At 40.6% G+C, this 121896-nt stretch overlaps 1 protein-coding gene across 1 annotated transcript; it reads left to right on the forward strand.

Annotated features, from left to right (window-relative positions):
• The first annotated feature begins 34949 nt into the window (after positions 1-34949).
• Positions 34950-97999, forward strand: MAOA (monoamine oxidase A). Its single transcript, XM_003418017.4, has 15 exons — positions 34950-36561; positions 54455-54549; positions 61970-62107; positions 74117-74221; positions 74960-75051; positions 76520-76661; positions 79205-79354; positions 79650-79809; positions 80613-80709; positions 86819-86872; positions 91074-91131; positions 92271-92368; positions 94138-94249; positions 94448-94510; positions 94696-97999. Exons 1-15 carry the CDS (start codon positions 35028-35030, stop codon positions 94840-94842), a joined length of 3045 nt encoding a protein of 1014 aa, XP_003418065.3. The 5' UTR covers positions 34950-35027; the 3' UTR covers positions 94843-97999.
• Positions 98000-121896: the final 23897 nt, after the last annotated feature.

The following is a 121896-nucleotide window of genomic DNA, read 5'->3' on the forward strand; positions in this document are numbered from 1 at the left end:
AACAGCCCACAAAGAACTGAATCCTGCCAACAACCAAGTGAGAGTGCTTGGAAACATCTTTCCCCGGTTCATTCTTGAGATGAGACCACAGCCTCAGCTGACACCATGACTGCAGCCTTGTGAGAGACCCTGAGACAGAGGACCCAGCTAAGCCACACTGGATTCCCGACCCACAGACATTGTGAGATAATACAAGTTTGTTGTTTTAAGCTGATAAATTTTGGGGTAATTTGTTACACAACAATAGATTGCTAATACGCTAATGGTGAACCATCATTAATCTAAAATCAATTGATCTCTATTCAGAAGTTATATATACAGCACGATCTCTCTTATTTTAGACATATCCAAATGGAATTGTGTGTTGGTTAGGTGGAAGGCATTATAGTTTGGGAGTATAATAAACAGAGAAAACGTGGTTGTGCTTTTTTTCCCCTGCCTAGAGTACCATGGAACAAACTTGGTAGTGAACAAGAAGACATTCTCAGAAAAGGAAGACAAGTTTCTGTGAGTCCAGGACTGGCATTAGAATTTGGCAAGTCTGAGAGTCCTGAAGTCTAAAAAAATAAATAAATAAAGACATTTTTATCAGTGATTAGGCTTTCCTGGGAAGTTTTCAGAAGTGAATAACTCACACCTTGATATAACAAGATACCTAGCTCTAGGTGAAATGTGTAATTATTAAGGGTGGGTTATGCATTTGTGTCAGTCCCTGGGTGGTGGAAACAGTTAATGGGCTTGGCTGCCAACCAAAAGGTTGGAGGTTCAAGTCCACCCAGAAGTACCTCCGAAGAAAGCCCTGGCGATCTACTTCCAAAAAATCAGCCCTTGAAAATCCTATGGAGCACAGTTCTACTCTGACACACATGAGGTCACCATGAGTTAGAATCAACTTGATAGCAACTGGTTTATTGGTTTATGCCTGCGTGTATGTAGGAATGCCTTACTATTAATTAGAAATCACTGAGAAAGGTCAAGGTACTGCAGTTTCAGGATTAGCCTTAATTCTGAGATTATTCTTCTTTTGCTGTGTATTTTGGGAAGTATTTCTATATGCCAAGTTGTGACATATTTGTAATGTCAAATATGTGTTTTGGTCTCATTTTCCTTTTTCATACAATTGCACAGTGTATGCATCTGTCTTGTAATTAATAATTATCCTATATTTAGGAAATATATTCCATGAAAGCAATTATAGCTGTTGTGTTGAGATAATAGTTCAAGTATTTCTGTGTGAAAAAAATGTGCATCACATAGAGCTACTTTTGTAGTTTTTTTTTAATGGAGGAAATTTCATATTGCAATGAATCTTTTGTACATGTTTAAGATTTAAAAGTATAGAAAATGAAGAGGATGAAATAAAAGCTACATTGTTGTGCTCCGAAAGAATTAGTAGTCTTAGATTAGAAAGCTTCCCCATGTGATATTCTGGGGTCAGGGTTCCACCAGTATTGCACAATGCCATCTCAGTATTGACTTTTTAGTATTTATTTTCTCACTTCACCTCTACAACTTGCTGAGAGACAGAAACAAATCAGCAAATAAAAATGCACGTGAATAATTATAGGAAAAATTATAATAAAATTGACTTTTTAGTAATGTAAAACTCTTTAAACACAGGAATAGTGTTTATGATTCACGATACTAGGTTTTGAAAATGGAAGAACTGACTAATTAGCAGAATTGCTTATTAAAAGAACAGCATATTGAGTTTTCCTTAAAATTTAAGTTATCTCTAATGCCTAAACTATCACCCTGAGCCTAGTTACAATTCTAACATATTTCATTCATTCATTAAATAAATATTTGTTGAGCACCTAGTATAGGTTAGCCCCCTTTGGTAGTTGTTGGGATTATGACAGTGAGCAAAATATAAAAAATTCCTGCCCTCATGAATCTTACATTGTATAGGAATATAGATAATTAAACAAACAATTGTGATAAGATGTTTCAAGTGCCCTTATTAGAGGGAAATTACAGTAGCACATGGCAGGGAGGCCCAAAAAAAGTGAAGGTAATCAGGGAAGACTTCTTATAAAAAAAAATATTATTATTTTTTTTTTCTTATAGGGAGTGGTAATTCAACCAGGTAGAAGATGCTGCTGCTCAGTAAAATAATGGATGAGGAGAGGCAGTTACGGCAGGAAACGTGAAAAATTTTGTTGCAGACTGGTTGAGTGAGCCTATGGTGCCTTCACATGAATGGTGATATTTTGTTGGCAATCAGATATGTTTTGTCTGGAGCTCACAAGGGACATCTCACTTGGAAGTCTTCATAGTGTGGATGGTAAAGGCAGTCAGAGGAATAAATGAGCTTACCCTGGCAGAGGGCATGGGGTGAGAAGAGAGAATCCCTAAGGCAAAACCGTGAAAGACAAGGTAGAAGAAAGGGAATCGAAGAAAGAGCTGTTCGAAAAGCAGAAGGAAATCCAAAAGAGTGTCGTGTGCCAGAAGTAAAGGGGAAAGAGTGTTTCAAGGAGAGAGGGAACACTGAGTGCTGGTGAAAAGCCAGATAAAATGACTACTGAGAACTGTTCATTAGCAACAAGCAGCTTATTGATAAACTTGGCAAAACCAGTTTGAGGAGAGTGGCAGAGACAGAATACAGATTGGAGTTCATTAAGGAGTGGGAAGGGAGCCCTGGTGACGCAATGGTTAAAGCACTTGGCTGCTAACTGAAAGGTTGGCGGTTCAAACCCACCCAGGGGTTCTGTGGGAGAAAGAGCTGATGATCTACCTCCGTAAGATTACAGCTTAGGAAACCCTATGGAACAGTTCTACTCTGTCCCATTGTGTCGCTAAGAGTTGGAATTGACTCAACAGCACCTAACAACAAGAACAAAGATTGGGAGTTGGGGGCAACAATTATAGACAACTCATTCAAGAAGTTTGGCTGTGAAAGGGGGTTGAGAAAGCTAGAGAGGGAGAAAGGAAGAAACCAAGAGTGAATTGAATGAGCAATACGGGGCATGGAGTGGAGGACAAAAAGAGACTTTTTCTTTTTTGTCTCGTTTTGTTTTTTTTACTGGGAGAAACTTGATCACAGTTATATTTTGATGGTAAAGTAAGTGTAGAAAAGGGGTTAAAAAATAAAAGCAGGAGAAAGAGAGAGAATGAAAATAGACAGAAATGATAAGAATACTAAGGAGTACAGGTTCTATTGTAACTGGAAGGAATGAGGAAAAAACTGATAACAGTGTGTAGATTTGATTGTGGGGGGTTCAGACAATTCCATTATCTGGTTTCCTAAGCTACATAAGCTTAAAAACAAAAGGTGTGGAATTATTGGAGGCAAGTACATTGGCAGTCATAAAAGTAATGAAGAATATTTGATTCATTCATTTAACGAACATCCACCTAACACTATAATAGTTTTTATGGGACTACTTCAATGAAAAAGATGTTGTCTTAATTTTACAAACAGGTGAGGAAAAAACCAAAAGTTCCACTCTCAGTAAATGGTCCCACCATTCATCTAATTATTCCTAGAAGAAACTCAAGAGTCTTGGTTTCTCCCTTGATTCCTCCCTTTCCTTCACCAATCTCCCGACACTCACCCTGTACCCTGCCACCACAGGGCACAAACACATATGCACCATATCTAACTTACCTGGAAGTCCTGTCAATTCTACTTCCCATAACAGGTCTGAAATTTGAGTATTTCTAAGCCACCAGCACTTTTCACCTGGACTATTGCAGTTAGCCTTCTGTCTCCTCCCCATATCCACTCTTCTTCCTTTCTAGCCATTCTCTACATAACAGCTAGAACATAGAATGGATCATTATAGTCCCCTGCTTAAAATACTCCAAAGGCTCCCAACTGCTTGAAAAATAAATTCAAAATCCTTATTATGCCTTGCAAAACCCTACATGAACATTCTCCTGCTCACCTTTCCAAACTCATTTCTACCATGTTTCCCTTGTTCAAATCATTTCCTCCACATGGACCCCATTTTAGTTCCTGAAATATACCAAGCCCTTTATCAACTTAAGGCTTTTGAACTTGGGTATTCCTCTGCCTAGAGCATGATTTCACTGGCTTTTTATATGACTGGCTCTTATCATTCAACTTAAATGTCCCTCCTGAGAAAGACCTTCCTTGGAAAATCCATCAAAAGTGCTTCCACTTTATCGAGCTGACTCATTAGGGGGAGAGTAAATGGGAGTATGTAGTAAGGTATATATAAGTTTATATGTGAGAGACTGACTTGATTTGTAAACTTTCACTTAAAGCACAATAAAAATTATTAAAAAAAAAGTGCTTCCACTTTACTCTGTATCACAGCACTTTAATGATTCCTAGCATAACCCTTAGGGCAATCTGTAATAATTTCATGTGTTTACATAAAAAAATTGTTATGATAAAATATATATACAACAAAAAATTGCCATTTTAACCATTTTTAAGTGTACAATTCAGTGGCATTAATTACATTACCATGTTGTGCAACCTTCATTACTATCTACTTCTAAAAGTTTTTCATCACTCAAACAGAAACTAAGTATTCCTTAAGTAATAACTTCCCCCAATCCTTGATAATCACTAATCTACTTTTGTTTCTATACATTTGCCTATTCTAGATATTTCATATATAAATGGGATTCTATAACATTTTGCATCTGACTTATTTCACTCAGCATGTTTTCAAGGTCCATCCATGTTGTTGTATGTATCAGAACTTCATTTCTCCTTATGGCTGAATAATATTCCTCTGTATGCATATACCATAGTTTTGTCTATACATTCATCTGTTGATGGACACTTGGGTTTTTTCTACATTTTGGCTATTGTGACTAGTGCTGCAATGAACATTGGTGTACAAGTACCTGTTTGAATCCCTGCTTTCAAGTCTTTCAGGTATATATACCTAGGAGGTGAATTGGTGGATAATACGCTAATTCTGTGTTTAACTTTTTGAGGAACTGCCAAGCTGTTTCCACAGAGGTTGCACCATTTTTATGTTTAGTGTGAACTATTTTTAAAAACTCCAAATACATTACATACTTTTTTAAGATTTTCACTGAAAATAGTTAAAATTATGATGCCTATATAGATCTATTAGCTGAAAAATTCACTTAAGCAGAACATCGTGTACTTCAATGGGCTCAAGAAGTAAGGTAATTATGCAATGAAAACTATACAACGCTGAAAGAGATTAAAGAAGAAAATTTAAATAAATGAGCATATCCCACCTGAATTTAGAGACCATCTCAAGAACAGATTGGATGCATTGAACACTAATGACTGAAGACCAGACAAGTTGTGGGATGACATCAAGGACACCATACATGAAGAAAGCCAAAGGTCATTAAAAAGAGAGGAAAGAAAGAAAATGCCAAAATGGATGTCTGAAGAGACTCGGACACTTGCTTTTGAATGAGGAGTAGCTATGTTGTCAAGGATGTCATTTTACTTGGATCCACAGTCAACGTTCATGGAAGCAGCAGTCAAGAAATCAAACAACGGGAGGTGGAGCCAACATGGTATGATAGACAGAAGCACCATGCTGTCCCTCGGCAGCACAAACCCCAAATACTAAGTAAAACAGATACAAACGTCAGTCCTAGAACCCTAAGTACCAAATGCCTGGTAACTGGTATAACGTCAGACACATTGACCAACTGAACAGAATTGAGAACCCAGATGTAAATCCATCTACCTACAGTTACCTGGTTGACAACAAAGGCCCAAAGTCCATCAAATGGGGAAAAGACAGTCTTTTTAACAAATGGTGCCAGCAAAACTGGATGTCCATATGTAGAAAAATGAAAGAGGACGTATACCTCACACCATATACAAAAACTAATTCAAAATGGATCAACGACCTAAATATAAAACCAAAAACTATAAAGGTCATAGAAGAAAAAGTACAGTCAATGCTACAGGTATTAATAAAATAGCATTAACAGGATACAAACCATAACTAACGATACACAGACACCAGAAGATAAGCTACATAATTGGGATTTTCTAAAAATTAAACACTTATGCTCATTGGAAGACTTCACTAAAAGAGTAAGAACAAAACCTACAGATTAGGAAAACATTTTTGGCTATGAGAAATCTGACAAAGGTCTAATCTCTAAAATCTACAGGAAAATCCAACACCTCTACAACAAAAAGACAAGTAATCCACTTAAAAAATGGGCAAAGAATATGAACAGACAATTCACCAAAGAAGACATTCAAACAGCTAACTGACACATGAGGAAATGCTCGTGATCACCAGCCATTAGAGAAATGCAAATCAAAACCACAATGAGATACTATCTCACCCTGACATTACTGGCACGAATCAAAAAAACAGAATATAACTAATGTTGGAGAGGCTACAGGGAAATTGGAACGTTTATGCACTTCTCGTGGGAATGCAAAATGGTACAACCATTTTGAAAACGATATGGCGCTTAAAAAAAGCTAGAAATAGAAATCATATGATCCAACAATCTCACTCATAGAAATACATCCTGGAGAAATAAGAGCCATCACATGAACAGACATATGCACACCCATGTTCGTTGCAGCATTGTTCACAATAGCAAAAAGATGGTAACAACCCAGGTGCCCATCAACAGATGAATGGATAAACAAACTATGGAACCTACACGCAATGGAATACTACACAATGATAAAAAACAATCCATCTCACAACATGGATGAATCTGGAGGACATTATGCTGAGTGAAATAAGTAAAGGACAAATATTGCATGAGACCACTAGTATAAAAACTCATGAAAAGGTTTACGCACAAAAAGAAAATCTTTGATGGTTATGAGGGAGGGGAGGTGGGGAGGGGAAAACACTAAATAGATAATAGGTAAGTGGTAACTTGGTGAAGGGTAAGACAGTACACAATACTGGGGAAGTCAGCACAACTTGTCCAAGGCAAGGTAATGGAAGCTGCATAGACACATCCAAACTCCCCAAGGGACCAAATTACTGGGCTGAGGGCTCTGGGGACCATGGTCTCAGGAGACATCTAGTTCAACTGGCATAACATATTTTATATAAAAAAAAATGTTCTACATTCTACTATGGTGAATAGTGTCTAGGGTCTTAAAAGCTTGTGAGCAGCCATCTAAGATACTACACTGGTCTCACCCCATCTGAAGCAAGGGAGAAAGAAGAAAACCATAGACACGGGGGAAAGATTAGGACTAATGAACCACAACTACCACAGCCTCCACCAGACTGAGTCCAGTGCAACTAGATGGTGCCCAGCTACCACCACTGACTGCTCTGACAGGGATCACAATAGAGGGTTCCAACACAGCTGGAGAAAAGTGTAGAACAAAATTCTAACTCACAAAAAAAAAAGTGACCAGACTTAACTAGTCTGACAGAGACTGGAGAAACCCCAAGAGTACGACCCCCTGGATACCCTTATAGCTCAGAAATGAAGTCATTCCTGAGGTTCACCCTTCAGTCAAAGATTAGACAGGCCCATAAAACAAAACAAGACCAAATGGGCATGGCAGCCCCAGGGGCAAGAATGAGAAGGCAAGAGGAGATAGGAAAGCTGGTGATGGGGAACCCAAGGTCGAGAAGGGGAGAGTGTTGCCATTCCGTGGGGTTGGCAACCAATGTCACAAAACAATATGTGTATTGTTTAATGAGATACCTTTTTGCTCTGTAAACCTTCATCTAAAGTACAATAAAAAATTAAATATAAATAAAGAAATAAAAATAAAGGAAAAAAAATCAGTGTATTGCATTGGGTAAATCTGCTGCAAAAGACATTTTAAAGTGTTAAAAAACAGAGATGTCACTTTGAGGACTGTGGTGCACCTAACCCAAGCCATGGTATTTTCAATAGCCTCATATGCATGCTAAAGGTGGTCAGTGAATAAGGAAGACCAAAGAAAAATTGATGCCTTTGAACTGTGGCGTTGGTGAAGGATATCGAACATACCATGGACAGCCAGAAGAACAAACAAGTCTGTCTTGGAAGAAATACAGCCAGGGTGCTGCTTGCAAGTGAGAATGGTAAGACTTCATCTCACATACTTTGGACATGTTATCAGGAGGGACCAGTCCCTGGAGAAGGACATCATGCTTGATAAAGGAGAGGTCAGCAAAAAAGAGGAAGATCCTCAACGAGATTGACTGACATAGTGGTTGCAACAATGGGCTCAAGTATGACAACTATTGTGGGTATGGCGCAGGACCAGGCAGTGTTTTGTTCTGTTGTATGTAGGGTTGCTATGGGTCAGAACTGACTCGACGGCACCTAACAACACTATACAGCTACAGTAATCAAAATAGCTTGGTACTGGTATAACAATAACACATAGACCAACTGAATAGAATTGAGAGTCCAGTAATAGACCTACATATCTGTGGTCAACTGATTTTTGACAAGGGTGCTAATTCCATTCGATGGGGAAAGAAGAGTCTTTAATAAATGGTGCTGGGAAATTTGGATTTCCACATGCAGTAAAATGAAAACGGATCCACGCCTCACACCAAACACAAAAATAACTTTAAAATGGATTGAAGACCAAAATGTGCAAACTAAAACCATGAAATTCTCAGAAGAAAAAGCAGGGGCAACTCTGTCAGGCCTAGCTTTTAACAATTTAATACACAGTTTAATATACAGGCAGTCCCTAGGTTACAAACAAGATACTTTTCTAAGTGTCTTTAAGTCGAATTTGTAGGTAAGTCAGAACAGGTGCATATGGTTCGTATTTAGCCTTACGTTAGTGCAATAAAAGACTCGAAGCCTTTTTCAATGATTTAAAAGCTGAATGTTTAGCAAGTGAAGGTGATTGCGACAAAGAATTTGTTGAGAGTAGGGATTCGTTCAGTCATTTCAAAGTGAGGGCAAATTTACATAATATTAAAGAGCAAGTTCAAGTGGTTGGTAAGTCTGAAGTTCCTAACAAGAGGCTTACTGTAATAACGAAAGCACAAACAGCAAAAGACAAAATAAATAAATGGGACCTGATAAAAATTAAAAACTTTTGCTCATCAGAAGACTTGGCCAAAAAAGTGAAAAGACAAGCTACTGACTGGGAGAATGTCTTTGGAAACCATATATCTGACAAGAACCTAATAACCAAAATATATATAAAACTTCAACAACTTAACAACAAAAAAAGACAATCATAAAATGGGCAAAGGACTTGAATAGACATTTCACCGAAGAGGAAATTCAAATGGCCACCAAATACATGAAAAGATGCTCAGTATTATTAGCCATCAGAAAGATGCAAATCAAAACCATAATGAATACCAATTCATTCCCACTAAGATAAAAGAAAAAAAACAGAACATAACAAATATTGGCGAGGATGTGGGGAAATTGGAACCCTTATCCATTGCTGATGGGAATGCAAAATGGTACAATAGTTGTGGAAAACAGTGTGATGGTTTCCAAAAAAAACTAAAAAATAGAACTACTGCATGACCCAGCAATTCCACTCCTAGCTATACACCCAAAAGACTTGAAAGCATAGACTCAAACAAAGACTTGTACACCAATGTTCATTGCAACACTATTTGCAATAGCCAAAATATAGAAACAACTTAACTGTCCATCACCAGATAAATGAATAAACAAAATGTGGTACATACATGTAATGGAATGCTACTCAGCCAGTAGGAAAAATGAAGTTTTGACACATGCTACAATATAGATGGAGCTAGAAGGCATTATGCTCAGTGAAATAAGTCAGTCACAAAAGGACAAATATTGTATGACCTCACTTATATGAAAAGACAAGGAAAAACAAATATATAGAGAACAAAGTTTATTAGCAGTTACCAGGGGCAGGGGGAAAGGAGGGTTTAATGGTGATGGAAATATAGTGTTAATTAAGGGTAGGGTTGCACAGCCGATTATTGTAATTGCTGTCAGTAAGTTGCACACCTATAAAAAGTTGAATTGGCAAAAGTTCTGTGATAGATATAAACCCCCCAAAAAACCCCGATAGGTATAGTTACCAAAAAAAAAAAAAAAAACAGCAGCTGGTGAGGCTGCCTATGTACAACCAAAAACCTCATGGAATTTGTTTTTTTGTTGTTGTTGTTGTTTGGAGGTTTAGGGTAGTGGTTTCATGGGACGTCCCAGTTAATTGGCCGAATAATAGCTTTAGTGTTTCTGTTCTACCTCCTAGTTTGTTGCATAGTGCCTGGGGTCTTAAAAGCTAGCCAGTAGCCATCCAAGGCACAACAATTGGTCTCCATTCACCTGGAGCAACAGAGGAAAAAAGAGAGTGAGGAAAAGAAGAATATGGAATGCGTGGCTAATTGCTCCCACGAACAACGGCCTCCTTCGCCATGAGACCAGAAGTACTGGATGGTGATCGGCTACCGTTACTGAATATTTTGATCAAAGATTCTATAGAAGAATCTCGATCAAAAGGGGAAAAATGCAGAATGAAATTTCAAATTCTCGTAGACTCCACACTCCCTGGAGTCATGAAGGTTGAATGAACCCCTGAAACTATTGTCCTGAGGTAATCTTTAAACCTTAAACCAAGTATAGCCTCTGAAGACTTCTTAAAACCATAGTTTAGCTTAACTAGTAAAAAATGTCTGCCTTGAGCATCATACTCTTTTAAGAACTACCTAGATGAGATCAAATTGACAACAGCAACTTGAAAGGTTAGATAGGCTCCTTAGGGGGCAGTGAATTTTTGTTAATGAGGGAGGAAACTTAGAAAAGGAGGGTGAGAATGATTATACAACTTGAAGAATGTAATCAGTGTCACTAAGTGGTACACGTAGAAACTGTCAAATTGGTGTATGTTTTGCTGTGTATAGTCTCAACAACAAAATAAATAATTTTTTTTTAAAAAGGAAGTAAGGTATTAAATATATTAATGACATTAGAACAACCACAAGAACTAGACCAGGATTATCGTCCCCATTTTACTAGGGCTCAGGGAGGTTACTTGATTTTTTTCATAGTTGCACATGCAGAAAGTGGTTTCTCTAAAGCTAGAGTCAAGTCTGACTCCAAGAACGGCACACTGTGCTTCCTACTACTCATTGCATGAGTACAGGGAATTTGGAAGGGAAGAAGCAGAGCCATTGATGTTGATGCCATCTCAGGCAGAAGTGTCTGCTAAGAAAACATTTTGTGAGTGGCCCGCATCTCCAAGACTCCCCTAACAACTCCCATGACTCTTCCTCATTTCCTTGTGATACTTGGCGTTATTTTCAGCAATGAAACTATGATTCTTTAACAGGTATTCACTGAATCTGGATATAGACGGGGCTCTGAATGGAGCCATCCTTCATTTCTAGGGGATTTTTGTATATCTGCTCTCTGGTTGTAGATAACAATCAATATAAACAGAACTGACTCTGCCAAATGACTATATTCTGCTGGGGTCAAGAAATTTCACCTCAAAGCAGATAAAAGCATTTAAGCCAATGTCCGGGAAACCACACCTTCAATATCAAAGTTCGAGAGTTGATTGGCTTATGACCCAGTCATAGGGAGGATGTGGTGCATTAGAGGAAAAGGAAGAAATGGGGCCCACTCTGGTATACAGACTGTTCCCAGGTTATGAACGAGATCCATTCCTAAGTGTTTCTTTAAGATGAATTTGTAGTTAAGTCGAAACAGGTACATATGGTTCTTATTTAGACTTACTTTAGCGCAGGAAGAGGTGTGAAGCCTTCTCAATGATTTAAAAGCTGCATGTGAAGAATGTGAATGTGGTTGTGATGAAGAATTTGGTGTGAGTAGGGGTTGGTTCAGTTATTTCAAAGTGGGGGCAACTTTACATAACATTAAAGGGCAAGTATTGTCAGTAAATTGGACATTTGTAACCCAGGACGTTTGTATAGTGGTCCTGGGAAGGTCAGAGTCATATCAGATCTGCAGGGCTTGGCTCAGGCCTCTTCCTGGGCCAGGAAGTTGAGTATGTATGATTCAGATAAAGCCCACATAGCTATAGAGTCCCATATGAACTTTGGAACGGGCAATTGTAAATACCAAGAAAGGTAGGAACTGGATCCAAAGCTCCAAGGTAAAGCTCCAGGTAAGACTCAGAATTGGGAGAAACTCTGAGACCAAATTATGTTTAAAAACCCACTCGAACTCCCAGGCCTGTGGAAAACCAGACCATATATGACAGAAAAGGAATCACTCACCTGAAAGAATTGCAACCTTTGCCAGTGTTTTCAACCTTGTCGCAGATACTGTGGTACATCACCCCAGATTTCATCTTCATGACTGAGACATTCGTTACCCCAGCTGATAACTCTCAGACTCATCCCTCTCTAGGAATTGCCACAGGCCAAAAAGAGCCAACCGTCTCAAGGTTGTGCTCCTTCTCCAGGGATAGAACTCACCAAATGACTGGTGGATGCTGTAAAACCTGGTCCCCTTGCCTCCTGGTGGAACAACTTTGAAGGGCCACCCCAGCTTCAGAGCTCCCTATGAGGCCAACTGAGACCTTGGTTGTAATTGCACTGCGGTTCACCTCTACTGATTCTGCTCCCTTCACTCCCACAGATGTTGATCCTGAGGATGAGCCTTAATAAACTTCCTATACTCTCAGCTCTGGTTTAGAGTCGATTTCCTGAGAAATGGAGAACCTGACCTAAAACAATTCTTTACGAAATACAAAAAGTGTTCTAAGTTTGTGAAACAGGAAGGCCATGAGTACAAATAGCTAAAATATGAATGCACTAGAAAATATCTTCCTTAGAATATATGTCTTTAGAGGTGGTAAACTGAGACATTCTGAAAAGAGGCCAATATGAAACTGAGATTCAAAAAAAGATTTAGTTTAGACTCAGTTTCAGTTTTAGGGGTGTTTCAGTCTGTGATTATTTTAGAACTGGACACCCAGGCAGAAGTGCTGAACTTACAGTTGTGGTAAATTTGGCATGGATAGGCCAAGGGCTGATGTTTTGAATGTCTAAGAAGCACGTATGCATCAATAAAGAAAAACATAAATACTTCAAAAGATATAAATGATCAATGGTATGATAGCGTTCTTAATATTTGCTTGCTTTTGAGTTGCAAAAAATGCAATTGGAACAAACCAATATTTTCCCTGTTAAATTAGGATACACTCAAAAATGATAAAAAGCCTAACCCTGCTAAGGTTTCGATGAAACACACTCTTATTTACTACCAGTGGGGTATAAATTGACGGTCTTTTTGAGAAGCACTTTAACATTTGATATTAAAACCTAGAGATTAATATTCTATTCCCTGTTACAGTAATTCCTTTCTGGGAATCTATCCTAATGGGAAAAACACTGTCCTGCTTTTTTTTTAATCCCAGCATTATTCAAGTTGCAAAAACATGAAAACAAATACATGTGAGACTTGTTAAATAAGTCATTATATACAGTTGATGGACTGTTAAGCAATCATAAAAAGTTATTACAAAGAATTCATAAAAATTTGGAAACTACTCGTAACTTGATGCTAAGTGAAAGAAAAAAAATACATGCATTCTGTATTTCCTTTCTGGTGTTGAGTAGAGAATTTCTCTTCCAGCTGATACCACTTTTAAATACTTACACCCTCCATTTAAAATATTTTTCTTCCAAAATTCAAGATACTGAAAAGATATTGTCTATATCAATTTTACTTAATTCTAAGATGATCCTTATCATGTTGGATATGATTCATTCCTATGAGTTTTCTCTCAGAATTGGACAGAATGGCTCACTGAAACTTTGAATGGAACACAATATTGTAGCAGATTAAAACACTGTCCCACCATGCAGTTGTTTCCAAGAATTTTAGGACTATTAAACAGCCCAAAGCCCTGGATCATTGTCTTAACTGTATTTGCTCTAGTAAATGCAGTAAAAGACTTTGTTTACTGAACAAAGGGACTTTGCCTCAAGGTTGCTTGGCCCATAAACGCATCAACGGTAAAGCCCAATGACATTTTGGCAGAGTGGCTGTACCCTCTGGTGTTAGCTCTGGCAGGAGGAGCTGCACTTCATCATTAGCTGGCTTGTTGTTAGCTACAATCAAGTCGGCCCCCAACTCATGGCAACCCCATGCACAACAGAAGGAAATGCTGCCCAGTCCTTCGCTATCGCCATGATCGGTTGTGAATTGAACCATTGTGATCCATAGAGTTTTCATTCGATGATTTTCCAAAGTAGATCTCCAGGGCTTTCTTCTTAGTCCACCTGAGTCTGGAAGCTCTTTGAAACCTGTTCAGCATCATAGCAACACAAGCCTCCACCAACAGAGGCTTGTTGGCTGTGCATGAAGTGCACTGGCCAGGAATCAAACCCCAGTCTCCCACATGGAAGGTGAGAATTCTATCACTGAACCACCAATGCCTCATTAACCAGCTAGTCCCTATGTTAGTTAAGCAGTGTGCAACCATAAATGAAGGTAAAGGCTTTATGTTTTGTACAAATATTCCAGAGTAAAATCCACAGTGAGTTACTAGAAATATAGAAATGCTTCAATTACATTTCTCTGCATTTCTTGAACCATAATTCTTGAGGGACAAAATGCTCATCAGATGACTTGGTCTGTGACTTACTTCCTTAGCCTCATTGCCCTGGATGAATTTGATACATATACAAGTCTATTCCTTTACCAGAGCTGTACTTGGGAAATCACTTACATATTACCAAGAAATGTGCTCATTATTGAACACTTTGAATGTTTGTTTATTTTTACATTTCAAACCAATGTGGTGAGAAATGTATCATCTGTCTTCTTATCATATAACTTTGCAAAAATTATTCCTAATATGTGTTAAAATAATTCAGCTGTAGGAAAATGAAGCCAATGGTTTTCTTACTTTTTATATTTGAACTTTATTGCTTTATTTATTTTCAGTGGGACATGATTTTCTATAACAGCATAATAAGGACCAAAATTTTAAGAGAAAGTAACATTTGTTAGAACAACATTATTATTTTTTGTCCCAAATACAGATTTACATGCATTCCTTAAAAAAAAAAAAAAAGCTTTTCTCTTTTGGTGTAACTATAGCAAATCCATCTTTCCAAGAAGATGGCAAGGATGTGGGAACTGGAACTCTCATGCATTGATGGTGGGGATGTAAAAATAGCATAACTACTTTGGAAAACAAAGGAATCCTGGTGGCACAGCGGTTACGCACTTGGCTGCTAACAGGAAGATGAGTAGTTCAAACTCACCAGTTGCTCCATGGGAGAAAGATGTGGCAGTCAGCTTCCATAAAGATTATGTCCTTGGAAACGCCATGGGGCAGTTCTACTCTGTCCTATAGGGTCATTATGAGTCAGAATCGATTTAATGGCAATGGGTTTACTTCGGAAAATAGTTTAGCAGTTTCTTAAAAACTTAAAGATATACCTATTATGTGATCCAGCCATTCCACTTCAAAGTATTTAACCAACAGAAATGAAAGCATAAGTCCATACAAAGACATGTACAGGAATGTTCATAGCAGCTCTGTCTGTAATAGCCAAAAAGTGGGATCAGCCCAAGTGCCCATCAGAAAGTGAACAGGTAAACAAATTGTGGTATATCCACAATTGTCCAGTATACACAAATATCCTATATCAGCACTAAAAAAGAAATGAACTATTGATGCACACAACAATATGAATGAATCTCAAAACAATTATACTGAGTGAAAGAAGCCAGGTGAAAAACAATACGTATTATTTAATTCCATATATATAAAGTCCTAGATAATTCCATGTGTATAAAAATCTAGAGTATCAGAAAGCAGATCATGGATGCCTGGGGGTTAGGCGTAGGGAGGTCCAGTAGGGAGAGGTGACAAAGGAGTACGAGGAAACTTTTGGGGCTGATGGATATGTTCTTTATCTTAATTGTGGTGATGTTTTCAGGAGTGTATACATGTCAACACTTATCAAGTTACACCTTTTAAATATGTGTACTTTATTGTACGTCAATTATATATCAATAAAGTTATAAAAATAAATATATAGAAATAACATAAAAGTAAATTATTCAACTAAACAAAGGTTATAAAAAAATAAGATGTGGTGACAGAATTTTTTAGAAAGGGGATATGACCAAATGGTCAACAAATATTTTAACACACAGATGAAAAATTTGGGGCGGGGGGCTATGAGGCTAGGTTAATGGAAACAGAACAACTAGAATGGAAATAATGAGAATGTTGCTATAATGTGAAGAATGTAGCCAATATCACTGAATAATATGTGTAGAAATTGTTGAACGAGAACCTATCTTACTGTGCACACTTCTACCGAAAAAACAATAAAATATTATTTTTAAAATGAGGGGATATAAATTTTACAGAGCCTATTTTTTAAAGACTTGCTTGGGGAGCCTGCGTAAGGACTAGCAGTAGAAATAGAAAAATCCTGTGGGATGGACCGTCACTAAGTGACTTTCTATTCACTAGGCCATCAGCTATGTAATAATAGTACTTCTGGGACAGATACAGATGTTCTATTAAAAAAAAAAAACCCAACAATCAGAAAGTTAGGGAGAGCAATGTATAATACCAAGCAAATAAAATCCTGGTCCAAATATAATCTAAAGGTCCTCCATCCAAGGGAGAGGGATAAAAAAATAAAAAGGCACTTAGAATAAACAGAGGGCCACTCACCTGAGAAATTATAGCTTATTTGGTGGGGCCATAAGCCATAAAAGGTAGCTAGGAAGTACATGTGAGGGCACATATCACCCAGCAGAATCTCTTCTTCTAATGAAATTCCACCCATGGCCAATTTCTCCAAGCATCCATTAGTATTTAAAACTTAAACCCAATTGAGAGATTTTACATTTCACTTAGGGATGAGCTAAGTAAATAGAGAAGCAGTGAGAGTGATAGAAAAGAAAGGCCAGAGGCCTGGGGGTCTGCTGTCCCTGATTTGATGTGCCACGGAAGCAGATATCCTAACTGAGTTAGGAATATTGGATCTGCCTTCATCTTCAGAGCTAGGGAGTAATCCTATTGATTCTCTTCCCTCTGACGCTGCTTTGGAACTGCTCTTACACCCCAAATCTTCTCTGAATCCTTGAGATACGAGTGGTGAAAATGGGCTTCCGGTCTTGTTTTTGATGACCTTCCTGTGAACAGAAGGAGTAAGCTTACAAAATTCTGACATGGACAGTGGCCAGTGCTAGAAGTAACATGAGTGTGAAACAGACAAGAAGGCGAGGAGAAAATAAAACAAAAGAAATAACAAAGAATGTAAGAAGAGATGAGAGGAGGGAAGAAAGACCCTAAGTAAGGTGATAGAGGGTAGGAGAAGGAAAGGAAATTGGATTGCCTGAAAGGCAATCTCTTGGAATGCCTGGGATCCCACAACATTTATTGGTAGATACAGTGCTGCATCTATCAATAAGGGTAACACAGAGACAGCCCTGTCTTAAAGAAGTGTGCAATCCAGTTGGGAAACTGGACAATGCAAACAGAGATGAATATACAATTCAAGTTGTTAGTAAAAGTTCAAGGTGGAAGCAGTCCTGTTGCAACAATGGGAAACTTGCCTGCAGTGGTGACTTCATGCAATTCAAAAGGTAATACAACAGAAAAAAAAAATAGATCTAAGTGTTGAAAGGGTTGCTTGCTGTTTCTGTTGGGAAAGGAGGTATTTACAAGCAAGCTGTGACTTTGACCTGTTTTACTTGGCAGTTTTGTCCTTTGCTTTTCAACTGAGGGCAAATGAGGGTTAGAAAATGGGAACAGGAAAAATAATGGGGAATGGATTCCTTTGTCCTTAGAGGGCAGTGTTTCTGGGAGGATTTTCCACTGAAGTTACTCCCTCCTGGACTCAACAGAAGCCAAAAATCTATTGTGATTACTCAAAGGGCAGTGAGTGAAGTGGTCACTGCGATCTAAAGCTCAACAGCGACTAGAGAAATCCCAATGATTTCTAAGTCAGGGCCAGTTGTCAAAGGCAGATTATCTTAAAGATTTTAGTGCCATAAACTCTGTGGCAGCCTGGATTATAATGTTTCTAAATGAATAAATTATCTAGGATTTTAAAGGAAATGAGTTACACTAAAGCAAGGTTATCAAAATACTAAAAAATTATAACAGAGTAATATGTGTGCTTCTTTATTAGCACATTAAATAACAAGGTCTAGCAGTGGGCTTTATGACTCACTTTGAATTGTGATGCACATAAAGGATATTTCAAGGTTTCTATGACCGATGACTCTGCTATACAATACAATATGAAAATACCTGTGATTTTTGTTGGTGATAAAATCACAGGCACTGCTAAAACTACTGTGGCTTTGTTACCTGCATTCAAAATTGAAGGGCATGCTCATTTCAGTTAGAGGTTAGTGAAAATGAAGATGTAATTTTTTTTTTTTTTTTTACTTTTCAAGATCACAGATAGCCCCTCCCCCTAATTCTATTCATTATGAATCCCTGGTCTAAAAATCTGTGATCTGATTGTACACCCCCACACTGGATCTGTTAGTGTGTCATGAGAAAACCATTATACACCAAACTACGTGCTTAGAGACAAGAGTCAAGCCTTTCCAGATCCCCCTTTCCCTCCTCAAATCACAGATAAGTAGACAAGGGAGTGGGTGGTACCTGGCAACTCTGCTATTCCCATAGTATTTGATCATGTCTTTTTTATCCAGAAATCTCTCTGTTTACTCCATCTCTGATATCCCTGGAACTCTCTCACTGCCCTCTTTTTTTAAATTGTATTGTTTAAGATTTTAGTTTGCTCTGGGGAAAATTTTTTTTTTTTAATCTTAATATATCACAGTTGTAAACTGGAGAGATGTTCTTGGATACAGATGCTCTGCACATATTGCAAGAGCTGTTCCAAATTTTTATTCAGAATGCAAAAGCAATTGAAAATAACGAGGCTGGCTCATGCTGCTATTTCTCAATCCAAAACTGCTCTTCAAAACTCTCACCCCTACGCGTAGGATCATAGTGGCTAATAACAGATATTAGGTGAAACCTTTTCATTTTAAACATTCTTTTCTGGTTCAGCAAATTCAGGAAGTTATATTCAACATTGTATATACACTGTGATTACAGCCTCATCTGGGGAATATTTTTAAATGACTCGTTCAAAAATACAGCATAGAAAGCGGACATAGCACCAAAGTCTTGCTCGTCAGCCACCAAACCAAAACCAAACCCACTGCTGTCAAGTAGATTCTGACTCATAGCAACCCTATAGGACAGAGTAGTGCTGCTCCGTAGGGTTTGCAAGCAGAAAATCTTTTTGGAAGCAGACTGGCACATCTTTCTCCCACAGAGTGGCTGGTGGGTTCGAACCACTGACATTTTGGGTAGCAGCTGAGCACTTTAACTACTGTGCCCCGAGTCTCCTTTGTCAGTTACCAGAGTAGGTTTTATTGACACAGTGGACCATCAATCAGGGTCCTGATAAGAAACATGTGAAAATCTCAGGTGAGGTTTTTTTTTGAAGAGACTTTAAAAAGGGAATGTTTATAAAGGTATGGGCTGGTTTAAGGCAACTAAAGGGATGCCAAAGCACTCAGAGATTAGCAATGGTGGGAAATCATGACTTGGTCTGACAGAACATGAGGAGAAAATGGCATTAAGGATCCTGCCTGAAAGCTGGAGCTGTGGGAGATGGCAGGACAAAAGCTTCAGTTACAGGGAAGCAACTATGGCCATAACCTCATTAAGTCAGGGAAGGGAGGACTGATAGTGATGGAATAAACACCCTGATCTTTCTCTCTTGCCCTTCAGTCTCTTGCCAGTCCCCACCCCCACGGCCCAGGCGCTGCATTCCATGGGGGTCAGAGCAGGGCAGAGAAGGGTAGAAAATCAAAGTTTAGGAAAAAGGAATGGAGAATAACCAGAGGCATACACCCTCAGGCCTTTTGGTCAGTGTTTGTACAAATACAGATTGTGGAAATTGAAGGCAGTTATCTGGCTTAAAATTCAAGTCCCTCTTAAGACGATGCTTTTAAGGAAGGTCTTATTTGCCTGGTGCACCATATTGATCAAATTGTGTAGATAATTGTTTGTTTACCTTACCATTTTACTTTACCTTCATAGTCCCAGTCAGTGGGAATGGCTGGAGTTGTACCTCTTAAGTGAGCTTAATTGCTTATTTGCTCAAAGGAGGCCACTACCTGGCTTTTTTTTTTTTTAATCATTCTTGTTGTTCAAATTGTGTCATGGAATATTGAAAGTTAAAGAGATGATTTAAAGAAGAGCCTGGACTGAAGACTGCCTAGAGCCGAATGACTCAGAGGATTCTCCGACTCTTGTCTATTCAGGTGAAGGGAAGAGTAAACACGTTTATAAATGTCAGACATGGCCTCTGTAGAGGCTATTGATGCAGACAGCCAGATCCAGGTTAAAAAAAATTATCCAAAGGGCTTGATTCAATATCATTGCTGACCAGAAGTCTGGGAAATAGCTGATATTAACGTGCTTGGAAAGCCTACCTTTCCCTCATGCTCTCTCACTGCACACAAGAACTTCTTTAAAGTGGCCAGCAGTTCTTGTGGTAAGAATCTAGAAACTTTACCTTTGAGCAGCTGGGATGATGTAATTCCCACCTCACTGCCATAAATTCTGTGCCTCTGCCTGAACTTAAGTCTCCAGTTACAGAACTAAACTACATGCATTTATAGTTCTTCTTATTTCTGGGGATCTCTTCAGAGAATTTAATTCAGTCCTCATGTATCAGATCTCAGTGATACCAGTGTAGCTCCTTCCCACAATGGGATTATATTACAAAGCATTATTCTGGTTTTTCCCTGATCCCTCTTCTCTCTCACTGGTATATTGAGGGCCAATTTCACTTTTATAGTCTACATTAAAGATGAAATAAAAGCGCAGAAAAAAGATTCAAAGAAATTACTAACTTATTTGCCCAATGAAGACTCTCAGGTGTGTGTATGTTAGCTTTTCCTCTCTAGATTTAGATAAGACAAGATTTACTCAATATAGGAAAAGATGGAGAAGTAAAGACTCAGGTGGAAAAGAAAGGACAGAAGAATGTGAAGAATAAATTTCCTATCACAATACCCAGAGAGAAGAATAAAGGGATTCAACCCCCACCAACTCATAATCTATGGCCAACCCAACTTTCAACAACTTGGATACCTTAAGTCCCTCCCCCCGCCCCACATCACACATACACTAAGGTGGAGATGGGAAGTAAGAAAGAAGAACCTCAGCCTCTGGTAAGATGGAAGGAACTAAACAGGACCAGTTGGGAATACCCTCCTTGAGCAGGATAACAATAGACACACCTCTACTCTTCCACATTCATTTAAAGAAGGATTAGGTTCAGGAGGATTAAGTTCAGAATGATTAAACCAAAAAAAAACCAAACCCGTTGCCGTTGAGTCGATCCCGACTCATAGCGACCCTATAGGACAGAGTAGAACTGCCCCGTAGAGTTTCCAAGGAGCGCCTGGTAGATTCGAACTGCTAACCTTTTGGTTAGCAGCTGTAGCACTTAACCACTACGCCACCAGGGCTTCCTCAGAATGATTTAAAAAAAGAATGATTAGGTGACTTAAAACCTCAGATAATAATGGTTTAAACAAAAAGAAGTGTTACTTATTTGTCCTATAAAAGAAGTCTAGGAATGCATACTCCTTCCGTCTTATTACGCTGGCAGTCTCCTTCCATCTCACAGCCGTGATGGCAACTTGAGTTCTAGCCTTCATGTTTTAATTCCAGCCAGCAGGAAGGAGAAAGGACAGAAGAGGGGACAATCCTTCCCTTTAAGAAAACTTCCTGAGAGTCTCACGTGACAGTTCGAATTACCTCTATTGGCCAGAACTTAGTCACATTGCACTAAAAAAATCAGTCCCCCATAATAGGGAGATAGATACATGAAAATGAAGTTTTAATATTTATTTGTGCTACATGCAGCAGAAGATGTAAGCACACAGTAGGACCAAGGGATACGCATTTAGTCAGGACTGGCCCTGGTGGCACAGTGGTTAAGAACTTGGCTGTTAACCAAAAGGTCAGCAGTTCAAATCCACCAGCTGCTCCTTGGAAACCCTATGGGGCAGTTCTACTCTGTCCTATACAGTCACTATGAGTCAGAATTGACTCAACGGCAAGGGGTCGGAGCCTGGTCAAGGAGTGCAAAATGGAAATGCAAGGCACCCTTATTTAAAAAGGGTATCCAGAATGCTCTTTGCAAGTGAGGCAACAATGGGACGACAAAGAGCAGAGTGCACACACATTGCACATATCTTCTTATCTCATCTGAATGTTCCATTGTCTCATTGGACTTAACTTACAAAACAGAAGTTCAAAGATAAAATGATTAAGAGTTTCAACATGGTGACAGCAGGGCATTAAACCAAGCCTGGGTGGGACTTTCTGAGCATGGATTAGAGCCCTGTGTGAATGCATAGGTCACATAGCTACAAACCCAGCCCTGGGGTACAGCAGCTTACATGGTGACATGCCATTCATATTTATCAAGAGAGGACTCTCTGACCAGATGTGACAGCCTCCAGCTGTGATTTTCTCCAGGCTTTGCCTTAGCTTCAGAGTCAAAGTCACAGTATTTTTGGGGTAGCACAAGCCAATGACTAAGCAAAGCAGTAATAGCCAAGGGGACACACTTCGTAGAGCAACCCCCAGTGAATGACTGAGCAAAGCAGTAGTACTGGGGCCTGGCCATTTCCACCCAACATGGGGCTCCCCTAATGGGCACCCTTTGCTCGATCTGAAGGCTGCCCCTGCCCAATCCTGCTCACTCCCCTTTTTCCTTCACAGGGCTCTTCCCATAAAACTTTTGCACTCCTAACTCCATCTCAGTGGTAGCTTCCCAGAGAATCCAACCTGGAACAGCTTCATTAAGAGATAATACTTAATTTAGTCTAGAAGAATAAATAGGGGACATCCAGGGGAAAACTCATATAGAGGGAGAATGAACTCCAGGAAGTAGCACAAGCAAAGGGTGACATCACAAATCATCATGCTGTTATTGCTGGTGCATCAAATGTGTGTGTGTGGCTGGGGTCAGGGGTGAGGGGAAGATGGGGTGGAGAGGTGAGTGGGACCCGAAATAGGAAATTGACACTGGCACATTATTAACTAGACTATAGATATCTTATCAAATAATGATGTTTTTAAAATTGCAATGTTAGCATTTCGATAGTGGTATGTATATAATTGTTAATGGCTTATGTGGACTATCATTTAGAAATAACTTCAGTGATTGTGGCGAGCACATACTGACTATGCAAGTACATTCCCTGGTTTTACAAATATACTATAGTTATGTAAGATGTTACTACTGGGAGAAAGCTGGGGGAAGGGTACAGAGGACCTCTCTGTACTATTTTTACAACTTCCTTGGAAACTCTATGGGGCAGTTCTACTCTGTCCTATAGGGTTGCTATGAGTCGGAATCGACTCAACGGCAATGGGTTTTAATGGGTTATGAATCTATAATTATTTAAAAATAAAAACTTAAATTTTTAGCTTAATGTTTTGGTAATTCTCCCTCAATCTACAGATTTTACTTTATATAATGAGACCGCACTTCATTTAAATTTTTATCATGCTTTTTATTCACTCAAGCTTGCATCATAATTATTTTCCCATGCCATGAAAATATTCCTTGTAAATATAATTTTTGAAGGCTGCATGATCTCCAACAGCATTTTTATAACATTTTTCCTATCCATTTCCTTATTGTTGCATATTTTGGCTGTTCCAAGTTTTAGGGGTTCTTTTTTGGAGGGACTTATTATAAAAATTATTGACAATAGTTTTTGTACATAAATCTTTCATCTGTATTTATATTTTTATGAGTCTCAGGAATGGAAATAGTAGGAGTAAACATTTAGGCTTTTGATACACATCACGGAATTGTTTTTCTAATAAGTTTGTACCAATCCACCCTCTTAAGAGTTAGGGGTGAAACTATGCATAAACACATGCCAGTTGCCTCAAAATTAAAAGCAGTGAAAAGACTTCTGGGATGAGGTCTCCACTCTCCGATCCGATTGGGCCATACTCCCAAGACACTCACACAGTGTCAGCAATTGAAAGCCATTATTATGATTTAAACAGTACACCACAAGGACAGGTTACTTATAAAAACCAGACAGTAAATGATGGGAACAGATTTGAGATTAACTGGTCCCCTCCACTCCTATGAGTACCCCACTTAGCATTGTAGGGGAGGACTCTCCATGTTTTAAAGGGGACTGTAGGGTAATGCTATTCAGCTGTATGCATCCCCTCCCTAATGGAATCAGCTTTGCTCTTCCCCGAAGCATGCTGGGGATGAATTTGGGATGGACTTGGGCTAAGGTACAAGGCCGGGAGGGGCATGACTGGGCCAGCGGCCAAGGCTGAAGAATGCCTTAGCAACAGGAAGGAAAACATCTGGGCCTGGACGTGAAGTCCCTGGGAACACTGACCGCCCAAGGACATGGGAGAAAACAATGAGCCTTGGTCCCTGCTGGAATGGTATATAGGCTTGGGTCCCTTGCTAGGTGGTTGCAGAAAATACTCCAGCTGGCTGCCACTGGAGAAAGCAGCTGCTTGCCCATGTAAGTTTCCCTGAATAAACGTATGGATCTGTAAAGGGCTACGTGTCAGTTCTTTAGATTACCTGCCAGGATGCACAGCCCTTGCTGGGGCTGTCCCCTGACGAGTGGCGTAGTCAGCAGGATCCGAAGGGCACACCATGCCTTCCCACATGCGTTGGGGAAAAGCAGGCTTCATTGTGGGAAATCCCAGAGCGGCCAGGGACGCGTGCCCCGGGACCACTAGCCCAGGCTGTTGATGCCTGGGGACCTGTGCGTGAGTGCAGGAACACCCCGAAAACACCACGGGGATTGTTGCAGTTTCACAAGAGTCTTTGCATGTTGAGAAAGAAATGAAGGATGTTCGTGTTTTGGTTGTGGGAGTCGTGTGGCCACCGTTGTGGGAATGGTGATATTCATGGAAGGCCCCAAAGCAAAAGCCAGATTGCTGTGCTGAGGCGGCTTGTATGGGGTGGCTTCCACTGGCAGCATTGAGAGGGGTGTCTGGTGCGGAGCCAGCCACTAGGGCCCTAATTAGGCAGCTGGAAGCGGAGCTGCAACTGGAGGATTTGTATGCAGCGTATTCCTCCTCTACTGAAACATTAGTGCCCTGTTTGCAGAAGCAAGAGGCATCTTCGGAGGAAATCCCGGACTCAACGTGGGGAGGTCTGGCCCGTATGCTTTTCTGTGGGAGAAATCCCAGGGTGGCCAGCGAAGCCCGGCTAGCTCAATCGGTAGAGCATGGGACTGGAGCTAGCTGGAGGGGATAAACAGGTTCCTGGCGCTGAGAACACCCTGTAACACCCAGTGCAAAGCAAGAGTTAAAACAGCAGGGGGAAAAAAAAGGAGTAAGAAGCCCTTCAAGGTAGCTTGTGTTGAGCAACCTTGAAGAGACCTCAGAATTCTCTGATAGCTGCCCCTGCCAAGATAACTAAACAACAATCTAGCTGCAGCTGCAATGGTAAGGGGAAAACTAAAAGAGGGGGGCCCACCTCCAGGTTACCAGGCGACTGGGCTGGACCTATGCTTGCGCTTGGTGTGGTGGAGGCATGGCCCCACAAATGAGTGAGGGCTCTGCCAACTTTGCCCAAATCGTCTTTCAGAAATAATTAAGAATGATTATTTCTTAATTGAGAATTAAGCCTAATTTCTCTGTCACCAGTGAGGAGCAAAGGCTTTGTGTTACGATTAAAGTCCAGTGAGGTATACTTTGGGTCTGAGGTCACTATCATTGAGACACTTGCCCCAGCCTGACTATGGATAAGTCTCGTGGGGCCCCTACAAATCCTTATCGTATGTACTGATGATGTTGATGTATTAATGCACACCTTTGTAGACTTTTGCCTCCAAGTCCTGATGGGAATTGCTGCAGTTAGGGCCATTTTTAGAGGGGCACAAGGAAACTGTGACATGGGCTATAGCTAACAACAGCCTAGCCATTCAGCCTGGCTGCTGACAACCTCGAACTGACATATAATGCAAGCCCCTATAGGAATAAGGCATCCGGACAAAAAAAAAATCAGTTCTGCTCCTGAGAAGCTTTTGTTACTTGTGTGGGTAGTCATCAGAAAAGCCCCTATGCTGAGAGTGGAAAACAGTCAACGAACAGACTGCTCGTTCGAGCTGACTGCAGAGGCTGAAGCATTGTCTGTTCCAGAGCAAAGAGATGTGCAATCAACCACCCCCTGGATTTAAAAGAGGACAGTCCATGGAGAATCACACACCATCTTAGACTGGGCCTATGTGCATGGACTGCCACTGTCATCAGAAAATGCTGGGAAGCACAGGAAAGCTGACCCACCTACGAGACCCTGGCCAAGGCTAAAACCTGTGCAGGGACAAATTCCCAAGCCAACAGGCCAGGGCGTTCTCGGCAGGGAAATCATATTGGGGCTTTTTGTCCTATACAGAGGCTTCCACTGGATCTTGAATGAACTCTTCACACTATCACCCCAAGACATAGGGGCAATTGAGCACTTCAATGGACAGGTTTAAATGGCTGATGGGAGGGAACAAGACAACCCCAGCCTGAACCATGCATTTCAGACAAACAGTCTGGGGTCTCAATGCAGCAGTTCTTCACAAGGGCATTTCTTATTTGTGCCATATGTTTGATCAAACTGTCTATTCTATAAAATGTGTTTCTTTGGTGTAGAATTGTTCCCGACAAAAGATCTGGGTTTCACAAAGGCACTGACCACAGCCCATGAGAGGAGGGCAAGCCTACAGCTCCACTGCCGAGGGGTGGGAGTCTCCCTCACCCCTCAACTAGGGGTGTGGCCAAGGTGCACTGCAGGTGCAGGGAGCTCTCCGCTAGGTGACTGAACCGGAGGCCGCACATTGAAATGATTATACACTGGACCCCCACTAACGAGCAACATGTTTTGGCTTTAGTGGACACCAGAGCAGAATGCAACCTGAAGTATGGTAACCCAAATAGGTTTAAAGGGCCACTAACAGCTATTGATGGGTATGGGGGTGGGGCTGTCAGGGTGTGCCAAATCAAACTAGTGCTGCAGATTAGAAGGCTACTCCCAAAGGCCTACAAAGTATACATAGCCCCGATACCAGAATACATTCTGGGCAGAGATATCTTGTGGGGCTGGAGCTGCAAACCTCCAGTGAGTTCCACCTGCAAGAGCCATAAAAACTATAGTACAAGGTAATGCTAAATGGTTCCCTGTGCAGTTGTACTCCCCAACTCGGGTCATGGCCCTTAAGCAATACTGCCTCCCTGGCGGGCACCAAGAAATCACTGAGGCCGTGCAGGAGCTACACCCAGTAGGGATTCTGAGACCGGCCAAGAGCCCCTTCAATAGTCCTGACTGGCCAATGAGCACACTGGACGGCTCCTGGAGAATGGAGGCAGACTACTGGGAATTGAATAAGGTGACTCCCCTTGTTTGCGGCTGTACCCAACATGGTGCAGATGATGGGGCAAATGGGGGAGGCATTGGTCACTTACCCCTTGGCTAATGCTTTCTTTAGCATCCCTCTACACTCAGACAGCCAGGACCAGTTTGCCTTCAGTTGGGAGGTGAGGCAGCGGACTTTCACGGTGTTCCCACAAGGGTACCTGCATAGTCCCAGCATATGCCACGGCATGGTTGCCACTGACATCAAGCGGTGGATTCCCCCTGCTGAGGTGGCCACGTTCCACTATATTGATGATGTCATGCTGACCTCTGACTTGTTTGCTTCTTTGCAGACTACAGCTGGTGAGGTAGTCACACGCCTCTAGTTGGGGGGATGGGCAGTGAACGAGGGAAGAACACAGGGGCCTGGTTTCTTGGTCAAGTACTTGGGTGTTATCTGGTCGGGCAAGATGCAAGTGATGCCTGAAGCAGTGATAGATAAAGTCCAAGCCTACCCCAATGCAGAAAATCTAAAGCAACTACAGGCAATTGTTGGGCTCCTGGGGTACTAGCCCATGTAGCCCACATCCTATGGCCCCCATATGGGTTAGTGAAAAAAAAAAGTGATACTGAAAGAAAGATAAACAAGAAGATTGGATAAGAAAGTGAAAAGGGGTGCTAGAGGGAATGAGAATAAGTGAGAGAGAGGTAAAACTGGGGAGAGTTCTACAAAGTAAGGGTGAGAAAAGAAGAAAGAGCCCACAAAAAGAGAAACAGAGAATGTGAAAAAAGAAGCAGTGTGTGATTGAGAGACAAAGGAAGAGGAGGTCTTCCAGCAGACGAAGGTCGCTGTAAAACAAATACAGGCTTTAGAAGGGTTAATACAAGGTCAACCATGCCAACTGGACATATTCTGTTACCCCGAGGGGTACGGGTAAGGCCTGTGGCCACGGCAAAGCAACAAGAGAGTGCCACTGGGAATTTGGTCCCAGTTGTGGCAAGGAGCAGAAGAGAAGTACAGCATGTTGGAGAAAGTCATGCGCAGTGTATAATGCCCTACTGCAAGTAGAAGCAAGTCCTTATAAAGGGCCAAGTTCCCCTTTACTGGGAGCGCGTCGGAACAGGACTAATACCTCTTGTCCCCTCGGAGTGATGGCTTGGAACCCCGGCAACAGTGTGCTAGAACCCTGCTAGTTGTCGCCAATAGTTGGTTAAGGAAGCAAAAGCAAAGCCTATGGGCAGGGGCATACCCATCGCTTAAGGGGTGGCTTTGGACATGTGGCTTCCATGGGTGGCCATAACTGCCCTACAACTGGGTGGGGCGCTGCACCTGGGGGCAGCTATGCATAGCTGCTAATATTTACACCACCCTCCCAGTGTCCCCAGCAATTGGTAAACTGTAACAGCCCAGCACAAATACCAGCACACATCATGGTGGTTTTGCCCCTTGTCCCTGTTCTTGCCCCAGGCCACCACTATAGACGTGTAGCGGCAGGTAGAGGTGCTAGCGAGACACACCACAGCTGGACTTAACACCAGGTGGGCTATCACCCTTCTGAATGGGGAGACTCAACAAATACAGAAGGTTGTCCTTCAGAGTAGGATGGCCCTTGACATTCTGATTGCCACCCAGGGTGGCACCTGTGCCGTGATAAAAACTGAATGTTGCATGTATAGCCCTGATGCCTCTAAAAATGTGTCTTTGGCTCTACGGGACTTGCTGTACCACCACACTTCTATCAAACAAGACGCTGCTGACCCTGTCTCCAGCTGGCTGCAATCCCTCCCATCTGCCTGGCGGACAGCCTTCTGGATGATATTGGGACTCTTATTACTATGTCTTTTCCTGTGTTGCTGGTTATACTGAGTATGTGGTCTGGTTTTGCAATGCTCCTCTGCATACCAAGTCTGAGGGCTATCGCAGAAGAGGGGGCAGTAAGATTGTAAGGACATTAGGAGGATATGCAGGGGTGGGCTGTAGGATAATGATATTCAGCTATATGCAACCCCTCCCTAATGAAATCAGCTTTGCTCTTCCCCGAAGCATGCTGGGGATGAATTTGGGATGGACTTGGGCTAAGGTACAAGGCCGGGAGGGGCATGACTGGGCCAGCGGCCAAGGCCGAAGAACACCTTAGCAACAAGAAGGAAAACATCTGGGCCTGGACGTGAAGTCCCTGGGAACACTGACTGCCCAAGGATGTGGGAGAAAACAATGAGCCTTGGTCCCTGCTGAAATGGTATATAGGCTTGGGTCCCTTGCTAGGTGGTTGTGAAAAATACTCCAGCTGGCTGCCACTGGAAAAAGCAGCTGCTTGCCCATGTAAGTTTCCCTGAATAAACGTATGAATCTGAAAAAGGCTACGTGTCAGTTCTTTGGATTATCTGCCAGCACGCACAGTAAGGTTCTTGCTTGCTGGGGCTGTCTGCTGACAGGAGCCCACTCACCCTTCCCAAACTGTCCATTTCTGTGTCACTGGGCAGGCACACCACGAACCAGGTGTCAGCAGGTATCTCTCTCTCAGCAGGTGTGTCAACAGGTCAGGTGGGGTATGGCATGGCTGTGTTCATCTCCCTCTCTCTCTCTCTCTGTGACTCTCTCTGCAGCTTTTCTTGGTGAGATCTGGCTCCCTGTGCTTGCTGGTCCATCTCTCAACCAGTAGCTTCAGGACAACCTTGGGCCAATGCCACGGTTAGGCCAGCATTACAAAAGCTCTTGAGGCAAAACTATTACGAGGAATCCTTATATGATGTATACCCAAGCCTCTACTCTCTTGGCAACCTCCTGCCCAGAGGCGCCTATTTCCATTGGCATTCTCATACCTAGAGGTGCCCAGCTCTCCTCTGTGGGTCAACCCTGCTCACTACTACTGTCTGCTCCATGGGCCAATTCTGCCCACTGCCATCGTCTGCTGGTCTCTTGGTTCCTGCCACTCGCACCGCTGCTGTCATTTCTCTGCCACTCAGTTCTGCTGTGCTTGCCGCCATTGCTGTCAGTCTTCAGTGTTACCAGCTCAGTGTTACAGCCCTTGACCTGTACTACAGCTTTTCTAGGAGGTTCTCGCTGCAGGGCCCCAAGTGCAAAGAATGTGCTTCCCTCCTGGCTCTTGTGGATCAGAAAGCCCCCAAAACTTCTGTGAAACTGGCCACATACATATAAAAAAAACTCCTTGTCAATTTCAGGGCTTGGCTTTCATAAACTGACCAATCACTTAGGCCCGTTATAAACCAACCAATCCCTACAAGCCGCTTATGCGGATAGTAAACCAACAAATTGCTTGCAAGATTGTGGTCCAACCAATCATTTTGGCCCTACGGTTCCAGGACCAGAAAGGCCATATAAAAGAAAACTCATTGCATGCAGGGGTGAAGGAACTTTTCACTGCACGCTTAAATTTCTGTTTCTGAAAGACCAAATCAAAAATCACCTCAAACAGCAGATTACTGAGGAATCCTGAGAAATGGTTAATATATACTTTACTACCCCCCCCTTTTTTTTTTCAGTAAAGGAGCCCTGGTGGTGCAGTTGTTAAGCTTCAGGCTGCTGACTAAAAGGTTGGCAGTTCAAACCCACCAGCTGCTCTGCGGGAGAAAGATGGGTCAATCTGCTTCCTTAAAGATTACAGCCTTGGAAACCCTATGGGGTAGTTATACTCTGTCCTATAGGGTCCCTATGAGTTGGAGTCGACTGCATGGCAACAGGTTCATGTCCCCTTCAGTACTAGCATACACCATTGGGTCTCACCTAGAAATTTTGTTTTTGCCAGCTAAGATCGTTATAGAAAATGAATGGCAGGAAATCAGAGACTGAAGTTGTTTACAAGCTAAAATGTGTTTATTAAAAAATGCACATATTCTGGATACTAGGCCTGAAAATAGCAAAGATGGGGTTTTGTTGTGAAAATAAAGGTATTTGATTCATATTCTTGCTTTAATTGAAGGCTACCTGTATCTTCCAGTTGCCCCTCCAGATCTACTTCCCACTCTTCTCCACATTATTTTCTGCTTCTTGCTTTAATTGAAGGCTACCTGTATCTTCCAGTTGCCCCTCCAGATCTACTTCCCACTCTTCTCCACATTGTTTTCTGCTATGAGAGGCTGTTATATTGAGTATGTGATCTGGTTTTGCAATGCTCCTCTGCACACCAAGTCCGAGGGCTATCGCGGAAAAGGGGGCGGTAAGATTGTAAGGACATTAGGAGGGTATGCAGGGGTGGACTGTAGGGCAATGCTATTCAGCTATATGCATCCCCTCCCTAATGAAATCAGCTTTGCTCTTCCCCGAAACATGCCGGGGATGAATTTAGGATGGACTTGGGCGGGAGGGGGATGACTGGGCCAGCAGCCAAGGCCAAAGAATGCCTTAACATTCTTCGTACTGTGTATAACTGGCCCTCTTATGTTCTGGCATCTGGTTGAGTTCATCCAATGGAGATACCTGCCAGAAGATAAGACGGGGGAGGCAAGTAAGTTCAGAGTATTTGTTCCATGGCTCCCTCCCTGTGAGGTCCCCAGGCCTACCCGTGTTCCCCAACCAGTGGTGGCAGCTCTTCTCAAGGCGGCCCTCTTCATATGACTTTATCCTTCCAGGTTGTAGTAACCACTTCCTCACCTTCTTCCTATTGGCCTGACCTAGGGGTGCTAACAGTTTTGCTATTACTTCCTCAGGGGTACCTCACTATCCTATTTTGGTCTCTCTGTACCCTGCCCACACCTTTGTAAACATTCTGTTTACTAAACCTGCCTCAAATTATCCTAATTTGTGTGTGCCTTCTTTTTCCCAGTGGGGCCCTTCTTCAAGGCATGGCTGGCTATAGTAGCTCCAAAGGAGCACATAACAAAATACATTCTGGAAAATTAAGATGAAATAATTAAATTAAAAAATGTCAAACCATCAAAAAACAAAAGAATAGATTTTTGTCCTTCAGATCTCTGAAGGACAAGGACTCTTTATGCTTAAAAGCAATGGAAGAAATCACTAAAGAGTAGATACAAGTGCATAAATTTAAAATGTCTGCCTATCAAAAATGTCATAACTAATACTAAAATATAACTTTGAATAAACTATCTTCAGTGAAAGTAACAGACAAGGGGTTAATATCTTATTATGTAAAGCATTTATAGAAATCAACTGCAGAAACACAAAGTCTCCAATGGATAAATGATCAGAAGGCATGAAATGATAATTCACAACAGAAGACATTGAAATGGCTAATAAATACATTAAAATGTATCTTATTAGTAATCAAAGAAACACTAATTAAAATAGCAATGCCAGGCTGATTTTTCACCTTTCAAGTTAAGAAAGATTAAAGGGTTAACCTGCCTAATTTTGAAGTGGATGTGGCAAGGAAGACAGCCATTCTTAGACGTTGTTGATAAAGTCTAAGTTTGGGCAAGAACTTTGGCAATTTCAATCAAGAGCTTTAAAAACTACCTAATTTGAGTATGCTCTTTCCTGCTGGAACTCTGATTGATACAATTTATGAGATTCTACAGTTGAGGCAGACACAGAGAAGTTAAGTAATTTGCCCAAGGTCACACAAGGGAGGAAAGGTTGAGATATTTCTTAATGATTATTTATTTATTTAAAAAGTCTTTTTTTTTTAAAGATATACCAGTATACAACACAAGCAAGCAAAATAGAGAAAAATCACCATAATTCTACCCATCTATTATTACTTTTTTTTTATTATTACTTATCAGCCTATTTCCAGCTCATATTCCTCCTTTAAGTCTCAGGTCTTACACCCAATTGCCTACTCTATAACCTTCATCTGGATGTCTCTAAGGAGCTTGAAGCTCAACGTATACAAAAACACACTCATGGTCTTCCATATGCTAGCCACAACCAAGTCCACAGCCAAGTTTAAGACATGTAAATGTCTCTAATAAGTCTACATCTCTCCATCCCCACTGCCGCCATCTACCTTAGTCCAAGACACCATCAACTCTTCAAAGAATTCCCAACTTTGGTCTCCCTGGATCTATCTATTTTTACCCCCTTCATCCCATTATCCACATGGCAGGCAGATAGACCTTTTCAGAATGGAATATAATCATGTTACCTTTTGCTTAAAATCTTGCAGTGGCTTCCAACTGCTCTTAGAACAAAGACCAAAGATCTTCCTTACCTTGGCCTTTCTAGGTCTTATCAGCCTATCCTACTTCACCAACCTCGTCTTTTGTACTTTTTCCCTTACTATAGCTCTTTTTTTATAGCTCTACCACGTAGCTTTCAATTGCTCTGAGTCGTGCTTCTTTCTACCACAAGAACTTTTCCCACATTCTTCCCTCTTTCTAGAATATTTTTACACTCTCCATCCCAAAGTTGCTTTCAGAGGGATCAGGGTACCCTAACACTTTCTTGTCACTATGAACCTTCCCATCATAACATTTACTGGAATTAGTATTTACACATCATTTGTGAGGTTGTCTATCTCCTCTACTAGACTGTGTGTTCTGTGAGTTTATAATAGCCTTGTGTATTCCCAATACCTTGCACTGTGCCTACCACATCATATGAGATCAAATATTTAAATGAAAACAACAGAAATAAAGATAAAAGTGGACAGAATCGTATTACAAAAAGCTAAATTCTTTACTATTTCCTCCCTTTGCTTCAAAGTCTGACAAGATAAAAATGATACCAATTTAATCACAAGCCTCAACTCCTTTTTTTTTGGAAAGTAAAATCTATTGAAACAGAAGAAAGAAGTAAATCTACATTTCCTTAGTTTCTTCAACAAAAAGTTTGATGCAGAATGGGGTAGTGGGAGGGCAGGAGAAATGTTTATAGATGGGAACGGATATCTGTTAACTTCCTAGAGTTCTCATCAGTTAGTTCATGCCATAATTACATCCAGTTTTGAGGGTTTCAGTGATGACAAATTGAGCTTTAGAATGACAAGTAAAAGTGGAAACTTTAGAAAGGGGGTAATTACCAAAGCAGGAAGCTGCATAGTAAAATATAGCACGAAAAGCCACTCTTTTCAGTAGAACAGGAAAACGTTTTCTTTTGTTTCTGCACCTTAGCCATCCTTTAACCTTTGCTTTTAAACTACAGATTCCACTTAATCTGTGCTAGTGGGGTTCTAATTTTTCTTGTCTACTTGATCAATTTTGGTTAAGTACCTCAACTTGAAAAAAATCTTGGAATCAATAATTTCCAACTCTAACCCCCCCCCCCGAAAAAGACAGTTATTTTCCCGTCCTCACGCCCCCTCCCCAGGAAAGGTGCGCGGCTGCGCAGAGCTCATGGGGGGGGGTCTTGTGACGTCACAAAGGGACCCTACCAAATGGGACAGAGGCCTCATTAATTTCATAGCCTTTACCGGGTCCTCTTCCTTCAAATACTAGCTTCCTTAAGCCCACTCCAGCCCAGCCCCCTTTCAGTTAAAACGTAAGAATGAAAGTGCCAGGTTGACATCCCCACGCGGCCACGCTCACACCGACGCCCCTTGGCCGACCACTACGTCCCCCCCCCTTCAGTGGCGTCGCCCGGCCACTCTAGGCGCGAGAGCCCCCTGAAAGCGCGCAGCGCTCTTACGGGAAGGCGGAGCCAGGCCACACCAACGCCCTCGTCTCGTCGCCTGCAAGTGGGCCGGGCTCCCGGGGCGGGCCTACGAAAGAGCGGACCCGGGACTCGCCGGGCCAGACAGAGCGGACCCGGAGAGGCGAGCTTACTTGGGGGAAGGGCGGGATAGAACAAAACGGCACCCCATCCCTGCCCGGCGTTTGAGAACCATGAGCACAAACAGCTCCGCGGACTCCCGCGGCGGCGGCGGGCGGGGGCGTGAGGTGGAGGGTGCACCCGGAGCCAGGGGCAGCGCTGCCCAGGTCTCGGACTCGTCCCTTGTAACAGAGTGGAGCGGTCACTCCGAATGGAGTGTTTCCCAACCGTTTTCCGGCTCCAGGTCGACCGCGTCCACCACGTACATGTCCGACTCCTGGAGCTCTAGCGCACACTCCATCCTCAGCTCCAATTCTGGCCCCAGAATTGACCCCGACTCCAAGCCTGGCCTCTGGGGCTTTAGCGCCCGCGGTCTGAACGATCGGATCCCCAAGTCGCCAACCCCTAGCCCTCGCGTCTCCGATGGGGCCTCCCTAGCCTCCAACCCAGACATCGGCTCCAACGCGAATCTGGGGATCTCCCCGCCCTCGATACCTGGCTTCCCCAGAATATTAGTACAAGGACACCCTACGCTCGCAAACACCTCCACCACCATAGGGTCTGTACAAGAGCTCGCCCCGCCTTCGATGCCCAACACTCCTCGGGGTTCGATAGAAATACCTCCTACACCCGCGAACACCCCTGTAGGGTCTGTACAAGGGCTTGCCCCGCCTTCGATGCCTAACTCCCCCCGGGGTTCAATACAAGTACCTCCTACACCCACGAACACTCCGGTGGGGTCGGTACAAGGGCTCGCCCCACCTTCAATGCCCACTTCCCCCCGGGGTTCAATACAAATACCTCCTACACCCATGAACACCCCGGTGGCGTCGGTAGAAGGGCTCGCCCCACCTTCAATGCCCACTTCCCCCCGGGGTTCGATACAAGTACCTCCTACACCAACGAACACCCCCCGAGTGTCAATAGAAGGGTCCGCCCCGCCCTCTGTGCTCAGCTCCTCCCGGAGCACAGTTCTAGGTTTTGCTCAGCTCTTGAACAGCTCCCCAGTGGCAGTTCCTGGGTCCGCCCCGCCCTCCGTGCCTGGCTCTCCCAGCAGTTCAGCACAAGGCTTTGCTCAGCTCTGGAACACCTCCCGAGTGTCATTACCAGGGTCTCCCCCGCCCTCTGTGCCCAGCTCCCCCAGGGTATCCGTACAAGGATCTGCTCCGCCCTCGGCCTCTCCCAGAGTGTCAGTAACAGGGCCAGGGTCCGCTCTGCCTTCTGTGCCTGGCTCCCCCCGGGTATCCATACCAAGATCTGCTCCACCCCCGGGTTCCCCTGGAGTGTCGGTACCAGGGCCCGCCCCACCCTCGATACCCGGCTCTCCCTGGGTGTCTGTATCAAGGTCTGCTCCGCCCTCGGCCTCCCCTGGAGTGTCGGCACCAGTGCCGGGCTCCCACCGGTTATCCGCACAAGGATCTGCTCCACCCCCGAGCTCCCTCGGAGTGTCAGTACAAATGTCCACTCCGCCCTTGGCCGGCCCGACTCCTATACCCACGTCTCTGGAAAGTAGCAAGCAGAGCATGGCGAGTCAGGAGAAGAGTCGGGAGAAGGCGAGTATCTCGGGCCACATGTTCGACGTAGTCGTGATAGGAGGCGGCATCTCAGGTCAGTGTGCACAGTAGCGGTCATCTGAGGCGCCCTACTCAGCCCGGAGTGGGGAGTGCTGGTGGCATTTGGGGGTCTCGTTCATGCAAGAGTGTAACGGGTCTGTGAGGTGGGAGTGGGAGTCAGGCTGGCTTTGTTGGTAATGTGTACTAGGGGAGGCAGGAACAATAATTTTCCTGCTAATATTAAATGCTAATATTTACTTTGCTCTTGCTGTGAAATTATATTTAGTACTTTATGTGGATTTTCTCAATCCTCAACAGTTCTGTGAAGTGCGTAATTACTCACTATTTCACAAGACCAGGAAACTGAGGCCTGGAGAGTTTCAACAACTCTCCTGAGAACAAATCACTTAGGTGGGAAGTGGGTGAACCAGTTTCTCCAATTTAAGACTGACACTAATTCCTGAGGTGGCTGCTGTGCCTCACTGATTTCCCATCCTTTGCCTAAAACAACATTAACGAATGAGTTTTTTTTTTTTTTTTTGGTAGTATTCAGGTAGTGGTAGTAGTATTCCTGTTCTTGAAGCATTTTTCCTTAGAAAATGTAGTAGGTGAAGAGGAAGGTGGCAAAAATGTTCAGGGAAAGGTAACCTACTCCTGCCAATTTTTAGAATTTGCAGGAAAGTGTAGAGCATTTATTACCTAAAGGGAATTCCTTTGTGAAGCAGGGGCTGAGAGCAGGTCAGTAAGTGACCTGTTGTGTCCTTTTTTCACTAAGTGCCCCCACTGCCTGAATCCTGTCCTCTGGTGAGCCAGCTTCTCCGAGGGCTTGGGTTCCCAGATTCTGGCTTGGATTTGTGGCTGACCAAGTGAGCGGTACATGAGGCTTTTCAGTATTTTTCTAGAAGCCTCACTATGATTAATTTATTAAATTATCACTTAGGTTTTCTTGTTTGGTAAAATGAGTTTAGAAATTATGTTTCAGCCTTAGGTAGAATAGAACAGTGACCTGCCCCCTATCCCCGGGGGCCTTAATAATTCCTGTAGAATCTGAAAGTAGAGGAGCTACTTTTATATATGTTTCTTTTGAGGAGGCTCTGAACATTTTTGTAAATTACTTTTGACTTGGCCTATTGAGGATAAACAGTCTTAATCACTAAGGCAGAGATGAGCATGAAATGTTGCTTTGACAGCTCCAGTCAATGCCAGCAAAAACACGCATGTATGTTGGGAGTGGCAGAGGAAAGCAGATCCTGGTGAAGTGTAAGAAAAAAAGGGTGTTTGTTTCCCTTTGGCCATTCATTTATGTATTCATTCCCCCAAGAAACACTTGTTGAATGCCTGCAATGGAGTGGACTGGTGTTTCCAAACACCTGAACCTCCTAGGCAAGACTGCTAGAAAGAAGCAACATGATTGTTGATTACTGGAACATAAATATGATGATAATGTGTTGTGTAGATAGATTAGTAGTTCTGTCTCCTCACCCATCTCCATACACCCATCCATATTCCACAATTCAGGGTTTTTCCTGGGATTTTCTTCTGGACTTTTTCTTGTTTTGAGCTCCAGTGTTCTTAAGGAGTGTTTTGGCATTTATTTTTACTTTACCTGATAACCTGCTCTTTCTTCCTTTCCACACTTTTCCCCCTGTACTTGGTCACTGCCAGAGGTAGGCTTACCAGGTAGCTAATGAAACTTATGGTTTTTTGCCCTTGCAACTGCAGGCCCCTTCTGGTTTTCATTCAAAATAAATGACCGGTTTCGTACGGAATTTTGTATTCATAATTTTGCATTGTTTCTCAAAGAGAGCAGATCTGTCCATAGTCACTATTAATTTGATCATTGCCATTTTGGGTAAGTAGAGGGAATTTCTTGCACAGTGGTTCACACTCCTATTCCGGAGACCAGCTTCCTGTTCCACCAGTGTCAGAAAAGCCAGTTGGTTTCCTCTACGGTTATCGCCAATCAGTCAGATCCAAGTGATTTTAATACCCTAACTAACAAGAAACATTGTTTCCTATCTGTGGAGCCTTCCCAGATGGTCCACAGCTAAAATGAAAGTAGGTGCAAGCCTCGCTCATGAGTAAACCCTGGACATAAACGAAGCATTCCTTGAGAAGGTAAGAAGCATTACTTCCGGAGCAGTCTTGAGAACTCAGAAACAGCTTTTTTGTCTGTGCTTAGCAGTATCCTGTGAGTTACTCTTCCTTGGATCACATTTAGATGAAACTTTTATCAGGACTTAAACACTCTGATGTGCTACTCACGCATTATAATATATGGCAAATACTTGGAACCTGCAGAGTTATACCTGTTATGTAACAAAATAGCTCCTAGGAAAGTACAAATTCCAAATGAAATTATTCAAAACTGATCAATGTTAACAGTTATTCTTTTTTTTATGACTGCACAAATAGCAGCATCTTAATATATCCCCTGCCTCTTTTGTAATTAAAAATTGTATAATAAAGCATGTCTTACAGCCGTAAAATCTCTTATGTCCACCCAGCAATTAAATAATTTGATATACTATGTTAGTAGGTGGGGCGGGGGGAAGCAAACCCTGCTCATTTGTAAGTAGTATAAACCAAAACCAAACGCATTGCCGTCAAGTCAATTCTGACTCACAGCGACCTTATAGGACAGAGTACAGCTGCCCCATAGGGTTTCCAAAGAGCAGCTGGTAGATTCAAACTGCCAGGCTTTTAGTTATCAGCCGTAGCTCTTAACCACTGTGCCACCAGGGCTCCTGTAAGTAGTATAGTGGCATCTTTAACATGCTTTGGCCCGTACCCATCATCATTTGACACCCTTTTCTTTTTGAAACTCCATACATGTTTTCCGTGACAATGTCAAATTCTGAATTTTTATCCCAGACTGATTGCTCGTTTTCTGTTCCTTTCCTTGTGTTCATATTCTTGTGAACTTCTAGTTTTGAAATGGCCTCAAGGTTGAGCTGTTCATCTCTTTTGAGCTCTTATGTACTCTCCCACTCTCCTTCTCATTCTAGGACTTCAGCTTTTCCTTATGAGTAGAAAGCTCTCAAGTCTGTAATTTGAATCTTTTTCTTTCTCCTAAACTCCGGTCCGATAGCTTATCTGCTCGTGGATATTTCACACTTGAATGTCTTATTTTCATTGTAGATTCAGCATGTCCAAAAGCTACCTTGCCTTCCAACACAGCTTCTCTTCCTCAGTTGCTTGACTCTCTTCTTGGCACTACCATCTTTTCCATCATTTAAATACATCCTTTTCTTTCATCTTCTACACCCAGTCACCAGATCCTGTTAACTCCTTCTTTGGCTATCTCTCTTCTCCATTTCCAGTCCCACCCCACCTTCAGGACAGACCCTTGACCCCTTAAACCCACATAATTATTGCTACCTTTTCAGTGGCCACCCTTGACTTTGGCCTCTCCCTTCGTGTCCATCCTGCAGTGTTCTCCCAAACTTAATTTTTTAAAAATTACTCTGGATCTCTACTCAGGACCTTCAGTGGTGTCCTATTACCAGTCTCTCAAGCCACGCTCCCCACACCCACACATCCAATTATCTGGCCTCACTTTGTTGGACAAGTAGCGTATCCCACTATTCCCCAGCATGGAACCAGGCTTTAGTTACACTGCTTTCTTGTCCTCAGTGCTATACCATGTTTATATATTATTTTGCCTTTGTGCCTTCTGTGTTACTGTTTTTCTTAACTTGGAAGTGCTTTTCTCTGACCATTTTTACATCCTGTCCATTCTTCAGTACTTGGTTGAAGATCATCTTCTTGATTACTCTGGCTCACTTTGATTGTTCTCTCCTCTTGTAGAACCTGCGATCTGTACTTAACAATTCACACTTAATTATTTTCTATTTATTTCTTTTTAAAAAAATAATTTGTGTTGTTGAGAATATACACAACAGATCATACACCAATTCAACAATTTCTGCATATACAATTCAGTGACATTGATTACATTCTTCGAATTGTGCAGCCATTCTCATGCTCCTTTTCAGAATTGTTCCTCCCCTGCTAACATAAACTCACTGCCCCCTAAGTTTCTATTTATTGACATTATTTCAAGTATAGTGATTCAGTATCTGATTTTAGGAGCTAGTTTTTACTTTTTTTTTTTTTACTTATGAACCAATGCAAATGTAACAAATGACAGAAAAGCAGCAGCACAAGATTTTAAAATCTGCCCTTAAGTAAGACTTTCTGAAATGGCTCTCTTTAGGGAGAGAAAAAAAGGAAAAGAGAGAGAAAAAAAGTACAGCTCCAAGGGAAAATGGATACTTCCTTCATGGGTCTTTTTGGAATTTCAGGGTCTTTGGGCCAAAGGGATTTTAAAAGGCAAGCTAGTCCTATCACCTAAGATTTTAATCTTCTTGATGGCATCTCCTTAGTAATTTTATGGCTGTAGTGTTGAACACGTCCAGGGAACGGGAGTGAATGCGCAAAACAACTCATCATAAGTAGAGGCAGCTCTGGTTTCTGCACTTGTTCAAGCATTTTGGGAACCTTTGTCATATCCTGGGCAGTGGCTGAATCACTGAGAAAGAGGTATATAGAAATGAATAAGTAGTACCCCTACCTATCAGGTGGTCTTTATCCTCTTGGAAGAAGTAATCAAGCTGGCCAATAATTGACATTAATATAGGGAGGTGAATATTAGTAGTATGGATATGAACAAAGGGCTGGAACCTTGAGAGATAAATGGGATTTTAACAGGTAGCGATAAGAGGGTGGGAAAAAGATCACACCGAACAGGAAAGACCAGAGGAGCACTGATGCAGAGTGAGCCGCACATGGGTAGTGCTTAATTTAAGCCCATGGCGAGAGTTCAAAGGAATGAAAATCACTGCCTGCTGCTACTCTAGCAACAGGGTCCTGGGAGCTATTGATATGACCTTCATGTGCCACATCTGCTCATGATTTTTGTGTCTGTGTGAACCGTGAACTGTCAGAGAGTGCAGTGAAAACTCCTTAGTCATAATGCTGCATGGTCTTGGGTGAACAGAGTATTTTCATGTTTTCTGAAATTAAATTCCAAGTATCATGTAGAAGAGCTATTTGCAAACCGTGTTTAAACAAGAAACCAAAACAACAACAAAAACCCAAACCTGTTGCCGTGTATTCCCACTCAAAGCAACCAAAAAAAAAAAAAAAACCCTGTAGTACTCCCTTATATATTTGTGGAAGGAACCCTGGTAGTGCAGTGGTTAAGCACTCAGCTACTAACCGAAAGGTCAGTGGTTTCAACCTGCCAGCTGCTTCGCGGGAGAAAGATGTGGCAGTCTGCTTCTGTAAAAATTTGTAGCCTTGGAAACCCTACGGGGCAGTTCTCCTCTCTCCAACAGGGTCACTATGAGTCAGAATCGACTTGACGGCAATGGGTTTGGTTTTTTATATTTTTGCCCACAAGCCAAGCTTTATTAAAAGAATCACAAGCACTAGCCACCCAAAACTCCATGCTGTATAAAATCAGCAGGGATCGAATCTTTCTCATCATCTGAGACAGAAAAGCCATTTTGCAAGAATGACTAATGTTCTGAGTTCTGACAATTGAGTTCACAACATACCACAATTTCCCTATTTGCTGAAATATATCACCCGTTAGCATCATTCCTGCTAGGACCCTTTTTGGCATTTTAACCAAGAAGTTGGCAGCACATGCTGTGGTTTTGTAGTAATTTAAGAAAAGCTTACATTTTAAAAAAAGCCACTTATTCTTGCTGCCTTAGTTATTCAAATACTCGGAGGTTCAGGGTAGGCTTAGTATTAATTTTGGGTTTTTTAGGCTATTTCCTTGCCCTCATTTTATTTTCTCAGAATAAACTAGGATATGTATACTTTATAAACTTTTTCATGTTGAATAAAGAATACAGTAAATTTATTTGGGTTCTGGTTTTTTGAAATCTTCAAAATAAATGAGTTTTTTGGGTTTAGCTGACATTTAATGGGCAATTTTAGCATTTAGCTGATACTAATTGATTTGAATTTGTAATCCTCAGCTAATGTGAAAGACATATTTAACAATAAATCTAAGTATAGTATAATTGCATGGATCAGAGACCAGTAATTGAGAAAAAGAAATGTGAAAGCCTACTATTGGTAAGTATTGGTCATATAATCTTGGTGCAGGTGTGGCATACACATATTTTAACATATGGAAGTCTTACCAGTGTTTAGATCCTACAGTATTCAGAAAGACTGAAGTTGTTTTGTAGTTTGATATCACATACATAGGCTTGTAAGAGTACCCAGTCCTGTGTTATCGAAAGTATAGATACCCAACGACTATTTAAAGAATATACTTGCACGTATAAGATGGATAGATTTCATAACGACTTTTTTTCATTTTGTTTGAGTGATTAGAACTTGAGAAAATGAATCAAAAGACGTTTATGTTTTCTAAATGTGAGCATTATTGTTGGGAGTGTATTTTTCCACTTATTGTAAGAAATATTTTATATTTTTATCAGCAATTTTTATTTTCCTTTGGACAATCTATTCCCTGTTATGTTGTAATCTAGCTTTATGAATTAGGACAGCTTAAGAAAGGCCTGGTAATCTATTTCTGAAAAATCAACCATTGAAAACCCTGTAGAGCACAGTTCTACTGTCAAACACAGGGTTGCCATGAATTGGAATCAACTTGACAGCAACTCATGTTTTTACTGGTAAAGTTTTGTGTGATGGTTTTGTCATCTATAAAATTAGGAAGTTGGATTAAGTTATATGTGATATAATTTCCAATATCTTTTTTAATAATTAGTCTGCTTTGTGAAAGTCTCTTTCTTCAGCTTTTTCTTTCAGGCTCCTCTTCAATACTTTTTTTCCTAGGCTCCATTCTGGAAATGGTTTGCATACTCTCTCATCTTGATTCCCTGCACTAACTGAAACCAGGGTCTGGGTCTTTCCACGGGTGCTCATTCACACCTTGTCCATGGCTTCTCTGAGCTTTCCTTTAAAACCCCTTTTCTAGTTGTTGCTATGCCAAAGTAAGCAAGACCCCACTTTATAACTGTGGAATTGATTGATTAGGTAAGAGTGTCAATAAGAACATAACCGGATGATAAGCTTTGAGAGTTGACTTAATTACATATTAACCATATTCAAGGGTCACAGAATTGCAACCTGTAAGGGATTAAAGGGACCGAAATGGAGGCTCAGAGGGGTCAAGTAAATTACCAAATGCCGTAAAATTCTTAGCGTCAGAACTTGACCCTGAACTCTTAAAATATTGACTGCTAGGATAGTGTTCCTTCCATTCCCCACCTCAATGAACTTGCTCTGCAGGCTTACGCATAGAGCTTCAGTGAGTCTTGTAACTGCTTTACCTTGAGGCTTGATGCCCTATATCTGGTGACTATTGGGTCACCGTAATTTATATATTTAGAAAACTGGTTGCCAATGAGTCAGTTATGACTTGTGACGACTACACGTGTGCCAGAGTAGAATTGTGCTCCATAGGGTTTTCAATGGCTGATTTTTAGGAAGTATATCTCTAGGCTTTTCTTCTGAGGCACCTCTGGGTGGACTCAAACCATCAACCTTTTGATTAGCAGCTGAGAGTGTTAACGATTTACACCACTCGGGACTCCAATTTATATATTAAAATAAAAAAAAAAAACTTGTTGCCGTCGAATCAATTCTGACTCATAGCAACCCTATAGGACAGAGTAGAACTGCCCCTGGAGTTTCCAAGGAGCGCATGGTGGATTTGAACTACCAACCTTTGGTTAGCAGCCATAGCACTGACCACTACACCACCAGGGTTTCCAATTTATGTATTAGGATATATTAAATGGAATGTTCCTGCTCTGTGGACATTTAAATTTAATGATATGGGACACACTATTAGATAAAATAACTTTCTTATGAAGAATTTATTTCCTTTTTGAAATGTCCGTTCCTAGTATGTTTAGGATAATGTATAATTGTTTTAATTGTTTAGGTCAGTGATTCTTAAACTTTTAGATCAAATGGTCCTTTGAAAATTTGATGAAAGCTGTAGACCTATTCACCAAATAAATGCATACTTTCACTTAAAGACATTTTTTTGTGTGTGCCATACAAACATCAGATGTTCTAGAAACCTATTCGGCGTCACTGGCCCTGAAGTGTAAATATTTTGAGCTGATACTAAGATTTCACAGAAGTGGTGAAAAATAAGGATGAAAAGGATTCTTAAAGTTATTAGACAGATACTAGTAATGAATTTGTAAATAGACCATGATAAAAATAGTCAAAGCATTCACGCTGAAAATAAGGCACCTGCATTTCCTACGTTAAGACTGTGGTGAATAGAAAAGTAAACCACATGTTTTGAAAAATTGGGGGAGAAAGCATTGGCAAAGGAAGTGGAAGGCTGAGGTGGGTGATATGATTTCTTTTAGCAGTTTACCAAGATTGGTGTTTAAAGATTGACATATTGAAGTGAAATCATTGGTATTAAGTGTGCATTCCTGATTTAATATGCATGTGTAATAACTTACAAAGATCATGGGTAATTGAAGGCATTTGACAAAATTTAGGGTCAAATGGAAGAGGGAAGTTTTGGTCTGAGGGTGTTCCCTAGTTGGTCAGTCCATTTGTCTATCCAGTGACCTAGGTGGGGTACAGAGTCCCTCTGTGTACTGTGGGTTACAATTATGAGCCTGTCATGCTGTTGGTACTTGAGGTTGGTTTAGGGATCCAGTGACAGCACAGAGAAAACCAGTTGCTGCTGGGTCAACTCTGACTCATGGCAACCCATTTGGGTCAGAGTAGAACTGTGCTCCATAACATTTTCAGTGGCTGATTTGTCAGAAGTAGATCACCAGGCCTTTCCTCCCAGGCACCTTTGTATGGACTCAAACCTCCAAGCTTTTGGTTAGCAGCTGAGTGCACTAATCATTTGCAGCACAGAAAAGGGAACAATTATCTCTATCTGGAGGAAATATGTGACAAGGAAAGAAGTAATGCTTGATAGAAGTGTTGTTGATTTTGGATAAATTCTGAAATGTAGTGAAGATGACTTTTAAGGGGACCATTTCCAGATTAAATGAGTTAGGTGTGAGCTGTGGCTTAAGACCTTTTTCTTGCATGCTTATATGCATTCATTCATTCATTCAATAAGTATTTGTTGATTGAGCACTCACTATGTACTTACTTAAAGACCTTTTTTTTTTTTTCACCAGGCTAACATTTAGGGTTTTTAATCTCTGTTTTTCTGCTTCAGGAGCATTGCTTCTAAAACTTCTGCATGATCTGATGTTTGACCATTTTTTTTTTTTTTTATTTTTGACAGTGTTCAGTCTAAGAGGCCAAGCATGGAGCTATATAAGAATTAGGTTAGCCAGAGACCAGTTCATTGACTAACAGAGAATTAACTTTTCTAAAAATTTAATATGTAGTGTACACGATACACATTCCTAGGTGGTATTGAGCATCAGAGTTGAAGAAAAATACCACTTTTAGAAGCAAAGAAGATGATAAGAGCCAGCAGAGCACAAGCTATAGCTACACTAAAGTTTTGCTTTGACACACCCAGCTTGTGCTCTAGGTCTTGCTTACCTAGGGCCCTGTCCACAGGAGTTTATTACTGTAAATATTTGAAAGATCTCATAAGAGTTTCAATCAGCCTTCCCCAGGCATATTTGGAGGTATTTAAAAAGGCAGAGGGTGGGAAAATGTGAAGTTAAACAGGGCTCTTCACCGCAGGACTTCTCAGGGCCTTTAATATACTTGTGTGCACCATGCATTTCCCAGGAGAAACTGCACAAGGTTTTCCAACTTCATGAATGTTGATACTTTTCCCCAAAGCATCTTGAGGACTAGTGCCCCGTAAAACATTTTAGAAACTACTGTTTTAAACTACAGCCCTTCCCAAGAGTGCAGAATCTGAGTATAGCAGTGTGAAGCAACCCTGGTTTATTTTAGGTTTCAGTGAAGTAGCGGAGCAAATAATGAATTAAGGGGTAATTGCATTCCCTAACTTGAGTGAGATCTGTTTATCAAAAGTGAAGATAAATGCCGAACAATAATCAAATAAATTAGGACTGTCTAGACCACCAGTCTGTCGAATTCACGGCAAATTGAAGTTAATTGTTAGCTTTCATGTTTTTATTATTTGAGACAGCATTGTTTTTTTAGCTTATCAAAGGCATTAGAAGATTTGGCATTTTCAAAAACAGAATTATTTCTCTGAAAGGAAGCACAAAATACAGATGGATGGATAAATATGCATAGGGGACAAGTTTGTGGGCATGTTGGTATTCTCTGTTCTCTTCTGCTACAAAGCACAATACTAGTTCAAAGTCTGTAAAATATATTAGTAGTATTTAGAATCTGCTGACTTGCTTAGGCATAAAGGTTAAAATGACATGGCACCCTATCCTTCTCAGTATTTCTTAGTTGCTTGAGATATATATAATCTAAGTGGCATTAGAAACATCCCTGTTGCCCTCATCCACATTAGCATGGCTTTGTTTTCTTAGTATGTGGTTCGTCTATCATTGCAACATACATTAACATAGTCCCTGCAGAGTGCCAGGCTCTAGTCTAGAGTTGCAAAGATGTAGAATACTTTTTCGTCCCCAAGAGGTTCATAATACACATTTAGCTCATTTAGACATCTCAAAGTTAATACATCTAAAACTGGCTACTTCCCCATAACTTACTCTTACACTGGCCTTTTTCAACTTAATAAGTCACGCCGCCATTTACTAGTTGCTCAGGTCAAAAATCTTGGAACCGTTTTTGATGCCTCTCTTTCATCATACAACACATTCAACTGGCAAGTCCTGTTGGCTGTGGCCTCAAAATACGCTCAGAATCTGACCGCTTCCCACACAGTTGCTACCTTGTCCAAGCAGTTGTGGTCTTTTGCCCTTATCTGAGCTACCATGATCTCTTATTGCCTCTTAACTAGTCTCCCTGTTTCTTTCTTCTTTTGTTCTTTTACACTCTGTTCTCACAGCTGCCAGGATGATTTTGAGTGTGTTTTTTTAATGTGGTAAAATATATATAACAAAATTTTGCCATTTTAACCATTTTTAAGTGTACAGTTTATTGGCGTTAATTACATTTATCATGTTGTGAAACCATCACCACTATTTACAAAACTTTTTATCACCCCAAAGAGAAATTCCATTCCCCTTAAGCAATAACTCCCCATTGCCCCCACGCTCTAGCCCATGGTGATCTCTAATCAACTTTCTCTCTCTCTGTACTTACCTATTCTAGATATTTCACATAGGAAGGGTAATATTTGTCCTTTTGGGTCTGGCTTATTTCACTCAGCATAGCGTTTTCAAGGTTCACCTATGTTGTAGCCTGTATCAGAACTTCATTCCTTTTTATGGCTGAATAATATTCCATTGTATGTATGTGTGTGTGTGTGTATATATATATATATATATACATATATATATATATACACACACACCACATTTTGTTTATCCATTCACCTGCTGCTGGATATTTTGGTTGTTTCCACCTTTTGGCTATTGTGAATAATGTTGCAGTAAACATTGGTGTACAGCTATCTGCATTGCTACTTTTAAATCTTTTGAGCATATACCTAGAAGCTGTTGGATCATATGATCATTCTATGTTTAACTGTTTTGAAGAACCATCAAACCAGGATGATCTTTTAAAAGGCTAAATTAATCAATTCGCTCCCCTCCTTATAAACCTCCAGTGGCTCCCCATTGCACTTATATCAAAACCCAGGGCCTTTAGCTTAGTCTACAAGGCTCTACGTGTTTTGTTTTTTTTTGCTTAGTTCTCTGACCTCATCAGCTCCTTACTTATTCCTCTGTGGCTCTCTTTTGAGCACATCAAGCTTGTTGCCATCTTCCTCAGATACTGGCATAGCTCACTTCTTTACTTCAATAAGGTCTCTGCTTTAACATCACCTCTGAGATTCTTTCACTGATGACCACATCTAAAAAGGCACCCCCAACCTCTATCACTCTCCCCTTACTCTGCTTTATTTTCATAGCACTTAATATTTTATTAGTATTTCCTAACACTTACTATTTATTTCTCTATGTCTCCCCCACTAGAATGTAAGTTTCATGAGGACAGGGACTTGGTTATATTCACCACTGTATTCACAACACCTCATATGGTGCCTGGGACATAATCAAAACCCAAACCTAGTGCCATTGAGTCGATTCTGACTCACAGCAACCCTGTAGGGCAGGGTAGAACTGCCCCATCGAGCTTCCAAGGAGTGCCTGGTGGATTCGAACTGCCAGCCTTTTGGTTAGAAGCTGTAGCACTTAACCACTACACCAACAGGGTTTCCTGGGACGTAGTAGGAGCATAATATTATTTGTTGAATGAGTGGATAGATTAATGAATTTAGTCGGGTTAATGATACTTGTGAAGGTATAAAAATAAGTACTTGCAAAAAGATTCAGTTGCTATTCATTACCTAGATGCTTCTCATGAAGGTAACCCTCATTTCATATATCTTTAGGCTATATTTCAAACCTATATATTGAAACCTTTTAAAGGGAAAAATAATTTTAGATGGAAAAATACGTTTTGATGTCAATGTGTGTAGTAGTTTTTTCTTTGTGAATATGGTGATGTCTGTATAAACACATAGATGCAGTAGATTAAAACAGCTCAAACGAGTATATAATGTAAAATGAATCTTCTATCCTAGACCCCCAGTAGTACACCCTGAAAGATTACCACCATGATAGTTTACTGTATATCTTTTCAGTTATTTCCTGTAAGGAAGTTACTTAAAAAAAAGAAAAAAAATTTTTTTTCTTTTTTTTTTCAAGTATGGAAGTATGGGTGCATACTACATAGGGCTCTGAACCTTGCTTATTTCACCTTATATATTTCAAAAACTTTCATTCTTTTTAATAGTTATGTAGTATTTTGCAGAATGCCTTTATCTTATTCTTGTTTGGAGCTCTTTGTATAACCTACTGCCGTCGAGTCGATTCCGACTCATAGTGACCCTATGTATATGTGTGTGAATTTATATGTAGGAGAGAGCTTATTAGGAATGGAATTGCTGGATCAAAGGGATGTGCATTTGCGGTTTTAATAACTAATACTGGCAAGGTTTAATCACTGTTCTTTGCCACCAACAGTATATGAAACATTCTGTTTTCTATACCCATGTCAACACTGTATTTAATATTTTTTCATTTTTAATCCAATAAATCAAAATTTCACTGATTTTAATTTATGGGAAGAAAAAGGCCTGGAGATCTGCTTCCATTAATATTACAGCCAACAAAACACTATGGATCAGTTCTACTCCGTAACACATGGGGTCGCCATGAGTTAGAATTGATTCAGGGGCAACTAACAACATCAGAAACAAATTAGGAGTGAGAGTGAGCATCTTTTCATTCAAAGAAATTTGTATTTCTTTGGTGAAACCTTGCATTCAAATTCTTTACCCATTTTTAAAATGTGTTTGGTCTTGTTTCTTATTGACTTGTGAGAACTTTTTATAATTTGCAGAAATCAATCTTGTGTCAAGTGGTTTTTTTCTTTTTTCTTTTATGGCTTCTGGGTTTTGTGTCTTACACAGAAGGCATTCTTTACTCCGAGAATGTTATTTTTCTAAAATTCCTCTGCTTTAGTTCTTTTATGTTTTTATTTTTTATATTTAAATCTTTCGTCTGAATTTATTTTGAATAAAGAATTAGAAATTCTGCCTTGCTTTTTTTCCTCTCCTGAAGTCAGATGTCCTAACACCATTTATTGACTAAACTAGGATTTATCTACTGATTTGTGTAATTTCTCGACCATATTCTCTTATATTTATCCACTTGTCTAATTTTGTGCAGTTCCACTATTTTTTTTTACTAGAGCTTTGTAATATATTTTAATAAAAGGTTGCCTCTTCTTCAGGAATTTCCTGCCAAGTTTACCATGTTATTTTTCCATGTGAAGTTTAGAATCAGGGACTCAAAATAGTATTAACATTTTTATTGGTATTTCATTACATTTTTAAATTACTATTTAAATTGAGGGGAAATTGAGGTCTTTATAATACTGTTTCTTCCTATCCAAAAATAATGACTATCTTTTCATTCAAGTCTTCTTTTGGGTCTTTCAGTAATTTTCAGATTTTTCAAGATATTTCTCATCTGAGTTCTGCAGAGTTGTTGAGTTTCTAATATTTTGTCATTCATGTCACTTTTAGAAGTGAGTTCTTTCATTATATTCTCCAACTGATTGTATGTAGGGCTGTGATTTATTTTTTTAATAACAACTTTTAAACTAGACACCTTGCTACTTGAATTCTCTTCTTTCATCTTCTGTTACTTTTTTTTTTATTACAAACCATGATAATTTTCTCTCTTTTCTGATTTTTATGCCTTCTTTCTCTCTCTTCTCTAATAGCATTGGCTAGTACTTGCAAAATGATGTTAAATAAAATCAGTGATGGTAGGCATCTCTTCCTTGTTTCTGACTTTGATGCTACTGTTATTTCACCATTAACCATAATGTTCAAGACATTGACAGTGGGATCACTGGACATTTTTCATGAAGAATACACTACATATCTAGGTTTATTCTAGTCAGGAAATGGAGATACCAAGTACAGATCATTTGTTGCAGAAGAAAAATCAGAAATAGCTCAGGAATTCAAAAGGGTGGCATGAATCAAATGGAGGAACTTTTTCCCCCCTATAATGGAGTAGATGTGAATGTAAGGTGGAGAAAAGGGCTCTTGGCGAGGTAGAGAAGGCAAGGGTAAGTGTGGAAGCTGGGTTCCACAGTGACAGGATGCCTGAGATTTATATTCCAGAAAGCAAGGGTCATTTCTTTAAAGGCTTCATTGCAGATATTAACTGCCCCTCCAGCTATATAGGTAAAATCATTTCTATGGGGACAGTATCCATCTGAAGGCAAGGAAAGCACTGCAGAATTGATGGGAACAGTTTCCATGGGCAGTGGCTTTAAGGAGCTGGATTGGAACTGGTTTGACGTTGCCATGGCAACATAGATGTAGGCTGCATACATCATCTCGCCCAGGCTCCCCTGATCTAATAACCGAGACTAGCATTGTCTGAGCTCTGAAATGATGTGTGCTTTTCACAGACGGCACTGGATTTTTTTACCTTGAATTTTGTTTGTTTTTTAACCTCCCAAATAAATCTATTACCCTATCTTTTATTTTGGTTTCTGTAAAATCCAAACGATTGAAGAGAGAGAGATCAGGAAAGGATTTGTACTGTGTTAAACTCATCACCCCTATTTAAATACTTATTGCAAAGTGATTAAAGATTTGTCTGTGCCATGGCCCACAATTTCCCTGTTTTCAGGTTTCTCCATTTTGAAAGTGATTGGATCCTCATTTTACACGATAAGGCCTTCATAAAATCTGTGTGAATGTAGCTTCTTGAGGCTCTTTATTCTCATAGAAAATCACAGGGTATTTGGGAGTCTCTGCCTCCTAATGAGCCCTGTCTGTCATGCTTTGGGAAAGGAAGAGCTCTAGGTGCAAGGGAAGGAAGATTTTGCTAATACCTGCTTATACTTCTTGCCTCTACACACAGGCAGAAGAAAAACAGACTTTGGACACTAGGGCACTTGAGAGTCAGGTCCAGTGGCCCTTTTCAAGTTGGCTTCTCATCCCCTACAGCCCAATGAATATCATAAATACTTGCTGACTTCATAGGCCATCTCTCTGCTCCCCAGTTCTTCTATCGCTATAACCATCGGGGTATGGGAGCCAGCTCCTACTGGCTCACAAGGATTGACTGTGCGTGTCTCTTCCCAACTCAAGGTTCGGTGACATCACGTTGGTAGCTTGAATCACACTGGTAGTTTGAAATTGCCCGTGGTGGGAGTGTATATATGTTGCAGAAATTAAAAATCCAGGTTCCCACACCCCCAGTGGTTGCTAATCATTTACTGGCATGCCACTGTATAAAATCCTTTTATTTTTTCTTATCTTGGGGATGGGGGTTCCCCCAGAGGAGCCAACTTCTTCTATCCCCCTAGATTCCATGTGGCTATTAAATGATGGGAAATGAAAGAAAGAGCTATAACACATAGCACTCTTAGTTTTGACTAACCTGTGTTTCTTGGAACAAGATGAAATAAAAGGTCTAATATGAGATGTTCTCTTTTCATAATGAGAAAATAAAAAATACTTGGTTATAATATGTATTTTTATGGTGGCTACATTGTATTTGGTGACTTGCCTTCAAACATTTTCCTAACAAATCTTACCACCTTTACAAAAACCAATAACTAAGAAGAAATATTTTTGAAAGATGGTGGCAAAAAGCCTTTAAAATGATCTGTGGAGTTGACAATTGAGGTATATTTTTTTATTCTGTAAATAATCATTGAATTTTGTAGCGATGAGAGGGGGAGAATGCATACCGATGCATAGGCTAAGTAGAAAAAAGAGTTGATGAGTATAATCTAAGACGTATCTTTAATAGGCATCATATTCGTTTGTTTTTTTTTTATTATTGGAATCAACAGCCACAGTTGTTATATTAGAAAAGCTTTTCTTGACCACAAGTGTTTGCCTGTGCTTTATTTATGACTTGCTGAGCATTCAGAAATAACTATTTTCCTAACAGCATCTTATTTTTTATTTTCATATTGTGTATTTTCTAGCCTTTAAATGGTCCTGGAAGTTTCTTATCAGGGTCTTCTTCGCAATAAACTTGCAGACTGAAACATTAGCACTGCATTTATTCAGCATATTAGATGAAATTTGCATATAAGTAGATTTTTCTAAATGGCTTAAACCATCTCCCTTCTAATTGCAATACTTTTTAAAAAGATTTTTCTGAAATCCTTTTTAAAGGCTTAAATATTTTTCCTTATTTCTTAAACTATGAGTTTAAAATTTCCTTGCTCAGATAGGGCTATTTTCCTGTAATGCATAAACAATCATTTTTGTCAGCTTTTTAATTTATTTGGTTATAGCCTTAAACGCTAAACTGCAAAATGACCTTTGTTACTGGTGTGGTCATAGTACTGGCTCAGGTAGCCCTGCTCCCACCTTCTCTTTTATCTCCTGAGTAGAATTTATTATTGGCACTGAACCCCACTCACCAAACTCGTTTAGAGTTATTCATTAGATTTGATTTTATTAAGGCTCTAACTGAGGGCATGAGAAGTAAAATCCTTAGCTTTTGTTGTGGTCATTCATATCAGGCATTTGATTTGCTCATTTGGAATATGGAGACAGTGAAATCTATTTTAAATCTGCCTCCTTGAGAGCAGAATAGCTACATCAGTTATTTGGAATTTTTCTGCACAGGAGATTTGTTCCCTTCTTGACTAAAAAAAAAAAAAAACTAGTGAGAGTTTATTCAGGTTAGCTGGTGAGTCTTTTTGACCCTATCTTGGTTGTCTCTGACAACCATCTTGCTTTCTGGTATTACTTGACGTTCAGACTCATCTTGTACATTTCTTGCCCCAATCCTGGAATAGGTCAAGAGCCTTGGTTCAGTTCATGTGACTTGATTTTTTAGAAACCATAGTCTGGGAGTATTTATTGCTACTGAGTAGGTTATTTTTTTCTAGGTATTTTCACTGGACAAGACTAAGAAATATATATTTTTAAGGATAGAATATATCCAGAGATCATACTGATAATTCCAATCCATATATAGAACAACCGGGTTTTTATTTAACCTCATTGTTCTTATATCTGAGCACCCTTACTCTTATGTCAAAAATCCTGGTTCTCTAGCACACCAGCCTGATTTTGCTGTACCTCAGAATAACAATACTGATACTGATACCGTCACCATCTAAATGATTACTTTTTGTTTGTAGTTCTTTTTGTCTTTGAGGTACATATTTGAAAAAAAAAATTTTTTTTAAGGAGCTATCAAATTACTGGATTTTTAAAATCACTTCTCTGTGTAGTTATTCAGCCACCTGTTTGCATATTTAAATCTTGGATGTTTAGTATTTATATGTTAATATGTTCCTATATTTTGCTTTCCCTTTAGGATTGTCTGCTGCCAAACTCTTGGCCGAACATGAAGTTAACGTTTTGGTCTTAGAAGCCCGAGATCGAGTTGGAGGGAGAACATATACTGTGAGGGTAAGTGATTTTAATACTTCACATATACTATCTCACACAAACTAGAAGTGGCACGATTGAAAGGCACAGGGCTCGAGGAAATCTCAAGAGTTCATTCAGTTAAGCCACTGGCCCAACATAGCTCTAAACCACTCCAAGTAAGTGTCCATTTTCTTAAACAAGCACTCATTGTTGTGTGACAGTCTCTGACCTTCAGTAGTTTACATTCTAGTGAAGAAAATAAACAGGTAAACAAATAACTTTAATACAAAAAACCAAAATTCATTGCTGTCCAGTCGATTCAACTCATAGCTACCCTATAGGACAGAGTAGAACTGCCCCATAGGGTTTCCAAGGAGCAGCTGGTGGGTTCAAACTGCTGACCTTTTGGTTAGCAGCCATAGCTCATAACCACTGTGCCACCAGCGCTCCAAATTCCATATTAGAGGCCTAAATATATCTATATATAAAACCAAAACAAACCAAACCCAGTGCCGTCGAGTCAGTTCCGACTCATGGCGACCCAGTAGGACAGCGTAGAACTGCCCCATAGAGTTTGCAAGGAGTGCCTGGCGGATTCGAACTTGGTTAGCAGCCGTAGCATTTAACCACTATGCCACCAGGGTTTCCATATATATATATATATATATGTGTGTATGTGTATGTGTATGTGTATGTGTATGTGTATGTGTATGTGTATGTGTATGTGTATGTGTATGTGTATGTATATATAATTCCATATTAAAACAACAACAAAAAAAATCCAAACCCATTGCCATCGAGTTGATTCTGACTCATAGCGACCCTATATAATACAGGCCTAAATGAAGTATGCAGTGTTTCAGGTGGGATTACTGTTTGGCTGGAAGCACATACACGTATGTGTGTACACACACATATACACATGCACATACTTGCTGTGGGTTTCTTTTTTATTTATTCAAAGACACAGAACAGAAGTGAGCTGGCTACAGTAAGCAGGAGCAAATATAGCATGTTTTTGTGCAACTTTTTCTTCAGCCCTTATTCCCTAAGAAGTGTCCTACTGCCTAAAACATGCTTTGCTCAGGTAGAATCTAACTAGATATGAGAAAGAAGCCTAATTCTTGCCACATCATTACGTTTTTATACCTGGGTCTGTATCACCATTCTGGAAAAATGCATGCTAATGCTTGTTTACTGTTCTTCAAGGGACTGGTTGCAGGTGGTTGAATCTGTGGGAGCTGATTAAAGTACACAGGAAGAGGACGTAGGATGAGAAGGAAATAGAGCCAAAGATGGGAGTTGGGGGAACATGCTGATTTAAGGTTGGACATAGGCAGAGGGGCCAGAGAAGCAATAGATGCAGAGGAGGAGGGTGAGACTGGAACAGTGCTATGCAAGTCAGTGGAGGAAAGAGGAAAGGATGATTAACAAGTCAAATGACAGGCATTTGACATAGGATAAAAGCCCTTGTGTTTGGTGATTGGAAGATTAATGAGGCCTTTGCTAGAGCACTCAAATAGAGCGTTGAAGGCTGGGGAATTGGCAGTAAGGACAATACTAGACTCTTGAAGTGACTGAAAGGTGAGGAAGCATTTAACTAATTAGAAGATGTATTTTTTTATCAGACTAATAACTGAATGGCTTAAGCAATGATAACATCAATGGCTTAAGCAATATAAAGATTTAATTCGTTCACATAAGAAGAGTCTGGTGGTAGATAGTCCAGGCTGATTCAGGTGTTAGCTTTGTCATCAAGGTTTCTGGCTCTGTCTTCTGTTCTACCATTCTTTGCATGTTGGCTCATTGCCTGTGGTAACAAGATGGATGCTGCAACCCTAAGCATCAAATCCTTATTCAAGGCGGGAAGGAGAGTGAAGGGGCAGCACCAGTCCTACCTACAACAAAGCTTCTTTTGGCAGGAGACCCCAGCAGATGTTTGCTTTAGTCTCATGGGCCAGAATTGGGTCCCTTAGCTGCTAGGGACCTGGGAAAGCAAATATTTAACATTTCCAGCTGCATAATAGAAGCAGACACGTTGTTGTTGTTGTTGTTAGTTGCCGCAGAGTCGATTCCAACTCATGGTGATAGAAAAGGGAATATAAATGGATATTGGAATAGCTAACCAAAGACATCTGAACTAGAATATTGTACGAGTTCTTTGTGTCACACTGTGTCATGCTACCCTTCTGTCATTTGCTTCCTACCTTTTTAGATACATGAGCCTATTTTCATGTTGCTCAGCTCTAAGAGTGCACTATAGCCTTGCTACTCAAAGTGTGGTCTGCTGATTCTGACTATCTCCGAATCACCTGGGACCTTGTTAGAAATGAAGAATCTCAGGTCCCACCCCCAACCTGCTAAATCCAAACCTACATTCTGACAAGATCCTCAGGGGATTCACGTGCACATTAAAGTTTGAGAAGTGCTGCTCTATTGTATATGCTTGCTTCTTTGCTTTAAATTAATGTAAATCCAGATTCATTTTATTTGGAGAATGTCTGGTTACTTCCTCAAATGTGGTCCACTGGGAGTCTGTTGGTTTAGGGATTCCACTGGGGTTCTAGCCTCTATACTGGCCTAACACACTGTCTTACCTTTGGTAAGTGCTATTAGCACTTTACATCTCCGTTTCCTCATCTGGGCAATGAGATACAATCTAAATGTACTCGAAGCTCCCTTCCAACTTCAAATTTTAATTTAAGGCAATGTGTTATAGTACAAAAGAAGGGTTGCATATTCTGCCTGTATGACCTTGTTAGATAAGATTCTTCTGTCACTTTCTGAAAAATATTTCTTCATTTTGGAGATAGTTATTAAGTTGTCCCTTAGCCCTACTTTTCTTATCTTCAAAACCTTCTGGTTATTAAATAGGAGCATCTGTCATGTTGCAGATTTTCAATTAAGAACACGATTCTTGGTAAAGGGAAATGAAAATTCCAACATGCTTGTCCCCACCTATGCCATTGACCCAGGCTGCTTTTCCAGGCTGTATCATTTATATGTCAGAAACTATTGTTGTATACTGAGCATGATATTATATTCTTCCTGAAGTATGTGAGACAGGAATCTCTGCAATATTAAAGATTAGGACTTAGATTTATCAGATTTCAGATGAATAGATGTAGGGGAAAGGCTTTAAGGAGAAACAAAACTGGTATTTAATAAGAAACTGAATTGAATATTGTTTTAATTGTTCCCAATAGCATAATCAATTAGGATAATTTTGAGAGAAGATGCTATAAAAGCTGCTCTCAAAACCCACTGCCGACGAGTCGATTCAAGCTGCTGTAGATCTTTAAATATTAAAATGTCAAATTTGATACTTTCACTTGGCAGCTGTTCAGATCAAGCTTCTATTAGTTCATAAATTAGCTTCCCTATTTTTCCTAATGTGATTTCTTCATAATTCTTCAGGGCCAAATTAATAAAGTTGAAATGCCTGCATGGCCACCCCAGGGATGCTGTATTTGTTTCCTAATATAGTTAAGTGTTTATGTCTCTTCAAAGGCTGAGTCATAAGATCTAAATTAAGACCTGAAAGACTAAGGTGCGACATAGCAAAATATGGTATTATGGTTCTAGTGTCTTCATACTGAACCAAGGTACCTCTTTTAGAATGTTTCTGCTTTGTAAATAAACATTCAGTGAAATCCCTTACACTTTTTACCATATCGTTTAGGGTTATTCACTGTAAAGATAGTATCGGTGTTTAAAGACATCGTGTTTACAAACTACCAAGAGTCGTCTTGCTGTCTTGGTTAAAGCCTAGGCATTTATTGACATACTGACTCCAGTTTTGTTCTTTATAACTCAAAAAGGATGTTGGACACTAGAGAAGGTTTGGAGGACAACACCAATGGTTAGAAAAAGAGAAAGTAAGGATAATATGAGGGAAAGATTAAAGTCAAAGGAGCACTGCATTTCTGGTATCGCGGCAGAATAGAAACCGTGATTAGCTCCCAATTGAAATAAGTAAAATGCAGAATAAAATATATTGTGTTGACCTGACATGAAAGTTAGAAATTTGAAGATCTCCTGGATGTTTAACACACATATGAGACTTAACACATCCAAAATTGAGCTACTTATCTTTCCCATCAAGACTGCTGCTTCAGCAGCCTTCCCCATATCAGGGATCACAACTCCAAAAAGACTCAGTCATCTTCAGCATTCTTAGACCCCACATTTACTCTGTCAGCAAATTCTGTTAGCTCTGCCTTTGTAATTCATCTAGAATTCAACAATTCCCAGCACTTCTGCTACTACCCTGGTGGGAGCCACTATCATCTCTAAGCCAGATTACTGCATTAGCTTCCTAACTGACTCCCCTGCTTTCACAGTTGCTCCCTATAATCCATTCTTATCGTAGCAGCCAGAGTGAACCTTTCAAACCTAAGTCCGATCTTGACATTTCTCTTCTCAAAACCTTCAAAGGCACCCTTCTTCACCCAGAAAGCCAATGTTCTTACAATGTCCTGTGAGGCTTTGCATGAGCTGTCCCCTCATCCCCTTACCTCTCTAACCTCATCATCAATTCTCTTTTCCTTGCTCAATCTATTCTAGCCACGTTGACCTTCTTGCTATTTCTTGAACACACCACGCACACTTCTGCACTAGGTCTCCCTTCTGCCAAGGATGCTCTTCCCCCAAATATGCGTGTGGATAATTCCCTCACCTTCCTCAAGTCCTTATGCAAATATGTCACCTTTCCAAGAATTCCTACCTGTTCACTGTATTAAAAATTACAACCTGTTCCTCTCTTCCCAGCAATTGTAGTCCCCCTTATCCTGTTCTAGTTTTTTGTTTCATAGTAATTATCAACTTCAATGATATTATATCTAGTGTTCACTTTCTGTCATTCTCCACTGAATGTGGGATTCTTTCTCCTCAAGGAAAAGAGAAAAAGTTCCTCAAGGGCAGGGAGCTTTGTTTTGTTCAATGATATAACAAAAACTCCTTGAACAGTATGTGACACCCAGTAGGACCTGAAGATATATTTGTTGAATGAACAAATGAATCCTCAAAGCAAAGCAAAATCATGGAGCCAAATAAACAATAAAAGCGGTGGAAATGAAGATATAACTACTAATGCAATAAATAATAAGCAAATAAAAAGGATGTTATGAATAACTTTAATCCAATTATTTTGAAAACAAATATATGTGAAATGTATACATTACAAGAAAAATATAGGTTATCAAAACTAACACTGATTTAAGAAGAAATAGAAAATATGAGTAGTGCTTTAACCGCACAATAAATTGAATCTGTAGTAGAAGATCTTCCCCACAAGGAATACACCAAGCCTAGATACTCTACAGGTGTGTTCTACGTAATGTTCAAAGAATAGATGATACTATTTATATACAGACTCCTAGAAAATAGAAGAGAGTATGATCACTAACTACTGGGATTAGCAATACTAATGCAAAAAGCAGACAAGTAGAAGAACGGAAAATCATAGGCCAGTCTCAATCTCACTTACGAACACAGATATAAAAATCCTAAACTAATGTTAACAAAGAATATCCTGCAATAGAAAGATAGCAGGCCACGTTATCCCAGGAAGGTAAGATTCAACGATACTACAAACCAGACCCACTGCCATCAAGTTGATTCCAACTCATAGCAACCCTATAGGACAGAGAGAGTCGCTATGAGTCAGAATTGACTCGACGGCACTGGGTTGTTTTTTTTTTTTTTTTTAGGACAGAGTAGATCTACCCTATAGGGTTTCCAAGGCTGTAATCTTTAGGGAAGCAGACTGCCACATTTTTTTAGGACAGAGTAGATCTACCCTATAGGGTTTCCAAGGCTGTAATCTTTAGGGAAGCAGACTGCCACATTTTCTCCTGCACAGCAGTGGTAGGTTTGAACCACCAACCTTTTGGTTAGCAGCCAAGTGCTTTAACCATGTGCCACCAGGGCTCCTTCGATAATACTAGACACTTGATTTTCTGGAAATAACACATTAGGTAAGTTGTACCAACCCTCCTACTAACTCCAAAAGAATAGAGAAATTGCACTGTACACACACACGCACCTACACCTAAGCCTTCAAAATATCAGAGAGCTAATGAGGTAGCGAAGAATCACTGGGCCGATATCCAGGAGAGATGGAAATCCAGAGAATGTGAAACCTCCTTTTCTCCTGGGGGTGGAAAGGTGGGAGACACTGAAGAAGACCACTGAAGAAGCTGCTGAGAGGCTGAACAGTGCTTTTGATAGTCTTAAAAGCCAGGGTGACAAAAGGTCAAGTCCAGAGCCACCCTCCCCTCCAAGTGTGGTAAACTCCTTACGCCTTGCGTCGGGCTGTGTCATAGAAGTAAGGGTGAACTGGAAGAAGACAAGGCTACATGTGTACCTCAGCCCAGCTTCAAATCATCTCAGGTCTAAAAAAATGGAATAAGGTTATGTAGTATTGTTAGTGTGGCCAGGTGCTGGGCAGAAGCAAGCATGAATCCTCTCGGAGAAAGATAGTGTCATGTTAACACCCTAGGATTTAAACTATTTCTTTGTTTTTTGTTTGTTTTTTAATGCACTGAGTGGCATGCAATAAAAAATAATCAGACAAACTAGGAGAAAAGGCAACATGAATGAGAATATAAACAACAAAATAGAGACAGATCTATAGACATTATTACGAAAACATGGAGGAGTTGTACGTCACCAATATTCAATTTATTGATTAAATCATTAGGAAATGTGTTGATTTAAAAGCTGAAAGGTGTAGATCTACATTTAAGAAGGGGAAAGTAAGAGTTTTAGTTTATGAAAGATGGTTTGTATATTTATAAGTAATTTATTAGGTACATGAATCTTTTTGTACTCTTTTCCTATAATGCATTTTCCCTGGAAGTGTTTTAAAATAGGATAAAGAGCCCATCATTAAAAAAAAAAAAAGCAGACCCGTTGCCGTCCAATCAATTCAGAGTCATAGAGACCCAGTAGGACAGAGTAGAACTGCCCCATAGGGTTTGCAAGGAGCGACTGGTGGATTCGAACTGCCAACCTCTTGGTTAGCAGCTGAGCTCTTAACCACTGAGCCACCAAGACTCTGTCATAGTGGGTTGATTTAAGATTTCATCTACTGGACATGAGGAAATTAGGCCTAATTATCTCTGAGTGTTTCCTTTAACAGTAACTCAAAAGAAAAACATGTATAATAACTTAAATGCTTTGAAAAGGATCTAGACCACTGGATGTACTTTGGTTTTCTTTTCTGTTTTTTCATTTTATTGCTGAATCTGCCTCACTGATAACCATACAAATGGGGCTGCTTAGAGATGAGTGCCATATAGTGTCGTGCCCCAGTTCTTGAGTGGGGGAGAAAGAACTGCTATTTCAGTCATACTTTATAAAGCACATTTAAGTTTTTAAAAACTTTTTTTTAAAGACAAAGATTTTTTTTCAAGTTTTAATTAAAGTCTTCTGACCACTTCTTCTCTTTTGATAGAACGAGCATGTTAATTACGTAGATGTTGGCGGAGCATATGTGGGACCAACCCAGAACAGGATCTTACGGCTGTCTAAGGAACTGGGCTTGAAGACTTACAAAGTGAACGTCAGTGAACGCCTTGTTCAATATGTCAAGGTAAGCCTGGCTTTTTACTGAAGTGACCAGTGGGAGGATTTTAAGAAAACATTTAGTTTGGTTTTTAGTTCTTATTTTTTTCTCAAGACAATCATAAAATAGGCTCTTTGCTTTAAAGCGTGTCCTGTCTTTCTCTTCGTTTTCAAAAAAATCCCTGTGGACTGCTAGAATCACTGCAGAGAGTTTCAGCTTGGCCCACCTCTGCATCATCCACCCTCACCCCCACCCAAAGTCCAACTGGAATAGGGATGGGAGGCTCTCAGCTGCCTTCCCTCCCCTTCCTCATAACGGGAGTATGCGCATGCTAGCACACAGGCGTGTGCGGGCACACGCATGCACACACACACATACACTCTGGCCCCCAGCCCCAGGCGACCTCTCAGACATCTGTGAGGCAACTGTAAGGCCCCAAGGAACACAGTATTTGAGCCCACTTCTTTAGACTTTGAGCAGGTTATTCATTCTCCTCATTCTTACTTGGCATTCCTTTGAACACTGATAATTTCCTCTGCACTTGGCCTTGACTCATGGGAAGTCTAGATCAGTTATGTAGTTTCCTACTGTTTAAACAAGAGATTGTTTAAACTCTAGCTGTTGCTGTCAACCTAAGAAACAGCAGCTGTTGCCAGTGTTATTCTTTCTTATTGAAGCCAAACATAGAGCAGCTGGAGTCTGGAAATGGGCCTGGAGAAATCAAGTTTCCGAGCTGACATTGCAGTCCAGTTCCTGCAACTGGTGTCTCTAGGGCAGGGGCCATTTACACATTCTAATATCAGAATTTCCACATACCGCTTCTTAACGGCCACTTCTGCCCCTCAGCCCACCCCAGGCAATCATTGTGGCTTGGGAGTCTGCAAGGCCTTTCAGAGATACTTGTGCCCACTGATGCCCAATCAGAGGAAATGAAGCATCCTGGAAAACGCTAATACCAGGTGGTTTGGTATGCTTGGGAGGGTATGGAAGGGAGATAAATGTGGAAAAACAAACCAGGAGCCTTTAGAGAAACTCTGGCTTCAGAGGTCAAGGGAGGAACAAAGACAGTGTAAAGGAGTATTCAAAGTGTTTAGGAATGGTGACTTCAATAGGGCCACGATAAAAAAGGAAAGCAAACTTGCCTCTCCACTTTCTCTTTTCCACACGGCATGGTGTTGTGTCCCTGGACTGGTAAGTAAGAATAGTAATAATAGTAGCAGCTAAGATTTATTGAGCAGTTTTATGTGTGTTATCACATGGAGTGTAGGAAGAGAGACCGGATTTTTTGCCTCCAGTTACTTAATTGTATTGGCTACACATGCTGCTCCTGTGAGGCTGTGTCACTGACGGACTAGCAGGATGAGTGCTCCCCTAGGAGGAGCTGCGATGTTGGCTGGCAGGCACTGAGGCTCAGTAGTCATATTTGTGTGTCTTCTGAGTTTGTGCACACTGTAGTGTCGTTGTTTAGAACATAGTTGGTGCTGGAGAACACTTACCCACTGCCAAAGGGACATATGTATTCTCTGCCTGTATGGGCCTACCAACACCCCAAAAGAAAGGTGGAACAAAACAAGTCATGTAAATTTCACTTTCTAGTGCATTTACTGGGAAGCAAATGAGTATGATTATCCTGGGATTTGAGTAGACTCATGCTTATAATCCCTTCCTTCCTAAAAGTCAGATGTTGAGAGATTTTTATTTTACCTGGAGGCTAGCAATAAACAACTAAAGGCTTTTTATGATTACCAAAAAAAAACCCAAAACGTTGCCATCAAGTTGATTCTGACTCCTAGCGACCCTACGGACTCATTAAATCCTGACATCTATCTGCCCTGTTAGGCGTTATTATCCACATGTTACAGATGAGAAAATTGAAGTTGAGAGGTAGAGTGACTTGACAAGGGTATAAAAGTAGTAACAATTTGCCTAACCCCTGAATAAAAACTAGAAAACCAAGCCAATTGCCCTGGAGTCAGTTCTGACTCATGGCAACCCCAGGTGTTTCAGGATAGAGCTGAGCTCAATAGGATTTTCCATGGCTGTGAACTGTTGAAAGTAGATAACCAGGCTTTTCTTCTGAGAAGCTTCTGGGGGAGTTCAAACAACCAACCTTTGGGTTAATAGCTAAGCACTTAACCGTTTATGCCACCCAGGGACTCCAACCCCTGAGTAAAAAAATACACACTCTTAATTATCCCCATATACAGCCTAGGAAACGAAACTGAGGGTCCGAAACAGAAATGTGCTAGACCTCCAACATTTGTTTGGCTTAACCACATATATATTGTGTGATAATTCAGTTTCTTTTGCACTGAAGCCTGACTCATATTATGAGTAGATACAGTTATTGAAAGAGCACTTTTCACTTTCTTAATCTTTTCCGAATTTCATGTTCCTCTGGGTGGCGCAAATGCTTGAGCATTAGGCTACTAACCAAAAGGTTGGTGGTTTGAGTCCATCCAGAGGTACCTTGGAAGAAAGTCCTGGCAGTCTGTTTCTGAAACATCAGCCATTGAAAACCCTATGAAGCACAGTTCTACTCTGACTATATATGGGGTTGCCATGAGTCAGAATCATCTCAATGGCAACTAATTTTTTTTTTCTTTGAAAGGGAGAAACCGGAAGCCTGTAGGTATGTTCTCACACTAGGTGCCTTCTAGTCTCTCCCAGCTATGCCTGCTCTAAACATTGATGGTAAGGTGAGATTTTGAAAGTGGTGATGTTCAGAGTAGCCAGCTTTTGTGATGAATTCAACCCCTTCTTGTTTGTGATGAAGGCAAGATGGAGTTAAGATGAGAGAGTGCTGTGTGAGAACTTTGACATTGCCTGAAAGTTATCAACAGATGATGGCATGCTGCTCAGCCCTCCTGACAGTACCTTCTGAGTTAAGTGTCTTTAGCTGGGGCTTTCTGACACTGCTGGAATTTTCTGAGCTTCTCAGGGAATCCTGCTTTCTAGACATTTGGGTGATCATTCAGTACTTTGTTCTGCTTCAAGCATTAGTAGAGAATGAACTTGTGAAAAGACTTGAGGAAATGCTGTGTGGTACATCAGGTACCTAAGTAGGGAAAAGGAAGCGTTAAGTGTAGCATCCAGGATCACTTGCTTTGGTGATACTGCTGAGTCCCTCTCTCTAAGAGTAGGTCCACACCATCCCTAGTAGTACTGTTCCTAAGAAAAAGCATAGCTTCCAGCTTTCCTGAGAGGAGACCTACTCAACTTCTAGCCTATTTTTCTTTCACAAAAATACAAATATGGCTGAACTGCTCATAACCTACTGGAGAAAGGCATCCCATGGCATTGAACTTGGTAGCCCAAGGCTCCTTTCTTAACCTCTGGAACCTTTGCCATTGCTTGACCACGAATATCACACTGGTAATAATAATAAATCATAATTATGGAACACAGGATGTGGCAGGCTTGGTCCCTTTCTTCCCCTGCACTTTGGACAATAAATAACACGTTTATATCATGACCACAGTTGTTCATCCCTCAGGGTCAGCACCATTCCTTTAGTAATGATGATGATAGCTATCCTTTACTGAGCTCCTGTTACATTCCAGGGAAACCCTAGTGGCATAGTGGTTAAGTGCTATGGCTGCTAACCAAAAGGTAGGCAGTTTGAATCCACCAGGCGCTCCTTGGAAACTCTTATCGGGCAGCTCTACTCTGACCTGTAGGTCACTATGAGTCAGAATTGACTCGATGGCAGCAGGGTTTTTTTTTTTTTCTAACACCATGGCCTTCACCTCCATTAGCTCATTTAACCCTCATAAGAGACCCTACAAGACAGAACCTCACAGTAAGTAAGGGTTAGAGGCCAAGTAACCTGCCTAGGCTAGTAAGGCCACTGAGCTGGAATTCAGGTCAAGGCCTTTCCACTTTTCCGTGCTGTTTGTTGCTGTGCCCAATTCCAGTGCTGGGGACTTTGGTGCAGCTGTGGACTCTAGGAGGCTCTTACAGCTGTTGCTTGTCCTGGTCCCCTTTGGGGCTTTCTTCTTAGGGTATCCTCTGTCCCTGTGTGCAGTGCTGGAGATCATTTCATTTTGTCCTTTTTTCTGCAAGCCTGAAAGAGCAGTGTAATTACGTGCTATAATGTGATCACTGTGTCTTGGTTATTGTGTTATGGATGTAGTAACTGTACAACTGCCATTTAAGTACCCGATGATGAATGTTTAAGCTTTATTTTAAATTTTAGTACTTACAAATAACCGCTTAAGATGCTAAACATTATCCTTTTCATTATATTTCATTAAAGTATGATCTCCTGTAAGGAAAAGATGGAGAATAAACCACCCTCTCACATTAAACCACCCTCTCACACACTTTACCCTTCCAAAGAACACATATTTTCACCCAAGGTAAGACAACAAGGTTAAGGCAAAAAAGTAGTGGGTCAGTTAGAGGTTAGTTTACCTGAATGAGTGCCTCAGTTTTGCTAGTGTGTCTGATAAATCATGTCATTTCTGTAATGAGAAATACTCAGTGTAGTGAATGTTTTATGATGGCTAAGAAACCGTAGAGGCATTGGTGATTCAGTGGTAGGATTCTCCCTTTTCATGCGGGAGCCCTGGGTTAGATTACCAGTCAACACACCTCATGTGCAGCCACCACCCGTCTGTCAGTGGAGGCTTGTGTGTTGCTATGATGCTGAACATGTTTCAGCAGAGCTTCCTGACTAAGACATACTAGGAAGAAAGGCCTGGCAATCTATTTCCAAAAATCAGCCAGTGAAAACTCTGTGGATCACAGCTGTCTGATCTGCAGCTGATCATGGGGGTGGGGAAGAACCTAACAGCCTTTGTTTTGTTGTGCATGGGGTCCCTGTGCGTTGGGGGCCAGCTTAACAAGAGCTAACAGCAACTACAACAGGAAACTGTAAAGGAGGGAGGCCAGAATAAAGCGGGAAGATAGATATTCAGTTAAACAAATATTCCAGGCAAGACTACTAATAACTGTTAGTAAAACATTTGAAATATATATATACATCTTATTTAAAAATATCTCAACACTCGCCATTCTATCCATTTCAAGGAAAATACACTCCAAAATGATAGTATATTGTGTTAATAATGCACATTGCCTTTGTGACACTCTTTGCATTGTCTAGTGTCAACCCTGACTTCCGTAACCTAATACAGTGCGTTCTTTTCTGTAAATAATACTGAAATGAACTGTGCAAATCACCAGCAGGTTGCCATTGTTTTGTTAAACCATGCTGTGTTCTTTGTGATCCAGACTGCCCCAGTTCTCAAGTTTTTCAAATTGTTTCTTCTGTCAGCAGTCAGTAGTGCATCTAATTTCATTTTTCTAGGCTTGGCATAGTGCTTAAGCGCTCAGCTCCTAACCAATAATGGTCAGCAGTTCGAACCCACCAGCCTTTCCAAGGGAGAAAGATGTGGCAGTCTGCTTCTGTAAAGATTTACAGCCTTGGAAACCCCGTATAGAGTAGCAATGAGTCAGAATTGACTCAATGGCAATGAGTTTTGGCTTAGGATTTCTTTTAATATTCACCAAAGAACTGTTCTTTACCTTTGCTAGATTGTGTTTATAATGCACATTTTGACATGGCAATATGGAATTACAAACCTGAGCCTCTTAGCCAAGCCCTGGGGGTACACTTTTAGTGGTGTTTCCCATCCCATCCCTTCTCCAAGAGAGTACTGCCTGTCTGCTTCTTTCATAGACAGTTTACAATATTATGCTAAATTCATTCATCTGTTAAATAAGTATTTCCTGAGCATTTACTGTATACCAGATATTATTCCATACTAGAGATAGAGTGGTAAATAAATGGTTAAAGTTTCTATTCTCATGGAGCTTACAATCTAAAGGCAGAAGACAGGTCAACAACGGCAATAAATAATATTATGCTTCATAGATCTTGTGAATAGAATCCTCATTCTAATTCTGGTTTAGTCATTCCTGGCTGTTCTTATAGAATAGGCCTTTGGTTTTACAGCAAACAAGTTTTACAAATGTTGTGAATTTGATGTGGCTTCATTTGGGAGATTATATTGGGTCTGTGAAATTAATATAATTTAATCATGTTTGTCCTTAACCTAAAAGGTGGATTTTAAGTGCTACCAGCTAGATATATTTAAAACATTCTCTTCATCAATTCTTTTCCTTGGGGTGGTGTAGGGGATGCAAATGGACTTGAATGCTTGTTGGACTGATTTATATGTTGCATCGGTAAATAAGATGATCCATCATTAAATTTGTTTTATGAGTGAGTTTCATTGCGTTTTAGAGACTTCTTGTTAAATCTTGTAGCGGCATCTTGGAGAGGAAGGAGGAAATGCTTGATTCTTTTTTTTTTTTGCTATTCATGGGTTCCGCCAGATTGTAATAAATAATGCAGGTAGGGTGAGGGGTGTGGAGAAGGAGGACACTGCCAGAGATGGAGCAAGGCATTTCCCAGGAGCTGCTTTTGAAGGAGAAATATACATATTCATGTATTCTCACTTTCTCCGTTTTTCACATACTCTCTAAATAAAAATAGAAAGGAGAAATATATGCCACATGTTTGTTTTCAGAGAAAGGCATGATAAGGATTTATTTAAAAGAACATAGGCTTTCCTGATAGTAACAGCTAAGCAACCAATTTTTCCTAGTGTTGGTTCCTTTCTTCCCACAGCCATTTACTCCATGTTTCTATGCCAACGGGTGAAATCAGAGGCTTTTCAGAATACGTTTTTGGAATACTAAGTAAGCTTTGTTGTTGTTGCTAAGAGGTGACCTTTATTTTAGCTAGTAGGCCATGTTGAAAACAGGGGATGTATTTGTTGTTTGTGTTGCTGCTTGCCAGCTGACCCCTTTTTTATAATCAATTATTTCTTTTGGATAGGGAAATTTGTTTATTTTTAGGCTTATTTTAACACCTTTTCCATACCAACTCATGAAAGGCATTTACTTTGTTTTCTGTGAAAGTTGTATTTTCACTTTCAACCCCTCTCAGTAGGAAACTCAGGAACTCAAAGGTGCCAAGCCCCTGTGGGGATGTTGTGTGTAGTGTCTCTTATCCCTGTTCTTTAAGCACCTAAGTGCATCCCTTCCTAACTCCATGCTGTTAATGTTGCTTGCCATCCGTAGTACGCCTATACATGTTTTACCTCATTTGAGCTTCCCAATTATGAGATAATGAGCATTATTTTCCCATTTTACAGATGAGAAAACTGAGGCTCAGAGAGTTTAGGAGCCAAAGTGAGGCTTTCCAGCTCAGAGCCCAGTATTGTCTGGGTTACAACCATGGGGAGAAACTCAACTTTTGAATCTCCTCTTCTTCTTTGTTTCAAACTTTCGCATTCCAATCCCCGGTAATATCAATGCACCTTGATTGCATGTTTGATCAATTTCAGACTGCAGAAGTTGGTAAAAATCTTCAATTTCTTCATCTTTGGTTGGTGCATACATTTGAATAATAATTGTATTAACTGGTCTTCCTTGTAGGCATATGGATATTGTCCTATCACTGACAGCATTTAAAACTTCAGGATAGGTCTTGAAATGTTCTTTTTGACGATGAATGCAACACCATTCCTCTTCAAGTTGTCATTCCTGGCATAGTAGACCATATGATTGTCTGATTCAAAATGACCAATAGCAGTCCATTTCAGCTCACTAATGTCTAGGATATTGATGTTTATGCATTCCATTTCATTTTTGACAATTTCCAATTTTTCTTGATTCATACTTCCTACATTCCACGTTCTGATTATTAACGGATGTTTGCAGCTCTTTCTTCTCATTTTGAGTTGTGCCACATCAGCAGATGAAGGTTCTGAAAGCTTGACTCCGTCCATGTCATCAAGGTCGACTCTACTTTGAATAGGCAGCTCTACCCCAGTCGTATTTTGAGTACCTTCCAACCCGGGGGGCCCATCTTCTGGCACTATATCAGACAGTGTTCCGCTGCTATTCATAAGGTTTTCACTGGCTAATTTTTTTCGAAGTAGATTGCCAGGTTCTTCTTCCTAGTCTGTCTTAGTCTAGAAGCCCAGCTGAAACCTGCCCACCCTGGGTGACCCTGCTGGTATTTGAAATATCAGTGGCATAACTTCCAGCATCACAGCCACACACAAGCAACCACAGTATGACAAACTTACAGGGGAGTGGTGGGCTTATCTTATAGGTCCAACAAGAAAGAATGATGTGGGAGCAATAAACTCTCATCTCCTGTCAATAGTCTGCTATTATGAATATTGGTAGATTTTTTTTAAAGATGTGGTTTCTCAAAAGGACTTTAGTATTTTGGGCACAATTCCAAGGACATCGTGTTCTGCTTCACATCAACAATTTCTGCAGTATCAAAGGCACTGTCATTTAAAGATTAGAGAATGGGCCATTTGGGAAGGGTTAGGTTTCAGGGTATAGGCACACAATGAACTCGACCTTTATTCAGATTCCTTATGCTTTTCTTTTTTAAGAGCTGCAGGCATGTGGGAGTATTTCTAGAGCTCCTGCTTGCTGACAGGTGGTTTAGGATTGAGAACTTGCCGAAACCTTTGTGAGGAAACTGTAGAATCGCATTTAAGAGACTGAGAGAGTCCTGGTCTCAAGCAGTTCTCATTCAGCCTAGGGACATTAGGAATTCACACTCACACAAAGTAGTCCTGAGTTGTCTAGCCTAGAAGTAAGCCATGGAGGAAATAAGATCTTCTGGGTGCTTGTGAGGAAGGAATAGGTCATGTAGGTGCCTGTCTTAGTTTCCTAGGGCTGCTGTAACAAAGCGCCACAAACTGGGTGGTTTATAAAAAGAGAAATTCGCCTTGCAGTTCTGGAGGCTAGGAGTCCAAAACCAGGGTATCAGCTGTTTTGATTCCTTCTGAGGGCTCTCAGGGAGAATGTGTTCTATGCTGCTCTCCTGGCTTCTGGTGAGGGCCAGAGATCCTTGGCATTCCTTGACTTGTAGATCACTCTATGGTCACATGACCATCCTCCCTCTGTGTCTCTTCTCTTTTATAAGGAAACCACTCAGATTGGATTAGCACCTACCCTACTCTAATATGACCTCATATTAACTGATAACACCTTCAAAGACCCTATTTCCAAACATGGCCACTTTCACAGGTACCTGGGGTTAGGCTTTCAACATATCTTTTGGGGGGTATACTATTCAATCCATAATAGTGCCAGTTCCCCACATCCATACATTTTTTTTCCAGCAGTTTTAGGTTTTCTGTGGAATGAGAGCAGAGAAGCCAGAAAATAAGGGTGAAAGGAATTAATGAGATCCCTTTATCTATTTGGTACCTCTGTCAGTAGGAAAAAAAATGTGAGAGCAGGTCTTTGTGGTCTTCTTTTAAAATATTCTATGACTTATATTCCTAAAAAGCTTGTCAGCTCTCCTGTCTCCCTGAACTCTTTACTTCTCCTTCCCCTCTGTGTGTTTATCAAGGCCCAGATCATTAGAACGTTACATGAAATCATAGGTCTTTAGGACATTATATGAAGTCATACTCAGGTTGGCATTTTCCTGTGAAGAACTGCATTAGGGAATATGAGACACATATTGTTGAATTACATTTATAATACTTTTCTCAATGTCCCCAACTTTTAATAAGATAATTTTTTCGATGCAAATAATACTTTTGTATGAGACCATTAGTTGAGTAAAAACACATTTTACAGAGAAAAATGTAGATTTTTTTTCAGATTTCAGTGAAGAATTATAACAAGAACGAGCTGTTTTAAAAGGTTGCCACTGAGCTATTACTTAAGCCTAGCCTCTCCCTTCTCCATAGCTGTTTTTGTGTTCTGTGTAAACTGTCTCTGCCCATTTCAGAACAGAACAGTTTTAGCATTTTCCAAAGTTGGTCATGTTTCCCCAGCAGTCATCTCATACCCCGGCACGTCTTAAGTCTATTTTTACTCCTTAGAAACATAAAAAGATGCATGTGAAAGATGTATAAGTTTCACATTTCAAAGTTTTCTTTGTTTTAGTTGGAGAGTTTAAGATGATCTCTAAAACAAACACATCTCAGCATCCTGCCAGCCCTATAAAAGGCAGGAAAGCTTAATGTTTAAAAGCAACGGCTTTTAGAGCAGGATATTTTTGTTCTACTATTTACTAGCTGGTGTCCCCGGGCTTTAGTTTGCTCATTTATAAAACAGGAGTAATAACAGTGCTTGCCTCCACAGGGTTGGAGTGAGCATTACATGAGATAATGCATATGAAGAACTTAGACCAGTGCCAGGCATGGAGCAAGATCTCAGTGAATGGTAGTGATAATGGTGGTGATTGATGGTAGTGGTGATGATGATAAAGGATTTGGAGTCTTGAACAGTTGTATTAGAGCATAGCGTTTTCAGATGAGAAATCAGATCACATAATCTGCCAAGGTTATTTGAATTTGCTACTGTGGGAGGGAAAATGACTTCTTTGTCACTTAATGGCTCCCATAGATTCTTACTGTGTAGGCGTGGGTGTGTGTGTGCACATTCATACATGCTGTTATGTCATGTGTCCCTGGCTTGATGGTCAGGAGTTTTGCTTTAGCCCCTCTCCCCCAACCCCCTTTTTTTAATCCAACATGACTCTTAATATTATGCAGTGCTCACAGTAGAGTAAGCTTTCTACACATATTTATTCAATTAAGAAATCAAATTTTCATGCAAAATTATATTAGTAGATTTACTAGATGTTTATAAGACCTTTTAAAGGTTTACAAAGAAGTTTTATTTTTAAAGCAAAGGAATTAAATTAGCAAATAAGGCCTTAGAAACTACCTAGACCTGGTCTCTTTTCCTAAGGATTCACCCACCACCCCTACCCCTGCTTTTGCTTAGCACAGTGCCTGTTACACAACTGAAATGAAGTAAGTGCTCACTAATAATTAGCTGTCTATGAGTTAGAGTTCTTAGTATCAAGCAACATAAATCAGCTTGGGCTAAGAAGAGGAAAATTATTGAAAGGATGTCAGAGAGCCCACAGAATTGACGTGAGGCTGAAGGACCATACTTAAGAATGGACAGAGACTAGGAGAGCTCTGAGCAGCTAGGGGCAAGAATCACAGCCATGGCCTTTGTAGCAGGAAGAAGCTGCTCACCATGCTGCCACCAGGAAGAGGAGCTCACAGTCATCTTTCTTCTATCCTTGGGTGACCCACTTCTGGGTTAGAGTTTTCTGAGAATGTGTGATTGGCCAAGCTCAGATCACAGGCTCACAGCCTGGCTGTACCAGTAGCTGAAGTGGGGGAAGAGGGGTAGGAGGATTTGGTTGGCCCCTCACCTTCTGTAATGGGAGATGGTACCCAGAAACATCCTACCTACATGGCTGTACAAAGAGGAGGAGGAAAGGCAGTTTCCCCAAAAGAACCAGGATACCACTAAGAAAGGGCGATGGATGCTGGGGAGTCAAAAATGGCAAATATCCATTGTTCTGTGTTTCTAATATTTTTATTTCTGGCATAGTCCGTAGTCTAGCCAGTCTTTATTTAGCCAGTGTGAACTTTAAAACACAGTCACAGATGTTCCACTTTGCCATTCATGTCCTGTATGTGGTCTAAAGATAGTCCTCTACATTATCATCTTGCTTTCTCCTGGGAACATTCTTCAGAGAGATTCGATAGGAACTCAGGAGTTGAGAATATTGTAGCATCTGTATTAGATACTAGGATGACCTACCTTTATTCTTTTTCTAAGTAGAGGTAAGTTCAAAGCTATTATTTCCTCTAAATTAAAAGGGACTAACTTTTTTTTTTTAACTGCAGTTCAGATCCACCAAGTGCTGCTTTGAAACGCTATGAGACAGCTCTACTCTGTCCTATAGGGTCACTATGAGTCAGATTCAACTCAACAGCAATGGGTGTGGCATGGTATAACATGACACTGGGGAAATTCTGCTAATCTTACTGAAATTTAGGGCATGTATAAATAAAATATTTTCACTTTCCCTCAGAAGTGATGCCTCTGACACAGTAGAAGATCCTGTTACTTTGAAAATCTTTGGTTGGTTGGCTTTTGGTTTTAGAATGCCATCCAAATTTAAACTGTTGTCCATTTCAGTGTATTCCCATTGCTTTTATGTTCTAGGGGAAAACTTATCCATTTCGGGGTGCCTTTCCTCCAGTGTGGAACCCGATTGCATATCTGGATTACAACAATCTGTGGCGGACAATGGATAACATGGGGAAGGAGGTAAAATGCGTATTCAGCTTGCACATGACCCGTTACTGAAATAACAGTAACAGCTGCTTAATATGCTTCTACAGTGGAGGGAATATTGCTGTGGGCATTGATATATGTCATTTCTTATGCTCACAACAATTCTGCAAGTATTACCACTTTGCAGATAAGGAAAATGAAGTGCCAAGAGGTTATGTAATTTACCCAAAACCACACAGTAATGGAACTGGGATTCAAAATCATATATCTATTTGATACAAATGTGTGTGTGCTTCACCTGCATACCATTTAGAATTTATGTGAAGTATTTTCGCCAGGTATTTGTACTTACAGTCTTCTTATCCATGCATGATTGTACTTAGATAGAAAAAGAGAGGAAGACTTGCTTTTCCAAAGCTTTTTTACTTAGTTTCAGTCTCTATAATGTTGCTGTCTTTAACTTGAATCAGGGACCTAAAATAGGGGTTAGCTTTTAAAATAATAATCAATGTCATTAATATTATTTTTTATTTATATATAAGTATGTAGACATTTTATATAATTACATAATAAGTATTATTATTGGCAACAGTTTTAAGGTATAGAACCCAGGGAGCTACCCTCCCCCACCATCTATAAATAGAAGTCCATGCCAATCACACTTTCCAACATAGACACATAGAAACTGGTTTTCAGAGGTTCTCATGAGGGCCTCTCTGAGGGGCAGTGGACGGTCATCACACATGAATGCGGGACCTTCTTTCTCTGCAGATTCCAGCTGATGCACCCTGGGATGCCCCACACGCCGAAAAGTGGGACAAGATGACAATGAAAGATCTCATCGATAAAATCTGCTGGACAAAGTAGACGGGGCTATTTAAAGTTTACTTTTTGTCTTCCTTTCCTATCATATCTGTATTGAGCTGTAGTGTTCGTCTTAGTAACTTATAAGAAAAAAAGGGAAAACTTAATGCTCTTGTAGTTAGTAACAACTTTGAAGGCACTGTAGATACTTAAGAGGAGGTTTGAGCATAAAATGGATCTGTCTGCAACTTAGAAATAAAAGTAGGTGAATGAAGTAGAACTTTCAATGAAAGGGTTATATGATCTGCAATAAAATGAGTAATTGTATACTCATAAAAACATCAGCTATAGAAACAGTTTAGAAAGAGATTTAAAAAGTAATTCTAGATAGATGTAGAAAAATACGAAATTGGAGGAAAGCTAGTCTGTATTAATTTAAAAATGTAAACTACATGATGTTTTAAATTAGAATCCATGTTATTAGTTTAGTTACTTACAGTTTATTCATTGAGTCAGCATGTATTTCTTTTGTGCCTGCTATATGCAGGCACTGAGGGCCAGTGGTGAACTTGTTGGGCATGGCCCCCTCTTTCATGCAATTGATATTCTTCTAGCAGGTGAGACTGATGTTGAACACATAATTAACTAATGCTAGGATATTGCCCGCAACAAGGGGAACCCGACCTGGTGTGCATAAAGGAAGGTTCCCTTGACAAAGCCATCATTACGTTGAAACCTAAAGAGTTAGAGTTAGTCAACTAAGCACTAAGGCACAGTGGCTGGGGAAGACAGGGAAGGGCGGATGGTGTGGGAGGGTGATACCTTCCAGGCAGAGAGAACTTTATTCTCTCTGCCTGGAATAGGGTACAGCTTATACAAACGCCCTGAAATAGGAAGGAAATTGGCATGTTTTAGCGACTGAATGGACGGTATACTTGCACCACAGAAATGATGTGAGCAAGTGGTGTAAGGGGAGGCTGGAGGATTGGGCAGAAGGTGCAAGATTTATTGGCCACATCTAAGATATTGACCTTTTTCCATAGGAAGCCACTGAAGGATTTTAAGCGGAGGACTGATGAGTTTTGCACTTTGAAAAGACGTCTTTGGTTGTAGTGTGGAGAAGGATACAAGAGGGGATGTAGGATGACCAGTTAGGAGCCATCATTGTTGCAGTGCAGATGAGGCACAGTAGTAGCCTGAACTCAGGGCAATGGAGATGGAGAGGAGAGTATGAGTGTTAAAATGAGTGGGAGTAAATATCCCGAATGACCACAGACAACCATATTGCTCTCTTAGACTGCACTGGGAATAGCAGATTTGGAGGTAGCCCATAACTTCTTAAAAGCAAGGGAAAACTGTATTATCTCCAAGAGTTAAAAAATGCATTCCTTCAGAAACTGAGCCCATGAGCTTTTTTCAAAGGCAATAGAAATACTCTAAACGTATAAACTTGTGTTTCTAAAACATATGATCCTGTTAAGCATGTATGTATTTGTGCCTGACTTCCCATTCTTGTTCTGTGAACAGGACGGCTAGGCAGTTTGCTTATCTCTTCGTGAACATCAATGTGACCTCCGAGCCCCATGAAGTCTCTGCCTTGTGGTTCTTGTGGTACGTGAAGCAGTGCGGGGGCACCACTCGAATCTTCTCGATTACCAACGGGGGCCAGGTACGAAGTGTTCATGCTGAAATTCTAACTTAATTTGTAATCTTGCCCTCACCCCAAGCAGTACTTTAATAATTGCTTCAGTATTTTGAAACACAAATAATTAACAGCTTGAAATGCTCTCAAAAAACCTTTCTGAAAAAAAAAAAAAGCTTTATCAATTCATTTTCTTGAAAATAAGTTTACAGCTAAAGAATGTTTGATTTAGAATTAATTAGGTTTTGGGAATTAAGTTATTTACTTTAGGTAGTACGTAATAAGTTAGCCTATTTATGTAGGGGAAGCTCAATTCCTAAAATAAACCAATTCCCTCTAAATTCTAGTACTTTTAAGATTATTACATTTAAGGCATCTCTGTTTCAGATATAAGGCTTTTGTCCCATTTTTTTTTTCTCAGAGTTATTCTTTTAGGTTATCTGTTGTAGAATGGAAGTAATTGGCCTTCCTTCTAATTCACACTTAAATGAATTAACCACTCTTTCAATAGTTGATTCTATATTTTGGATTTGTAACTTTTACTGCCACTTGCTTTTATGTGGCTTCCATACCACTTCCATTACTAATGATTGAGCTCATTTGGTCAGCAAAGCCAGTGGACTTTGGCTGGACACCCAGCAAAGCAACAGTGAAGCCAGAATCCTAATTTCCCGATTTGCCAGATTCTGAAATTCTTTGTTTTGAGGCTGTCCCTTACCCAGAGAGAGTGGGTGTATCTTTTCTAGGAGTATTTTGTCTGCGTGGGATAAGATTTAATTAGTAGCAGTTTATTTACGCTCTGCTTTGTTCTCTGTATCCCGGAATTCCAAGTGTATATAATGCAAGGTCTAAAGTCTCCACTAAGTGGACTCACTATTCCTTTCCTTAGGAGATCTCCAGAAGCCCCCCAGTTGTTCTTGTGGCCCCAAGGTTTATTGGCCATTTGGCCCTTACCCAAATGCAGGACAGTTGCATTCTCTTTATTGTGCCTGTACTTACAGGCAGAAATTCTACATTGTACCTTTTAACTTATAGTTTACTTTCTGAGGCATCTTGACTGGTATTTGGTATTTGTAGCCTTCATTTGGAGTCCTTGAGTGGCAAAACAGTTATGCACTCAACTATTAACTGAAAGGTTAGTGGTTCAAACCCATCCAGAGGCACCTCAGAAGAAAGGCCTGGCAATCTGCTTCCAAAAGATGACAGCCTTGAAAACCCCATGGAGCACATATGGGGGTCACCATGAGTTGGAATTGATTCAATGGCTACTGGGCTTTTTTGTTTTTATCCTTTATTCAGAGTGGCTGGAATACTTCCAGCCAAAACCTACTTGACCTTTTGGAAAGCACAGTTCAGATTACAAATCTCAAACCATTATCATATCTTTATAAATAATTTGGATTTACCTTTTAATAATTTTATTCAACAAACACTAGACACAAGGGGGTAGTCAATGAACAAGATAGAAATAATTCATGGTCTTTCCACTATACCAAAATCTAAAGTAACTCTTGGAAAACATAGGTCACATTGTAAATTAAATGATTCTAGTTTCTTGAGGAAGAACAAATGGTGAATTTAAGTTTGAACTGTTTTAGGAATGATTTTATGAAGAACCTTGATGGTGTCATTAAAACAATAACCAGTAATAAAGGTATCTTCTCATGCAAGGTTGTCAGGGGAGCATGATTGTGGTACCTACTTGTCAAATGTTGGGATGTGCCTCAGTCTATCTACATGCTTTCCTTACCTTTCAAAAAATCTTCTACAACAGGCTAAAAATATTCCCCCATTCTTCCAAAATGCACTGTATTAAGGCCCTACCTTCTTAGATTAATTTGGAACTGTATCCATGGTGAGTGTAGCAGATCACAGTGGGGCAGAGCACTCATGGTCTTAGAGGACTACTCAAGAGAACCAATTCACAGTATCTGAAGGGACAAGCAGGCACTTAGCCTTCACTCCTCTGCCTCTGCAGTGAAACTCCTAGACATTTTTGTACAAGAGTACTTGAGATCTGAGATTCCTTTCTAGAACATCATTTGGTGATGACTAGTAGAGTCGACTCTCCCTGAGAACACCCTGAACTGTTATCTTAGAGTAGCATTGTGTATAATATGGTACTGTCTCCATCTTTACCTTCCTAGACAACCATAGCCCATGGCTATGAGAAGATAAGGATAGTCAGAAACTGCATCCCCTGGGAGAAGTGCAGCACTCTCCCTTTTCACAGGCCTCCCTCCATGCACCACACTCCTGGGCATTCAAAGCGCAAGGCTTGTTGCTATTGTCATTTGGTTAGGTGCCACTGGCAATGGTATAGGTGAACTTTTCCTCTGGTTCTATAATTTTATAAACTAGCGATGGCTTTTCATTGCTGGAAGCCATGCAGAGAATGATAATTGAAGTGCCTTGGCCAACTCTGCCTCTGTACTAATGAAGAATCCAACAGTTAAGTTTGCAGAGAGTGGAGGTGCCTTTCTGGAGATTGTTCTGAGCAGTGGCAAATATTATGATTTTCCTTTCTTGGGCTTCAATAAATTTACTTTCCTTCTTGCCTCCTCCTGTAGGAACGGAAGTTTGTGGGCGGATCTGGTCAGGTGAGCGAGCGGATAATGGATCTTCTTGGGGAACGAGTGAAGCTGAGGTGCCCTGTCAGCTCTATTGACCAGTCGGGCGAAAATATCATCGTAGAGACGTTAAATCATGAAGTCTACGAGGTAACTTAATTTAGTTAAAAGTATATATTGAATAGGCATTGTGTCTTCTAACAGCTTTTAACCAAATAGAATCCAAGCAGTGGCAGAATTACTGCTGGCCTGTTTCTGACTCAGTCTTCCAGTTATCACCCTCAGTTGACTTGCCATGTTCTGTTTTGTTTACCGACAGTTGTCTCATCTTGTATGTTATTGCTGCTCCGCGTCATTCCAAATGATAAGAATATTTCAGCCCTTCTTCAAAGACTCACAGTTTGAAGTGTTTTTTTTTTTTTGTGTGTGTGTCTGTGTATTTTAGTGCAGATACGTAATTAGTGCCATCCCGCCACCCTTGACTTCTAAGATCCACTTCAGACCGGAACTTCCATCAGAAAGAAACCAATTAATTCAGCGTCTTCCGATGGGGTCTATCATTAAGTGCATGATGTATTACAGGGAAGCCTTTTGGAAGAAGAAGGGTAGGCTGCTCTTGTTCATATTTAAACTGTATTACATGCAGGAAACACACTCTTTAAGAACATTGTGTCAAGCACTGAAAAGAAAAAGATAAGTGTTTTCAAATTGGTAAAGAGAAAGGGTCAGAAATCTTAGTCCGTTGATTTCCTCATAACTCCTTGCAACACAAAATGATCCCAAGACCACATGTTGGCAATGGGGAGAAGGAAGAGATCACCCCTACCGCAGGGCCTCCATTACCCTGGCTCCTCACTTACGTCCTGCCACTTACTCTTCATGAACAAAGTGAGACAAAGGGGCACAGTGGAAATAGAAAAAAAGTCTTTTCATGTAAAATGGTGACAGTAATACCTACTGTGCAGAGTGTTACAAGCAGTAAATGAGACAAAGACTGGGACATAGTAGACTCTCAGGATACAGGGGATACTGTTAATAAGCCTTCTGTTCATGTTCACGGGATTCCTTCCTACCACACATTCCATGGGTGGAGGCAATTCCCTTTGACATATCCCCTCTCTTTTCCCATGTATTCCAGAACTCGAGAGCCATCGTATCATTTTTCTCATGTATTGGTCATCAGCCCTTTATGTAAAGATCACAGACATGGATCATTTTCCATGTGTGTGGGTGAATAGACATCCTTGTATAATGAGTGTGTGCTTAATAGGAAATAACTTTTGGGTTGGAGGAAAAAGTTTAAGATTTGCCTTCTTCATAGCAAAATTGTGTGTGTGTGTGTGTGTGTTTACCCTTAAATCTCTGAAGAGGTTGGTCTCATTCTACTATTGATTTTCTCCTGGCTAAGATTACTGTGGCTGCATGATCATTGAAGATGAAGAAGCCCCAATATCAATAACCCTGGATGACACCAAACCAGATGGATCGCTGCCTGCCATCATGGGGTATGTGAGAATTGGGCACTTTGCATTTTCCAAATTATGTTGGGGTACTGGTGTGGGTGCTGGCAGAGAATACTTTTTTGGCATCAAGCTAAAGCAATGACACAACAACCTTATAAAATATATCATATTTTCATGTACTAAAGTGCAGTAATGTTTTATATGTGACACAGGAATCCTAGGAAACTTTACTAAAATGAACACCATTTCCCCCCATAAACTTACATGTCGAGGATAGAGTAAAAAAGCATCTAGACAGGCAGTATCGTAGACAACCCTGCTTAGAGGCAGAATGTCCACAATCATTCTGGAATGAGAACTGACTGTTTTATCCTGTAAAACCTTCAGAATTTAGGGTTTCTAGGCTTTATCCTTTTCTCCATTGCAAACATCTGCTAAATAGCAAATGGTAGATCCACTGAGAGATAAGATGGATGGCTGGTTAGGAGTCACACTTCTAAGTCAAGCCAGGCCTGAGTGGATGGCACTTTTTCCATTAGGTCACTATGCAGCTCTCCTTGACCAGCATTGCGTTCCTTCCCCTCTGTCTGAAGTGCAGGCTGGTCTAGGGCATAGTTCTGTTTATGGAGGGGGAGAGCTCTATCCCTTTCCTCCCATCTCTGTCCTTTGGGGATTAGGGATCCATAGAAGGAAGTGAGACCGTCACAAAAGAATTGCTAAGCAGTGACACAGCCTCCCAGTTGCCCTGCCTTTTTAGCCCCCCTCAAAAACCATACAAATAAAGGGGCTATTTGTTCTCCATAACGCCACAAAAGAGCACAGCTTCTGTAGCAGGCAAGTGACTTGAGGCGGTCAGTAGTTTTTTCCTCCACCCCTGGGAAATGCATACCTCATGTCTTTTTCAGGGGCAGAGGGTAAGTTGAGCTCATGAGCATTGAATTACTGAAGGAAAATTACAAGCACAAAGTAGCAGACCCATGTCTCAAGGGACTTACAAAGCAGCTGTGACACTGCTATGCTAACAAGACATTCTGTAACCACGTCTCTAGCTATAAAATGTAGGAAATAACACCAGCCTGCCTGCAAAGACTTACAACATAATGACCATAGAAACAACACATCCTTTTCACCTCTAAACCCATTGGGCAAGAAAGGATACAGGTTGCTTTGGCATTTTGACACCACCTACTTTATGCCAAAGGGAAGCAGGAGATTGAGGTTTAAGTTTTCAGAAAATATCAGTCAAGACCAATGTAACTATGGATGGAAGAACATTGATGTTCTTCTTGTCCTGGGAATTAGATAATAGTGGTACCTGCCTTTCTGTTCTTTGTTTGGCTTTATAACTAGGACATTGTATAGCAGAACCCTTCCAGATAGATATTAATGGCATTATTTAGGTAGTTCCTAGAAGGAGCCCTGGTGGCACAGTGGTTAAGAGCTCGGCTGCTAACCCCCACCCCTCCCCCAAAAAAGCTCAGCAGTTCGAATCCACCAGCTGCTCCTTGGAAACCTTATGAGGCAGTCTACTCTGTCCTGTAGGGTCACTATGAGTCAGAATCAACTCAGTGGCAATGCTTTTTTTTTTTTTTGGTAGAAAGAAATATTCTTATCTATTTTATATGGACAAATGCCTCCACCCTGCTCTTTGCTCTTTATGAAAGCCTTGAAGATAAAAAAAAAAAAAATAGGGATGGTAATTGCCCAGCACTGTGTTTGTGATAACCAGCACCTTTTGGAAACTGTAAAGGACCTTGTACTTTAGAACTGTAACATGTACCCAACACAAAAGCCAGTGTGTGAATTTCCTCAATAAAACACCAAAGATAGTTAAAGAATATTTGTCCATATAGTTACATAAAAGAGGTTATATCATTTGTGATTTGAGATTTGACAGAAATAGCCAGACTTTTGAAAAAGGAGCTGTAAAAACCATGCAAGATGAGTTGACTAAAAAGGTTTCCAGATGAAGTATTTTAGTCTTTCATCATATGTTCGTTTTCATTTAAACACTGAATAAATCTAAAATTAGTAATTCTTGCAAAAACCAAAATTTGACTAAAATCGTTAATAGCAAGCTGTAACATATGTTATATTAGGCAAAATTATGAGTATATCCCATAAAGTTCAGTAATTCAGAATTTCTTAAATCAGTAATCTGCAGCTTCCTCTGAAATACTGTTCTCTGGATTAGCACACATACCTTTTGTATCTTTGCCTCCCAGGATTCTTTCAAATAGTAGTCCTAAAGGAATTACCAATTGAATTGAGGAACAGTTAATTGGGGCAGGAAGGGAAGTATCCATTTTCAGCCCTTGTATTTTAAGTCCTGATGTACTTGTCTTTCTTGCCTAAAACAAAATTAATACAATTTTAAAACTTTTTTTTGATGGAAAACAATTTCATTGTCTGTTAGCTTATTTGGATTTTTTGAAAGCTTTCTAGTAACAGTATAATTAAGGACTTCATGTCACTATTCAATTCTTTAAAATATACATGCAATTAGTGATATCAGTGTAGAAGAGTCTCTGAAACTTCCTTTTGAATGTAGAGTAGCTAAAGCAAATGGAAAAAATGATGATGTAAAAAAGAGCCGAAGAAAAGATTTCAAAGGGTGGCTCAGGAAGACAAAGTAAAGTATTATAATGAACTGTGCAGAGACCTGGAGTTAGAAAACCAAAAGGGAAAGAACACTGTCAGCATTTCTCAAGCTGAAAGAACTGAAGAAAAAAAAAATTCAAACTTCTAGTTGCAATATTGAAGGAATTGATGGCAAAATATTGAACAGCACAGGAAGCATCATAAGAAGATGGAAAGAATGCACAGAGTCACTGTACCAAAAAGAATAGTCAACTTTCAACCATTTCAGGAGAGTAAATAAGAATAACCTCTGACTACTCAAAACCATGCAGGCAAGAAGGCAATGGGATGACATATATAAAGCCCTGAAGGAAAAAAATTTCTTGCCAAGAATTATATACCCAACAAAACTGTCTCTCATATATGATGGCAAAATTAGAGCATTTCCAGATAAACAGAAGTTTAGGGGATTTGTAAAAACCAAACCAAAATTACAAGAAACACTAAAGAGAGTCCTCTGATTAGACAATCAATAACATCAGATAACAACCCAAGACTAGAACACAGGACAGAACAAGCAGATACCAGCCCAGACAGGGAAGTAAAAAAAATAAAGCTAAAACACTGAAAATAGGGAAACAGAGAAGTTGATATGTAAAAGATGACAACATTAAAACAAAAAAAGGAACTAAATAATGTACTCACAGAACTTTTATATAGAGAGGAAGTCAAGGTGTTATAAAGAAATAAAAGATTGGCTTAAACTTAGAAAAATAGAGGTAAATACTAAGGTAACCACAAAGGAAACTAACAATCCTACACATCAAAAGAAAAAAGAAAAAATAAAGACTCAGCAAATATAAAATCAACAACGATGAAAATACATAAAGAAAAATGACTCAGCACAGAAAATTAAGTGGAACAAAGAAACCATCAACAGCATGCACACACACACAAAACATTAGAATGATAGCACTAAACTCATACCTATTAATAATTATGCTGAATGTAAATGGACTAAATGCACCAATAAAGAGACAGAGAGTGGCAGAATGGATTAAAAAACACAATCCTTCTATACGTTGCTTACAAGAGACATGCCTTAGACTCAAAGACACAAACAAAAACTCAAAGAATGGAAATATGTATATATCAAGGAAACAATAAAAAAAAGAGCAGGAGTGGCAATATTAATCTCTGACAAAATAGACTTTAAGGCAAAATCCACCACAAAGGATAAGGAAGGACACTATATAATGGTTAGAGGGTCAGTACTCCAGGAGGACATAACCATAATAAATATTTACACACCCAGCGACAGGGCTCCAAAATACATAAACTCTAAAAGCATTGAAGAGAGAGATAGACAGCTCCACAATAATAGTGAGAGACTTCAGTATACTACTTTCAGTGAAGGACAGAACATCCAAAATGAAGAACACCAAAGACGCAAGGAAAATGTTAGCCCAAGAGACAAAAGGTCCACATAAACCAGAGACTCCATCAGCCTGAGACTGGAAGAACTAGATGGTGCCTGGCTACCACCAGTGACTGCCTTGTCAAGGAACACAACAGAGAGTCCCTGACAGAGCAGGAAAAAAGTGTGTTGCAGAATTAAAATTCACATAAAAAGACCAGACTTAATTGTCTGACTGTGACCAGAGGAACCCCAGAAGACATGACCCCCTGGACTCTCTGTTAATCTAGACTAAAACCATTCCAGAAGTCAACTCTTCAGACAAAGACTAGACTGGACTATAAAACATAGTAGTCGTAAAGAATGTACTTCTTAGTTCAAGTAGATATATGAGACTAAATGGGCAGCTCCTGTCCAGAGGTGGGATGAGAAGGCAGAGAGGGACAGGAGCTGGTTGAATGGACACAGAAAAGGCTGGGTGGAAAAGGGGAGTGTGCTGTCACATTTATATGGATTGCAGCTAGGATTATATAACAATATGTATATAAATTTTGTATGAGAAATTAACTTGAGCTGTAAACTTTCACCTAAAGCACAATGAAAAAAACAGGGGAGTGGATATCAGAGGATGTATTGCGTTGGGCAAATCTGCCGCAGAAGACCTCTCTAAAATATTAGGAAGCAAAGATGTCACCTTGAAGACTAAGGTGTGCCTGACCCAAGCCATGATATTTTCAATTGTCTCATATGCATGCAAAAGCTGGACAGTGAATAAGGAAGACCGAAGAAGAATTGACGCCTCTGAAGTATGGCGTTGGTGGAGAATATTGAATATACCATGGACTGCCAGAAGAAAGAACAAATCTGTCTTGGAAGAAGTACAACCAGAATATTCCTTAGAAGTGAGGATGGCAAGACTTCACCTCGAGTACTTTGGACTTGTTATCAGAAGGGACCAGTCCCTGGGAAGGACATCATGTTTGGTAAAGTAGAGGGTTAGCAAAAAAGAGGAAGACCCTCAACAAGATGGATTGACACAGTGGCTGCAACAATGAGCCCAGGCATAACAACATTTGTGAGGATGGTGCAGGACCGGGTAGCGTTTTCATTCTATTGTAAAAAAAAAAAAACCCCACTGCTGTCGAGTCAATTCCGACTCATAGCGACCCTATAGGACAGAGTAGAACTGCCCCATAGAGTTTCCAAGGAGCGCCTGGCGGATTTGAACTGCTGACCTCTTGGTTAGCAGCCGTGGCACTCTTTTGTACACAGGGTTTTTATGAGTCGGAACCAACTCAGTGCCACCTATCAACAACGAGAATGTTTGATTACAAGATGCCGACAGATTATAATGGAGTTGTACTGACTTAACTCAATTTCCGGACTGTGTTTAGTCACTTTCCCAGGAAATGGACTTGAGGTGGAGATTAGGGTGCAGGAGGTTTATTGGGGAGTGCTCACAGATTCACCACCTGTGAGAGAGAGAAAGGGGAGCAGGATTGGCCAGAGGGAGAAAGTTAAACTGCATTGTTGTCCCAACAAAGTCTCAGCAGTCCATGAGGGGGTGTGGAACTAGGATGACCCTTCAGAGTTGTCCTTAACTGAGGCAAGGGGATGGGCCTTTGTACCCACCCCACCCCAGGGCCAATCACTGGGTGAGGACTACTCCTGGGAAAGGGTGGGACCTTGAACAAAGCAGATCTCTGCCACAAATGCAATTGCCAGGAAAGAATTCAGCTTTCAGCTAAGGGACCCGATTCGATTGCCTTTGTCCTGAATGGGCATCTGAGTGGCACACCCTGGCATCCACTGTAGGCGTGCACTTACATTTGTTTTCCAGCTTTTATCAAGTATCTGGCAGAAGGCAAATAATGCAGCATCCAACATTTGGTTTCCTACTGTATGCCAAAAACTGTGGTAAACTTTGGGGATAAAATATAGACTTAAGAGGTGACTTGCCATTTCAGAGCCTTTTGGACACAGAGGCAGACTGAAGACAGCATGGATTTGCTCACAGAGAGGGAAATACTGGGAGGGCCCGAAGAGAGTTCATTAATGCTGAGTAGGTGGAGGCAAGAACACTTCAGAGACAAAGGGGGACTCTTACGATGTGCGGCTATAAACTGACAATTCAAATGTAACCTCTCTCCTCAGCTTTATCCTTGCCCGAAAATCTCATCGATTCGCTAAACTCCATAAAGAAATAAGGTAAGAATTTACATCTGAAAAACATATAAAGGGTTGGCTTGACATTATGTTAATTGCACTAACAGCAGTATAATAAAAAATAATTTTTTTTGAAAAAGCAAGTAATTCATTAAAAAAAAAAATTCTCAAAATCCCAACAAAATACCCTTTTTGTATTTGCTATGACCCCCTTGACCCAGTCCTTGCTCTATACACACATTAATTTTCCATATTTGTGTTCATTCTACAATATAGAGGTCAGGTTTCCCTGTAAGATGGATGGAGAAAATTCATAGAAAACATTAACTGTGGAAAGAGTTTTAGAGACCAAGTCCTGATCCCCTTGCAAGGCCATTATGCCTTTTCAAAGGTTCTCTGACATGTATTGTGTGCTAAGCATATCCATCTGTATGTGTTTTAACTGTAGCAACTTGTGCACGTAAAAGTAATCCCCACTGATTATCTGGGACCCATCACTGATGTCCGCTTTCCTGAAAGCTTCCTAGTATAAAACAGTTATTTTAGAACTGTGCCATTCTTCTCTTTCTTTTTCCCTTTTTTTCTTTCTGCCTTGCTGAATTTGTTTTGTTTTGCCCTGGAATTCTTTGCTCAAATAAAATCTTACCTAGAAGGGCAAGCCTTTTAATATCAGAGTCGTTTGACTGTTGGGGGAGGCCTCTGGGAATTTCCAGGCCTTCTTTTTTTTTTTCTTACTTTAGGAAAAAAAAAAAACTCGTTGCTCTCGAGTCAATTCCAACTCATAGCGATCCTATAGGAGAGAGTAGAACTGCCCCATAGGGTTTCCAAGGAGCAGTTGGTGCATTTGAACTGCTGACCTTTTGGTTAGCAGCTGAGCTCTTAACCACTGTGCCACCAGGGCTCTTCCCATTTTAGAAAAAAAATCCTTTGCTAGCTAACCTTTGAAGAGGACTAATACACAAAAGAGTCCCTGGTGGTGCAAACTGTTAACGCACTTGGCTACTAACAGAAAGGTGGAAGGTTCAAACCCATCCCAAAGCACCTTCGAAGAAGGGCCTACTTTCAAAAAGTGATCTACCTTAAAAAAATCAACCATTAAAAATCCTATGGAGCACAGTTTTACTCTGACACACTGGGATCACCATGAGTTGGGGTCAACTTGAAGGCAACTGGTTTTTAGTACACACAAATGCCTACTTATTTCTAACAGGTTCTAAGCAGAGTAAATTAAACAGCAAATGTATTAGCAAGCTCTTGCTTTGAAAAAGTTACTTTGATGATTTTGCAAGTCAGGAAAAGACTACGGAAGAGTTCCCACATTTGTACACAGATTTGTTTATTTGAGCCACCATGAGACTTGATGTCAGGAAGGGAACTATTTTAATGTCCACCTACTCACTCAATAGAGGGGAAGTTTGGGGTCCAGTGACAGGAAGTGGTTTGTCCAAGGATCCACAGCTGGCTTGGGACAAAGCCAGGAGTCACCTCTCATGCATACTCTTTAATTAACACCGCTTTAAGCTTGACATTTTCTCTTAGATTTCCTGTCCCTCCCCCCTTTTTTAGTAAAATAAACAGCACCCTAGATGTAGACACTGGTTGTTTCTACACAGTGGCTGAACTTCTCACAATTCCTTAGAACTCTCAGCATGTCATTGACTAGAGTAGCAGTTCCCAGAACTGACTGCATCAAAATCTTCCAAAAAATGTTTTGAAAATATATTTTTCTGTAGATTATGGGATGGGACCTGAATATATGTATTTTTTAATAAGCTTTTAAGGTAATTATGATAAGCTTCAGATTTAGAGACCAGGATAAATTCAACTGCAAGATGATTTGCATGGTGATGTCTTTTGGCCAGTGTTCAAATTATGTTATTTTTAGGGCCAAATTAATCAATCAGTATATTGCTCCAACAACCTTCTCTTAAAAATCTCTTCCAAAACTTAGACTTTAAAGGGAGGAAAGTAAGGGGAAAATAATTTCCTGATGTATTTGTGCAGACATGCCCTTGACTCATCTAATAATATGAAATACAGTAAATACTGACATATTTCTATTGCAATTGGTTTTATCATTTATGAATGAAAAATTAACTACAGTGTAGTTAAGTGTGAATTGGATTTTAGGTTTACTTTGTTTTAATAAGTATAAAGGTATGAAAATCAGCTAAGCACCATTAAATTTTTCAGACTAATGATTAATACTTTTATTTTCTTATTGACACAAAACGTCTGAATTATTCCTTCTAACACCCATGTGAAGTAGGTAAGAATGAGTCATCTCTTCATAGTGTAGGAAAAAGAGTACCATACTAGGCTAAAGATTGATTTTGATTTAACAAATATTTATTGCACACCTACTATGGGCAGGATACTCAGAAGAGTAGAACCTTGACCCTGCTAAATTAGCTGAACAATGTCAGATGAATCTCTTCAGCTCACAGAGCCTTAGTTTCCTCATCTCTGAAGTGTCTTGGATTAGATAGAGACAAACAGACACAGACAGCAGTCTTGAAATTTCTTCCAGTTCTTTCTTTCCTTTATGATTTTTTAACTGTAGCATAAACAGCTCTTTGAAGGAAATTAAACTTTTCCTGACTGTTCTGGAATCTAAATACCCACCTAAAAATGTTGCGTGACATCATATCAGGAATAGCATTTGTCTCTCCCTTAAAACCTTCCATGATAAAATGGTAGCAGTAAGCAACATTTTATAATTTCATTTCCTCCTCCTGACTTAATGTTCTATAGGCATAAGAAGTTCTGGGAGTTATGTAAATGGTGTAAGTGAGGATTTGGGTAAATTTATAAGGTTTTTATTTTGTTCCATATTATTCAGAGAAATTGGGGATATGTTTTAAAAACCTCTTTCTAAGGTAATTGTCAATGTAAAATTTTATCTTTTTTAATGTACTTCTTCTGTTACTACTAAGCCTGACCCTGCTCTCACACACACACACATATTTTTGGCCACTTGTCTCTTCAGCTTTTATGCTTGTTTACAGATTTAAATTAAACCCTTTGCCATATTTCTTAGCAAATATGTTTCCAGTTGGTTATTAGCCTTTATCAAATATTTTGGAGCACTTTCAATATTTAAACTATATGAAGAATAAAGAAGGTAAATATGAAAAGTACATGTGGATCTGTGTGAACCTGTTCAAACAAATCTTGAAATAATAAAATTTTTTTTATAGAACCATTAATTTCTAAAATGGGTGATTTTAGTAAGTTAGAACTTTTTTATTTAGCCAAGAGTAGTTATCCCAACTCCCCCAACCCTGATTCAACTAGACTTAAATAAAACTCATAACACACGGACACACACACACAAAAGAGTGGTTGTGAGTTTAAAATGTATCTTGTTTCAAAAAGGGCTTAGATAAATTAAGCTACTAATGTTTAAGACCTAATATGTGCCCTGTTCTGTGCTAGTCATTTAAATAACGAATTAGGAGGGGAACCAAAGACTGTGTTTAAGGTAACATCACAGAACGCATTGTACCCACCCGCCTAATGCCCTTTGGAGTACCGTGCTTTATAGACCATGCTACCATGTGCAAGGTTACTAGACGGGTATTGACCATAGTCCTTTCCTAGCATGGCATATCTTACACTATGCTTAAAAGATTAAATGAGCTTTACATGTTCATATATATCTAGAACCCAGTGTAGGGTTGTTAGAAGACCCCCACCTTCATACTTAACTGTCAGAAACCAAACCCATTGCCTTCGAATGGATTCCAACTCATAGCAACCCTATAGGACAGAGTAGAACTTCCCCATAGGGCTTCCTAGGTGGGCCTCGTGGATTTGAACTGCCCACCGTTTGGTTAGCAGCTGTAGATCTTAACCACTGCACCACCAGTGCTCAAAAATAGAAATTTCTGAATTCTACAGATTCCAGAAAAGTGACTTAGAATCACTTCCTAAAACTAAGTTTGATTTAATCTCATTTTCCCCATTTTAATCTCAGATATCTCATTGATTAGTGAGAGAGGCATAGTGTAAAAAAAAAATGTGTTAAATCTTCAAATCAAATGACTGCATTAAAGAGGGTTAATTTGAGTGCAGAAATTAGTGGAACTGTATGTTTTGTGTAGCTACAGAAGGCCATTGATTTTAATTTTTCCTTAATAAATTTGGCTGTGTGGCAGGAGCCCCGGAGCTGACTGTATTTATTCTATACCCACCAGTTATTACTTCCTTAGCATTTATTTTTTGTTGTTCTTTCTCATAGGAAAAGGAAAATCTGTGAGCTCTATGCCAAAGTACTGGGATCCCAAGAAGCTTTACAAGTAAGCTTTGCAAACACAGCAGGTTCTGCTGTGTTTACTCTAAGTGGTAAAGCAAGACAGTCTGGTTTCTTGACTGTCTTATGAAGAGGGTATAAAGGGACATGCTTAACTTGAAGGATTAACTACAGCTATTGCAAAAGGCTTTTAAAAGCTGATGACATGCATCGAATTTCTGATAAAGGGGTTCCTTTGGGCTGTAATGTTCACTGGATAACCTGCAGCCAATTGTAGTTAGTGCCTGGAGCTGCAGGTATTATCTTAAGTTTGGGTAAAATAGGTTCCCTGGAACAGAGATTCTGCCCTCTGGTCGGTGTCAACTGGCTGCTACAAAATAAAATTCCAGATATATCATCATTTGTTAGTGAAGGCACAATAGTATATACCTAAACAAAATAGGCAGAATCTAGATTCTCTTCCCATACTAATTTTTTCCTTCTGTAGACTCGGTTCACAACTCATTTAAGGAATTTCAGTGCTTGAGTCCACTACTAAAAGGAATTATGAGAATGAAATTATTTCTAAATGCCCTGTCAGGGCATTATCTGTGAATTTTACAAATAATAAACCTTCAAAGTGTGTTAGAGAAATCAAAGAAGATTCTCTTATGTCGCATTTTTCATCTTGTCCACTTTTTAGCAGGATTCCCATCATTCATTTTTACTGCTTAGAGAAGTGATTGTGAAAAAAACGTTTCTCAGACAAGTGTGCTTAACATCTCTTTCCTCCCTCCCACCATTTGCTCAGCAGTAGTGCCTGAGTAGATGGGGATGTATATTTTGTTATTTGTTGATGGGGCTTCCTGTAGGTTTAGGTATAACCCCCCCCCAAAAAAAACCCGTTGCTGTCAAGTTGATTCCAAGACCTTAAAATCCATATAAAGATGTCCTTTCTTCCAGATAATGGAATACTCCATGTGTACCAGATTGAGAAAAACAAAATTGTACATCTCTTATCACTTGGTACCTCACAAAAGGCCATTACTTGGCGCTATCATGTTTCCCCTCAAATGAGTTCAGGGACTTCTTCTTTTTTTGTAGTGTGAACTTTTTACTAAAGTAAAATGCACAAAAGCCTTCCTTGTTGACTGGCAGCATTTCAGCTTTTTTTCCCTTTGGAATTTTCTCCCCACTCAACTGCAGCCCGTGCACTATGAAGAGAAGAACTGGTGTGAGGAGCAGTACTCTGGGGGCTGCTATACAGCTTACTTCCCCCCTGGGATCATGACTCAATATGGAAGGTACTGTCAAAATACTACACTGATTAACAAAAGCCATGAACCATATTTAAAAGATAATCAAAGTTCAGTGAAATAGTAGTCATCATTCTTATTTCTATTATAAATAGTAGTCATCATTCCTATTTCTAATATCTTTCATAGTTTGTATATCAGTGGATGTCCATAGATACTTAAGTATGTACTTATTGTCAGTACCTATAACAATAGCTGAACACTGGAGAGGATTTGAGACGTCAGCAGTACATGTGAAAAGGAAGCAGCCTGCAGTGTCCACCAAGGGGCCTTCTTGAGCTCAACTAGACATAAATCTCACCTAACTACTTGGTACCAGTCTACTCAGAAGGATATAGTATAAAGACATCTTGTGAACAGAGCAGCAACAAATGTTCCTCTTCAGTGGGAGGAGACCTCACTGTATACAGTTAAAGTGTGAGGGAATGAAATCCACACAGGGGGCAGGGGAGGTCCACCTTGATTTAGAAGCCCCATCACCCTTCGGAGCCATTACCTCTTGTAGCAGTCTCATAGGCATAGCATCCAGTGTCCCTACAAGGGACATACCCAGTTACAAGAGTCACCACACTCAGGGAAGCCCCCAAAAGATGCCCTCATGCCAGGTATTTACATTTACATCTTTTACAGACCTCCCAGCCCAGATGCAATTTATCAATGGGGGCAGGAGCTCATTTTTAGCATTAGCAATGTTGCATAGTAACATAGATACAATATACCTTTATCAGATTTCCAGAGGAGAAAAGCTAGAAAGTTACCTCAAGGTCAAATTTGTCCACAGAGAAGGAAGACAAGGAACTTGACGGCAGTGGGTTTTTCCTTATATTAGCTTTTTAAAGATCCTTTTTTCTTAATTGAGTCAAATAGCCTTTGGTAGTGATAACAGGATTGATTTATTGGTTTAGCTCTAGAATCAAAGTAGAAGTCTAAAAGATATGACTAGGATCAGCAATAGATGAAAGTAAGAATTCCTGAATTGGAAAAAGGGGTGACCATGGGTTTAGGTGAAGGCCTTTGGGGTGGGAGTATACATCTTGGGAGATTTCATAAAAGTGACTGCAGACATGGCAGGAGGCAAATCTGAGAAGGTAGGAGGGGACAGTTGCCCACTCAGCCCAGCCCTTTCTTGGTTCTCTTTGCCAAGACCTCTTTGTAAGAAGACAATTCCCCTGTCCTCATCCAGTCCCCAGATAAGTTTATGGAAGCTAACAATATAGAGGCTATTTTTAAGGAGACAGACCCATATAACCCCTCAGGTCTCTCCTCTGCCAGAAATGACAATTCATCTCCCCTTTTTCCCCACCCCCACTCCAGGTACTCCTGACACTGGGAGGGCCTGCAGGGTTGGGATCTGCAGTCAGATGTGATCTTGTGATGGACGAGGCTCTCGTCAAGGCAGGCATGACACAGCGTAGGGAGCAGAATGGACCTCAGACAGGAAGCACACAGCAAATAAATCTGATTATAGATTCAGTGCATGTGCTTATATTACAATTTGGCTGGCTTGAAAAAGGTCAGCATCACCTTTAGTGATTGATGATCTGACAGCTTGAGTCCATCTGGCTTGAAAGTTCAGATCCTGGGATGCAGGCCCAGGAAACAGGAAGTAGCTTTTCACCTTCAGCTGAACTTTGCGGGTGGTTTTTAAACAATTTGAGTTTCCATGTCTTCTGTGGGATAAACAAAAGCAGTGATTAACTCATTCACCCTGAGCACCTTCCCAGGGAACTCAGTGTGACTTGTCTGTTCCCTTCAAGGGTGATTCGACAACCAGTGGGCAAGATTTACTTTGCTGGAACTGAGACAGCCACACAGTGGAGCGGGTACATGGAAGGAGCAGTCGAGGCCGGGGAAAGGGCAGCTAGAGAGGTAAGGAGGAAACCAAGTCCCTCTCGCTCCTGAGTCACAGCAGTGCTGCTGGCATCTGGTCTTTCTAGTTCTTGACCCTGATAGAATCTGTCTACTTCTCTGCCCCTCACTCCTGGGACTTCTCCATGTCCAGCAGATCCTTGAATCTGTCAAAACCACAGAGCCTCATTTCGTAATACCATGATCACTTTCTTTCAGATCTTGAATGCTCTGGGGAAGGTAGCAAAGAAAGACATCTGGGTCCCAGAACCGGAATCACAGGTACGTTTGGTGGCTCTGTCTCCATAGACCAGTAACCAAATATAAAACTCCAATTTCATCTCTCTTCTACTGGCCTGTGATTCAATTGTAAGTCTAGCTATCCATGTGCTATTTCTACAGATATGTTTCACTCCTCTGTGTCAATACAAGAGATTTCTGCTAATATTATGTGTTCATTCATCTAGGATGTACCATCTATTGAGATCACCCACTCCTTCTGGGAAAGGAACCTGCCTTCAGTGGCAGGCCTGCTGAAGATCATTGGCTTTTCAACATCAATAACTGCCATGTGTGTTGTGGTGTACAAATGCAAACTGCTGAACCGCCCCTGAAGCTGCATTCTCACGCTTTATGCTGCCCTTTCCCCGGCCTTCCTTCTAACAAGGAAAATACTGGCAAATCAAAGGCAGTTACTTGGACCATCTTTAAATGCACTAGATTTAACCCATCGATTTAGTTTCCATCAATTTTAAAGTAAAAACCACCAAAAGAATCACCTAATTCATGTCAGTAAGACCAAGTTACATCTCTTACTAGTCTGTGTAAAATAATTCGCGTTGCTGATAGAATAAAACTTTGTGAGCGATATCTTCATTTCACGAAGTTAAAGTGCTCATCAGAAACTATTTCTGTGTCCTGTTTTTTCTCTCCATTAACGCAAAATACCTAATGATTTCAGAAATAAAGCATTAAACTTTCTCTCTGTAAAGGCTGAGTAGGTTTAAAGGCCTAGCCTGTGAGTGCTTTTCCTAGTCCTGAGGAAATGGTGATGCATTGGTACAGAGCCTGGAGGCTCCAAGCTTCCTGGGGTGAGCAGCCTCCACTTTGGATCTAGGAATAGTACTTAAAAGCATTTGGAGGTGGGGTCCTACCAGACCCTCAGACCAAGTAGGAGGACATCTTGTGGGCTGCCACCTCGGGAATATCCTGACCACTTCTAATTCCTGTGAATTTTCTAGACATTCAGTCTTAACGTCAGCTTATTTGTATGCTTTCCTCTTTTGCTTCATAAAGTGTTTCCTAAGTTGGAATGCTTAAATTGACTTCCTGGGTCTTTAGGCCCCCAGGTGAGCAGAGTAAAATAGTGCCAGGACTGGCCCCCAGGAGACCTCTCTATCTTTGCATGAGACCAACTGCAGCAGGTATATTCTCTTCCTCATGGAAGGTGGCTGGACATCAGTTCCCTCATTGTCCATGGTAACATTCTATACCCATTTCAGGAAAGCAGTATTGTCCTTTTTTCAGGTAAATCCTGGCTATCTGAAGGCCCCTGGTGGCATATATTTTTTTCATTTTTTTAATGGCTATAGTAGAAGTGGGCAGATAATTTTAACTTAAATATGTCTTCAGCAGAAACCCTGGTGGCATAGTGGTTAAGTACTACGGCTGCTAACCAAAGGATTGCCAGTTCAAATCCACCCAGGCGCTCCTTGGAAACTCTATGGGGCAGTTCTACTCTGTCCTATAGGGTCACTATGAGTCGGAATCGACTCGACGGTGCTGAGTTTGATTTGGGTTTGGATGTCTTCAACATGGTAACCTTTGAGGAAATATTAACATGCCAATTTCTCTCAAGTACTAAAACACACATAAGAAATTTCTGATTATTTGTTGCAATGATCAAATATAGAAAGGAAACTGAGGGTTCTATAGTTTAACCTCACTTGCTTTAGTTATTTAATTTTATAAGAGACATGAAATAGTGGTTTTATATATGAAGACTATGTTCTCTATCCCAGGAGTAATGTGAGCCCAGAATAATGCCCACCTCTTATCTCCCCATTTAAAAATTGTCAGGTTTCTAAAAATCCCTTCCAGATATTCCAGCCATAAAATTCTTCTTTAATATAAATATCTGGAAAAAATCAACAGAAATGGGATCAAATAAAGCAGTTGAGAAGATTCAGTAGGTTTGGGTACACATGTGGTATATATGCAGTAAAACCTTATCTTGCATCCTTGATGAGTGAGGCATTTCATTTTAAATGGAATTTCTAGATAACTGAAGCTTACTCTTTTATGTGCCAAGAATTTTAAATACAAATTTTGATGGACATATTTCCATACATTATTAAATAAACTAGATTCATATCTTTATTATTCAGGTTAATCATTATGTGCCTCAATTATTTTATACTTTTATGATACCATTTGTGTTTGCCTCTGTACTGAATGTCCCAAAGTTGTTTTATAGCTGATAAGCCTACTGCTCCTTCTATGTTAGCCCATTTTCAGTGTTTTATTTCATATCCATTATTTCCCAATACCTCTTGCCCTAATTTCCTTTTTTTATTTAATGGAAATTAATGATTGCCAGATGAAACCAGTCAACCAAGTTTATTGCATCATTAATCTTATCGTAAGCCCAAAATTAAGCCACTAGACCTTAAGACCTATGAGGACTTAAGGTCTTCCAAAGCATCGCCTTTCCTAAGAGCAAAGGGCAGGATTTTTCACTAACTTGGGAGTTTGGGTAATGTCTTGGGTGCACTCCAGTATATAAGGAGTTGCTGTATATTAGCAAAGTACTTTGAGAAATCTCATTCCTAATCCTTTTCAGTTGTTTCTGTTCATGTACTGATTAACTCAGCCCTGACACACCTTCTGAAAAATGCTGATTTAAACTTCTGAACTGGCAACAGTTTTAATAGTAATCAGGTTGTTAACATAGTTAAGTCTTAAATGTTGAGAAACTTCTGGGCGTGTGATTTACTGTCTTAAAGATTTAGAAAACCAGTTGATCCTAGTTAGATCAACCCTGTGAAGCTTCAGATTTGGTATCAAAATAAATGCGAGTTCGGGTGTGCCTAGACATGAAATTGGAACAGAGAACTATCGTATATGAGGTTGTCTAACATGAAGATACCATAGGTCTTTTTGTCCAAACCAGAGAAACTAAAGTTGTTTTAAGAAATTAATAGGGCCTGGCCTGTTAGGACATCCACTTCACAGTTCTGAAGGCTGAATCTGCCTCACTCCACAGTAAGACTGAGAAATAGATCTTAAAAGTTAACCTTTTTTTTTTTTTTGGTCACACTTAACTGTTAAGTAAGATCTTATACTACATTGAAGAAAAAATATTGAAGGATTGTGAACTATGTTTAGTTTGCTTGTGAACTCGACGCCTAGTATTTTATGTCTGAAATTGCACCAGTTCTACATGTGTGTGTTTTGCCATTAAAGTGAGATTCTCCCTATGGTACTGTTTTGTTTGTTAATAAAGTGTACTACCACCCTGATTCAGCCCTGACTTTTCTATTCAGTGGATGGTCAGAAGGTTAAATGGCTTTTTAGAGCAGGAGGTCTCAGTGAGGCATTGTCCACGGAGGATAGGCTTCCAAAGCCACTTGGTATTGACTCCAGATTCTCAAAGTTTGGTTTGATTCTCACATGTTGCTGAGGTTTCCTGGGAAGTGATTAAAGTGGTAGAATATTGTAATCTGCCTGACTGAGCCGCAGAAGATCTGGATTCTGACTCAGGTTTTCTTACCTAACTAGCTATGATACCTTCAGCAAATACCTTGAGGTTCTCTGCCTCAGATTCCCCATCTAGAAAAGGAGTGGGTTGCACTAGATAACCTCTAAGGATATTTTTTTCATGGCAGCATTACATGATTTATGAATTTGGTTGCCATTGCTGCCTATTTTTTGCCTATTGTGATGGCCAGGGGTAAAAGACTTGGCCTTTCTGTATGCTAGTTAACTCCTTATCTTAGCGTGAGTTCTCTGGAAGCAGACTCTGAAATGCAGAGTCTGGGCAGAAAGCTTATTGGGAACAGTTCTCAGGAAATACACCTAAGGGGGTGGGTGAGGAAGGCAGGTTGAAGCAGGAGAAAAGCTGAGTTACGATGTAATTGCAACTGAAGCCTCAGTAGATCCTAATGGGGAGCTGGGAGGGCCCTTCAGAGTTGTTTTCCATTGAGGCAAAGGAATCTAGAATCTGTATCCCTTCATCAGCCATCCCCTGAGAGGGGATGTTACCTTGAGTGAAGCAGGGCCCTATGACCAAGGCCAGTTCCTAGTGAGGGACCACAGATGTGACCTGAGACCAAGAGTATGGGCTGAGGAGTCTAGGACAGGTCCACAGTAGCCACTCTACTCCAGGGAATAAAAAGTTGCCTTTGTCACATAAAAGACATTGTGGACTTGGGCTTTGGTTTTACAGATGGGATGGAACTATGTCTGAACCTATCTATCCCTATTAGGTAAGGGAGCTGCTTTTAAAAGCTTGTATTTCTGCACTATTATTTATATGGAAGAAAAAAAATCAGTTGGAAGGCATCCTGGAAACAATTTTAACTGTCTTCTCAAAGAAGGAACACCTGCTACAGAAAGATAATATTAATAAAGAAAAATTTACCAACAGGAATCCAACACCCAATGTCTTCAGGAGCAGGTAGCTAAAGATGAACAGCGGCAGGCGTTAGCATCAGGAAGTAGTAGGGCTTTTGGCTGACCTGGTTAGTATCTGCCCTTCTGAAGGATATTTGTGTTCAAATGTCTTCAAAAGATTACTGACCAATCAAAACACATTTGAAGGCTTTCCCTCCATGCCCAGATTGTTCTCAAGCCCCTGAAAAATAAACGCAAGGTTTCGTTTTGTATCATTTAAATGACGTTATTTTTGAATGCTTTCGATTTTCTGAGAAATGAGCACTGAGACTACCAACCATTTTGAAAAACTACCTGGAACAGGCAAAAGAGACTTGGTTTGGAGAGGGAAAAAAAAAAAAAAAAACCCAGAAAATAAAGCCCTCTTAGACCAGAAACCTCCCTCAAAAATAACCCTTCCCACAAACCCATTGCAGAGCACGCTTATCTCCTGCTATTTAAGTATCGTGATTGACTGAGCAATGCCAAACTTTATTGGAAAAACCGCATGCTCACAGTGAGGTAGAAATTGTAGTTCTGTCAGCATTTAATCTGTACTGACTATAATTCCAGTAAACAGGACATGAGCATTGAATTGATTAATTTTTAAAAATTATACCATTCACTTGACACTGAGGTGGTGGTAAAAATGCATGGCAGATCCTTTAGCCTAAAGATGCTGGCTACAGAAACAAACGAAGGTACTAACAGTAACAGTTCTATATCAAAGCTCAGGGTTTGGTTGCCTTCCTTGGCAAAGGCCATTCCCTTCAGTTTAAAGCAGGTCTCAGTGACAGCTGGTGTGAACAAATTGTCCTTAGCCTGGGACTAGCTTTCTGCAGGTAGCTTTGGAACTTGCAGTTCCTTCAAGGTGGACCATAGGCCACTCAAGCAAGATTCCTTTAAAGCCTTTATGACCCGTACAGGACTATTATTTATTTACACTCCTTTATAATCACCTCAGTAGGAACCAGGTTTTCCTATTAATGAACCTCCGATACTTTCCAAGAACCACCAAGATCCATGGATGAAGTGGTGGTGAAGTGTGGGGCGGGGCGCGTGGGTGCATGCTGGGGGCAGTTTGGGAGCAAAGAGGAGGGAAATGAGAGGATTGCTTAAAGATCCCCAGAGCAACACAGTGATGGAAATCTTGATGGGTTGATACCACTGAGGTGAACAGGGCTCTCCTGAACCTTGTGTCATTTACTATTTATGTGCCCTTAGGTAACCACTAAGGAGTACTGGTGGCACAGTAGTTAAGCCCTTGGCTGCTTAGGTCAGTGGTTGGAACTCACCCAGCTGCTCCACAGGAGAAAGATGTGGCAGCCTGTTTCTGTAAAGATTACAGCCTTGGAAACTCTGTGGGGCAGTTCTACTCTCCTACAGAGTCACTATGAGCCACAATCAACTCAATGGCAATGGGTTTAGATAAGCACTCTGTGACTCCTTATACCTCCCTTATAAAGTTGTTGGGAAAAGTAAGATGATGCATGCAAAGGTATTGGAATAATAAACACTCAATTTTTTTTCTCAGTTGCCTTAGAGTTGGTTCCAACTCATGGCGACCCCATGTGTGTCAAACTAAAACTGTGCTTCATGGGGTTTTCAATGGCGGATTTTTAGGAAGTAGATCACCAGGCCTTTCTTCCAAGGCACCTCAGAGTGGACTTGAATCTCCAACATCTTTGTTTAGCAGCCGAGCATGTTAACCATTTGTACCACCAAATATTAGCTATTATCCATTGACCTTTTAGAATAGAAGCAGGCAGAAGGCACTTTTTTAATTTCATGAGTAGATATCCACCTGAAATTTCTTGCAGTCATTCAATACATTTATTGAGTACCTACTGTGTGCTAGGTAGGCACCATGCTGTGATTCAGTAGTGAACAAGACAGAGCCCACCATTGTGGAGCACGCAGTCTATGGCAAAACGCCAAGCAGCACATTAATCATAGCTCTGGTAAGTTTTTTTTTTTTGTAAGTGCTATTAAAGAGCAGAGGATTCTATGAATGCAGAGTAAATATCGGTGAGAAAGTAAGATTCAAGGGGAGGTTACTAGGATTTGTCCTCGAGCCTCCATAAGCACCAGTGTGTGTCAACTCAGTAAAGACACTGCATAGGACAGAAAAAGGAAATAAAAGGGCAATGCCATGGCTAAATGGTAAAAAAAAACACAGGTATCATCAATATGTGCTGAATGCTAAGTTCCATTTGTTCATCGACCATCGTGCACTCCACCAGTCTTTTCCTCTTTCGCTGTCTACCCAGCCCTTCTCTTCACTTTGAGATCTCTTTCATCTGTGACTTACCATCTCCCAGTCTCCTGTGCTATAAACCCAATCCATTGCCGTCGACTCACAGTGACCCAATAGGACAGAGTAGAACTGCCCGCTAGAGTTCCCAAGGAGCACCTGGTGGATTCGAACTGCTGACCTTCTGGTTAGCAGCCTTAGCCCTTAACCTCTACGCCACCAGGGTTTCCTCGCCTGTGCTTATGGAGCCGCCTGAATTCGTTTTAAAAGAGTGCCATCTTCTGGCCAAACACTGCAGTTTCCTTCCAATGGAAATCTAACGTATTCGAGAGAGCTTCCAAAAGCCCTAGTGGCATAGTGCTTAAGAGCTACAGCTGCTAACCCCAAGGTCGGCATTTCGAATCCACCGACAGCTCCTTGAAAACCGTATGGGGCGGTTCTGCTCTGTCATAGGGTCGCTATGAATCGGAATCGACTCGACGGCAACAGGTTTGGTCCCTGCTAGGGGAAGTGAAGAGTTGCCACCTCCATCCAGAGTTTCCTCCAAACACACTTGCCAGCATTCTCTTACTTTCTTTCCAGTTGTGACTGGGCTCAAAAGTATTAGTGTCTAATATTTACAGTCTTTCCTCTGCCCTAATCTCCCAGGAAGATTCTTTGTGATAATGGCTTGATTCTTCAGCCTCTGTTGTATCCATCTGGGTGATGGGTGAAGAGGAAAACTGATGGAGGGTGAGAGACGTGGAATTGGTTTTACTTTAGATAGGACTGGGGAACTAATCTGGAGAAAGCAGGAGAAAGGGGCTGGGGAGAGGAAGAGAAAGTTTCAGAAAGTCAGCTTGGAGCTGTGGTGTGCAGTGGAAGAGAAGGTTTCAAAAGCTTCCTTGACAACCTAGGTAGACAAAGTGGGGAGGGTTTTAGGAACTTTATCTAGGGGCCGTGTGGCATAGTAAAACTTGCCATTACTTATATTAGTTTCTGAGGGCTGCTGTAACAAAATATCACAAATTAGATGACTTTTAGGAACAGAAATTTATTGTCTTACAGTTGTGGATGCTGAGAGTCCAAGATCAGGGTGTTGGCTGCGTTGATTCCTTCTGAAGCTCTGAGAGGCAATCTGCCCCATGCCCCTCTCCTAGCTTCTGGTAGCCCCAGGCATTCCTTGGTTTACGGCTGCACCATCATGCAGCATCCTTCCTCTGTCTCTGTGTCTCTTCTCCTCTTTTATAGGGTACCACTCAGATTTGATGAAGACTCACCCTACTCCACTATGACCTCGTATCAACAGATAACATCTTCAAAGACCCTATTTACAAACAAGGTCACATTTCACAGGTTCAGGGATTAGAGTAATCTTTTTAGGAGACGCAATTCAATCTATAACATGATTCTTTGAGCTTTGGGAGTCAAAATTGTGTTTCTTTTAGACATCGTATTGTACTGGGACCACCTTGTTGTTAGTTGCCATTGTGTCAGCCCCCCACTCATATTGACCCTAAGCACAATAGAACGAAATACTCCTAGGTCCTATGCCATCCCCATGATCAGTTGGGAATCAGACCATTGTTATCCATAAGGTTTTCTTCGGCTGATTTTCAGAAGTAGATCACCAGGCCTTTCTTCCTAGTCTGTCTTAGTCTTGAAACTCTACTGAAACCTGTTCAGCATCATAGAAACATGCAAGCCTCCACTGACAGGAGGTGGCTTCCCCCATGGAAAGCGAGAATTCTTCTACTCAACCATCACTGCCTCATGGGGCCAATTTAGAGCTCCCTAAAGCAACCTAGATTTTTTTGGAATGTACAAATTCAGAAAAAAAAAATGCAGCTAATAGTGCCTGGCATCTTTAATGGTGCCCAAGGGTCTTGTTTGTTCCGCTTATGGGATCTTGGTGGAACTACACAGAAAGAGCCTCAGCAACACTGCCCCGAAAAGATCAACACCTAAGCTGGCAAACTGTCCACTCCAGGCTGGATACACACTAATACATCTGGAAGGAAATTCTATTTAAGAAAATGAGCAAAGGAGGTGTGCTTGCTCAGTGTTTGTATTCAGCAGACTGTAAGGGTCATTGCATCAGCATCAATCAGCAAACATGGGAGATACAGATGCGGACCCTCTAGATGGGCCTCGTATTTGAACTGTGCAGAGGCAGGCCAGAGTGTGCATCCCAAAGGCAAGTTCCCTAGAAGCTGGAAGAATTTCACACAGAGTTCAAAGGAATGAGGGCAGATCCACTTCTCCCACAAGCAACCTGGCAACCTTTGCTATGTCAGCCATTTTAATTTAATGGGTTGTATTAATTTCCTGTTGCCACTATAACATATTACCAGAAACTTAGTGGCTTAAAATAACATGAATTTATTATCTTACCATTTTGGAGATAAAAAGTTTAAAATGAGTCTTACTAGGCTAAAGTCAAGGTATTGGCATGTCTGATTCCTTCTAGAGGCTCCAGGGGAGAATCTGTTCCTTGCCTCTTCTAGCTCCTAGAGGCTTCCAGCATTCCTTGGCTCATAACCACATCATTCCAGCCTCTGCTTCCATCATCACATTTCCTTCTTTGACTCTGACCCTACTGCCTCCCTCTTATAAGGACCCTTGTGATTACATTGGATGCACCAAGATAATCTGACTGGAAGGGATCCATATTTGTGCCCATTCCAAAGAAAGGTGATCCAACAGAATGCATAAATTATCAGACAATATCATTAATGGTGAAAGGATACAACCCTGATGCACACCTTTCCTGATTTTAAACCTCACAGTATCACCTTGTTCTGTTCCAACAACTGCCTCTGGGTCTAGGTACAGGTTCCAAATGAGCACAATTAAATGTTCTGGAATTCCCATTCTTCGCAATGTTATCCTTAATTTGTTATGACCCACACAGTTGAATGCCTTTTTCACAGTCAATAAAACACAGGTTTCTGATATCTTTCTGGTATTTTCTGCTTTCAGCCAAAATCTATCTGACATCAACAGTGATATCGCTTGCTTCGTGTCCTCTTCTGAATCTGGCTTGAACTTCTGGCAGCTCCAGAATTTTCTACTTCAGTAAGCCAAGGAGAGGACAGTCAGCTGGGCCCAGCACGGTTCTTCTTTGAAGTGACATTCACACCGTATACAGATATGATAGGGTGACCCGAATGGGTGGGCAGGGCAAAGCAGCAGGATCCCAGGTGGGGCTGGCAGGTGATTTGATTTGATTGTTCTGAGGAAGCAGGTCTGGATGGATTCAGGGGCCCAGCTCTCGGCAGGGGTATGAAGGGCCCTATTCAGCAATGGAGGAGATCGGCAACCGCTGGGCTCCAGTCATATCACTGCCCTATAGGGAGATGTGGGGAAGAACAGGGTAGTTTTAATGCCCAGTACAGACCACGAAGATAGGTGCCTCAGGGGAAAGGACTGGCCCAGGAGCCATCAGCAGCCCCCCAGGAATTCCACAGGAGGCCCAGCTTCTCCTCCTTGTGGGTAGGGCTTTCTGGCTTGAGATTGAAATTGTTTCCTGCCCCCAGATTTCCTATTATTATCCTCTGCCTTCCCTCTGAGGCACCCTAGACCTGTTAGCCTGGAACCAAGACTAAGGATGGCTGGGCCTTGTATGCCAAGCCTACCCTTTCCCCTGAATATCCCCTGACCACTGAGGCTATTGTTTCCCTTTGCTAACACTGGCCACCCCACGATATTGCCTCCACTCGAAGAGAGGAGCTTGCCCCAGGTTTGAGCTCCTTCTCCCTATCTCAGAGGGACTAGTTGTGCAGAAACCCCTTTCACCTGGACATTGATCTATGAAGAATGTGGCCTGCTGTGCTCTCCTGAGAACTCACCTGACTCTTAACAACGGTCTTATTGTTTTGATACTGTCTTCTGTCCTTACTGAACCAAAAATTCCACCATGGATTCATGTGTGTGGGTGGTGAGGAGGATACAGGGGGTAGAGGAGAAGGTTGGCCCAACTCTGAGAAGCCAGAACCACCCTTCCTGGGTGAACCCAGTGTCAGCCCCGAGGCTTGGAGGGAGCTGGGGTGAGACTGAATTCTTTCCTCTCTGTTCTTTTTTCATTTTAATTTGTTAATTTTGTATTTCAGCCAGCTACCCAGCTTCCCCTGGAGACTGATTATATAATAAATGATGGAATGAAATAAATAATGAATAAATCCTTCTCTCTTGGATTCTAATTTAAATCCAAGGAGCCTTACTGAGATCTGAGGACTGGTCCTGTCAATTATTCCTTCCAGATTGTTCTCCGGTTGTTAATTGGCTCATTTAAATTCTTTCTTTTGAGGGCATGTTACAATGGAAGTAAAATAATTAGACAGCCACAAACTTGAATTTATGGTTGGATACAGTTTGAAGCTATGTCATTACCATTATAATATGAGGCACCATATGTAGCCCAGAGAAATGACAGTGGCTTTTAATTCTTGTAGTGCAAGTGATGTTTCATAGCAAAACTGGAATACCAGTGGTGATCGTTGATACTGCATTTGCTTGCTTCTATCTCTATCTGTACCAAAAATACTAGCTTATGGCAGTGTTTCCCAACCTTTATCACATCATGTCACACAAAAAACAATGATTGTGTTTGTATGGCATACTGGGTAAATAGATCAGGTTACTCCATGCCTGGAAGTGAGCAGCTCGGGCTAAAGCCCCCCAAGACCCTGTCGTTCTGCCTGGAGGGTTGATGGGCTCCCACTTGCTGCCCACATACAACCCATTTGAAGTGGGGCCTAGAGTTTGGAGGGACAATAAACAGGCACTTAAATACACATTACCACTATCTTATAGCATTATCCATTGCCATCGAGTCTATTCCAACTCACAGTGACCCAATAGGACAGAGTGGAACTGTCCCATAGGGTTTCCAAGGAGTGGGTGGTGGAATCGAACCACTGACCTTTTGGTTAGCAGCTGAACACTTAACCACTGTGCCACCAGGGCTCTTTTAAATACATGTCGTTAGGTACCGTCCAGTCAGCTTCACTTCATAGAGACCCTGTGTACAACAGAAACATTGCCCAGTCCTGCACCATCCTTACAATCGTTATTATGCTTGAGCCAATTGTTGCACCCACTGTGTCAATTCATCTCATTGACAGTCTTCTTCTTTTTCACTGACCTTCACCTCGACGGCAATGGGTTTGGTTTTGGTTTCTACTTTACCAAACGTGATGTCCTTCTCCAGGGACTGGTCCCTCCTGATGACATGTTCAAAGTATGTTAGACATAGTCTCGCCATCCTTGCTTCTAAGGAGCATTCAGGTTGTACTTCTTCCAAGACAGATTTATTCATTCTTTTGGCAGTCTATGATGATATATTCAATATTTTTCGCCAACGCCATAATTCAAAGGTGTCATTTCTTCTTCAATCTTCCTTATTCATTGTCCAGCTTTCACATGTATATGTATATGAAAGCACTATGGTTTGGGCCAGGTGCACCTTAGTCCTTAAAGTGACGTCTTTGATTTTTAACACTTTAAAGAGGTCTTTTGCAGCAGATTTGCCCAATGCAATGAATTGTTTGATTTCTTGACTGCTGCTTCCGTGGGTATTGATTGTGGATCCAAGAAAAATCATTCAAAAATCATTCATTTGAAGATCATTCAAAAGCAGTTGCGCAGACATCAACAGGAAACTACCAGAAATTCAAGCTGGATTCAGAAGAGGGCATGGAACAGGGATAGCATTGCTGATGTCAGACGGATCATGGCTGAAAGCAGAAGATATCAGAAAGATGTTTACCTGTGGTTTATTGACTATGCAAAGGCATTCGACTGTGTGGATCATAACAAATTATGGATAACATTGCAAAGAATGGGAATTCCAGAACACTTAAATGTGCTCCTGAGGAGCCTGTCCATATATCAAGTCACAGTTGTTCGAACATAACAAGGGGATATTACGTGATTTAAGATCAGAAAAGGTGTACATCAGGGTCGTAACCTTTCACCATACTTATTCAATCTGTATGCTGAGCAAATAATCTGAGAAGCTGGACTATATGAAGAAGAATGGGGCATCAGGATTGGAGGAAGACTCATTAACAACCTGTGTTATGCAAATGACATAACCTTGCTTGCTGAAAGTGAAGAGGACTTGAAGCACTTACTGATGAAGATTAAAGACCACAGCCTTCAGTATGGATTACACCTCAACATAAAACAAACTGGACCAATAAGCAACACCATTTATGTAAATAGGTAATTTCAAATCTTTATGTGGGAAAGCAAAGGGAGTGATTAGAGATTATAATGGAATTAATTGTTGGGGAGAGGTTTTCAGGAAAGAAAGCTCTGAGGAAGTGATATTTAATCAGAGACCTGAAGGATTTAGCCAAATAAGGAGTAGAGAATAACTTTCCAGAGAGAGAAAACTGAGACAGGAAAGGAGTGGACATATCTGAGGGTTTATAAGAAGAACTAGGTGGCTGGAAAGTTCTGAGAGAAGAAGGGAATGGCCTGAGACAAGGGTAGGAAAGCAGGGGGGGGATAGAGTAAGCAAGGCATTGTGAGTCACTGTGCATCATATCAGCAGTGCAATGAGCAGCTATTGAAGGGACTCAAGCCTAGACTGGTATGGTTTGACTTGGATTTTTTAAAAGATCACTTGGGCTATTAAGTGGAAAATGGACTGGTGGTGTGGTAAAAGAGAAAGTGGGGTATCCTTGCAAGAGATGACTAACTAGAGAAGTGATAATAGAAGAGATGTATTTTAGAAGTAGGAGTCATAGTAGGCCACAAACTGATCTTGAGCCTTCATTTTTTGCAAAGTAACATTTGTTGTCGCTAAGAGTTTCATCTGCATTAGCCCATGGAATCCTCAGAACAACCAAGATACTCCATTTAATAAATGAGATAAAGTACACTCAATACCAAGATTCCTCAGTCCAGAAACCTGAGCTTTTAACATTTATGTTCTGCTACCTCTCAAATACCCCATGCTTCTGTCAGTTTATCCTACTGTGGTGGCTCGTGTGTTGCTGTAATGCTGGAAGCTATGCCACAGATAATTCAAATACCAGCAGGCTCACCCATGGTGGACATGTTTCAGCAGAGCTTCCAGGCTAAGACAGACTGGGAAGAAGGACCTGATCATCAACATCTGAAAAAACTGGCCAGTGAAAACCTTATAGATAGCAGTGGGACATTATCTGATATCATGCCAGAAGATGAGACTCTCTGGTAGGAAGGCACTCAAAAAACGACTGGGGAAGAGCTGCCTCCTCAAAGCAGAGTTGACTTTAATGATGTGGATGGAGTAAAGCCTTTGGGGCCTTCATTTGCTGATGTGGCAAGACTCAAAATGAGCGAAGCCGCAAACATCCATTAATAATCAAAACATGGAATGCATGAAGTATGAATCAAGGAAAATTGGAAGTTGTAAGAAAATGAAATGGAACACTTGAACATCAACATTCTAGGTATTAGTGAGCTGACATGGACTGGTATTGGCCATTTTGATATGCCTATAGGATCGTTATGAGTCCGAATTGGGTTTTATTTTTATTTGTTTACTATGCCAGGAATGACAACTTGAAGAGGAATGGCACTGCATTCATCATCAAAAAGAACATTTCAAGATCTATCCTGAAGTACAATGCTGTCAGTGGTAGGATAATATCCATACACTTACAAGGAAGACCAGTTAATACAACTATTCAAATTTACCCACCAGCCACTAAGGCCAAAGATGAAGAAATTGAAGATTTTTACCAACTTCTGCAGTCTGAAATTGATCAAACATGCAATCAAGATGCATTGATAATTCCTGGTGATTGGAGTGCAAAAGTTGGAAACAAAGAAGAAGGATAGGTAGTTGGAAAATAAGGCCTTGGTGATAGAAACTTTTTCTGGAGATCAAATAATAGAATTTTGCAAGACCGACAGCCAATTCATTGGGAATACCTTTCATTGACAACAAAAACAGCAACTATACACATGAACCTTGCTAGATGGGACACAAACAAATTAAATCAATTACATCTGTGGAAAGAACTGATGGAGAAGCTCAATATCATCAGTCAGAAAAAGTCCAGGGGCTGACTGCATAACAGACCATCAATTGCTCTTATGCAAGTTCAAGTTGAAGCTGAAGAAAATTTAAACAAGTCCAAGAGAGCCAAAGTATGACCTTAAGTATATCCCACCTGAATTTAGAGAACAACTCAAGGACGGATTTGATGGATTAAACACTAATAACTGAAGACCAGATGAGTTGTGGGATGACATCAATGACATCATAAATGAAGAAAGCAAAAGTCATTAAAAAGACAGGAAAGAAAGGGCTGTCACACAAATAGAGGTATCCACACCCATGTTCATTGCAGCATTGTTCACATCAGCAAAAAAAATGGAAACAACCTAGATGCCCACCAACAGATGAATGAATAAACAAACTGTGGTGTATACACACAATGAAGTACTATGCAACAATAAAGAACAATGATGAATCTATGAAGCATCTCACAACATGGATGAATCTGGAGGGCATTATGCTGAGTGAAGTAAGGCAATCAAAAAATGACAAATAGGAAGCAGAGCCAAGATGGCGGAATAGACAGACGCTTCCAGCGAGCCCTCTTTACAACGAAGACCAAAAAAAACAAGTGAAACGAGTATATTTGGGAGAAGCTGGGAGCCCTGAGCATCAACGGCAAGCTGAGACAACTAACTGAGGGGCAGGGGGAAGAAGAGACCATTCAGAAGTGGAGAGGAGTTACCTAACCTGAATCGCAGGGAGCCCTCAGGCACCATTCATGGAGTGGCGGTGGCAGCGGTGGCGGTGGGGTGGTACAAGCGATCGGCCACAGTTTCCTCAGGGAGAACCAGCCAGCCTCACAGCCTACTCACACCTCCGGAACCTGAGGAGAAGGGGGCTCTCGGCAAAACCTAAGTACTTACCTACATTTTACCGCGCTGCCCCCCACCAAGTTGGCTTCAGCGGCTGAATCCCTGGGCCTGAGATAGACCCTGGTGAGCACCGAGAGCCATCCCCCTGGCCTGGGGAAGGAAAAAATTTGCAACTGTGGGGAAAAGATAATTTGCTAGCTCCACTAACCAGGGGAGATCAGGACAGAAGTGGCTCCTGTCCAGGCATAAACCGTCCATGGACCTTGAGCACCTTTCCCTTCTGCATGGACCTGTGTAGGCCTGTTTTGGGAGAATAGGTCCTTGTTGGCAAACTCCAACCATATCAGCTGTGCGGTGGAGATGTGGGTGTTTGAAGTTTGACATTGCTTTGCCTATTAAACATGGTCCTCATCTACCCACATCAGGGACCTAAGGACTGGTAGCTCCACTCAGGTCACCCAGCCACCTGCGATGGGGGTCCAAAGATAACTGGCACCTCCCAGGCCTTACAACCGAAAACATTGGGTGCCCCTGGCCCCTCTGCAGAACCCAACCACCAGCATGCTCTAGGGAAAAGAGATGCATTTTCCTCAGAGACACTTGGGGGTTGGTTTTCAGCCCCCTGTCTTGTTCAGAGCGTGACCTCCTGCTGCAATCAGATACCGGCATATACTCCAATCACCCCTGCCCCTCTAAGACTGTAGGACAGAGCCTGTACCACACACTTGATGATCAGCTACCTGGAAACCTGAGCTGAATTCATGCAAGAAAACTGAATGGACTCCTAGACTGATGTACCTGGCAACAGCTCTAGCCAGCTGGGGACAGGACACCAGAGCTCCAAAGGCAGAAATAATCAAGCTAGCTCACTCCAGCAACCCATAGGGGTATACCAAAACAAAACAAAGCAAGCAGCTACGACACAGTCAGCAAGCATAAACTAATACAATAACTTATAGATGGCTCGGAAACAACAGTCAATATCAAGTCACATAAAGAAACAGACCATGATCACCTCAACAGGCTCTCAAAACAGAGAACCCAGGGATCTTCTAGATGAAAGTGCATTCCTGGAATTACCAGAGGCAGAATACAAAAGTTTAATACACAGAACCCTTCAAGGCATCAGGAAGGAAATGAGGCAATATGCAGAACAAGCCAAGGAACACATAGATAAAGCAACTGAAGAAATTAGAAAGATTATTCAGGAACATAATGAAAAGTTGAATAAGCTGGAAAAATCCATAGACAGACAGCAATCAGAAATTCAGAAGATTAACAATAAAATTACAGAATTAGATAATAGAAAGTCAGAGGAGCAGAATTGAGCAAGTAGAAGCTAGAATTTCTGACCTTGAAGACAAATCACTTGGCACTAATATATTTGAAGAAAAATCAGATAAAAGAATTAAAAAAAATGAAGAAAACTTACAAATCATGTGGGACTCTATCAAGAGAAATAACCTACGAGTGATTACAGTACCAGAACAGGGAGGGATAACAGAAAATACAGAGAAATTTGTTGAAGATTTGTTGGCAGAAAACTTCACCGATATTGTGAAAGATGAGGATATCTATCCAAGATGCTCATCGAACTCCACATAAGGTAGATGTTAAAAGAAAGTCACCAAGACATATTATAATCAAACTTGCCAAAACCAAAGCTAAAGAGAGTATTTTAAGAGCAGCGAGGATTAAACAAAAAGTCACCTGCAAAGGCGAGCCAATAAAAATAAGCTTGGACTACTCGGCAGAAACCATGCAGGAAAGAAGGCAATGGGATGACATATTTAAAAAATTGAAGGAAAAAAATTCCCTACAAAGAATCATATATCCATGAAAACTGTCTCTTAAATATGAAGGTGAAATTAAGACATGTCCAGATAAACACAAATTCAGGGGACTTGTAAAAACCAAACCAAAACTACAAGAAATACTAAAAGGACTTCTTTGGTGAGAAAATGAATAATATCAGGTATCAACCCAAGACTAGAACACTGGGCAGGGCAACCAGAGGTCAACCCAGACAGGGAAATCCAAAAAAACAAAACAAGGTTATTAAAAAAAAGCCAAAAAGAGGGTAACACCGATGTTATAATATAAGAAAAGAGAACATTAAAATAATAAATAGGGACTGTTGTTGTTGTTGTTAGGTGCTGTCGAGTCGGTTCCGACTCATAGCGACCCTATGAACAACAGAACGAAACACTGCCTGGTCCTGCACCATCCTTACAATCTTTGTTATATTTGAGCTCATTGTTGCAGCCACTGTGTCAATCCACCTCGTTGAGAGTCTTCCTCTTTTCCGCTGACCCTGTACTCTGCCAAGCATGATGTCCTTCACCAGGGACTGATGCTTCCTGACAACATGTCCAAAGTATGTAAGACACGGTCTCGCCATCCTTGCCTCTAAGGAGCATTCTGGCCACACTTCTTCCAAGACAGATTTGTTCATTCTTTTGGCAGTCCATGGTATATTCAATATTCTTCACCAACACCACAGTTCAAAGGCGTCAACTCTTCCTCGGTCTTCCTTGTTTATTGTCCAGCTTTCACATGCATATGATGCTATTGAAAATACCATGGCTTGGGTCAGGTGCACCTTAGTCTTCAGGGTGACATCTTTGCTCTTCAACACTTTGAAGAGGTCCTTTGCAGCAGATTTGCCCAATTCAATGCATCTTTTGATTTCTTGACTGCTGCTTCCATCGCTGTTGATTCTGAATCCAAGGAAAATGAAATAGTTGACAACTTCAATCTTTTCTCCGTTTATCATGATGTTGCTCATTGGACCAGGTGTGAGGATTTTTGTTTTCTTTATGTTGAGGTGTAACCCATACTGAAGGCTGTGGTCTTTGATCTTCATTAGTAAGTGCTTCAAGTCCTCTTCACTTTCAGCAAGCAAGGTTGTGTCATCTACATAACACAGGTTGTTAATGAGTCTTCCTCCAATCCTGATGCCCCGTTCTTCTTCCTAGAGTCCAGCTTCTTGGATTATTTGTTCAGCATACAGATTCAATAGGTATGGTGAAAGAATACAACCCTGACACACACCTTTCCTGACTTTAAACCAATCAGTATTCCCTTGTCCTGTCCCAACAACTGCCTTTTGATCTATGTAAAGGTTCCTCAGGAGCACAATTAAGTGTTCTGGAATTCCCATTCTTTGCAGTGTTATCCATAGTTTGTTATGATCCACACAGTCAAACATCTTTGCATAATCAATAAAACACAGGTAAACATCCTTCTGGTATTCTCTGCTTTCAGCCAGGATCCATCTGACATCAGCAATGATATCCCTGGTTCCACATCCTCTTCTGAAACTGGCCTAAATTTCTTGCAGTTCCCTGTCTATATACTGCTGCAGCCGTTTTTGAATGATCTTCAGCAAAATTTTGCTTGGGTGTGATATTAATAATATTGTTCTATAATTTCCACATTCGGTTGGATCACCTTTCTCGGGAATAGGCATAAATATGGATCTCTTCCAATCAGTTGGCCAGGAAGCTGTCTTCCATATTTCTTGGCATAGACGAGTGAGCACCTCCAGCGTGGCATCCGTTTGTTGAAACATCTCAATTGATATTCCATCAATTCCTGGAGCCTTGTTTTTCGCCAATGCCTTCATAGCAGCTTGGACTTCTTCCTTCAGTACCATCGGTTCCTGATCATGTGCCACCTCTTGAAATGGTTGAATATTGACTAATTCTTTTTGGTACAATGACTCTGTGTATTCCTTCCATCTTCTTTTGATGCTTCCTGCATTGTTTAATATTTTCCCCATAGAATGCTTCACTATTGCAACTCAAGGCTTGAATTTTTTCTTCAGTTCTTCCAGCTTGAGAAATGCCGAGTGTGTTCTTGCCTTTTGATTTTCCATCTCCAGCTCTTTGCACATGTCATTATAATACTTTGTCTTCTCGAGCCACCCTTTGAAACCTTCTGTTCAGTTCTTTTACTTCATCAATTCTTCCTTTTGCTTTAGCTGCTCGACGCTAAAGAGCAATTTTCAGAGTCTCCTCTGACATCCATGTTGGTCTTTTCTTTCTTTCCTGTCTTTTCAGTGACCTCTTGCTTTCTTCATGGATGATGTCCTTGATGTCATTCTGCAACTCATCTGGTCTGCAGTCACTAGTGTTCAATTCGTCAAATCTATTCTTGAGATGGCCTCTAAATTCAGGTGGGATATACTCAAAGTCATATTTTGGCTCTTGTGGACTTTCTCTGATTTTCTTCAGTTTCAGCTAGAACTTGCATATGAGCAATTGATGGTCTGTTCCACAGTCGGCCTCTGGCCTTGCTCTGACTGATGATATTGAGTTTTTCCATCATCTCTTTCCATAGATGTAGTCAATTTGATTTCTGTGTGTTCCATCTGGCGAGGTCCATGTATATAGTCGCCGTTCATGTTGGTGAATGAAGGTATTTGCAATGAAGAAGTTGTTGGTCTTGCCAAAATCTATCATTCGATCTCTGGCATTCCTTCTATCACCAAGGCCATATTTTCCAACTACTGATCCTTCTTTGTTTCCAGCTTTCGCATTCCAGTCGCCAGTAATTATCAATGTATCTTGATTGCATGTTCGATCACTTTCAGACTGCAACAGCTGATAAAAATCTTGCATTTCTTCATCTTTGGCCCTAGTGGTTGGTGCATAAATTTGAATAATAGTCATATTAACTGGTCTTCCTTGTAGGCATATGGATATTATCCTATCGCTGACAGTGTTGTACTTCAGGATAGACCTTGAAATGTTCTTTTTGATGATGAATCAACACCATTCCTCTTCAAGTTGTCATTCCCAGCATAGTAGACTATACGATTGTCCGTTTCAAAATGGCCAATACCAGTTCATTTCAGCTCACTAATGCCTAGGATATAGATCTTTATGAGTTCCATTTCATTTTTGATGATTTCCAATTTTTCTAGATTCATACTCGTATATTCCAGGTTCCTATCATTAATGGACGTTTGCAGCTTTTTCTTTTCATTTTGAGTCGTGCCACATCAGCAAATGAAGGTCCCGAAAGCTTTACTCCATCCACGTCATTAAGGTACACTCTACTTTGAGGAGGCAGCTCTTTCCCAGTCGTCTTTTGAGTGCCTTCCAACCTGGGGAGCTCATCTTCCAGCACTATGTCAGATAATGTTCCGCGGCAATTCATAAGATTTTCACTGGCTAATGCTTTTCAGAAGTAGACTGCCGGGTCCTTCTTCCTGGTCTGGAAGCTCATCTGAAACCTGTCCTCCATGGGTGACGCTGCTGGTATCTGAATACCGGTGACATAGCTTCCAGCATCACAGCAACACACAAGCCCCCACAGTACGACAAACTGACAGACATATGGGGGAAAGAGGGACTAAAAAATGTAATCATACACCTCTGCCATGGAGAGGAAGATACGGTGATAAAAAGAAAAAAAGTTAGTTTTAAATTTAGAAAAATAGGGGTAAATAATAAGGTAACCACAAAGGAGACAAACTATCCTACTCATCAAAATAAAATACAAGTGAAAAATACAGACTCAGCAGAAACAAAATCAACAACAAATATGAGGAAAGCACAATATATAAACAAAATCTAGTCAGCACATAAAATCAAATGGGAAAAAGAAACTGTCAACAGCACAGAAAAAAAGACATCAAATTGATAGCACTAAATTCATACCTCTCCATAATTACCCTGAATGTAAATGGACTAAATGCACCAGTAAAGAGACAGAGAGTGGCAGAATGGATTAAAAAAACAAGATCCATCTATATGCTGCCTACAAGAGACACACCTTAGACTTAGAGACACAAACAAACTAAAACTCAAAGGATGAAAACAATATATCAAGCAAACAAAAATCAAAAAGAGCAAGAGGGGGGCCAAGATGGCTGACTAGGTAGAAGCTACCTCGGATCCCTCTTGCAACAAAGACTTGGAAAAACAAGCAAATCGATCACATACATCACAATCTACTAACCCTGACCATCAAACACAGATCTAAAGAGTTGACCTGAGTGACAGAGACTGACAACGAACAACCACAGGGAAGCAATGACTGTTTTTGGAGCCTGGAGCCATTGTCCCAGTCAGAAAACCTTGGCACCGGGCTTTGGACTGGGTGCAGGGGAGCTGAGCACGGCAGCCTAAGAAGGCGCAAATATGGGACGCAGCCCTAGCCCCCAGAAGTGACCTTGAGGGAAGCCCAGCCAGTGCACTCAGGCAGCACAGCAACGCGGCTGACAGGAGGAGAAGACACTGGGAGGCAGTGACTGATTTTGGAGCCTGGAGTGCGGAGTCCCAGCCGGGAAACCTTGGCACTGGGCTTTGGACTAGGAGCAGAGGAACTGACCACGGCTTCTGAGACAGCACAAGCACAGAATGCAGGCCTGACCCTCGGGGGCAATCTCGACCCAGCCAAGGCACACAGGCTACACACCCCTTGAGAATCTCACATAAAACAGTCATCACCAAACAAGATAAGTAACTTTGTCTATATTCCGGGGTACTACTCTCTCCTATTTATCTGATCCCTAGCCTCCCTTTCCCAGGTAGCTTCATTAAAATTGGAATTTCCTGAGCCAGAGAGTGAAGTGCTCTGTGGTTTTCCTTTTTTTTTTGGTCTTTTCCTAACCCATTCTCCTGTCCTGAGAGAAGCAGCTACAAAAAACCCAGGGACCAAAAATCCTTCCCTGACTTCCCGAAATTGGACTAAAAATACAGAACCAGCTCCAGCCAAGCATATGAGATCCACAGTCTTGGGCTTTCATCCCTACAGAGAACAAGGTGGCTATTATAATGCAAAGGCAATTCTGATAGGGATCTGAATGTAAATGTTTTAGTGGATTACTAGAAAGACAAGTTTCCCAGGTCTGATATCTCTACCTATTAAACAGAGCCCTCACTGACCCACAATGGGGAACTGATGGCTGAAGCTCCCCCCAGACCACCCAGCCTCCTGCCTTAGGGGTCTAAGGATGTAGACACCTACCAATCTGTAGAGATACATGTATTGGGTGCCTAAGCTACAGCAGCAGAGCCCACCCACCAAAGTGCTTTAGGAATAGAGACACACCTACCTCACTGGCACTTGGGGGAAGCCTGTCAGCATCCTGCCCCCCTGGAGGGTGACCCCCTGCTGCTACTAGAATCTGGTGTTCAAAACTATCACCACTACTCTTCTAGGTGGATAGGTGACAGTGCACCACACACTTGGTGACCCAAAATCAGATTCTTCTCAAGAATAGTGAAGGGACTCTTAGGCTTATATATCTAACAGCACAAACCAGCTGGTAATAGGACATAAACGATTCAAGGGCTACAACAATCAAGACAGCGCAATCTAGTAGCCCAACTACGTATATTGAAAGAAAACAAAACAAGATAAGACTCAGTGAGCAAATATAAAATAAATCACTACAACAGCTTATAGATGGCTCAGAGACAGCAGTTGATATCAAACCACATATAGAAGCAGACCATGATTGCTTCCACAACTCCCCAAATTAAAGAATCAAAATTTGTTTCCTAAATGAAGATACAATCCTGGAATTGCCAGATGCAGAATATAAAAAAACTAATTTACAGAATGCTTCAAGACATCACGGATGACCTCATAAATGAAATAAGGCAATCTACAGAAAAAGCCAAGGAACACACTGATAAAGCAGTTGAAGAACTCAAAAAGATTATTCAAGAACATAGTGGAAAAATTAATAAGCTGCAAGAATCCATAGAGAGACAGCATTCAGAAATCCAAAAGTTCAACAGTAAAATTACAGAATTAGACAACTCAATAGGAAGGCAGAGGAGCAGAATCGAGCAATTGGAATGCAGAGTGGGGGACCTGGAGGACAAGGGAATTGACACCAATATAGCTGAAAAAAAAATCAGATTAAAGAATTAAAATGAAGAAACCCTAAGAATCATATGGGACTCTATCAAGAAGAATAACTTGCGTGTGATTGGAGTTCCAGAACAGGGAGGGATAACAGAAAATACAGAGAGAATAGTTGAAGATCTCTTGGCAGAAAACTTCCTGACATCATGAAAGATGAAAGGATATCTATCCAAGATGCTCATCGAGCCCCATATAAGATTGATCCAAAAAGAAAATCGCCAAGACATATTATCATCAAACTTGCCAAAACCAAAGATAAAGAGAAATTTTAAAAGCAGCCAGGGAGAAAAGAAAGGTCTCCTACAAAGGAGAATCAATAAGAATAAGTTCAGACTACTCAGCAGAAACCATGCAGTCAAGAAGGCAATGGGATGACATATATAGAGCACTGAAGGAGAAAAACTGCCAGCCAAGGATCATTTATCTGGCAAAACTCTCTCTCAAATATGAAGGTGAAATTAAAACATTTACAGATAAACACAACCTTAGAGAATTTGCAAAAACCAAACCAAACCTACAAGAAATACTAAAGGAAATTGTTTCATCAGAAAATCAATAATATCAGATACCAGCACAACACAAGGTCACAAAACAGAACATCCTGATATAAACTCAAATAGGGAAATCACACAAAAAAAATTAAGATTAATTTTAAAGAGAAAAAAAATGCTCAAAACAGGAATCATTGAAGTCTATATGTAAAAGATCACAATAATCAAAAAGAGAGACTAAATACAGGAGGCATAGAACTGCCAAATGGAGAGGAAAACAAGGCGATATAGGACAATACAAGTTAGGTTTTTACTTAGAAAAATAGGGGTAAATATTAAGGTAACCACAAAGAGGTATAACAACTCCATAACTCAAAATAAAAACCAAGAAAAACATAACGACTCAGCAAACATAAATCCAACTACTATGAAAATGAGGAACGCACAATTTACAAAGAAAAAGTTTGGGCACAGAAAAGTAAGTTGAAAAATGAAATTGTCAACAACACACATGAAAAGGCATCAAAATGACAGGACTAAACACATACTTATCTATAATTACGTTTAATGTAAATGGACAAAATGCACCAATAAAGAGACAGAGAGTCTCAGACTGGATAAAGAAACACGATCTGTCTACATGCTGCCTACAAGAGACACACCTTAGACTTAGAGACACAAACAAACTAAAACTCAAAGGATGGAAAAAAATATATCAAGCAAACAACAAGCAAAAAAGAGCAGGAGTAGCAATATTAATTTCTGACAAAATAGAGTTTAAAGTTAAATCCACCACAAAGGATAATGAAGGACACTACATAATGATTGAAGGGACAATAGACCAGGAAGATATAAGCATATTAAATATTTATGTACCCAATGACAGGGCTGCAAGATACATAAAACAAACTTTAACAGAACTGAAAAGTGAGATAGACACCTCCACAATTATAGTAGGAGACTTCAACACACCACTTTCAGAGAAGGACAGGACTTCCAGTAAGAAGCTCAATAGAGACACAGAAGACCTAATTGCTACAATCAACCAACTTGACCTCATAGGCTTATACAGAACACTCCACCCAACAGCTGCAAAGTATACTTTTTTTTTCTAGCACACATGGAACATTCTCTAGAATAGACCACATATTAGGTCATAAAACAAACCTTTGCAGAATCCAAAACATCGAAATATTACAAAGCATCTTCTCAGACCATAAGGCCATAAAAGTGGAAATCAATAACAGAAAAATTAGGGAAATGAAATCAAATACTTGGAAACTGAACAATACTCTGCTCAAAAAAGACTGGGTTATAGAAGACATTAAGGAGGGAATAAAGAAATTCATAGAATGCAAGGAGAATGAAACCACTTCCTCTCAAAACCTCTGGGACACAGCAAAAGCAGTGCTCAGAGGTCAGTTTATATCGATAAATGCACACATACATAAAGAAGAAAGAGCCAAAATCAGAGAACTGTCCCTACAACTTGAACAAATAGAAAGTGAGCAACAAAAGAATCCATCAGGCACCAGAAGAAAACAAATAATAAAAATTAGAGTTGAACTAAATGAATTAGAGAACAGAAAAACAATTGAAAGAATTAACAAAGCCAAAAGCTGGTTCTTTGAAAAATTAACAAAATTGATAAACCATTGGCCAGACTGACTAAAGAAATACAGGAAAGGAAACAAATGATGCAAATAAGACACAAGATGGGCCAAACACAACAGACCCAACTGAAATTAAAAGAATCATATCAGATTATTACAAAAAATTGTTCTCTAACAAATTTGCAAACCTAGAAGAAATGGATGAATTCCTAGAAAACCACTACCTACCTAAAGAAACACAATCAGAAGTAGAACAACTAAATAGACCCATAACAAAAAAAGAGATTGAAAAGGTAATCAAAAAACTCCCAACAAAAAAAGCCCTGGCCCAGGCGACTTCACTGCAGAGTTCTACCAAACTTTCCGAGAAGAGTTAACACCACTACTACTAAAGGTACTTCAAAGCATAGAAAATGACGGAATACTACCCAACTCATTCTATGAAGCCACCATCTCCCTGATACCAAAACCAGGTAAAGACACCACTAAAAAAGAAAATTACAGACGTATATCCCTCATGAACATAGATGCAAAAATCCTCAACCAAATTCTAGCCAACAGAATTCAACAACATATCAAAAAAATAATCCACCACGACCAAGTGAGATTTATACCAGGTATGCAAGGCTGGTTTAATAGTAGAAAAACCATTAATGTAATCCACCATATAAATAAAACAAAAGACAAAAAACACACGATCTTATCAATTGATGCAGAAAAGGCATTTGACAAAGTCCAACACCCATTCATGATAAAAACTCTCAGCAAAATAGGAATAGAAGGAAAATTCCTCAACATAATAAAGGGCATTTATACAAAGCCAACAGCCAACATCACCCTAAAAGGAGAGAGCCTGAAAGCATTTCCCTTGAGAACAGGAACCAGACAAGGATGCCCTTTATCACCGCTCTTATTCAACATTGTGCTAGAGGTCCTAGCCAGAGCAATCAGGCTAGACAAAGAAATAAATGGCATCCGGATTGGCAAGGAAGAAGTAAAATTATATCTATTTGCAATGACATGATCTTATACCAGAAAACCCTAAGGAATCCACCAGAAAACTACTGAAACTAATAGAAGAGTTTGGCAGAGTCTCAGGTTATAAGATAAACATACAAAAATCACTTGGATTCCTCTACATCAACAAAAAGAACATCGAAGAGGAAATCACCAAATCAATACATTCACGGTAGCCCACAAGAAGATAAAACACTTAGGAATAAATCTTCCCAAAGATGTAAAAGACCTATACAAAGAAAACTACAAAGTACTAGTGCAAGAAACTAAAAGGACCTACATAAGTGGAAAAACATACCTTGCTCATGGATAGGAAGACTTATCATGATAAAAATGTCTATTCTTCCAAAAGCAATCTATACATACAATGCACTTCCGATCCAAATTCCAATGACATTTTTTAATGTGATGGAGAAACAAATCACCAACTTCATATGGAAGGGAAAGAAGCCTCGGATAAGTAAAGCATTACTGAGAAAGAAGAACAAAGTGGGAGGCCTCACTCTACCTGATTTTAGAACCTATTATACCGCCACAGTAGTCAAAACAGCCTGGTACTGGTACAACAACAGGCACATAGACCAATGGAACAGAATTGAGAACCCAGATATAAATCCATTCACACATGAGCAGCTGATATTTGACAAAGGCCCAGTGTCAGTTAATTGGGGAAAAAATAGCCTTTTTAACAAATGGTGCTGGCATAACTGGATATCCATTTGCAAAAAAATGAAACAGGACCCATACCTCACACCATGCACAAAAACTAACTCCAAGTGGATCAAAGACCTAAACATAAAGACTAAAATGATAAAGACCATGGAAGAAAAAATAGGGACAACATTAGAAGCTCTAATACAAGGCATAAGCAGAGTACAAAACATTACCAACAAT

This window comes from Loxodonta africana, chromosome X (genome assembly GCF_030014295.1).
Source record: "Loxodonta africana isolate mLoxAfr1 chromosome X, mLoxAfr1.hap2, whole genome shotgun sequence".
Classification (NCBI taxonomy): domain Eukaryota; kingdom Metazoa; phylum Chordata; class Mammalia; order Proboscidea; family Elephantidae; genus Loxodonta; species Loxodonta africana.

Coding starts and splice junctions, on each gene's coding strand:
- MAOA (XM_003418017.4), top strand. CDS start 35,028: ATGAGCACAAACAGCTCCGCGGACTCCCGCGGCGGCGGCGGGCGGGGG. Junction 54,550..61,969: donor GGAGAACATATACTGTGAGG/GTAAGTGATTTT, acceptor CTCTTTTGATAG/AACGAGCATGTTAATTACGT. Junction 94,250..94,447: donor GGGAAAGGGCAGCTAGAGAG/GTAAGGAGGAAA, acceptor ACTTTCTTTCAG/ATCTTGAATGCTCTGGGGAA.